At 37.7% G+C, this 144179-nt stretch overlaps 2 protein-coding genes, 1 long non-coding RNA gene and 1 other non-coding gene across 12 annotated transcripts; 2 read left to right on the forward strand and 2 right to left on the reverse strand.

Annotated features, from left to right (window-relative positions):
• Positions 1-40061: 40061 nt before the first annotated feature.
• On the forward strand, positions 40062-83588 carry LOC124162844 (methyl farnesoate epoxidase-like). Its single transcript, XM_046539518.1, has 10 exons — positions 40062-40300; positions 55835-55934; positions 61266-61499; positions 62978-63156; positions 63821-64069; positions 68818-68932; positions 73453-73633; positions 74562-74688; positions 76246-76387; positions 83364-83588. Exons 2-10 carry the CDS (start codon positions 55835-55837, stop codon positions 83543-83545), a joined length of 1509 nt encoding a protein of 502 aa, XP_046395474.1. The 5' UTR covers positions 40062-40300; the 3' UTR covers positions 83546-83588.
• A 4435-nt stretch (positions 83589-88023) lies between these two features.
• Positions 88024-88982, reverse strand: LOC124162256. Its single transcript, XR_006865521.1, has 2 exons — positions 88913-88982; positions 88024-88836 (listed from the first exon to the last, which is right to left on the reverse strand). It is a non-coding gene; the product is annotated as an uncharacterized LOC124162256 (long non-coding RNA).
• A 12972-nt stretch (positions 88983-101954) lies between these two features.
• Positions 101955-142416, reverse strand: LOC124162055 (troponin T). Of its 9 annotated transcripts, none has more exons than XM_046538396.1 (16): positions 142307-142397; positions 131713-131754; positions 126526-126543; positions 123619-123642; positions 120861-120875; positions 117721-117754; positions 115968-116093; positions 114217-114381; positions 112816-112866; positions 111942-112160; positions 110849-110919; positions 110223-110244; positions 110035-110115; positions 107740-107818; positions 104435-104665; positions 101955-102194 (listed from the first exon to the last, which is right to left on the reverse strand). In XM_046538396.1, the coding sequence occupies exons 2-15, from the start codon at positions 131733-131735 to the stop codon at positions 104445-104447; spliced, it is 1149 nt and encodes a 382-aa protein (XP_046394352.1). In that variant the 5' UTR covers positions 131736-131754; positions 142307-142397; the 3' UTR covers positions 101955-102194; positions 104435-104444. The 9 variants fall into 9 exon arrangements, with proteins under 9 accessions (XP_046394352.1, XP_046394351.1, XP_046394350.1 ...); XM_046538395.1 differs by lacking the exon at positions 107740-107818 and adding an exon at positions 109006-109084; XM_046538394.1 differs by having other exon boundaries at positions 112816-112869.
• Positions 137817-137889, forward strand: Trnaa-ggc. The gene has a single exon. It is a non-coding gene; the product is annotated as a tRNA-Ala (tRNA).
• Positions 142417-144179: the final 1763 nt, after the last annotated feature.

A 144179-nucleotide genomic window follows, 5' to 3' on the forward strand; every position in this document is an offset into this window, starting at 1 on the left:
GAGAACTGGAATTAATTGTGGCTTGCCACTATATCGTCTTACATCTTGTGATCAGGCTGTCTTCGGTCAGCTTTTTATGTGTTTTTTTATGCCCACAACTTTACGAAAAGTCGAGACACAGAGTTAGGATCATATCTAAACTGTTATTCTTCATTCCGAGAATCTGCGTCAAACGAGATGCGAGATGTATTTCTGGGAAGCATTTACTTATTTATTTATTTATTTCATCACCAAAAACGGCACAAAGGCCTCTAAATTTGCTGTTCCTAAATAAATAGTATCTAAAAGATAACAAACAATAGCACAAACAAATAAAAACTAACAGAAAACAAAATTTTTAAACATAAGAAGGGGCACTATTGTTCGAAAATGGTGAATTATTGAGATGGCAAAAGGAAAGAGGGAGAATATCGTTTGTCCGTAGAGAACCGCTAAAGATTCTATGCAGAAAAATGATATCAGATAAGACACGGCGGCTTGTTATGTTAGATATCCTGAGGGAGGAAAGGATAGCGTCACGGGCGTAATATCAGAGTATTCGATGGCGGGCAACAGCAAGAAACAAGTTTACAGGACGGTTGAGCAAGTTTAGATTAGTGGGGCAGGCGGTAGACCAAACTGGTAAGCAGTAATCTAGTATGGGGAGAAAACATACGAAAAAAACTGTTCTTAAAGCGGTAGGGTCGTGAAGGTCTGTTAGTCGATGAAGCATAACAACAATGGCCATTGCTCTCTTAACGATCATAGAAATATGATCCTGAAATTTTAATTTACCATCAAAGATCACACCTAGGTCGCAGTGGGAGGTTACAAGATGAATAGGCTTATTTAAAAGGCTGTAAGTTAAGTAAGCTATTCATCGTGTCATGCTAATGCATCACAAATATCTTTTTTCTCAGAAAAATAAGCTTTAATAAAAAGAAATGTAAATAATTGTATTCATCATTAGTATCCAAAACTAATATTTTCAATTTAAAATAACCTCTGACATCAGACAATTAATGTTTTTATTTTTAGGTATATCAAATAGGACTATTTTCATATTAATGAAACGTCCTATATCTATAGGAATAGGGTAGTTTCCTTCATCAAAGAAAACGGAAGGCATTGATTGCTATTTGTTACCCACCATTAGTGTATTCACAATATACAAATTATTTGGTTTTAGCATTCCCATTTTAGACGAATGGCAATGGTCAATTTAATCCTCATTTGAAAAAGGCCAGATTGGCGCCCATGCGATGCCACACCACGTGACGTCACATGGACTTACATGCTTTACGTGTAGTTTGGAGTTTTTCATCGTCTGAGGTTACTAATGCATGTATGAGGCACCGAGCTCAGGGAAACATCTCTTAATAATAACTTATTAAATCTGGCTAATGCGGGAAAGTTTCTTCGTTTGATTAGGTATTAATAATCCTTATTTAAGCCAAGCGCTACCATCTAGCAGGGTACTCTGCTACCTGCTAGCATCCTGCGTGGTATCAGCACTCAAAGCCTCGCCCCAAGGTCACCTCACTTGCGGCAGCGGGAACCAGAACGACGTCACACGGAGTTTTCCCGGCATTCATACTTAGCCGTCGCGTTTTCGCGCGCTTGAAAATTTTCACTTTTCACTTAATCGCGAAAAGTAGATATCGTCATTTAAAAATCTAAATGCGTGAAATACGTACTCCAGGAGTAATAATCTTTCGATTTGGGCAATAAAAAAAATAGGAAACCAGCTTATAAGTGAAGTGTTATGAAACTAAACGTGTACTGAGGGACGCCCCGAAACACCCTGAACATTATGATAAAAAAACAAGGGAGAAGACTTGTGGCGGCAGCAAGTTGCACATTTCTAAACATCAAAGACATATTGCATTCACTATGTATTCGGGTGGTTCACAGTGAGCATTCGTGGTTACAAACTAGCTGAAGAGCGCCTGCCTCACCCTGAGTCAGAAAATGCGCATTCGAATTCGCAGCGAACACCCTCGCACTGTGGATAACGGCCTATGCGTCGCTCTATATTATTCCATCGGCGGATGGCGATTTATTTTATTTTTTTCATTCAATTCGAGCGGACCACTTCGACTCCTAACTCTATGCGTGCCATTACCGTAATATTACGTCCTGCTAATCCTTCTGAGTATTACCGTGGACGAAATATTACTTTTGTCTATTTTATTGTCTTTGTTTGCGTGAAGCTGTAATATTTCGCCCATGGTACTTTCCCAGTTTACTGCTTAATGGTTCTGTTATTTCAAAAAACAACTGCTCGATGGAGAAAAAGACTTCTTTCAATGTCTTGAGGACGAATAGTCCTCAGTAGCTACAGGCACCCTTATCTTAGCTCAGTTTGTGTGGAAATTCTTTGGAGGAAAGAACCGGTCTTTGAGCGTGTAGTGACCCATTTGCCATCCAGGATTTTGAATGGTGTGCTTAGAACACTGCTTTTGTGTGATTTTTATGGTTTAAATAGTTCAAATTGAGCGTAATAAAAATATATTACGCATTTTATGGCGTTAAATCATTTGTTGCAGCTTAAAAAAACAGTAGGTTTTCATTATTAAAATATATAATTAAAAATTAGCAATAAATGTTATTCAAGTCATTAATAATTAGGAGCAAAGTCCATTTTTATTGAAATACACATCGATTTAAATATATTTTTGATGCATATGTTTAAAAAAATTACGAATGTATTAGAAATGGCTGGATTTCTACGTGGAGCTTTAAAATTAGCATCCGGCACTCAAAGTTATAATCCACGAATTCACTTCCTATACCGCTCTAGACACACGCTATTGCCACGAAGTTCACATTCAATGCAGAAATACTGATGAGCCACAAACTTAATATACGTATACGGATTATCTTTCCACTTCTCTTTATATCTACCACAATTATTATTGTTGTTTCCATGGTGTCCATTTTAAGTGTCGGTCTTACACAAATACCATTTATAATTTCGAGGACTTACCTCCTTCTCTGAGCCGGATACCAGAGGTTACATCTATATAATACTCTGCGAGCCTCCTCTAGGGTGTTTGGCAGGGGGTGATCAATCACCAGCATGCAGCATGCAATTGGACTCCCACATGCACACCACACGGTCCAAAAAACGGCACGCATACTAACAAATTACACTACCATATGCTGTTAGAAATAATAATAAAATTCAGAAACGTGAATTAAGTAATACACAAGGCAGGGGGCCGCGAAGTTCACCTTTTCAACACAGAAATACAGACACGCTACGAACACAATATATACATATGTATGGATTATCTTTCCACAATACTTTTTCTATTTATCACAATTATTGTTGTTTCTATGGTATCCATTTTTAGCGTCGGTCTTAAGCAAATATCTTTTAGAATTACAAGGATTCGCATAACCTCCTTCTCTTAGTCGGGTACTAGATGTTACATCTAAATCTTCATAATACCCCACAAGTCGCCTAAAAGGCGTGTGGCAGGGGGTATTAGGACACAAGCCTTTTTTTTTTACATAAATAGCAAGTGATAAAAAAAAATTACGTATCGCTTCTATCGGAGCTGGAAATATAGTGGGGGCTCTAATATTATGTTCTCCGTGTCGCTCTTAAAGATATCCATTCTCAATTGTTCAAGCAATCTAAGCCTAGTGCGCAGCCTCCGAGTCTCCAGCTGTTCCCAGCCTAATTCGCTTAAAATCTGAATAACGCTGTCTGTATGCCCGTAGCGGTTTTTATCGAACCTCGCAGCCTTCCTTTATAGTTTATTCAGTTCGCGGATTAAGTCTTTCTGCACTGGATCCTATTTGATATCGCTGCATATTCTAGGTGTGGTCGGGCGAGTGCGAAATAGCACTTTCTTTACTTTCTCATCCGAAAATCTTCCCACAATACGCTTGACGAATCCTAATTACTTCAGGGATCTGTCTCAAATATTCCTTTTATAAATTCCACGAGACTTGCCCCTTTGATTTCCTGTGTAATAAGAAAAGAAAACACAATGTTCTGCAAAATATGGTTGAAAATACGATCAAATGGTTCTAACTTGGTTGCTTAAACCTCTGTGATAGAGAGACGCTGACCTTCACAGTTAATCGACTGGATTTTAGTCTTTCGCCAAGCTTTGCTGGTTCCAAAGACTGGTGAGTCTTTGTGTGTTCTTTTAGAGGATGTTTTGGCGTTAATGCGTGCTGGTCGCTATAATGGTGGTGGTGCATAAGATTTCTTTTGTTTTAATTAAAATGACGTTTTATTCGACTTCCTTATCTTTACTTTCTCCCTTCTCTCTTTCGATGCTTCACACTTTCTTTTTTGACTCGAGAAAATCCCGGAATTCGTTCCTCACCCAATCCCGTTTCTTCACTTAATCGTCCCTGAAAGTGTTTGAAGAGGAAAAGCAGTCCCTAGACATAAATCCTTATGCATAGCGGAAATAGCATTGAATATGGTACATGTTGTAATCTTTAGAGGGATGGCAGTGTTAGCGATGAGTCCCTTTGAGCATGGAAATGAGTAGAATATAGAATATTCATATACGCTCTGGACATCACCTTTGAAGAAAAACACAATTTAAAATGATCGGCTGTCCAAAAACCTCATTATAGGCACATTTAAATGAAAAATCAAACGGAAGTAATAACGACATGAAAGCATGGTATAGAAATAGCAACGAGATATAAGGATACATAAGACTTTGAATATGTAAGCACGGGTGCGTTAAGATTATTATAAGCTGCGAGACGACGAGGGGCCGCCTCGAACGGAATTCGTTTGAGACCCAGCCATTAAGCACGTTCCTGCTGTCATCAGAAGAGTCGCTTGACAACGATCTCTTTCGGTGACTCCAGGGACGTGGGGTGGCGGCGGCTAGGGGAGGCAGTTGTGGTCGGGCAGCTGCGGGCAGCGAAACAGTGTGTAAGGCTCGGGCTGATTAAAGGAAGTTGCTTAGAGTGAAAATTTGGACCTGTCCCCTGCTTTGTTTCCCCCGAACCCCTTTACTGTCGGCGAAGACGAATTACAAATATAACAACATGCGTCATATCAGAGAGTCTATAAATCAAATCCTCGGTCATAAATAGGCTGTCTTTTATCAAGCAGGGATGAAATTTGATGCATAACAATTGAAGCCACGTATACTTTATATTTGAACACATGATTGGAGAACTTTCGTTTTAAATAGAAATGTTTTAAGGAAGGCATTCGTACATGGGATTAGAAAACTTTGTGGTTATTATCTTTGTGGTTTCTCATTTATTCTTAAACATTTAATCAGAGTATAAGGAAGGATGTAGAATAATGATGAAGGCATCACTATATCGTATCATCACCCTTATAAGTTGATTTTGTCAGTTCGTATACACGTATAAAAATATTCACTCAAATCTCAAGCAAAGAATTGTTACAAAGGACAGTATTGTTTTATTGTTGATATTAACGTAAATGTTTTAGAAATCCTAATAATCGTTAATTGGATTTCAGAAGGATTTTTTTTATTTTGATCACAAGAACCCAGAATCAAATGACTCAATTGCCAATAAGTTAGTGTCTCACGGCGAAGAATTCATATCTGTTGTTAAATGAGTTTATTTCGTGGCAAGTCATTATATTTGGACACTTTGATATTCTGCTCAGAATCCGCTAATAATATTTTTATTAAATAGCATATGAGGCTGATATCCACATTGGAATTCACCATAAGAGTACAAAATGAAATAAAAGTTGAATGAAATGAAAGTTAGAAGGGGACTTCAGTCGCCGATTGGACAAAATTCTTGAAAAATCATCGTAGAATGACGATCGAAGAACGCCCGTATTTCTGGTGTGATCAAGATGGCGATAGAGGCAATAAATCTTTGATGGCACTAAGAGAATTGTAAAATGCGAAATGTACTACACGTGGCCCTTGATGGGTGGGGGCCCTCCCGGACCCCCACCCTCGTTAAAGAGACAACGGAACATCGCACAGTGGTCCGAAATCGGAAAAAGCCGGACAAAAGTCCAAAATGGCTTTTTTTGAGATAGGGACCTGAAACTTGGCACAAATACTCACAAATGATGGTTGATTATGGATTTGTATGCCATTTTTCATAATTTTGATCCGTTGTTGAGATACAGCAGCTCAAACCTGACCAATTTTCAAAAACTCGCGCGAACTCGCTTTTCTCCGAAAATCTTTGAACTTAAGCAGGTGGTGTTGCAGTTGTATGATTTTTATGGAATAAAAAACACAATATTCCTTTGAGAAGATGCTTTGGCCATATTGTTCATGATTTTTGAAGATTTTGGTTCACATTTACATGGTTTTACAACACAAAATGGCGTACCCATTTTTCGCGTGAAATTTCAAATAAAGTAGACATTATCTTTCGTTTACGAAATATGGTAATCGGGAAATTTACATCACAGTGTGAAGTAGACATTTATTAAGAATACTGCGAAGAAATCTTGGAAAAAAGTTTGCGACCACGGAAATGAGAGCGATTTTTCGATCTCGCATCAAGTCTGAGCTACGCCACGCGGGACTCTGAGGCTTGGTAACTGCGGGCGATTTATCAAGTTTTTTTCAGAATTACTTCTTAAAAATCGCCATTTGAAGCATGGCACATAGTCAGTATTGACCTTAAACACTATTACCAAGATAATGGATCGATCGATTAACCGTGTAACGCATTACTCTAGTGAAAATGGTCAGGATTAGATTTTTGTTCGTACCATTCTACGTTCACGAAGTATGCTTCGGATATTGAAGTATTGTTAAGAGATTCAGTTGGCATGCGAAATAAAGTGAGAAATAAACAGCTTTTGGGAAAGGCAACGACCTATATTCTTTGTCCTTACCAGTAGCTACCCTCCCTTTTCAACCCTCGCCGAGGAGGGTCGCGCGGATAGTGGCGTTTTATGACAACGCAAGGCCTTTAAAGGCAAAGGTATGTAAAGGGTCCTTCTACACGGGTTTTTCTTTTTGATGTCACCATACACTAGGAGAATGTTTGAAGGAGAAAAAAGATAATTTTTATCCTTGAATTCATAATTAAATATAATATTAAAATGGTAAATAAAGAGTTAAATTGATTTTTGTCAAATTTCACTTTTCATCCATTGTTATACAGCATACAAGAAACATATACAAATAAATAATATGCAAAATAATATGATAAATGCAAAAATCATTATAAAATAAAACACTTGCGTTTCTAAAGTTTGGAACCTGTTTTTTAAATTCGTAGTGGAATATTTCAATAAAAAAAACAATGTAGCATTAATGGATTACCAATCATTAGCTCTAAATCTTAAGAATTAATTTAATGCGGAGTTATAAACAGGAATATAAAGAGGATACATACTTCGGAATTCACCTTTTACTTCGCTTTTTTATGAGATTTTAGATTGTCTTTTTTCATTAACGGTAATTCAACTTTCAATCCCCGAATGAACTGTCGTCACCGATGTCTAAGTCCTCTTCTTCAACATCATCCAAAATCTAGCAGATCTCTTAAATCTTTAGCTAGGTCAGCTACTTTAGCTTGAGATACGGTATCTGCTAAGCTCAATGCCTTCTCTCTGTCTCCTCCTTGTTTGTCGTCACCTCGAGCCCCAAGTGTGTTTGGTCCGCCTCATTAGTCCTTAGCGTCCTAAGCGTAGGGGCCATGTGCTTCGCTCTGCATTCATTTTTTTATTTTTTTTTGGACAGCAATCAACGAATATAGGATTCCATATAAACAGTCAGCGTATACCATGACCCCTTCGAAATATTTTCTCGTCTCTTGAGGGACCTTCTAAACCACGAGCTTCAGTCCACTAGAGTCATTCATGCTATGTGGTGTTTTTTCAGGCAGTGTGTTGAAATTCTCATCGGGTGTACTTCCTGTGTGTGGTATTTTTTTATAATTGGGGATCCTACGAAAAGGCAATATTATTGAAAGGCAAAAATAGGGACTCGGAAGTCTGTTTGTGTGTTAGGTTATAGTAAATTCATTGGTGGGGTGAATTTCAAGGCAAAAACGTGTGTCAACTTGCAGTTTTATTTTGGAATCGGTGAAGAAAGGTCGTGTTTGTTGCCTTAGTGACGTGTCGTGCTCTAGTGCAATTCTGAAATTCATCTAGCCCAGTGATTTAGTTCGACCTTTATTGAATTATCACTAATAATTACTATCTATTCTCGGAGTTGGACGGAACTGTGATTTTCCAGCTTGAAAATTTTTAAGGTAAGTTGTACCAATTTCCATACCAAATATACGTGTGTTTGCCTACTTCTTAAACAATGTGTTATATCACTTTTAGATTATCATCATGGCAATTATCATTTTGATTTGTTTTCTAGGGTAGCAATGGATTCATATCAAATAAATAGTTCTGAGTTGCATAATAAAATATTAGAAATGAAGCGTAAAACATCAGGCGGGAAAAAAAATACTCTTACTGGATTTTTTGTCGCGGACACCGAATGTCCAGAGCTATGAGGAAGCTGTTGATGGTCTCCGAGAATTTCTTAGGTTGGAACTTTGGCTATATTACGAAAAATTATGGAACAAATGTTGCCGTAATAATAAACGATTTTTATTTCGAAGTAAGGAATGGCTCGCGGAGCCAATAATTATCCCTGAATCTGTCCGTCAATACTTTCCTGGTTCCTCAAAGGCAGCAGGTATGTATTATATTTACGTTATGTTTTGAACTTTTAAAGTAAATTTAATTTCTGAATATCTATACTTATTCCATATGTAATTAATTCTATGTACCACTCTATATCCTACTATTATTGCTTTGTTAGGTTCATTAGGGCGGCCCGAGAAAGACTTTACTTCTTCGTGTAACAGATCTAAGAGAAGAAAAGTTCAGAACAAAAAAAGTCCTTCTTCGGTAGCTGAGCTGGCATTAGCCACCACCCTTGGTTTAAGGGAGGAAGGAAAAGGTTTAGCTACTGGTTTGGACAAAGAATATAGGTCGTTGCCTTTCCCAAAAGCTGTTTATTTCTCACTTTATTTCGCATGCCAACTGAATCTCTTAACAATACTTCAATATCCGAAGCATACTTCGTGAACGTAGAATGGTACGAACAAAAATCTAATCCTGACCATTTTCACTAGAGTAATGCGTTACACGGTTAATCGATCGATCCATTATCTTGGTAATAGTGTTTAAGGTCAATACTGACTATGTGCCATGCTTCAAATGGCGATTTTTAAGAAGTAATTCTGAAAAAAACTTGATAAATCGCCCGCAGTTACCAAGCCTCAGAGTCCCGCGTGGCGTAGCTCAGACTTGATGCGAGATCGAAAAATCGCTCTCATTTCCGTGGTCGCAAACTTTTTTCCAAGATTTCTTCGCAGTATTCTTAATAAATGTCTACTTCACACTGTGATGTAAATTTCCCGATTACCATATTTCGTAAACGAAAGATAATGTCTACTTTATTTGAAATTTCACGCGAAAAATGGGTACGCCATTTTGTGTTGTAAAACCATGTAAATGTGAACCAAAATCTTCAAAAATCATGAACAATATGGCCAAAGCATCTTCTCAAAGGAATATTGTGTTTTTTATTCCATAAAAATCATACAACTGCAACACCACCTGCTTAAGTTCAAAGATTTTCGGAGAAAAGCGAGTTCGCGCGAGTTTTTGAAAATTGGTCAGGTTTGAGCTGCTGTATCTCAACAACGGATCAAAATTATGAAAAATGGCATACAAATCCATAATCAACCATCATTTGTGAGTATTTGTGCCAAGTTTCAGGTCCCTATCTCAAAAAAAGCCATTTTGGACTTTTGTCCGGCTTTTTCCGATTTCGGACCACTGTGCATCGGTGGGACCCACGAGAGCAACACCAACCAAAGGCTGAAAGAGCCTTGCTTAACACTTTCCGTGCCATGGACGTAACATTACGTCTATTTAATCTTTCTGAAGATTGCCATGGACGTAATGTTACGTCTTTCTATTAAATTGACTTTGTATGCGTAAAGCCGTAATATTTCCCCCGTGGTACTTTTTCAGTTTACTGCTTAGTGGTTCTGTTTTTTCAAAAATCAACTGCTCGATGGAAAAAGAGTTCACTTAATGTTAACTTGAGGACGAAAAGTCCTCTGTAGCTACCGGCATCCTTATCTTAGGCCACTTTGTGTGAAAACTATTTTGCGGAAAGAACCGTTCGTTGAGGGTGCAGTGACCCTTTTCGTTATCCAGGATTTATAATGCTTTGCTTGGAACAATGCTTTTTTATGATTTCCATACTTTAAATAGTTCAAATTGTGCGTAATAAAAAACTTATTATGCATGTTATGGCGGTACATCATATGTTGTAACTATTTTATGTTTTCATTGTTAAAGTATATATTTAAAAATTAGCAATAAATGTTATTAAACTCATTCATAAAGAAGAGAAAAGTCCATTTTTACTGAAATGCACATCGATATAAATATATTTTTGATGCTAATGTTCGAGAAAATGTACGAATTTAGTAAAAATGGCTGGATTTTCAGTAGGGCTTTAAAATTAGCATCCGGAACTCAAAGTGTTAATAATCACCAATAAATTAATAAGATAACCGCGGATAGCTTCTGACTTATCCACCTTTACATTCGTAACCCATTTAATCTGCTAGTCCCAGTGGCGCCGACTCCATGGGGCCTGAGGGGGACCGAGCCTCCTCCCCCAAAAACTCGCCACAGATGTGAGAAAAAAATTTGTCAGGCTATTCGATTTTCCCCGGAGTGTCCAGATATCGAGATTCGAGTGATCAGGGTTCTTATGTTGATCAGATGACTCTTCTAAAAAGCTTAAAAAACTTAAAATTCACTACTTAAAAAATTTACCGGGGCAAGGTCCCCGGTTTGGGCCCCCCCAATATTTATTGTGAGTCAGCACCCCTGGCTAGTCCAATGTCTTGTTCTCTCAGAAGAAAAATCTTTCTTTGGTCTTCCGAAGCAGCAACGCAGCGAGGGGGGGGGGGGGGTTTGGGGGATAAACCACCCCAAGAGCTCAGAGAAATTTTAAAGTTTAATCCATTTCACATAATTAGATTGATATTACTACTAGAATAGTGTAGGGATTAATAAAATATCCCTCAGAAATCCGTAAAACTCACCATTTTGAACCATTTATCTTTAAAATTCCGCTATTTATTACTCTCGCACCTACCTCTTATCCTGGTGGGTATTCTAAACCGCCACACACCCTGGTGTTAGTTGCACCTCAACCTTCCCCCCCCCACCAGCCTTAATTCCTAGCTGCGTCCCTGTTCCGAAGGGGAATGTTGAGCAGATGATCAGGTATTTTCGTTTCGCTGAGGCACATGAAGGAGAATCCAAAGGAAGGCTCCCAATGATAATTATAATGATTTATAATAATTTGTACTGTTGCCAAGGAGGGCTGTTGTTTTGTTTTCAGGTATCCAAGAACGAGACTGTGATTGTTAAGGGCCATTCTTAATGGCCACTAATAAATTAATTAGATAAACGTGGACGTCCTCTGACTTCTGGCCGTCTCCGCATGCATAGGCCATCTAATCAGCCTGTCTAATCTATTTTTCTCTCAGAAGAAATCTTTCTGTGGTATTCCGTGGTGGATGTTGAGGAGATAATCCGATATCAGGTATTGCCGTTTCGTTGAGGCATATGAACGAGTATGCTTTAGGAACTATTAAGAACTATGCTGTTTTCGATAAGACGTAGTCACCCACGAGCCCCACGTTACAGATGGGGTCGGTACTCAAACAAACTGCCTCCTCTTAGAAACCCCTTGCCCTTAGAAACAGCCTCTTGACTAACTTTTTTATGTAGCAAGGTGGTTAAGGTATGAGTCTCGACCGATAGTCTCAGGTTCGTTTCTCGGAGTCAACATTTTTTTCACAATTTGTTTCTACTGTTCATTTCACGGAAGCCTACGATTCAACATTATTTTCATGATTTTCACAGAAAATTTTATTTTTCCGCGTTGAAATATTTTCTTAGCAATACGGAAGAGTCTGCTGTTTTCTAAAGTCAGTGCACGGGAGAGAACCAGCCTCCTAGCATCGAAAAATCCAACGAAATTATAATATGACGTTGTATCTTCATCATTATTATGAATAGAATCACATATTCGAAGGCCTCTATCATTGCTTTCTCCGCTGCTGTCATTTTCCATGTCTCACTTCCGTATAGGTGCACACTCCAAATGTATGTCCTCATAATTTTTTTTTTAACTTCCATATTTAAGTTTCCCGCTGTAAGCAGGTCTCTCTTTTGGTGGAATGCTCTCTTCGCCTGGGCTGATTCTCCCGTTACTAGTTATCTTGCTTCCCAAATAACCGAATTCATCCACCTCTATCAGTTTTTGCTTCCCTATTTTTAGTGTTAGTCTTGACTTCTTCTCTTCTACATATCTCGTGAAAATTCTCCTGAAATACTGTAGCGATAAAAATATTAAGGGAGATGGGAATGTTATTCAAATTTCCCTCCTAAAAATTCTACAGAAAATAATACAACTCCATTTCCGTCCTACTGTGAAAGTGGAGCCGCTATCGCAATTCGTTGCGATATTTTTCAATTCGACTGTAAGCAATACCCCGCAAGCCGAATCAATAGGATAATTCTTCGTTATAACTTTTGCATCGCGTCTATTTTTGGGTGAACGCAACGTTTCCCGACAGATTTTGGTAGTTTTCCCAAAGGAAAGCTCGCCCAAAAATTGACGCGACGACAATGCCTAAAAGTTTATATTTAACATAATGAATCAATAGGGGTGTGGCAGGGGTGTTAGGACACCAGCCTTTTACACGTAAAAAAAGGAAATTCTCCAACGAAATGACGCCAAGCATTTATTTAAGCCTTTTTATTGATAAGGGAAAAACGAATTCCCATATCTATCCGTTCGGCAAATCATCTCTCCTAATTTATCGCTTCCATCGGACCTGGAAATATAGTGTGGCTCTAATATTATGTTCTCTGTGTCGCTCTTAAAGATATCCATTCTCAATTGTTCAAGCAATCTAAGGCCGTTTTCCAATCCACGTAGTATGCACTCATTCCCTCGTTCCCTTTCTCCCTTGCACCCTGCTCCCTTACAAATGCTCTACTGGCGCCATAAAGAGTGAACGGAAATAATGCGAGCTATTGGCAGTAACGAAATGTGAAGCGCAGTGTAGTGATGAGCGGAACTGTGATTTTCCGATCACTTCATTACCTGTGACTGCTACTCATCAGTAACGGTGATTCTTAACTGTGATTGTGATCACCGAGGTGAATCACTCTTAAAAGTCATCGGTGATTTGTGGCTCTGCTATTCCTGCTACTTTGTCCAATTCCAAGGAATGAGCTCTCAATAGGAACAAATAAACTTATAGAAAATTGTAAAATTAGGCAAAATATTTTTTTGAGGGAATAGTTCTGATTCCGAGTTTATATTACAATAATTAAGTAAATTTGATGTGGTAAAAGAATTGATAAGGGTCAATCATTTTTATACATATTCATCATAATTCAATGCTTCAGCTGTACCCTCTACACAAGGTTCGTCCCATGTTCGAGTTGCTCAGAAGTAGATTTCAATGTGCATACCAACCGGCAGAGGATGTGACCATCGATGAAGGCATGTGTGCATTCAGAGGGAGGCTAAGTTTCAAGCAATACATGCCTTAGAAACCTAGCCGTTATGGCATCAAGTTATATATGCTCTCTGAATCTGATTCTGGGTATATTTGGAACTTCGACGTATTTTGCGGTCAGGACAATGTTGTGAAAGATGTTGTTACAAGGCTTCTTGGAAACTTAGCCGGAAAAGGGCATACTTTGTATACAGACAGGTACTATACAAGTCCCTTGCTTGCCATGGAATTGGAAGGTCTCCAAACGGGGTTGGTAGGAACAACGCAAAAAAATAGGAGAGGGATGCCCAGTGCTCTTCGTAATCCTCAACTAAGTCGTGGAGAACAAGTTTACAGGAGGAAAGGTAATGTACTCGTGTTATGATGGAAGGATAAGCGTGATGTATACATCATAAGTACACGACATACATCAGAAATGGTGACCTATAGTGATAGAAGAGGTAACCAAAGAACTAAGCCAGCTGCAGTGGTGAACTATAATAAGAAAAAATTTGGTGTAGACCTTTCTGACCAGCGTATGTCCTATGGTGTATTTGACCACCGTAGTGTGAAATGGTGGAGGAAATTAGCTTTCCACATGATTTTGATGACAGTACAAAATGCATGTGTCTTGTATAACCAAGTTACAGGGAAAAAAATTCCAATGACATCTTTCATGAAGGAACTCTGCAGTGACCTTGCAATTACTCAGGAAGAACCTTCATCAGGACCTGGTCCCAGTGGAGGTCATCTAACCCGTCTCTCCGGAAAACATTTTCTCAGTAGAATACCAATTCCCCCAGAAAAGAAAAAGGCTCAAAGAAGATGTAAAGTGTGCTCTGACAAGGGTACAGAGCAATCAGGGAAGGCAAGGAGAAAGGACACATCTTTTGAGTGCAAAATTTGCAATTTAGGATTTTGTGTATCTCCATGCTTTCAAATATATCATACAAAAAAAATTATGTAACATAAATAGTCGATAAAAATGATGCTCACACTTCACATAATGGTATTTGAAAGGAAAATGTATATTTAATTTTAATTGTGATTATCATTTGTATTACAAATCCGGAATTTTCAATTTTCTTTTTTTAAGAAAATTGATTATTTTTGTAGAGATGGCAAAAATATTATATTATTTGCGTATATTATACCTAAATACATAATTAAAGATAAATTTATAAGCAATATGGTCGTCTTTATTTTCAATTTCTATGTATTGTAGTAAAATTATTAAAAATTTCTAAACTTTCGTAAAAATGCCCAGCACTGGAGTAAGGATGAGGCTTTAAAGCGCTAGCACTCAAAGTGTTAAAACCTTAAACTTTTGCAAGGATTTTGACTGCCGTCTGGGGTGCCGGAAAGCGCTTTAGGGGGCTAACAGACTTGGGTTGGGAGACTAGTATTCTCCGAAGGCGACAAATTGTCTTCTTTCTCCGGCGGGACGCGCTAGAGACTTGGGGCGGGCGACATTTCTCGCGTAGGCGCTCCACGAATCTCCTTTCTCCCATTTTCGGAGAAAACAGAGTTACATACTTGCCCTCCTTCTCACCGTTGCAATGTGTTCAACCTTCCTCAAAGGACGCAGCCATGAATGACCCAACATTTCTTTACGCCCTGCGTAACGTCCTCTTATGTGACCTTGTTGGTGATTCATCATGCTTTGTTGTTTGTATATGTTTACGAATTGGTAGTTGGTGAGCGTGTTCGGGTGTCGTATTAATAGTCTTGCTTGTCTTTTGTGATTCATTCGGGGCCGTGCTTTGCTTTTCAATCTTTCCAATTGCCATTCCACAGTTGTCTTCACTAGGACATCACACCTATTGAAGTGTCTGAGGGCTTTTTAGAATATTTCTATTTTCTCCAACTTTTCTTTACACCTCCTCGTTACTTACTAGGTCAATACGTTGTGCCGTCATCATTCCTAAGATGCACAATATGTCAAATGCATTCACTCCTGAATTGGTATTTGGTACATTACTATAAAACGACCGTTGTCAGCAGGCCTTTCAATACGTATGAGAGGTTAGGAAGTGGAGGCCATTGATACTTGACGGCCCTTGCCTAGAAATAGAGTTTTTTTGTTAATAGAAGAATCCGTTTCCCTACTTGAAGCACACGATTCACGTCCATTATCCGTATTAGTTTATGGAATGCACTCAAAGAAAGTAAGGCTTTCATTGCACCTCTTGCAGTGCCCTGCGATTGCATCATAAGGTTTTGCGTCGATTTCGAGGTTAGGGCCAGCTTTTTTCGATTCTAGGCCACTGTCCGTCTGGGGGCCACTTACCATTTACTTCACGCGGCATACACGTCCGTATGTCCATCTTTAATCACCGTGAGCTAAGAAAGCTTTTAATCAATAAATTACCGGAGGCAATTTATAATAGTCGACGTGTAATTCATCTTCCCATTGCAAAAATTTATGAATCCTTATTATCATTCCATTTTCAAAGCTTTGACGACACGTAATAATTGAAACATAAATAGTATACTATCTTGTATGCTATGTAATAAGGAATACAATTTTTTTCACTGTGTTTTTGGAAGATTTCTTAGGCAAAATTAAGGCTATTTCTTTGGTCAGCAATACAGTAACATTACTGTAATTAATTTATTAAATTCTAGAAGATTTGCTGTAGAAGATTCTTCCGAACAACGTTTATTTGTGGAGTGAAGAGTGGGGACTCGAACTTAATCTGAGCAAATGCATGGCGGTACATTTCTTGCGAAATTCGTCCAACGATAACCATGTGCATGCTGTGGATGGTATTGACATAAAAGCAACAGACGAAATGAAATACCTAGAAGTTAAGATAACCTCGAACCTCTCGTGGGGAACACATAGAAAGAATATTTGCGGCACAGCCCTGAAGAAATCAGGTTTCGTCAAGTGTATTGTGGGAAGATTTTCGGATGAGAAAGTAAAAGGAAGGTGCTATTTCGCTCTCGTCCGACCGCACCTTGAATATGCAGCGATATCACATGGGATCCGGTGCAGAAAGATATAATCCACGAACTGAATAAAATACAAAGAAAGGCTGCGCGGTTAGTCAAAAAAACTGCTACGGGTGTACAGACACTTTACTCAGATGTTAAGTAAATTAATTAATTGAAATTGACGAATGATGAAAAAATCTTTAGAAACCCTTCAAATGGGAGGTGAAGGAGTGTTAATTAAGATGGTATAACAGCTTTTTTCAATAACACTATTAACGAAACCACTGCATGAGGATGAATTTACCTATATTTACACTCAATTTACACTCACTTCAAAATAATCGATTTTGAGGTTTTGGCCAAATTTTTTATCGGTTCTAGCCCACTGTGCGTTTGGGCCATTTATCATTCCATCACGCGGCATACACCCGTATGTCTCTCGTTAAATACTTACGGTAATATCCTTTTTACAAATCCTTGGGTAAACCTTTATTTTACCTAAGAAACCTTTCACAACAACTGTAAATATGTGTGCTATTAATCTTTTATCACATCATTTCATTAAAAGTTTTGTTGAAAATTTAATTTTAATCGGAAACAGATGAAATATTTATGCAAGGGGGCGTTGAACACATCCTTCATTGTCCTGACTTTTTCCGTCGTTTGATGGATTACAGCAATCTATTTAGTTGATTAAAATTACGAGAACGCATAACAAATATTGAAAACAAATTGATATGTGAATAACTAGCATGAAATGGCAATAAAAATTTGGCATATAACTCAAATGTATTGATTAATATTGATATTCACCGATAGGTTAAAAATAATTTTCAAAATTACAATATCACTTTTTATTTATTTCAGGGTGAACAAATACAGCCGTTTACCAGGAGTTAAGAGATCGTGCGGTTATCTTAAGCAATAAGAAAGCTGACACAATCAAGATGATACAAGATGTTTCTATGACAACGGAAGGCGTGTTTGCGGCTGATAGATCTCCTATCAAGAAGAGGTTTTCAGTGATGAGCTGAAGGCTGCATATTGCTGAGGTTTTTATTACAATTCAGTGATTTCTGATTCATGCTGTTAATATGTTGCTTCTTTCCCAGCAGCATTCCTAGGAAGAAAAGCTAATTAATATATATCACGGTATGATGGTAAAATGAAGTCTCTCTCTTTGATGATTGTAAATCCAGAGGGACGACTTGGTATTATGAGGTATGAGTTGAGTTCAGCTCTTGATTGAAATCGGATCCGATGAGGTTATCATAAGGTTATAGACCCATATTGTGAATGGGTCTTATTATGAGAATTCTCGTGAACGGAAAGTTCACAAAACCACATGGTGAAAAGAGTGAAATATTAAAAAGGCGCCATAAATACAAAAGGTATCAAAAGTTGCAAATAAAATAGGCCTAAAATACATTACTTAAGTTGGGACGGATAAAGGTACCATGTGGAGCATATTTTTGTGTGTGATTATGATTTATTTGTTTTGTGGTGCATTTTTTGGGTGACTTTGAATTTGATTTTTACATATCCGTGCACTAACAAGCTCCATTACAGAATGATGTACATATCAAGACATGAAGGTTACAAATATGGCCTCTCTTTAATATTTGTAATAAGAGTTGCGAACTGGTGTAATAGGGTATGCGTTGAATTCAGCTCTTGGTAAAATATCATCAAATGAGGTTATGTGGTGTAGACTCGTAAAGAAAATGGGTCTTGTCATGAGAATTCTCGTGAACAGAAAGATCGCAAATGGACATGGTAAAAAAATTCACAATTACAAAAGGCGTAACAAATACCAAAAGGTACCAAAGTGTAAAAAAACAAGGCATAAATGCAAAAATAATAACATGGTATAATATAAAATAGTTGGTATATACCACGGTATGATGGTAAAATGAAGTCTCTCCCTCAGATATTTATCATAAGAGGAACGACTTGGTATTATGGGGTATGAGTTAAATTCAGCTCTTCGTAAAATCAGAACCGATGAGGTTATTATATGGTTATAGACCCATATAGTAAATGGATCCTCTAATGAGAATTCTCGTGAACGGAAAGTTCACAAAACGGCATAGTGAAAGAATTTAACATTTACAAAAGGCGCCAAAAATACCAAAAGGTGCCAAAGTGTAAAACAAACGAGGCCTAAAATACAAAACTTATGTTGGCAAGGATAAAGGTACCTTCTTGAGTAATTTTTAGTGTGTTAATATGTTTTTTTTGTTTTGCGATGCATTTTTGGGTGACAAGTATACATGTATTTCATGTTGATGTGCACTAATCGGCTCTGTTACAGGATGGAAGAGGGAATACAACGATGAGATCTCGAAGAAAAAAAGCGATACGAAATGCGTGTGTACATTGCTTTTTATCGAATACGTTGCGCGATTGAGCGAAAATTGCGTTTTGATCGAACGAACGGCGAACGGATTGGAGTGATTCGTGTGTCCTCCAAATTAAGGAGGAGAAGAAAGAAGACAACAAAAGAAGAGGACATCGCTAAGAAGAAAACGAAGGAATTAGATTGGATTTTGGGCCTTTAGGGCCGTGATCATTGCGTCGAGTAAGGCTAGGATGTTTTTGGATCGAACCAAGGTTTTGCATGCGCTGTAAACCATTGCATTACACGGGGACGGAACTTTGTCACTTGGATGAAAAGTGGTCATTTCCTCCTTGTGTCACGGTGATTTCCCGTGCATTGTAGTGGGGCGTATGTGATTCCTTGGGGGAAGGGTCATTAATTTTTCCTTGTATGTATTCTCTCCCTTTCTCCCCAGGCTCTAGGTCATCAGAACTTCACGTGAAGAGGACCCCAGCTTCACAACTAGGTTAGCTTTTGGGCCATTATGGCTATGAATAATAGCGTCGAGTAAGGCTAGGATATTTAGCTTGCGTTAATTTTAGTTTTTTTGTGCGAACCAAGGTTTTGCATTCGCTGTAAACCATTGTATTACGAGGGGATGAAACTGTGTCACTTGGATGGAAAAGTGGTCATTTCCTCCTTGTGTCATGGTGATTTCCCGTGCATTGTAGTGGGGCGTATGCGATTCCTTGGGGGAAGGGTGATTTATTTTCCTTGTATGTATTCTCTCCCTCTCTCCCCAGGCTCTAGGTCATCAGATCTTCACGTGAAGAGGACCCCAGCTTCAAAACTAGGTTAGCTTTTGGGCCATTATGGCTATGAATAATAGCGTCGAGTAAGGCTAGGATATTTAGCTTGCGTTAATTTTAGTCTTTTGTGTCGAACCAAGGTTTTGCATTCGCTGTAAACCATTGCATTACACAGGGATGAAACTGTGTCGCTTGGATAGAAAAGTGGTCATTTTCTCCTTGTGTCACGGTGATTTCCCGTGCATTGTAGTGGGGCGTATGTGATTTCTTGGGGGAAGGTTTTTTTTATTATCCTTGTATGTACTAACCCGCTCTCTTCATAGGCTGAAAATATTCCCTTGGCCGAATATATGAAGGCTGCTGAAGATTGAGACTATCAGTTAACTGAAAAATGATTAGAAGATAAATTAACCAGGAATTTCTTCTCAAGGAAATCGGTAAGAATGAATTTTTAAATATGATTCTTTATTTCTCTGTTAGATGGTGTTTTGGTTTTATATTTTATCTCATAGTCAGGTTAATATTATAATGTTTTGTGTACCAGTAATATTTATAATTTCTCCCATGAACTATTAAGATCCCCAATTCGTTAAGCAATTCACATGTGATCTATCTCTATTTTCTCAATTGAGTGCCAATTAAACATGATTGACCCGAAAATCGACGCTAACATTACAAAATGTTATGCAAATGTACTCAATATGATTTGTCGACAACCTTTTACAATTTTAAATTTTTATGCTTTTTTAATGTATCCAATTGAGTTTATATATTTTTTAAAATCGTATTGCATATTATACCATTTTGAATATCGTATTCATCCCTAGCTATTGCTGCGTCTTTGACATGTTACATCTTATATTTTCTGAGCTTTATAATGAAATTAAATGAATTCCTTTTGTTTAAAGATCTTTTTTCCTCGGGTCACACGTATACGTCATGATCAGTTTATTTTTTATTTTTTGAAGCCTTTTTTGAATGCTCAACCTCTGCATTAATGTGTGCAATCATTTATTCATATTCGTGATTTATTTCCATTCCTTATTTATGAAATCGACTCTTTCCTTAAGAAATTCCAAAAGTTTATATATTTCGGAATATAAATTTTTATTTTTGTATATATATTTGAATACTCTGTATTCGTAGATAACACTTATCCTGTTGACTACTCAAACTAACTTTAATTGGAAATGACTTTAAATCACTTTTACATACACCTTTTCAATTTTCAATTTATACACGGATATTAAATCAATTCCCGTTTCTCTCTCATCAGCTACAAGTCATCGCAGTTGATTATGGGGTTAGCTGGTGGAAAAATGGCGCTTATCTGGAATGTTATACTGTACTGACATCACGCCAAAAGGTAAGAAAATCATTCTATTACGCTACTTCTGTGTGTCCGTTAATTATTTTAAAAGTGTGCTATGTGAATATCTTTAACAAAGTGAAATAAGATACTTTTATTCTCGTTGCATGCAGTAATATTATTTTTCTTACACTTGCTCGTTGTGGTATATTGCAATTGATCTGCTGCCTTTGGAACGAGACTTTAAGTGCTGCTGGCAATAACGGATTTTTATTCGGAGACTTAATCATTTCCTCAATTCTTTTCGTTTCTTTTAGAGTGCATGGAAAGTAGAATTAATTTATGAAGCATCAATATTTAAAAAATAAAGCATTATTCCGATCTCTCCAACTCCTTTGCAGTATCTCTTACGCTTACCGTTAATTTCAGTATTTTTCATTCAGCCAGGGTGGATGTCCGAAATTCAGCCCAACATAAGTTTGGTAATAACTCTGTCAGTTGAATCAATTGCTGATGAAAATTAGCATTGAACCATGAAACGTACGAATTTTCATTAAAAAGCTCTATTTTTTCTCAGTTTTTTCCATACTTTTTAAAAATAAGATCGGCAGCATTTACAAATAGCTCATCCAGTTCGCTGCATGCTCTTATGATTTCTTTACATTTTCCCTTCGATGTATCATAAATAAAAAAAGAATAATTTTCACAAAAACATTGTCGCAAGTGATGATATATCCGTTCCTCCTCCGCTTTCGGTAGAACGTTATCAAATGTTGTCCAGTCGTACGAGTATTACTTCCAGCTTTGTGAAATTAGAATGACAAAAAATGTGTACGTGATTTTAATTTGATCTAGAGAATTGAACTCTTTGGAGTGCCTGACCGAAAAGTCTAGTTGTTATCGGAATAGATAATTTGAGGTGCTCATAGATAGATTTTTGCTGTGGTTGAGAAAAAATTTCGTTGTAGCCATAAATGGACCTAATTTCGTGTATAAAAATGGGATCTCTCTATAAATTTTTGAAATCACATGACGGGAGCAGATACGATGTAACTCTAAATAACTTATAAAATTTAATATTATCTCGCAAAATATTGGACAGGAAAATATCTAACAACGCCTGTCACACCATCTAATTTTTGGCAAAATCTAAATTTTTACCTGCATTGATAATGGTATTCAGAGATTTTTAACTAATAAAATTAATAATTACACAGTAGTTGGACAATAAAAATTAATATTAATTTCCATAAAAGTCGTATCCTTCACATCCGTTTCATCCAAGATGATGATTTATGACTTGTGTTCTAAGGAAGAATGGTTTTTCGTGCACAAAATCTTATTTGCTTGAATTTACTACTGCGCAATCTACGTGACTATAGGTGAATTTGGAAGTATCGCGATGTTCGCATTCTTTTGTTTTGTACGTTTTTTGGTGCAATTTGATTTTTTTGTAATATTATCATAAGATTGCATTGATTATCATATTTTATCACTGTGTATCAATGAATCTTAATTTTTCCAATCGGTACGCTACATTTTTGTTGGTTTAGTACTTTGAAAATATCAAATTATTAATTTTTCAAACTTTAAAGATGTCAGTCAATCCTTACATGCGTCAATTTTATTTTCTACTTCACTATATGAACCCTAAAGTCTAGGCGAATCTATAAATATTATAGCTGAATTTTCCCCTATCATTGTACAATCCATTTCTATTTAATCCTGAGAATATTTCTTTTGCGTTTCCTAAAAGATATCCTGCAAGCCCCATTAGATGAAAATTAGTTTCTTCAAATGATTTTCGTTAATTTTTTTACCCTTGTCTCCGTTTTGCTTGTGTTTTCAAGAATCATAAAATTAATATTTTTATATATCATAAACTTTAAGCAGGAACCTAAAATTCAGCAACTACCCGGAATAATTTTTTTCAATGTTGACATCCAATTCCGTTATTTATAGAACTTATCATTTGAGTCAAATCCTTTTTTATTTACAATTATATTCTTAATCTTTACCATTTGGTTATTTCAAGAATAATAACGTTTGCGCCGTACTAGGTGACCTTTCTTTCTCATGGATGAGTACATTGGATAATTTGTTTTATCACCAGGGGGAGAAAGGGAGGCAGCTCGCAATGTTGGACATTGAAGAAGCAGCTTTAGGATTGAAATAAACGTGGAACGCCTCTACATTGACCAATTGAAGTGATTCAGGAACTCAGCAATTATGAAGAAGGAAACGAACTGTGTAGATCGAGAACTGAAGAACTGAAGAGTCAAGAGATGAAGACAATATAGGAACATATGACCCATTTGAAGATTCAAGAGATGAAGAATGGCGATCCGAAGATTTAGATTATATTTTGTTTCGTATTTCGATTGTATATGTGCCTTTTGTATTTATTGATGAATTTGATTTAATTTGTGTTTCAATGAGTGAATGAGATTAGGTTAGTGTGTGAAAATGAGATCAAGTGTGAATGTGAGAATGGTATTTAGTATGTTTGTATGAGAGTAATTGAGTCAGTATTCGTTAGAGAACGTGCTTAATGGAGAATGAGTGTGTGTTATTAATTGTGAATGGCGTTGTTACTTTGTGTGAAGTGCATTACTTCGTGTGAATGAGGTATGCTCTTTCGTGTGAATTCGAGGTATGCTATTTTTGTGCGAATGATGTATGCTATTTCGTGTGATTGTGGAATATTATATGTAGTGCATTTAAGGTATGCTATTTCGTGTTAATGTTGAATGTTATGAGAAGTGAATAGGGAAGTGCACTAATTTCTTTTTATTGCTGAATTTGAAAGTTTAGCCTAAAAAAGAAACATTAGTATAGTCACTTTTAATTCCTGCATCTGGGGTATGCACTTTAAAACGTTTTGAAAGTCGGAAAATTTCATGTTGCGCTGAAACACAGTGCCTCCATCTTGATTGAGATGTGACGTCACAAGGCAGTAGTCACCAGTGGAGTATCGCTGTATTCCGTCGCCTTCTTTAGCGCGGCGAGAGTTTCCGGGAATCGGTGGAGTTTGCTTCCTAAAAATGTCGTCTAGTACCGAAAACATGAATTCAAAATAGAATTATAAATGATTTTTTGTTGCAAATTTCATCTCGACGTCGAAACAAAAGCCTGGAGAAGATATTCATTCCCGTGCCTTGAGCACAAGCTATACGGAATAAATGGTTCAAGGCTGCTCCTGACTCTTACCTATCGATGATATTCTGTTTTGAAGATCATTTGAAGGTATTGTAAGATCAAATTGATATTTATATTATAATAATTTACTTAATAGGTACCTCAGTCACATCAGAAAGTGTGTTGAGTCAAAATATAGCATCTTCCGCGTAGTCCTACGTAATTTATAAACTGAAAGTAGTTTGGTTAAAGAGTTATGGCGCGACTGTTATTTTAGACGACCGGGCAAAATGCGTACTTTGCCCATGATATGTGCATATATGATAACAAACGATTTTTGTTAAAGTTAATCTTTATTTGTTGAAATTAGTACATTTATAGGTGATACAGATATAAAGGTACACGGCAGGTCGCGCGGCGTAATTTGTACTCCACTGGTGACGGGTTTATCTTGCTGATCTAAAACATTAGCTACAATACCTCGAACTTTGAAAACTCGCAATATAGGCAGTCAAAGTACATTGTAGGAATACACGAGACCATTCTAGCCCAGAATGTACGTACAATGTTGAAATCCTTGGTTTTCAAAGATCGACGTATTTTGTACGCCAGCGCGCCCGGTCCAGGGTTATCAACTTTTATTTCATCCTATTTGTTAATTGAAATTATATTTCGGAATGGTTCTTTTAGCACTGCTACTGAGGTAAACTGGTAGGTAGGAAGGTACTGAGTAAGTAAACTCCCTTTGGAGTAATGTGAATTACAAGTGTTCGAGATATATGGCATTTTATATTCGCTTTGTGTTCTTATTAATTATGCCTGTACGCATATTGTTGCTTGCCGCGAGCATTTAATGGTATGTGCTCTCGCAAGAGTGGTTTTCATTTTTAATGTGGAAGTTGGTCAGTATAAGCAAAGAAAAAATTGACATTTTAGCGCACACCAACCCTTGTAGTCATCGTATCTCTGCGTTTGTAATGACACTGCTAAAATACCTAAACGCCATTATGATGATAAAAAAATTGTCTCATGTCAATGATTGCTGCAATTATAATTAATGATAAACTTGACGCCGTATGATCACAATGAAGACAACAAAAAATAATGCCATAACGCAGTCTTGAACCCTATTCCTAAATGTGGGAATATCTTGGAGATCGCACTATCTACCACTACCCCAATCGACCCGTTAAGTAATGAAGGATATTTTGAATTTATATATATGACTTGTAAAAAGTAACGCATGAAAATTAATTAATTACAGCCTAACTAAGGCCCTAATTGAAAAAGATGGAGCAAGGTACGTGGTCTCCCCTTGTTAGCCTTAACGTCTCGCATTTCTATGGAGCGTTGAACCTGTCCTCCTTTTTCAAAAATTCAGTGACCATAAATACATCAAAGTTTGGTATACCATTAATAAATCGTTGGAATTTTCCTTCTCCCAACCAAGATTATCTTTTCTTGAACCCATCGTGGACAGCGAACCATTGCAACAATCAGCCAGCACGGAAATAAGGCTAACATCCCATGATTCTAGTTGCGAAGGGCGAACGTTCCGGCCGGCCATACGCAACGAATAAGTCTTGCAGCAAACGTCTGAAATAGGTTTATTAGTTTGACTCGGTTCTTACAAAAACGTTTTGGCATGATAAACGGCATTGTGCCAAAATATACCCAGCGAAAAATAAATACCATCATCTATTTATTAAAGATTCAATGTGCTATTCGTACTACTCTTTCCAAACTTGATGTTGACACAGAAATGAATATTAATATATTACGCAATGATGAAGTCATTTACTCAAAAGAGAAGCAGCCACATATATATTCTGAAGATATTTTATGACAGCAAAAAACGGATACCCTCAAATTCGGTAATTTTTCTATGCAATAATAGTGGTAGAACTAAACGGCGTGGAAGCTGCCTTCTGCTACTGCCTTGTGACGTCACGGCCAATATTCAACATGGACACCCGTTTTAGCGGCCTTTGAATTTTTCCATATTTGGGACGGTCATCTCGAATCAAGTATTCACTATTAGGATTTAAACTGTGGTTTTACGACATTATGTTATTCTGAACTCTAATTTAAAAAATGTGTTTGGTGCATTTGAAACACTAGTGTACTTCCCTATTAGGTACCTATGCTATTTCGTATGAATGAGGTATGCTAATTTTAGTGAATGAGGCATGTTATTAGGTGTGAATGTGAAATATTATATGATATGTATTAGGTATGCTATTTCGTGTGAATGACGTATGTTTATTCGTGTGATTGATGTATTTTTTTCGTGTGAATGAGCTATGTTTTTTTTGTGTGAATGAAGTATGTTTTTCGCGTGAATGTGGAATGTTAAATGATGTGAATGGTGTATGCTATTTCGTGTGAATGAGGGTATCTTATTTAGTCTGAATGAGTATGCTATTTCGTGTGAATGATGGATCTTATTATATGTGTGAATGAGGTATGGTTTTCGCGTGAATGTGGAATGTTATATGATGTGAATGGTGTATGCTATTTCGTGTGAATGAGATTATATGATTTAGTGTGAATGATATATGTTATTTCGTGTGAATGATGTATATTTTTTCGAGTGTATAAGGCTATATTATGAAGTCTGAATGCGGTATTTTATTCGTGTGGATGATGGTATGATAATTAGAGTGAATGAGGTATTTTATTCGTGTGAATGATGGTATGATATTTGGTGTGAATGAGATATTAATGTAAGTGGGATTTTAGTTCTTAACTTTAGTGTGGGTGAGGTTGTGTTATTGAGTGTGAATGAGAGGGGATTATTTATTATAATTAAGCGTTTATTATCGATATATGTGCGTGAATGATGGTGTGATGTTTATATTGCGAATGACCTTGTGCTACGTAATGTGTGAATGAAGGTTTAATATATTTGGTGTGAATGAAAGTGCCATTTATTTTTCATTGGAGGAAGCCATGTTATGCGATGGCTGAAGTAGTGCTTGTTTTTTTATCGTAGATCTTGGGTAGCGTAGACAGTAGATGGTAGAGTAGTGCATGTCCCCCTCAAATCCAACTGCGTCCTCAACGTGGAGAGGGGGTGTAACAGCGGAAAGTCATGTTTCAACGAGGTTACCATGGTGATTCAAAACAAACTTTCGAAATTTTGCTCGGCAGTTTTTCCTGATAATTTTTCTTTCACAGAACTTGCCGAATTCTTTGATTTCTTGCAAACTACATTTATGGTTTCAAAATGTAAAACCGGTGAACTAGTTTTTATACGCATGGCTTTCCGCTGGCTAATGCAGTTGGTGACTTTTGTATCGGAGTGTGTCCGCATTTATTTCTATTGTTCACAATTGTAAGAGGTTCAGTTTTTTATTTCAATTTAATTTCTTTCTGTTAATAATTTCTTATTCCACTTGTTAAATTAGCCCGTCACTTAATATACTTCAATTCAATGTCCAACCAATTTTTTTTGTAAACCTTGAAAATTCCAATAAAATTATATGATTTACTATAATATTTCACTTCGAGAGTTTCTTTACTTCATTCGCTTCGGCGAAAAAAATTTAAAACTAACCATTTATACTATGTAAGGCTTACCGAAGCATTGCTTGGTTATTTTTCTGTGTATGGTTTTGCATCACAATTTTTCAATTAAACATAATATAAGAGCCATAATTTATTGTAGTAATCATCCACTTAAATCATGGGTTTAATTGAGTTATAAGTAATCAAAAATAGTCTACTTTTAACTAATTATGTTCATCGACAAAAATCTATGGACTTGGTATAATTTAATAGTCAGTTTTTTCCTTGTTTTTATCAATATGAATCAATGGTGCGCCAATATCTGATTTCAAAATTTATATTTATGCATGTATAACAAGGGAGACAATGATTTAAAAAATCTATTTTCTAAATCTGTTTGGCTGAAAAATGGTATTTTTATTTTTCTGGTAATGTTTAGGTCTTGCTATTTCCAATATAATATATATAAAATATTCTTCCACGCATAACTTTCAAAATCTGCCAATTTTATTTGTTTGAGTGAGAAATAAGAATTCTATAGTACACATTATATTTTATAATTTACGGAAACGTTTTTTCATTGTTTAATTTCTAGACATTGTAAATTTCGTTTTATTTTACTTTTTTTTATCGAATAAATGGTTTTGCGTTTCTCTTTGAAATAAATTTCAAAAGTTCGTATTTTTATTTTGCACATTAGCCTCAACCAATGTAGATTTTTCTTAAGGGTTTGCTATGAATGTAAATATGTAATGTAGTGTGAGTGTGAATGTATGAAAGTTTGCAACGTGACATTGTATTTGTTATTACGAAGTAGAGCAATTAATTTATGGTGATGATAGTGTTGCTATGTATGAATTAGAATGTATGGTTAATTGTGAATCACTGCATTTAAATGATTGACATGATATTTTATATTTTAGTGTATGTAATCTAGGGCGATGTGTTCTATTAATTAGTGTGAATGAGATTAAATTAAGTGTGAATGAGTATACGTAGGTTAGTGTGATCAGAGTGAATATATATATGTATTTAGTGTGAATGCGAGCACGTGATATAGTGCGATGATACTGTTTTTATTATGATATATAGTGTACATTAAAGTGTGAATGCAATTTGGAAGATGATATTATACATTTATTGGTATGAAAGAGTGTACTTAATTTAGTGTGATGTGAGGATGTAGTTTAGTGTGGTTGATGGTATGTGGTATTTAAGTGATAGGAGGAATTTTTTGTGTGTCTGAGAGTATATAATAAAGTCTGAATGAGAGTATTTAATTTAGTGTCATGAGTGCTTTTTAGTACGAACGAAACGCCATAATTAAGTGTGAATGAGTTTGCATGAGTAAGTGACTATTTTTGCGTGAATTATGGCATTTGTAATTGAGTGTGAACGAGGGAGTTGTCGTTGCTATCAATAAATGTAAGTATTTTGGTCTGGAGTACACATATTAATGGACAGAATTATGGAGGTAAGGGAAAGAAACTAAGATTATTACTCAAAATCTTGGAAATCGTCCCATGATGCAGGTGATCTGAAACTAGTCTACCATCATAAAAGTTGCAAAAAATTAATAGTCTTTACTTGACTTATGGTTTATTTTACCTGGCCCAGCTAAGGCCACAATTCGGACCCCTCTTACCCTGCTACACGGATATTATACAGAGTATTAGTCACTTAAATCAGTTATTAGCACTCATAAGCTTCAGCATTTAGAACGCAGTTTTCAATTTCAGTTCACTTTGTAGATGTCATAGTCGAGGTATGAGGACATCCAATTGACTTACTCAATCCTCCGTCCAACAATAGGGTAGTTTTCTTCATCAAAGAAAACGAAATAAAGGCATTGATTGCGATTCGTTACCCACCATCATTGTATTCATTATGTACTAATCCTTTGGTTTTAGAAATCCCATTTTAGACGAATTGCAATGGTCAATTTTAACCACATTTGAAAAAGGCCATATTGGCGCCCATGCGATGCCACTCCACGTGACGTCACAGGGACCTAGTTTCTATACGAGTGGATAGGAGTTTTACATCGTCTGAGATTACCAATGCATGCATGAGGCACAGAGCTCAGGGAAACGTCTCTTAATAATCACTTATTAAAATTGCCCATGGTCGTGAATTGATTGATTTCCAATTGCAGTCATAGCGGTCACTTTTCGGAAGGGAGGCCCCCCGGTGGGAGGGTCCAAGAGATATGCCAGCGAGGGTGAACGCGTCGAGGAAAGGGTTCGGGATTAGGGACCCTATGGAGGGTGTGCCACGCCCATCTTGGGGTTACCTGCTCCATGGCCCTGCCATGGCCCCACCAAACGCACCTTAACCGCCTACCTGAATAGTAAATTGGATGAAATTGTGTACATGTTTATACCAGAAGGTATTGACGTAGATAGAGGCATATATGTTTGTAAATTAAATAAAAGCCTCTATGTGCTAAAACAGTCGGGAAGAAATTGGTATGAATTTCTCAGTGGGACTCTGTTATCTTTAGGGTTTATGAAGTGTGTGAGTGACCCCTGTGTTTTTGTAAGGAAAGGAATCATTGTCGGTACATATGCAGATGATTACTGGTGAGAAGGAAGAAATTTCCATCTTCAAAGAACAAATTTCAAAACATGGATAAGTGAAGGACCTTGGTGCTGTTGATTCTTTCTTGTCAATTCAGTTTCAGAGACCGAAAGGTGGCACCATAATTATTAGCCAGAAGGGATTTATAAAATCAGTACTAAATGATTTTTCTTTGTCTGAATGTAAAGGTACGACCTTTCCATTGTAAGTTGGAGCAAATTTCGAGTTGAAAGGGGATGGTGAAAGTTTCTGCAAGGAGACATTTCAAAGTGCTATTGGTAGCCTATTGTATTTAAGTACGAATACCCGTCCTGATATAGCAAATGCTGTGTGTAAGTCAAGTCAATGCTGTAGTAACCCAACAGTCCAGAATTGGAATGGAGTGAAGCATGTCATGAAGTATTTGAAGTAAACATGTCATTTCTAACTTGCTTTTAGAAAGGGGGGAAGGTTTTCATGCTATTGTGATTCGGACTGGGCCGGGGATGCATCTGATTCTAGATCCATCACAGGGTATGTTATTACCATGGGAGGAGGTGCAATATCATGGAAAAGCAGGAAGCAGAAATGTGTTGCAAGTTCAAGCACTCATGCTGAGTATATTGCTGCCTATGAATGCTTGTGTGAGATTCAGTGGATGAAGTCTTTCTTTTGTGAGATGAAACAAGACAGGCTTATCCCTAAGAATTGTAAGATTTTTTGTGACAACCAAGGTGCTATATATATATTGCTAAGAATGATATGGTAAATGAAAGAAGTAAGCATTTTGTTGTAAAATTAAATTATGTTAGGGAAGCTGTTAAGAAAGGTGACATTTCTCAATATTAAGTGGATATATTTGAGGTTGCATTTCGGTTTGCAGTTTTGACGAAACGAGCAGCCCTTTAACATTTGTCTAAACTGGGATGTCTAAAACCAAATAACTTGCATATAATGAATGCACTAATTGTGGGTAACGAATCGTATTCATTGCCTTTCGTTTTCTTTGATGAAGGAAACTACCCTATTCTTTTTTCCATTTTTTCTTGCTTCCCCATTCCGCCTTCCCCGTTCTGCCCCAAGAACACGTTTACGCTTACATAGGAACTGACGCCGACTGACTGACCGAAAATGACATTTATTTAGACGTTTAGTCATACGAAACTAACTTTAACCTCAAACACATACCAAGAATTACTATAATTTAAACGCTTGAATATGACCTAACATCGATACAAGATCTTCCGAAGTTAGAAAACAACGGCTAAAATTCACACAACTCTAGTTCACATTTTAACGCTCAGATAACTAAACTGACATGGCTGCAGAGGATGAGCAATAACAGGTTTATCTATTTTGAATACTCTATGATAGTTGACAGCAACTCCTAGTCGCAAGAAAAACCCAAACCCCCTTCTGCCCCGGCCCCCGTTCTACTCTGTGTTCCACTATTACCAAATAAAACTTTGGCGGTTCATTTTCCAAATGTATATGGAAATGATTATACTCGTCCATCGTCCGCCTCTTTAGATAAATTGGATTCAGGCGTCAGCATGCTCTTAACGAAAGGCGTCAAGAGGACCACGGTTTTACGTCCTGTCCGACGGACGTAGTGTTGCGCTTGAAATATCCTCCACGCAATACTCGAGTAGGAATCTGAAAATTCTTTAACACCACCAGCCTTTGAACCCGAGCCCACATGTTGGGAAGCCAACACTCAAGCCTCCACACGAACGCGATCCCTCTTCGCCACAGTTATGTCGGTACTTCCGTTTTAGTAGCATGCAAAAACTTGGAAGGCTGGCACATGAAGCCACCTGCATCCTTTGCCCTCACGGCACCAAGAGCCGACGAAGACTATTGCACTACAACGCGACTGAGCAACCGCAGTTGTAGTCAAACGTTTTGGAACATTAGCCCGATCGGAATTAAGATTTGTGAATAGAAAGAACTGAGGAAAATCACGTCCACGCACACGTTGAGCACTCGGAGGGTTTTCTTTCGGGCTCCATGACGAGGTTTCTCCCGTCTGTAGATTCTTATTAAGACCCACCGTTTATATAAAAAAAGAACGTGGCTCCTTAGACGAGCATGTCTATGTGCGGTATTTGCGGTGAACATCAGGGAGGCTTCGAGTCCGAAGTAATCTCACTCTCTTTCATTTTTAAACGAGACATTCTTGCTCTCAATATTATATTTGCAGATAAATAAAGAAAAAGTTCATATTGAATTTTTTTAAAAGAATAAAGTCATTCAAATGATGTCTCTATTTACCCATTTATTTCTGAACATATCCATTCACGGAGGAAAAAATAAGCAGGAAAGGTGGCTGTAGTTGTATCCTCGTGCTCCTTTGGCTAATTACTGTCAAATCTGCGTTGAGTAAAATTCCTATTCATAGTAATCACAATTCTCATTTAATTGCCAGATAAATTTCTATTTGAAATCATTTTGATAACCCTGAGTTAAGAAAAATTATATTAATTGGATCGATAATCATAGTGTTCAAATTTTTTATACTTGGCCTTAAAAAAAAGGTGGGAAATTTATTCCTCGTGATGAAAAGCACCAACGATTTCGTTCCAGTGCGTGTGCGAAAAACAATTATCTCTAATGGCCAGGTTTGAAAAAATGGTACAAGAACTGTTTCACCTTTATTAACCCCACGACTATCAATAATTATCAGGCGGCTGGTGGTTATATATCCAGAGTGTGCATTGGAGAAGATAACGAGGATGTAAAAGTGCATGAAGTTCAAATGAATGCTGCTAAATGGCACTGAATGCATTGATGGACTAGTATCCTGAGCGCCAAATATGCGCGTGCGCACTCGCTTCGTGATGAGTCTGCTCTAATCGCCCACTTGAGCATGGCTTGCCCCCCCCCCCCCCCCGCTTACCTCGTCCCCCCGAGCACCCTCAAGCGATCGCGAAGACCGAATATGCGGTCGCACAGTGGTTGCAAATGCGAATCTAGCGGAAAAAAATTATTTCTCCCAAAAAACTTAGAACTTTTGTCGTGAAAACGTTCAGAATTACCAAATTGTTGACAAAAACACAAAATAACACTATCATAGGTATTTTCAAGATGGTTTTTATGAAAAAAATTAAATTTAATTTACAAAATAATTTCATTTTACTCAACACTTAGAAAAAATATGCAGAAAATCATCCAAAATTCTATAGTTATGCGCTTTTCTTATTTTAATGGACTAATAAACTACACTCCTAAACACAGGAGTTACACATAAAATCGTTTTTCACAGAAATTAAACTGCGGAATATTAGTCACTTTCATCATTATTACTCTACAAACTCTCTTCATCTCCGACATTTACCGCCTCCATGTCCTCCATATCTTTAACATTACTCATTTCATAAGGCACAGGTAATATTGGTTACCTGAGAAGCTGTCTGAGATCCATCGAGACGGAATAACAATGCCTTGTGTGCAACGAAGCAATACTGGAAACATAAGGATCAGATGAGACTTATACTAGGTTAAAAACATCTCTTATTGTGACCTTTCTTGAGTATTTTAGCGCGTGATTTTCTTTGAATTTTCTCATTCCTTAGGGCCCAATATGCTTATTCCTTGCTTCTTGGGCCCCTTCGGAAAGCATTCCAATGGGAACTAATGCAATATAATGCAATGGGGGCAATCGGTCATTTTTTCCAATGAATAAGATTTGATGTACCGTGAAAGGCATGCAATATGGCAAAATAACGCGAAATATCGCGATATTTCGCGTTATTTTGCCATATTTCACGATATCGCGTCTCGCAAATTTCACGCACTTCTACCTATTAGGAAACCCTAATAATTTATAAATCAAGTTTGTACACTTCAAAAAATAAATATAAACATGCAATGATCGAATAAAACGAATATATGCATTTTTATGTGTGTGTGCTAAAATGATACACATGGCCTGGGAAGCAAAAAAAGTAAAAAAAAGGCAAGTGCTGGGCTACGTGTATCATTTTTGCATCATGTATTTTTACGTGTATCATAGAAAGGTAATAAAACCATAATAAACAAGAAAAACATGTATATTCATGTTTGCAATGACATTTTATACACATTCCTACAATAATCCATACTTGGCCTGGGGTGATCAAAAAATTACTTACATGGTGGCAGGCAATGTGCTTAGTACGCTGTGGGCATATGCTATTAAAGACTAAGTAATTAAATGCCTTGGAAGTGCAAAAATAGGAATTTTTATCGACATTAATGGGGATTCCCGATTGCATACATACACCAGACGAATCGTCATTTTTCGCTTCCCTCCGGAATATATCAAAGGTCCTATTTTCCGGAATGTCAAACGAAATGTCAATATGGCATTTGAATTCTGCAGATTCATTGAATTAATCCATCATGATAAGAGTCATAAAACAAGAAAGGTGGCGGAAGAATAGGAACAATGTTGCTCGCCCCTTCGTTACCAATCGTTGAATTGTATTCGTATATCTCAAAGGGTCTTCCGCGGTGTTCATGGGTGGGAGGAGGGAGGGAGATTCAAGGAGGAGGCTAGCTGTGGGGATGTTAGCCTCCCCCTCTCACAGGCTGAATTGTGCATGTGCCGCATTTTCTGCAAAAAAAAGTCTGCTTATTGTTTTTAACAGTGTGACGGCTGCCCGTCCCAACGCTACTGCGCTCGCCGCTCTTCTTTTGTCCTCATTATATTCCACCCCCGACCGCGGTGGTGGCGCACCGGGCGAGAGAGAAGAGGTGAGCCGGTGAGGTAGTGATGAGCGGAACTGTGATTTTCCGATCTCTTCGATACCTGTGACTGCTACTCATCAGTAACGGTGATTCTTAACTGTGATTGCGATCACCGAGGTGAATCACTCTTAGGAAGGCGGTGATTTGTGGCGCTGCTATTCCTGCTACTTTGTCCAATTCCAAGGAGTGAGCTCTCCTCAAAAGGAACGAATAAGCTTATAGAAAATTGTAAAATTAGGCAAATTTTTTTTTGAGGGAATAGTTCTGATTCCGAGTTTATATTACGATAATTAAGTAAATTTGATGTGGTAAAAGAATTGATTAGGGGCAATCATTAAAATCCCGTCAGCATTTTTTCAACATATTTTATAATCAAACCATCATAATTCAAACCTTTAGCTGTATATTTCGTACAAAATGACTTATTTATCACAAAAGATGAATAAGACATCCTTATATTACTATTGGTAGCATCATGGTAGCTGCCGAAGCTAACTTCACCGTATTCACAGTCGCAGTGATTTCGAGTATTTGGTGATTTAGTGATTTAGTCACCGGCAGTGATCGGCTACTTCTCTTCAATCACAGGTGGCGATATATCGCATATCACTTGGTAGCAGCCAGAGCTATCTTCACCGAATCCAGTGATCGAATCACCGATCACAGTGATTTCGAATATTGAATCACCGACAGTGACTGCTACTTTTCAGTAACGGTGATTCAATCACAGTTAGCGATATATCGCTCATCACTAACGCAGGGCAGTCGTTCGAAGGAGACCCGAGGGCGAGGACTGCCATTGTCAGTGAGTTTTTAATAGCGTTGTTTTTTTGGCGAGTGACCTGCTGTTCAGATTCTCGCTTCGAGTAAGCCCATTCTGTTTGGTGAGTGGCCAGTCTATATCTTACAATTAGTTTTTTTTTCATCCCGATTCCCTTCCCCTTATTCCCGGTGATGAAAAGGGAGTGTTTTGATCGCTGGCGCGACCCTCCCGATTTACTGAGGGAATTACATTCCCCTACACGGGAGTTGGTATAATTCCGAGTACGGGCGGAATACTTTCTCCCTTGCTCAGCATCCCGTACTGGAGCCCAATAGTTTATCACGACGAACCTAGACCCACTGCTTAACCCGCGGCACAACTGTCACAATAGGCAAAGACTGACGATTAAGACTTAACTTGACTATTAGCAAGCTATAAAAATACCTCTACATAAAACTATGATAACAATATTAAATTCTATATTCACTGTTAGGATACGTCGTTACGAGTTAAAGAAATACGATAATTCACACAAAATGTTGTACATTACAATGACTTATAGGGTATTCTTCTTAGCATGCTTTCTTATTTTCTGATCGTTTTACGGTTCTTTTGGAAAACCATGAGTTTGAGGGAAGTGTCATCATTATTGATGTAGAAGATATTTCATACCACAAAAGGAAAAAAATCGATGTTATTGAATCGCAAAAATTTCTTTATTTCTCCAAACAAAACGGTACTGTGATCTCCACATCGAAATTTATTTAATGGCAGTATTTTATGCATGGCTGACACCAAATCTAGCAATGTAAAATCGTACCATCAAGTGATTTGCATTAGACGAGGTTAAAAATATTTTTACTCACGAAGATAGAAGAAAAATTCAAATATTAATTAGCCTTTTTTGGCACCAATAGAGTGGTTTCCTATTTTTTTTAATTGCCTAAATCGAAAGATAAATACTCCTGGAGTTCGTATTTCACGCTTTTAGATTTTTAAATGACGGTATCTATTTTTCGCGATTAAAGGAAAAGTGAAAATTTACAAACGCGCGAAAACGCGACGGCTAAGTATGAATGCTGGGAAAAGCCCGTGTGAGGCCACCTTGGTGCGAGGCTATGAACGCCGATACGATGCAGGCTCCTAGCAGGTAGCGCCTGGCTTAAATAAGGATTATTTATACCCTATCAAACGAAGGAATTATTTCGAACTTAGGCAATTTCAATAGGTGAATAATAAGGAATGTTTCCCTGAGCTCTGTACCTCATGCATGCATTGGTAATCTCAGACGATGTAAAACTCCTGACTACTCGCATTGAATCTAACAATAAGTCCCTGTGGTGTCACGTGGAGTGGCATCGCATGAGCGCCAATCTGGCCTTTTTCAAATGAGGTTAAAATTAACCATTAAAATTCGTCTGAACTGGGATTAATTTGTGTATTATGAATACACTAATGTTGGGTAACGAATCGAAATCAATGCTTTTCGATTTCTTTGATGAAGGAAACTACCCTATTGAGTGCCTTCTTTCTATGTATCCTGTGTAAGACTGGCATCGTCAGGTCTTTGAATAATAAAGATTTATTTATTAAGATCATGGTAGAAGACTTTCTGATGACGGTGCCAGAGTCTGACAAAAAACGCTGGCTGTAGGGAAAGCACTCGCATGATGGAGTTCCCGAGAGAACTTCTCACATAATAAATATACCAGGAGAACACCAAAACGTGAAACGTATGCACCCATATCATCTGCCTTACGTTGACTTCGACAACTACGTCGTTATTACCTTTCAGATAATCGGGCCTCCAATATATTTTCCTGACGAGTTTCCACAAAAAAATGCCTTTCGATGACTTTTCAGTGTATTCTTTCTGCCTGGTATTCTAATTTGGCCAAATACCGGAGAATTTGGGTAATGCGAACGCTTATTTTAAACTAATTTACGTATTTTATCAATAATTAAAGTATCGGTATGCTGGTATTTTTGCGCCGGTACTACCGTAGGAATACTATTATGGCTTTTTAATGCTCACCACAACAGGGGCGCAGCTAGGAATTAAGTCAGGGGGAGGTTCAGGTGCAACTAATACCGGTGTGTGTGGGGTGTATGGAATACCCACCAGGATAAGCGGTAGGTGCGAGATTAATAAATTGCGGAATTTGAAAGATGAATGGTTCAAAATGGTGAGTTTTACGGGTATCTGAGAGATGTTTTATTCATCCTTACACTATTCTATTAGTAATATCAATCCAATTAAGTAAAATGGATTAAACTTTCTTGAAAATTTCTCTGAGCTCTGGGGGGGGTTATCCCCTAAACCCCCCCCCCCTCGCAGCGCCACTGCACCACAATAATACCGGTTATATTTTAAGTGCCTCTCATGCCCAGTTCAAGGTCTCCCGCCTTCCTCTAGCGCCCTCCGTGACGCTTGACCTTGTTGGCCACCTCAAGGAGGTGTCGACCCCTAACAGCGCGCAGGAGAACGTCTTGAGGAGTTCCCCATCCCCTGCCTCTTCAAAGCAGCTGCGGACGAAAGCACAAAAGATTGAAGAGATGGGAATTTCGGCTCATTTTGTGGATTCGGTTTATGGGATTTGATTCATGACAATGAATCGGTTCTTTGATTCGGTTATTTGAATTGGTTCTTTGAGTCGGTTCTTTCATAATGAACCGAATGGACCATGGAAATCACGAATCCATGTTAACATCAAATCCATATGAATATCGAAACCAGCTGAATCTTGAATACATGAGAATCTGTCAACTTACTGCATTCTGCATTTCAAATATCACGATGGAGAGCAATTCAAAGTGATTATTCTTTTTTATTTTAAAGATATCTCTAATAAATTGTTCAAGGAATTCCTAATAAATTAAGATTTTAAAACCTATTCGATTTGTCTGAATATTATGTTTTACAAAATTAGTAGTCCACGATAAATTAATTGTGAAATGCAATTACCTTTAATGTAAATAACTCTTAAACGACCGTCAGATTAGAGATATTTTTAACTGTTCCATTGCATGCAACTATTTCTGAAAGACTTTCGTACTTATTAAAACATTTAATGGTGGGAGTGAAGAATTCATTTTAATACCATCTAAAAAATTTCCGTGCCTTAAGAATTTTCATTTTACTGATACAGGCAGAAGAATACTTATAGCACTGATTACTCCGTGAAAAAGCTTTCATCACGATCTACGAAATCACTGTATATTTAGTTCCGTAGCACTATAATACATACCGCATATACCTGCGAGTCAAATCACTAGTAATTATGGTGAAGAGTTCATTTTTATTGCCAGACTGTATGGTCATTAGTCAGATTCTAATGAATATTCACAGTCTTTCATGGGTAGCCGCATAATCGCAGTGAATTCGAATCGTTCTTACTGAACGAATTGGATTCTGCAGATTTGAATATACCAAATAAACCGTTCATTTTGAACGATTTGGATTTGGTAGATTTGAATCTTCCATTAAATCGTTCATTTTGAACGATTCGAGTGGAAAATGTAGATTCAATTCATTCGGTCACTTCCTTCTTAAGCTAACCCATTTCACATAAATTGGTGGGACCCATTTCACAAATAATTAATTTCTATTTTCTGCAATATTTTGTTAAATAATTACGCTAAGTTTATAAATGACGAAGCGTTCGAGAAAAAGTGATCGAGCAACATAAGGAAAATTCAGACTCTTACCAGTTAGTGTGTGAAAGAGAACAATTCGCCTTTGTAAATACAATACTTGTGTATCCTTGTTAATACAAAACTTATAAAACTAATAAAATAACTCTTGAAAATGTACTTGTTTTCTTTTACATAACTGTCTTTCGGGTCTTGCATCGGAGAAGCTTGCCTATTACCTGTTGCTTTGGCGTGTTTATAATTTTACAACTTTTCCTTAATTCAGATAAAATGTGTATTTCCTCTGAGTATTACATCTAAATCCAGGCATTCCCTTGCGATCCTCAAATTGGCATCTGCAGAGTTCTTCAAAGGTAAGAAATACGAAGTACTCCAGAACCTACTCTGAAACTCTTCCGAATGTTACTTATACATTATTTCCAAAGTTTTTCTCCATAATAATCAGTAATTAATTAAACCATTTATGCTTTCTAGACAAAATATGTTCAGCAGCGTAATTTTTGGCGCCTCTGCGCATTCTTTGCTACTTGTGTAGACAATGCTTGGCTATAAGAGAATCGGACCACCGTAGGACGGATAGGACTACCTAATCCGCTATTGCGGCGTTGCCAAATTCAACAGCAACGGCTTGAAAGCTTTTAAGAAGGCATTGATTCGGTTCATGCCCTTGAATCGTTCATTTTTGAACGATTCATTCATGAACGACACAGATCTACAACGAATGCTTCGCTTTCACCGGGTGGGGAAGACGTATTTTGTGGGGGAGGCTGTCTGGCTAGTTGTCCCGTTGCTTTCCCAGGGTAGTCTTTCGAAGATGTGATCCTCCAGGAAGTGTGTTCAGTGCCTCATTCTGTCCTTCTGGTGCTCATCTCTCCTGCGTTCAAATCACGGCGGGTTACGTGGACCGCAAGCAGCCTCGCAATGCAAGTGCCACGGAGGAAGACGCCTATGCATTAGTAGGAGCGAGAGTAACAACCCGGTGGCGGCTGTCTTAATCGGTCTGCTTTTGTGCCAGTTTTGAGGTGAATGGAATTTTTTTTTACATTTTTGGAATAGGGTAGTTTCCTATTATTTTTTTATTGCCTAAATCGAAAGATTATTACTCCTGGAATAAGCATTTCACGCTCTTAGATTTTCGAATGACGATATCTGTTTTTAGCGATTAAACGAAAAGTGAAAATTTTCAAGCGCGCGAAAACGCGACGGCTAAGTAGAAATGCTGTGAAAAGTCCGTGTGACGTATTTCTGGTTCCAGCTGTCGCCGTGTGAGGTGAGGGGGCGAGGCTTTGAGCGCTGATACGGCGCAGGCTGCTATCAAGTGGCAGAGTACCCTGCTAGCAGGTAGCGCTTGGCTTTATTAAGGATTATTATTACCCAATCAAAAGAAGGAAACTTTCCGAACTTAGGTAATTTTAATAGGAGATTATTAAGATATGTTTCCCTGAGATCTGTGCCTCCTGCATGCATTGGTAATCTCAGATAATGTAAAACTCCTACCTACTCGTATAGTATCTAGGTCCCTGTGACGTCACGTGGAGTGGCATCGCATGGTCGCCAATATGGCCTTTTTCAATTGGGATTAAAATTGACCATTGCCATTCGTTTAAATTGGGATTTCTAAAACCAAATAATTTGTATATTTGGAATACACTAATGGTGGGTAACGAATCGCAATGAATGCCTTTCGTTTTCTTTGATGAAGGAAACTACCCTATTGTTACGCCCGAATCACACGATCATACTTTCGTCCCTCAGGGGTCCAGCGATTGGTTTTCAGGGGATCGATCGCTCGCCCATCATTTTCAGAATCCCACGGTCGTTCCCACCGTCCATTTTTCCATCGCTTAGTCCACCAATCTACGTATTTACAACTGTAAATCAATGGAAAGCCAATGGTGGCATTCAATAGCTGTTAGTTGCCGTGCGTTCTGATTGGCTGAGCGCAATCTGATGCACGAGCGAAGGCGCAATCAAAATTGCGTCGTGTAAAGCGGTGAATTGCTAGAACACATGCGAGAATGCGTGGATGCGAGACGGCAAAATAGCCCCTGTTCTAATTTCGTTAATGCATTCGCGCAATTCCACGCCTTTTTAGAAATAAATGCAGCCCTAACCTGTGCAGTAGGGTGGTTTCCTATAATTTTTTATTGCCTAAATCGAAAGATCTCCTCCTGGAGTATGAGTACTCCTGGAAAAAGAAACTCCTGGAGTATGTATTTAACGCTTTTAGATTTTTTAACGACGATTACTATTTTTCGCGATTAAATGAAAAGTGAATATTTTCAAGCGTTCGAAAACGCGACGGCTAAGTATGAATGCCGGGAAAACTCCGTGTGGCGTCGTTCTGGTTCCCGCTGCCGCCGTGTGAGGTGACCTTGGGGCGAGGCTTTGAGCGCTGATACGACGCAGGATGCTAGCAGGTAGCCGAGTACCCTGCTAGCTGGTAACGCTTGTCTTAAATAAGGATTATTAATACCTTATCAAACGAAGAAAACTTTCCGACCTTTGCCAAGTTTAATAGGTGATTATTAATACATGTTTCCCTGAGCTCTGTGCCTCATGCATGCATTGGTAATCTCAGGCGATGTAAAACTCCTATCTACTCGTATAGAAACTAGGTCCCTGTGACGTCACGTGGAGTGGCATCGCATGGGCGCCAATCTGGCCTTTGAGAATAAAATTGACCACTGTCATTCGTCTAAACCGGTATTTCTAAAGCCACATAATTTGTATGTTATGAATACACAAATGGTGGGTAACTTATCGCAATCAATGCCTTTCCGTTTATTTGATGAAGGAAACTACCCTATTCCGTGCCCCGTGTAAAACGGCCTTCACGCAAGCTTCCGCGGTCGGTTGTGAGAAGATACAAGTCTTCTGGGCTTGAGTCTTCTCTGGTCCAATTCTTCGACGACGTTTTCGCCGGGGTCGGAATCGGCTTCTTCAGACCACTAACAGAAGTCAGAAGCCAGTGACACTATAATTTTACATCGTTTTCCTACTCTCCATTCTATTTCTTTTCTGTTTTGTTATTTTGGTATTTGGGAGACACAGACCGTTAAACTACAAAATTACTCTCTTCCTGACATAGCTTAATGGTCTCCTATAGTTTTTTCAGGGAATAGATCGTTGGTCGATTAAAGCGTTGGCAGGCATAATTGTTACTATTTCCCGGTTTTTATAGGGCGAAATTTTCTTCTTTTTGTTGCATTTGTGACCAGGGATGCCGTCTTACAAAAAAAAATATGGGGGGGGGGGGCCGAAGCGGGGATCTTGCCCCGGGAAATTTTATTGGTAGCTAGTTTTAAGTTTTTAAGCATTTTATAAGAGCCATATGATCAACATTAGAACCCTGATAACTCGAATCTCGATATCTGGGCAATCAGGGGAAAATCGACAAGCCTGACACAATTTTTCCTCACACCCAGAACGAATTTTTGAGGGGGCTCGGGCCCCCTCAGGCCCCTTGGAGTCGGCGCCACTGTTTGTGACCATTTACACACAAATTGACCCAGTAGAGGCGCATAGGGTACTGACTCTTGGCAGACTTGACAAAGCTTGAAATCGATGAGCGCGGGTGCAGTATTTGTCCGGGAATGGAGAGTCCGTAGGTACTTTTAGCAATAGGGTGGTATCCTATTATTTTTTTATTGCTTAAATCGAAAGATTATTACACCTGGAGTACGCATTTCACGCTTTTAGATTTTTAAATGACGATATCTATTTTTCGCGATGAAATGAAAAGTGAAAATTTTCAAGCGCGCGAAAACGCGACGGCTAATTATGAATGATGGGTAAAGCCCGTGTGACGTCAGTCTGGTTCCAGCTGTCGCCGTGTGAGGTGACCTTGAGGCGAGGCTTTGAGCGCTGATACGACGCAGGGTACTAACAGGTAGCAGAGTACCCTGCTAGCAGGTAGCGCTTGGCTTAAATAAGGATTATTAACACCTTATCAAACGAAGGAAACTTTCCGACCATAGGCAGTTTTAATAGGTGATTTTTAAGAGATGTTTCCCTGAAATCTGTGCCTCATGCATGCATTGGTAATTTCAGACGATGTAAAACTCCTATCTACTCGTGTACAAACTAGGTCCCTGAGACGTCAGGTGGAGTGGAATCGCATGGGCGCCAATCTGGCCTTTTTCAAATGAGGATAAAATTGACCGTTGCCATTCGTCTAAACCGGTATTTCTAAAACCAAATAATTTGTATATTATGAATACGCTAATGGTGGGTAACGAATCGCAATCGATGCCTTCCGTTTTCTTTGATGAAGGAAACTACCCTATTGGTGATAATTTCAGGGCGAAAATGTTGCCCATTTTGACGTCATGCGACCGTTTAGACCAGTGGTTCCCAAAGTGGGCGCTACCGCCCCCTGGGGGCCGTTGCTGTAATCTATGGGGGCGAAAAGTGCCAAGGGGGCGGCAGCGGGGCGCGGGAGGGTCCTGACAATGAGGCAAATGCGAAGGTTCCGTAACGTTCCTTTTGCCTTCTTCCTTTTCAAGCTCCGTTTCTGAAGTTTACTTTGTTTCCCGCATCTGGAAGTACTCCAGTTTACTGATTTATAAGTCATCCGGTCACGATTTTTCTGATATTGTGCATTTCCTTGGAGCAAAGCTTTTTCTAACAATGGGTAATATTCACAATAATTCTTTGAATGAAAAGAACGTATTGGAAATAATTCAAGAAATCGAACCCGTCGACAAAAGGAATAGTGCCTTTATCAGCTTAGGAAAAATATAGCCACCAGCGAAGATAATTATGAAATACGAGAGCCTTGAACGTTAAAAAAAAACAACTAAAAAAGGCAAAAATGTGTATTTGTAATATATCTAACCCTGCCGCGTTAACGGCGGTGAAATATACAAGAATTGCCTCGAGAAAAAATGCGCAGACCCCTACGCTATCTGGATAGCGTAGTGGTCTGCGCATTGGCCCGGCATTGGGCCGGAAAGCCAAAGGTCCGTGGTTCCATTCCCGATCCAGGGAAATTTTTTCTCGTGGCAATTCTTGTAAATAAAAATATGTATATTTTAGTGTCTGTCATTTTAAAATATTAATTCTAAGTTTCTGCTCACACAAACACAACGCTACTTACACAACATATGCACCTGTGCGCAGTATTATACCACTCTCAACTGGCTGGTTGGGATAAATTATTTCACCGGTACAGCTGAAACGCGCCTGCGGCGGATCAATTAATGCGTGGTAAAAATTACTGTAGTGAATTGTAGAAGCATTCGTAAAAAAACAGGCAGAATTTTTAAGTATTTATTTTGCGCACTTTGAAGCACTTGCGCAGATATTATACTCGGAGCCGTGAGTTGGTTAAGCGAAGACATCATCATTCATAGATCATATTCGGGATACAATAGGAAAAGGGAATATAATGCAAAGATAAAATAGCAGAATTCTGAGAGGATGCCCACCAAAAGTCAAAGAAATAGCTGATTCTTTGTTAGTTCTGCCCAGAGTTGAATATTACTGCGCAGTTTGGGATCCTCATGAAGTAGGACGAGTCACAGATTTAGAAATCCAGCGTAGAGCGGCTCTTTTAGTTAGTGGTGATTTCAGGTTTGATAGCAACGTTTCGGCTATGACAAAAAAATAGCCTCCAGTGAAATGCGCTCATAGAGAGAAGATCAACGTACCGAAGAAAGCTCTTTGAAAAATTGGTCGGTTCCGAGTCGAACGTAATAGAAGACGTAATTATTCCACTTAATAACGAACGCCACCTTGGAGAAGCGTCGAAGTAGCAATCTAAGGAGTTAATTACGCAAATCGATACTTATTTCTGGCCTTTCTTCCCATGTAATATTAGAGAGACCAATATAGTTTATTATAAGTGAAGTTTCTTGTGTGAGGCACCCCCTGATATACTCCTCTGGCGGCTCGCGGGGTAATAATCTAAATCTAATTCGCCTTCACGAGTAAATTGAGCAGTAAACATACTTATTCGCAAAATTTCTCTTAATAATATGTCGTCAAATGAAAAGGTGGCCTTGCTATGGAATAAACTTTAGTTGAACCAAAGCACACACAAGTATACAAAATTTGAAGCTGAAATTTGAAGAATCAAAACTAATTTCACCGCAGCAGCCTCTTGAACTCCCTTTCTTATGAATACAATTTAGGGAATTGCATTACTAATATGATTCATGACGACAGAATAGGAGCCAAAGAAATATTAGTTCAACCTCAACTGACTAGACCAGTATTATAAATTGAATTCGAGAAAAGCTTAGTTTGACAGCCGAGTCGTTTGGTTTGTGTACGAAAGACGACGAAAGTGCTTGCGCCGAACTCTAGCACTGACGCCTTGGTGCCTTTTTTGACTTCACGCTATCGTGATAAATGCATTACATTTGTATATGAGATGTACAATATTTATACATAAAAATTAAATAGTTTAACTGTATTCATATTTTCAGTTTACCCGAAGTAAAACTACTACCATTCCAGAGCAAAATTACGTGTATATAAATCCAGTATCATACCAGGTATGCCAAACAAAGACATGTAATTTATCCTTGCTCCTATATGTTTCAAATTATGCCGCAAACCCATAAATATGTTTTTTTGATGTTTTTCATGTAGTTATTAGTAATTTTATTTTTAAAAGCAACCATTTAAAGATCTAATCCACGTATTATCATTAACACATACTTTACACACATACATACATGGCAGTTAGAATTAAATTTGAAAAAAATGCGTCGTAATGAATTTCTGGAAGAAGAATAATTCCATACAACGTAGCTATATAATTCGGGGCACACATTATAGGCAGATGGATCCGTGAAATGTATAGGAGTTAGACTCAATAATGATCTATCGTGGAATAAACATATTCGGGAGATAACTGGTCAAGCTAATCGTAAAATGGGTTTTGTTAAAATAATATTAGGAAAGTGCGACGGCAAAGTGAGAGTAATTAGCTACTTTCCCTCGTTAGACCACATTTAGAATACACTGCCAGTGTTTGGGACCCTCATGAAAAAGGCTTCAAAAGATACGTGAAAGGTCACTTACGATAGTCTTGTTAGTGTAACTGACCTGTTAGATAAACTTGGATGGGAATCTCTGTCAGACCGTAGATTGAAAAATAGACTAAACCGTTTAGGTAAATTTAAGAGCAGTGTCTTTTATAACGAATGTAGCCATATCTCACGGACGCCAACATACTACGGAGGCTTAGATCATATAAATAAAATAAGAGAGATAGACTGTGGAACAGACAGATTCAGAATGTCTTTTTTCCACGATCAATAAGAGATTATAACGGCAGCGATAGAACTCATGAATAAATTAGATGACTTGTAGTGAAGCCTACTAACCTATGTAAAACTTAATGCATGTTTCTTAATGTTATTATTATTTCTAACAGTATAATTTGTTAGTATGCGTGTCGTTTTTTGTACTGTGTAGTGTGCATGTGGGAGTCCAATTGCATGCTGCATGCTGGTGATTGATCACCCCCTGCCAAACACCCTAGAGGTGGCTCGCAGGGTATTTTGTAGATGTAGAGGTAGAGGTAAGTAAAGGTCATTCAATGGCCCTCCTTCGCCCCATAGGACCGCAACTCGTACCCGTCACGGAGCAAGAGATGACTTCGTGACTCTTCACCCACCCTATCAACCACCCCCCATTTCGCGGCTACAACGAGGAACCAGATTCCGCCGTGGGCTTCCCCCAAGAAATAACATTAATGAGGTCAATGTTTTTTTTTATGGCCGAGCGCCGCGGTAATGACCTCCACACAATCATGATGATCATCATCGAAGGTGAGGGAGCGGGCGTCGACCCACGCAACGAATGTTATGCTCTGGTGCATCGGGGCGGTAGGTGCTCTCGTTGTTTGTGAGAAACGTGAACTTCAGCCAGTCCGCCGCGGGACGGGGAACAGTCACGAGCGGCCAAATGCCACGCTGTGTCCAGGCTGCTTAGGGTCCCTCTTTCTCGTCACAAAAGCGTAAACCATGATCACCCCAACAAGCCAGTTGACAATAAAATAATTATTTATGCGCATTCGTTTGTATTGTGTGAATAGAGTGTTGATTGCGTTACCAGAAGCTTGAAAATCAAACATTTAAAATTCAATTATTATTTTTAATAAGTGCATATAGTATTGAATTAACAAGGAAAATATTTTTAAATTTGTATAATACTAGCAGGCCACCCGGCTTTGCTCGGGATGGATAGTACCATAGAGTGAGTAATATTCTTACTCTATGATATTACCCAGAGAAATGGGAAACTTGGAACTTGGAATTCATGGTCATATGGAAGGATTTTTAGGCAAAGGAACAAAGCAGGTATGATGATGGTAAACATATGTTACTTACATCAAACAATGGAAAAAATAAGCACGTTTTCCTTAAAGCGTGTCAAGATGTGTGCTCAGGGATGCCGTTCTTTTTATGTGGACCAACCATCTTAAACGTCTGCTTTTTTATTGTTAATTTGCAAGAAAAATCTAATTTTATTCTCCACTGTGAATTTGAAACAATGGGAACTACTTTTTTAAAGGCAGAGAAGAGAAAAAAAGCCGGTTTTTCGGCACTCCCTGCGCAATCGCCGGCTTTGCGCAATTACAAAACCAAAGTCACTGATTGTCTTAACTGGTAATTAATTAAGTAATGAAAATGAAGGATTCTGAGTTGTTCGAAGGAAAACGAGATCGCGCGTGTTTTTTTATTGGTCATTTTTCGGCTGCTGTATCTCAGTAACGGGTCAAATTTGTATAAAAAATAAGTTCATAATCGATTCTCATTTATGAGTGTTTAAGCTAATTTTCAATTCTCTCATCTCAAAAAGAGCTATTTTAGACTTTTTTTTCTGATTTCGGAGCATACTGTGAGTGTGAGGGGAGTTGGCGATTCTCTCGCTGGAGTATTCTCCTTTCCTACGTGTTATCGCGCTCTTTGTATTTGATTTTTTCTCTCCAAATCATGAAAAATTTGGTTTCCGAGGGAATATTTGCTCAAGTTCTTGAAGTAATACGCTTTGAACGTACGGAATAGTTTAAGTAGAATACTCCACTTGTGCTGTTAAGAACGTGAATTTCAATTTCATATTTTTCCAAGTAGACTATATATTTGCCTGATTTTTATCCTTCTTGTGGCAAAGAATGCAAAAAATAGCTGTCTCATACTCTGAATTCATCCTTAAAATTCAGCTTATACGCCCCCTATATTGCATAAGGCATTACTTATCGTAGTTCGTGTCTGCATGCAATGGGTTAAATATGTAATTGTAATATCAATTGTAATATCACGGGGGCACGTGCCCCCACAGACGCTTATAAAATATACAAGATTTAGTAATACCGTTATCATCACGTTCGTTTCATTTAGTGTATTACGGAGCCTTAATCATTTGATTTAATATGAATAACTTTCATATAAAAATAAAGGGAATATTTTCTACAGTAATTGTCTTTTGTTTATAATCTGAAATATGAGAAAACCTGCAGACCCTTGTGCCCCCCCCCCCAAAAATCCTGAATCCGCCGCTGGTGGCAGGGGTGCTAGGTCACCATCCGTTGACAGATAAAAAGGGAAATTCTCTCACGAAGTCCTGCCTGAGTTCGGCAAAATATATCTCATAATTAATCGTTTCTGTCGGATCTGGAAATATACTGGGGTTCTGATATGATTTTCTTGCACGTGTTCATAGTAAAAGAACAAATCTGGATGCATAGGGGTAGCCGCCGAGGACGAAGGGCTTGGAGAGCGCGCGAACCATTAGGTGTATTGCCGTCCGCACGTGGCTCCCGCGGAAAGACCCAGGGGTATAATCGTCAGAAGAGGGTACAAACCATAAATACACCGCAAATAACAAGTAATTGAGTACAATGCACTCACAATTAAGAGAAAATCCAGTCTCTCAAATGGACTACGACGCATGTCATCCTAAGTTCCCGAGTGCCTACGCCGCGCCGTGTATTGCGGGTCATGGGGCGCGACAACCGCCCGACATCATTTTGATATACCGCGAAAAAATCGGAGGGGAGCAAGTTGGAGCAAGATTTTTCTTTTCCGTCTAGTAATATATACTTCAGTCTAACTCCTGGTGTAAATATCTTAGGAGCGGCAAGCGGCGGTAACTACTTTTATCCTAGAATTATGTAAAGAATTAACGAAAAACAGTGATATTTTTAACAATTCATACAGTTCTTAAAAAACAATTGACTGAAAGAAAAGTTCAGATTTAATTAACTTAGAGAGTGGTACTATCAATAAATATTCTCAAAAGTTCCGAATTATTAACTGTAATCCATCTCATGGGGTACAAACGTTGAACTTTTTCGTACAAATCGCGCACTCACGATTTCATAGATTTTTATTGATTTTCAGCGAGCTATAAGAATTAAACAAAACATTTTGATAAATGATCAACCTCAGTTTTACATGCCCTGAACATTCTAAAATGATAATATACTATTCCCGGTTCGAAATGAAAAAGTCGATATTTTGATTTTTGGCCAGTTTTTTTTTTCGATTTCAGCCCACGCGATTGTGCGACGCGACCTATTCCTATTCGGCGGTGCACTTCTTCCCTTCCACTTGTCCTCATACGATTGTTTTCATCAGGCCATCAGACCTCATACTATGGTCAGCTAACAATAAGTTTTCTCGTCTTCTCCTTACGATTTTTGGAAGAATTCTCTTTTCTCCCAGTCTTCTCCGAACCTCCCCACTTGGTCGATCCATTTTATATTTATCCTTCTTCGGTAGCTCCACGTTTCGAATGCTTTCACTCTTGACTTCTCTGCACCTAACAGTAATTTATTGGTCCGTACCGTAAGATGAAACTGTTATAGGCTTAATTCAATGGAAATAAGTTTACTCCACACGCAATCCTCTTGGACTAACGGGGTATTTGGTGTGCTTTGTAGCCCCATTTCCAAGGGACCTTTGTGTGTCCATGGCCAGGGGCGCAACCAAAAAGTAAGGCTAAGGGGGGTTTTAGGCGCAACTAATACTTTGGGGCGTGGAGGTATTGCATACCCGCCAGGGTGAGTGGGAGTTGCGAGGGCTCTACTCCAGAAAGTTTTTTAAGATTAATGGTTCAAAGTGGTGAGTTTTACGGCTTTCTGAGGGATATTTGATTAATCATAACCCTATTCTATAAGTAATACTAATCCATTAAGTAAAATGAATTAAATTTAAAAAAATTTTCTGAGCTCGGGGGGGGGGGGGGGGGGGGGTTTATCCCCCAAACCCCCCAAACCCCCCCCCCCCCTCGCTGCGCCACTGTCCATGGCACCTGGGGAAAGCGGTGGAATTAAGCTGCTCTGCTAGGATAATGCACCGTTAGCTAAGGAGGATTTCACGATGAAAACACTGGCTTAGGTCATAATGAATATCAATCGGACGCACTGGCTCAGCTACGGTGTCATGGCCGCGCCGAAGGTGCGTTTGCGACCTGTTAAATATTGATAAATATTGTTATCAAAGATTGATATTCCTTGAACAATAGGGTGGTTTCCTATTTTTTTATTGCCTAAATCGAAAGATTATTACTCGTGGAGTGCGAATTTCACGCTTTTAGATTTTTAAATGACGATATCTATTTTTCGCGATTAAATGAAAAGTGAAAATTTTAAAGCGCGCGAAAACGCGTCAAGTATGAATGCTGGGAAAAGCCTGTGTGAAGTCATTCTGGTTCCGGCTGCCGCCGTGTGGGGCCACCTTGGTGCGAGGTTATGAGCGCCGCTACGATGCAGGCTGCTAGCAGGTAGCGCTTGGCTTAAATAGAATAGAATAGATATTTATTATGCTCCGGGAAAAAACCCTTGGAGCAAAAACACAATTTACAATAAAATGGCTCATCAAAGCAAAAGGTTCATGAAAAATGTCAAGTAAAGTTGTTTGATACACTCATATAAAAAAGAATTAACACGTAATAAGGATTGAAATTTGACATCATAGGCAGATAGAATATGAATTATTAATATTTAATTATTAATATTAATTATTAATTATTAAATAAGGATTATTAATACCCCATCTAACGAAGGAAACTTTCCGACCATAGGCAATTTTAATAGGTGATTATTAAGAGATGTTTCCCTGAGCTCTGTGCCTCATGCATGCATTGGTAATCTCAGACCATGAAAAACTCCTGTCTACTCGTTTAGCATCTAGGCACCTGTATGTCTATACAGAACTCGAGGTATTAGTTAATATATATCGTAGAATTTCGTTTTAAAAATTGTAAACGCTGCTCTAAAGACAAATAATTCAATTCTAAATTCATATTTCATGAGAAAAGAACAAATATTTATTTATATTTATTATTAATATATATTTTTCGAAAACTGACTGGATAAACAATTGCATGACCCTTACCGCTAAGAGGGGTAATATAAGACGAGGGGTCAAGGTACCTGCTCCCTGATTCCGTGGGTAAAGCCTAAACCCCGCAGTGTTGGGTCCCGAAACAACGACGTCGCACAACCGCGAACGTCATAAAAGGGGGAGAGCTAGAAAGCGTATGTATACGGCATTCGTTCTCTTGGTCAGGAAAATCTCACACGGAAATGTACGGCTTTCGTCTCCCGGGTCAAGAAACGTCAACACTTATATTTACGTCTTTAGTAGGGAAAATGTTAAGGATTAATAAAATATCCCTCAGAAAGCCCTAAAACTTACCATTTTGAACCATTTATCTTCAAATTTCGCAATCCCGCGCCTACCGCTTATCCTGATAGGTATTCCATACCCCCACACACCCCGTATTAGTTGCATCTAAAGCCCCCCCTGCCCCCAGCCTTAATTCCTAGCTTCGCCCCTGGTGGTATTGATACATTGTTGTTGTTCAATTAATTTTTTTATGTTAAAATTTGATTATTATAAAAAGAAAATCAAATGAAAATATCTATATAAACTTGGTATTAAAAACTACAAAAAGATATTGGAAAGAAAAAATGCACTAGCTCACTTTATCGACGACAATGACGCTGTAGCTGCACGGATTGCAACAAACCCAACTTACGAATCTGTGCGACATCCTAGTTCTATTTTGCCTCACGTTTACAAGATTGATAATAACTCTTTTTTGTTAAAGATTCCTGAGTAAAATTCATAGTGTTTATGGAAAATATTTCCACTTAGGAAAATCATGAATATGGCTGCAATAGAATTACATGTTTCCGAGTTATGGGTATGAATTTCCTTGCGATAAAAAAAACTATAAAAATGCTTTTCTTTGGTTTAAGTTCAATGTGAAACTGGTGGAATTGAACACAGAAAATTATATTTTAATCAGTGTTTTGTTGTCCTTTTCTGTATGTGTCATTTATTGGTTTTTTGGCGCTAGTCAACATAATTTCTGTGTCGATAATGGTAGCTATTCGAGGTATATATGGTTTGGTATTTGGAGGATATGACCGACAGATGAGGCTATTTGCTCCAAATGGGGAAGCTTTGGGGGCTTCAGCTCCCCTCAAAATTTTTTGCTCATTTGTGGTGGCTACGCACCATAAACATATCTGCTGAGGAGACCTCAAGCCCTGGGGCACCAATCCTCTAACACTCCATATTTCGATATGGTAGTTAATTTTCATAAGGTTTGCCCATAACCAACGGTGAATTCAACTTTCAGCGTTATGGATGCAAAATATATGGCTGTCGTAATGAAATGTATTGTTTTCCAATGCGTGCAAGTTGACTTCAAAGTATATGTAACCCACATAACCCCCTCCCGAAGCAAATTTCTCGCTACGTGCCTGGTTAACGCTGTCAACTTTTTGTTGGCAATAAGGTAGTTTCCTTCACCAAAGAAAAGGAAAGGCATTGATTGGGATTCGTTACCTACCATTAATATATTCATAATATACAAATTATTTGGTTTTAGAAATCCCAGTTCAGACGAATGGCAATTGTCAATTTTAACCGCATTTGAAAAAGGCCAGATTGGCGCCCATGCGATACCACTCCACATGACGTCACAGGCACCTAGTTTCTATACGAGTAGATAGGAGTTTTACATCGTCTGAAATTACCAATGCATGCATGAGGCACAGAGCTCAGGGAAATATGTCTTAATAATCACCTATTAAAACTGCCTAAGGTCTGAAAGTTTCCTTCGTTTGATAGGGTATAAATAATTCTTATTTAAGCCAGGCACTTGAAAATTTTCACTTTTCATTTAATTGCTAAAAATAGATATCGTCATTTAAAAATCTAAAAGTGAGAAATACACACTCCAAGAGTAATAATATTTCGATTAAGGTAATTAAAAAATGATAGGAAACCACCCTAATGCTCGATATATAACAACGGATCGAGGGATGGACAAACATCTGTCCCACTAATATTTTTCCTCCAACGCAGCCAAAAATGTAAAAAAAATTGTAGAAGCACATAAACTACTCAACTTCTGCTCCAGGAAAACAAAAAGTCATATTCCCTCTGTTTGCCATCATTAATTGTGACTACTGACTGACTAATAATAATAATTATGACCGACTAATAATAATAATTATGAATAAAATCAACTGATTTGGGCGTTACTTGGTGGAACGATGAAATGTTCATGGTGAAACAAAACCCAGTACTATTCCACAAACTTTTATTTTAACAGTCTACTAGTTTCGACGTTTACACCGTCATTATCAAGACTAACTGAGCAATAGCGTACAACGTCCAGCCTTATTTATCCAACAATAATGTGAGGGAAGGAGGAGGGGGGGGACTAAATGAGGAGGTGCATTGTTGGTTGGGCATTGTTGGTCAGTTAGTCTTGATAATGACAATGTAAACGTCGAAACTAGTAGACTGTTAAAATAAAAGTTTGTGGATTAGTACTGTGTTTTGTTTCACCATGAATAATAATTATGACTGACTAATGTTATGTATAGTTACTATGATGGAACTAATTATAATCTTTTTTGACATTGTGTATGATATGTTTTTCTTTTTTTTTGAACTTTTACAATGGAACTCTTTTGTTATATTGTCCGGTTGGTTTATTGCTCACAACGAGTAAGTGAGGTGATTTCATGATTCTCTTTCAATGTATTATATGTTTATAATTACACTATAAAATTACAGTGCAGGAAATTGTTTTTTTTCTTGTGACCTGCCCCATTGCCATCTATTGGTTACTCTTGTGGGCCAAAGCAAAGGGAGTTTTCTTTGCATAAACTCCTGCCGAAAATCATGGTAAACCTAAGCTTCCTGGTAGCGCAACTGGTTAGAGCACTCGGCCGGCAACCGGGAGTTTCTGGGTTCGTGTCCCAGTCAGGTGGCATTTTTACCCTCTGATTTCTGGCTTTTTCCATCTACCACAGCACCGTTGTCCTCATCCTTTTTCTATTATATGTTCCTATCCCTTTCTTCCCTTACCTCTGAATTTATTTGAATATGTAAATATAATCTCACCTAATAGGAGAGTGGCAGCCTAGTAGGTAGAGTGCGTGGCTGCTCATTGTGGGGTCCTGGGTTCAAATCTTAGGTGAAGCCTGCGGGCACCCCCAAACAATATCCTCGAAGTGCAAGGCGGCCCAAGGAAAGAAAGTGGCCCTGCTACCTATAATGTGTAGGATTCATCTACATCTACATAATACCCCGCCAGCCTCCTAAAAGGATTCAGTCGCCATTGGGTCAGTCTGTGGGAGATCTAACTTCGCCAATTCAAAACAGCCTTCAGATTGATACACTGAGTGAGTGATGTTTTCTTCATAGAGTTTATATTCACTATCTCAGATTTGAATAGTTAAAAAAATATTCGAATGTGTGCCTTAAGGGGCTCGGTAGTAAGGATGTAAAATTGAGTTTTTTGGGATTTAAAAAGAAGCATGTCAATGAGAAAACATGAAAGTTATGACCTTGAGGACCAAATATTTTATTTTTTTGACCTACCTGTAAATTTCTTTGAGATATGGTTCACCAAAATCCAATCCACCCCCAAGACGACTACACTGAGGTACCACTGGGGTACAGTCCATGCATATTACTTGATATTTACTTAATCAGTGAACTGAATAAAATACAAAGGAAGGCTGCGCCTTTCTTCAAAAACTGCTATGGGCGTACAGACAGTGTTACCCAGATGTTAAGTGAATTAGGCTGGGAGCCATTGGAGACTCGGAGGCTGCGCGCTAGGCTTAGATTGCTTGAACAATTGAGAATGGATATCTTTAAGAGCGACACAGAGAACATAATATTAGAGCCACACTGTATTTCCAGGTCTGATAGAAGCGATAAATTAAAAGAGATTTTTTGCCGAACGGATACATATGGGAATTTGTTTTTCCCCCGAACCATAAAGGACTTTAAGAAATGCTAGTCCCAACCTTATTAGAGCAATTCATTTTTTTTTTTAGTTGTGAACGGTTGGTGTCCTAACACCCCCTGCCACACGCCTTGTAGGCGGCTTGCGGGGTATTATGTAGATGTAGATATGTGAACGAGTGAATCCACGTGCCTGTGGGGCAGCTTGGGATGAGCTGTATTCAAACTAATCTTTGGGTGGCAATGAGTGAGTGAATGAATGCCGATTAGTTACAGCCATTGATACGTTAGTGTTTTCTTCTTTTCCAGATGATTCCTAGGATGGCGCCTGAGTTTTTAGTTCCCATCTCTGCGGCTGTGCTGTTTGCCCTCTGGATTATGTGCAGGAAGCCAAAGAAATTTCCACCTGGTGAGTGGGCTGCATAGGTTATACAGTGGAACTTGGCTATAACTTCATCAAAGGGACCAGAAGATTTTTAACGTTATATCCGAGTGACGTTATAAGAAAGTAGCCTTAAATCTTAGTGGAAGGACAAAGTAAAAACCCAAGTGTTCTGCAATATACAACACTGTTTATTGAAATCTACTCGTACATTGGAATATGTATAATAAAAAAAAACGTCAATAAAAAAATTATTTTCACAATTAAATATTGCAAATATAAACAAAAGAGTTGCATCCCGTCACCAGCTCAACGTCCAGCTTGTGACCTGTTTTTGCTGTTGATGTTTCTACACATAATTTCTATGAACTTTGGGACATAATACAATCACACTACCACTTTTGCAACCTAAGAATCGCAAAATTTTTGCCGCTATACCCGAGAGTCGCAATATTTGTTGACGATATAAACACGTTTTCGTGCAACATAAATGTTCAATTTTGGCTGGTTCGAATAAAATGTGACGTTAAACCCGAGTTGACGTTACAGCCGATGCCGTTATAACCAAGTTCCACTGTATATATCTAGAAGGGATGGTGGGATCAGATACCTCGGATCCAAATATCTGCGGATATTGCCCTTCATCGGATACATTGGATCCAAAGTCGCGGAAGACATCGGATCTGGATCCGAAATTTTAAATAATAGCTTCAGTGAATGCAAATGCAATGCATAAGGGTGGAAAGAGTTCCGATTCTCTCTTCAAATGCGCCGTCGCATGCAATTCTTGTCATACTCATGAACAGTTTTGTTTGAAAGCTCTCGCAGAGGTTACGTAGGAGAATTTCAGCCGTTGAAAATAAAAAAGGCAAAATACAACTGGCACATAGTGTGACTCTTCCCAAGGGATTGAACAATCATCGGGATTGAATCTCAGCATCAGGAATTTGAAAATGCATTTGGATCCGAAAATATCCGATCCGAAAGATCCGGCTCTGAAAATCAAGGATCCGATCCGAATCTGGATCCAAAAAAAATCCTGGATCTGTCCATCCCTAATATCTAGTGATAAATACTTAGGGGCTGTTTATAACTCATGGACACCTAAATCAGGGTTGGAGGTGCGGTAGGATTGACTTTAAAGTTATCTAGAAATAAATCTCTGGATTATTCATCTCATTATATGGTGTATCCTTTCTTCAGGAAGATTACATTAGGTTTCCCATGTCACCTTAATGATGGTAAGAGATTCTCCATCATTCAGCCTGAATCTAACAATCATTTTTTCCATCCCTTCATAACGATAGCTACAGCCATCGCTCCATTGATGGCAGAAAAACAACCATTTCATGCAATCATTCTCCACAATGGCTCCAGGGATGGAAATCTCATCCTTTTCTTCCATCACTTGGCACGTCTGATTCTCTGTCGTTGTAACAATCTTTCAGCCAATGAGAACACAAGGCTGTTCAAAGTGGTTGTAACGCCACACTTTGCTTTTAACTCCAGTTCCTGGCCCGGTGGCAATCCCAAGAACTTTTCAAGCAATCTATTCGTAGGAAGAGCACCAAATCTTTCTTCAGAAAACCATTATTTATCTATTTATTAAAATATTCTACAGGTCAAGTAGATTAACCCATTTACGGCCAAAGGTGCGAAAACGCACCATTTTTTAATTAGTTCGTGAAAAAATATTTACACCGTTATTTAATAGTTTTTCCATGGTAATTTAGCCTTTAGATGGTAAACTTATTTTTAAAACCATTTTCTTTAATAATTTTGACGTGATTATTTAGTTATAATTTTTCAAGTTTACTAAATTTCTAGCTCATCGAGGGCTATCTACTTAATATTTTTTTACGAGTGCACTAAGAATATTTATGAATCCTAATACTAGTATTATAAGTGTACTAATAATGCTTAATTACTCAGATTTTTTAAAACCAAACAATATATATTTAGAGATGTACAATTTTGACACTTGTATATAATGGTGCGTTTTCGCACCTTTGGCGTTTGGGGGTATGGCGGATTAGGACTGAGGCTCCGTACCGAGAGACAAATGTAGCAAACCTTGGTCACTAATATTGTACGCCGCCCTGTAATTATTCGGTGAATCAATTTGATCCCTGTTGGGTTGTAAATATCATAAAAATGTACTTTCTTATCTTATTGGTCCCACAGCTGTCGTCTTCTAAAATGTGGCTTCTTTTAGCCATTGTGTACTAATGAGCAGCTCGATTCCCCGCCACGAGACCTATCGGTTTTCAACTGTGTGTAATGTACTGTTTCTCAAACAGCGCTGGTCATCAAAAACGGATCACTGCTATGTATAGTTCAATGGATCTTACCTTCAAAAACTAGAAGAAAGCTTCAAGAAGTTAGTCTCATTGGTCTATTCGCATTCGTTAGGTATGACGGGTGTAAATGGGTGATTCTACATCTTCAATATCAACGTTTCAGGCGACGTAGGAGTGAAAAAAATTATCTTTTTCATTTCATCAAATTTTCTGAGACTACTGTCGGTGGATAATTAAAGAAGGTGTATGTCCACCCAATATATCTTGACCACTTTAGAGGAAACCCTGGATTCTGTGAATGACGCCACGGATGTTGTCTAAATACCGCCAGACGTTAAGAACTTGACTGCTGAAGAAGACGTCGATGATAACATTTGAACTGCGAAGCCGATTAACAATGACATCGCGGTAACATTGCAAACGCATCGAGGCGATGGCATAGTGGAGCACCGGCTGAGTGCGCAAGAAGAAGAAGGAAAGCCATCAGAGTACCAAAAAAGATATCCAGTCGTCTGATAAAAGGCATTAATTTCCAAAATGGAAAAAGGATATTGATGCTAAGTTTTGTGTCGTCCAATATGAAAAGAGAAGGAATATGACGAAAAAATAAGACGTGAATTTGGAGGTATGTCTCCATCTGACATTTTCCTCCGCTTTCTTGATGACGAGGTTTGGGAGGGAATGGTATATTTTTCAAAAAAAGTAATATATGTTACTTATAGCAGTAGGTATCAGCTACAATTAGTGTTGTAGACTTGAGAAGTGTCTTGATATTTTGATTCTCTCTAGGTACCATGTGCTCCTGCAGCAGGACTCGTCTAAAGATATTATGAAGATAAATGGGTTGAATTAGTTCGTCAAACTATGGGTAGAAAGAGATAAAGGAAAATATCCACCTTTTCTCTCGACAAAACGGACAAATGTGCAAAGCTGAGACCAATATTTACTATGCTGAATGCTAATTTTTTGGAATTTTTTCTCATAACCCTCCTATGGATGAGCAAATGGTTCCGTATTTTGGACGCCACTCAGCGAAAATGCTGATACAAAATAAACCGGTTTGATTAGGGTTCAAATTATGGAGCCTTTGCTCTTTACCTCATCCAATTTGTCTTCGTATGCAGGGGCTAAATCAATATAACTCTAATGGAGTGAAGGTAGGATTAGGAGCTATCGTTGTTTCACATCTCTTGAAAATAATTCCCGATATTACTCAGCATCGGTTATTTATTGAAAACTTCTCTTATACATGTTCCTTGTTCCAAACACTGAAGGAAAGGCGATCCTTTGCAACTTGAACCACTCGGGTAACTGGAAAGTGCCCTCTTGAAGACTCTAAAGCTTTTGGAAAAAACCTCTGAAAATTGATCATGCTTTTGACGAGGAATCTGAATTGTTCGCGGTCAAATGGAATGAATCCTCTGTTGCAATTGTGGCCAGCAACAAATAGCCAATTTACCATTTGAAAGAAAAGGCATAACTATTCCCCAGTTTCTGCCATTCCAATAATCCCACTGGTGGGTTATACATCACGATAATGCAAACGCGAATTATAGAATCAAAATCAGAGGGAAAAAGTGGTGGTGGACATTGTTTACCAATTTACTGGAAAGTGTGTTAACCAATTCATTAAAATTCTATAAGAGGGCCAGTTGGTTCAAAATGTCTCCAATTGATTTCTCAAAGGTCATATGACGCGCTAACGTCAATCAAAGGTGACCGATTCAGTTATGGCAATCACTAAGAAATACATGCAGAAGGACCATCAAATCCGAAAAAAGACAAACCTGCTCGTAATTCCTTACTAGCACACACTAAAGAAGTTAATGCAGGTCATATTATCGAGAAAAAGGTAACAAGGAAAGGTGTACGTAATGTAATAGGCACAATGTATATTTTTGGGTAAAATGTAATGTGCCCTTATATTCAAATAATTTTCATTAATAAAAGGGATTTGTTAGAGTATGAACGGTTACTTAATGATTTAAATACTAAATTATGCGTTTATATGTGTTTATAAATTAAAAAGGTGGAAAAGAAAAAGATTTTAGTATTTTTAAGGTATGTTAACCGAAGTACCCACATTCCGCCAAAGGTGCGAAAACGCACCATTATTTTTTTGTTATAAATAAATTTTTTAGAGCCTCAAAATTTTCAAAATTTCTTTTCTAGTATCTATTAAGACTAAATATGATGATAAATTCAAATATTTCTACCGAATATTAGCCTTGGCCGTTAATGGATTAACAAAGAGTACTTTTTTGACCACCCCGGACTGTCTCCCCTCACTTCATGGACTACCCTCTAAAATTCACAATAAGGCCCATTCCCTTTCATTCCGTCTAAAAAAATCCTATTCTATTCCTTCCTCTCCCTCTCTTCCCCAAAATTCTACACTCTAACGCTGTTTTCAACATCCCGTCCCCACTCAGAACTCGCTCCATCCAAACCTTCTGGGTCCATTTAGAAGCTGCCTCTCCTCACCCACCATGTCCACCACTTTATTGTTCCTTTTCCTCTGCATCCACTTCACCTTCCCTATTCTTCTCCGCACCCACATCTCGAATGCATTCAGCTTTTTCTCGTTCTCCTCTCATAGCGTCCATGTTTTTGTACCACCACACCACAGGCTAGACTCTTGACTAGCCTTTTCTTTGAACATTTACGTAACGATCCTACAGATGATTGAAACTTATGTATTCATCATCATCACTGGTCAATAATCCTATCATTGATTAGATGCAGCTATCGACTCCATTCTCCTATCAGCTAGTATTTCACACCTGCATATTTCTTCCCTTTCACATCCATCTTTACCTCTTCCATATATTTCATTTGAGGTCCTCCTTTTCCGTTCATGCCATATACTTATCCCTCGATAATTGTCTTCATCAGGCCACCATGTACTTAAATAAGAAAAATAATTATTTGGACAACAAAGAATGTTATGGATGGTTAAATATAAGTAGTAAGAAAAAATAATTTGAAATTTAATTGAGGTTAAGTTTGAAAAATAAGGAGGGAATGTAATTTCATGTTTCTATTAATTTCATTCTAGGACCCAGAAGGTGGCCAATATTCGGATATGTACCCATTATATTTGCCCAGCGTGCTAAAGATATCACATCGTACTTGCACAAGAAGTATGGGAGAGTAGTTGGCCTTCATGTGCTTAACATTCCTGTGGTTTTCATCTCGGGTCTTGATGAAGTTCGAGAGGCACTCCTTAGAGATGACTTTTCAGGGCGACCTGAATACATAAATATCAGTATCTTTGGTGGAAAGTCGAGCGGTGAGTCAATGAAGAACTGTAAAAATGTTATTATTTTCAACTGAGATGCATCTTGGGAAGCATGTGGACAAAATTTTGCTTCGGGTGACGCTTTGGTGGTATGCAAGTTGCGTGTTCTGATAATTAATTTTATTTAATTTTTTTTTTCAATTTCCACGCATTGGAAAAACCTAAGTTTCATCGAAGACACAATACATTTTGTTTACATAGTGCTGAAATTCATTGTAATAGTTGATTATTATAGAAATGGCTGTGGATATTAAGGCTTAGACTTCTTGGGTATTGATTTCTGAGATCCAATTTTTCAAAAAAAATTTAACATTATGTCACTGACGACATTTTAATAATATCTTTATGGTCATAATGGCTTGTTTATGATAAGATAGAACTTCTCATTTTTATTCATAAATTTTTATTTAGAGCAGCATGCCATAAAAGACTTACGAATTTGATATTTTATTTACAAGAAACTCTTCCATAGAGTAAAAACCATCTTTTGCTTTAAATCTTATAGACGCTCTTTTAAGTCATTAGTTTTTATCACTTGAGAAAGAGCATCACATGTAGGTAGTAGTTAATATCTTGGAAATTTAAGAAAATTTAGTATACGAGACCCAGGTCAATTTACAACTATTGATTGTTAAGAGAAAGTCAGTAGAGAATTTCCTTTCAGATAATTGTCTCCTTATGGGATGTATGCTGGGCTGTCACTCTGAGGGAAAAAATTTTGGGGGCTGCAGACCCCAAAGCCTCTCCCCCCTCTCCCTGGCTATGTCTCCTATTTCACCCACACAGCACACTCAAAATTTATACTGTATAAAAGTTGCATAAATGGATTCATGTAATATGCAAATAATATTCCATCGATTATGTACATCCATGGTATAAATTTGTGCGTAATATGTACATGAAAGGTGCATATAAATGGTATATATGGGTAAAATATGTGCATATATATAGCCACATCAATGGTATAAATGGTGCATAAAATGTATGTACATAAAAGGAGCATGTAAATGGTATAATGTCCTCATATATTCCGTATATATGCAAACATAATTCCATTCCACAAGTGCATACATTCCGCATATTATTCGCATATATTGCAATTTATGAGGACATTATACCATTTATATGCACATTTTATGCACGATTTATACCTTTGTGGTGGCATAATATTGGCATAAAATTTGAGTATTATGTGCATATTGTTGCTGTGTGGGCAGTACATATGTATTACTCTTATAAGATCAGGGCAAGACTGTGGGCAAAAAGTTATTTCGTGTTGGGAGGATTTATTATATTAGGGCCGCTCTTGAGACTTCGCATCTTTCAAAATTTTTGGGGTTTTGTTCTTTCTAAGCTACCGCAATGTCTAAGGCCTTGAATGAGGAATTCTTCCCTCTATAGCTGTAAAAGTATTGGCTACACAGGTAACTAAATTTTAATTTTGTTTTCCCATTGCATGAAATATGAAGGAATAATATTGACTTCCGGAGATATTTGGAAGCTCCAACGACGTTTTGTTCTGCAACACTTGCGACAACTGGGCTTAGGAAAGAATACTTTGGAAGGCATCGTCCAGGAAGAAATTAGAGCAATGATGATTGGCATCGAGGAAATGTCTGGAGGGTGTGAAAATGGCTATTTATATCCGGTAAGCAATTATATGGTGGAAGTTTGTGGTATGACTGCATATGTATCATTAACCCTTAAAGTACCGTGATTGCAATAAGTGATACCACAGGTGATCTTTCAAAAGTGATCATGCATAAAGTAGAGAGCTACAAGGATAATATGCTTAGAGAAGCCATTCATAAATATGAGGATAGTGTGAGCTAAGGTGAAGGAAAAATGATTACAGTTATATTTAGTGAGAATAAAGTGAGATAGAAATGTGAAGAAAGTAAAGGGACATGCAAAATTTGAGAGAAAGTTAGAAAGGGTCTCTCATGAAATTCAACATCTCGCTTGTTATGCTAACTTGCTGTCATTACTAAAGAATGGACAATTGTTCTCTTTTTGCAGTCTTGATAATACAGAGATTTTCAGACCTCATGAAGGGCCACCAAAAATTTTACTCATGTCAAAAAGTGAACTATGAACCCCACCTTTTTGCCCATGTGAAAAACATCTACAAAAACTTTTACTTGCACAGTGATGAAGTTAGTTTGGTCAACTAAATGGATTTTGGCTATTAAAATTATTATTGCTCCTTATTTTTCCTTCCAATCACAGTAAGGTATACATACTCACTAAATGAGGTAATTTTTAGAATGCTGGAAAATATTATGATACTAATTTGTTTGTTTGTTTTTTAGGTGGATTTCAAAGCTCTCTTAGGAGCAGTTTCTATTAATGTGCTCTGGCATATAGTGATGGGGAAAAGATTTGACTACAGAGATCCAAAATTCATCCAACTAATGGAAGCTGCTAAATCTATTTTCAATCAGAATAGTCAGCAAATATTCTTTTATAATTTATTTCCTTTCCTGGCAAAACTCCTTCCTAGTTCTTTTGGGTTCCAGGAATTTGAATCCAGTGTGCATTGCCTTCATGATGCTATTGAGGTAAAAGCATAGTATCCATATCTTATTAAATTAAGATAAGATTTGATATTTTAAAATTTTCCCCTTTTATGAGTGGGAATGTGTTATATCACTTGCAAAAATATGTGTACACCCTCATGCCACATTCACTGGTTGAATGAATGGGATGGAAACCTGGAAAAATTTTCAATGGTATACATGGGCGTACCCAGCGAGGGGCAGGAGGGGACAGCCCCTCCCTAGAAGCAAAAATCGCAAATGTCTTTTATTTATTTATCAAATTGTCCACATACAGCATAGTTTGCCATTTTATAGTAGCACAGTATAACAAACATAAAAAGCACAAACACAATCAAACATAATTAATTTAAATAAATAACAATACATTGAAGTAAGCTCTTTGACCTTAGGAGTTTCTATTAAGGTAGGAAAGAGCGCGGTTTGTAAAGGAGTGGTTTGGAAAGGAGAACGGGTCAATGTGATCTGGAAGGGAATTTATGAGGGAAGAGAGGTGGGAGAGGATGGGACGTTTGGTTAGTGACAATCTGGGAATGGGCACATGGAGGAGCGAATGCGTTCGAGTGGGTCTGCATGGAACTTTAAAGGTTAGATTGGAGACTAGATCGGGATAGTCGATGGAAGAGTTTAGAATGCTCTTAGTTTAGCTCATAGTATTAGTTTTAAATCAGATTTTAGGATTAAATTTGGAATATTAGATATAGAGAGAGTGTGCAAAACAGTATCAGCGGACATATTACGAAGATGAGGGGCTCTGCACTTAACTATATTAGTGAAAAAATTTGTCACACTTTTAAGAGCCAAAATATTCGATGGGGCTGAGATTGTCCAAATGGGGGAGCAATACATTATAACGGGAATGACAATAGTTGAAAAATATGCGCGTAATGCTATCGGGTCTGCAATTTCTGAGAAGCGGTAGAGGAAGCCAAGGAGAGACATAGCTTTGTTTTTAATTTTTGTAATATGCTCACAGTAATTTAATTTTTGATCCATTAAGACACCTAAATCTTTGATGGCGGAGAGACTCGTCTGAGGGGAAGGGAGTTTAAACTGTACCTGAAATCATGAGGGGACTCTTTTAGCAAAATGGAAATTATGTTGCATTTATTAGCATTTTGGCGGAGATTCCTGGTGTTGCACCACTCTGAAACCTTGTTCAATGCATCCTGTAGGTTATGGCAGTCTGCGATATTGTTAATTTGCTTAAAAATTTTGCAGTCATCTGCGTAAAAAAGGGTATGGGCTTGAGAGGGATGTACGAGGGAGGCCAGAGTGTCAATGAAAAGATTAAATAAATATGGTCCGAGAACACTTCCCTGGGGGACTCCGGATGTTGTGGGTGACCATTGAGATGAGCAGCTAGGAAGTATTACACGCTGCCATCTATTGTTGAGGAAAGAGTCCACTATGTTTAGAAAATTACCATGAAGGTTAAAGCAATGAGAGAGTTTGTGAAGGAGAAGAGAGTGGTCAAGAGAGTCGAAGGCTTTCGAGAAATCTAAGAATATTGCGTCTAGTTGAGCTTTATTGGAGATGGAAACGACTACATGATGCTGAAAAAGAGCTAAGTTGGTCAGGCAGGAGCGTCCCGGAAGGAAACCATGCTGATTATTTGATAAAAAAGGAGAAGTGAAGTAGTAGAGCCTGTTGAGAATAATCCTTTCACAAACTGAAGATGGTATCGGAAGTATCGATATTGGGCGGTAGTTTGAGATTTCATCTTTAGGGCCATTTTTATGTATGGGAATGATGTTGGCAATTTTCCATTGGGAGGGGAAGGTGCCGAGGGAAAAGCAACGGTTCAGTAGGAGGCTCAATGGAAGAGAGAGGGAGGAGGCGCAATGTCTAATTAGTTTGGGGCTCAAACCATCGGGACCAGGGGCACGATGGAGAGGGATTTTGGAGAGATACTCAAATACTTCCCTGGGATCTGTGATAAGGTTAGATAGACAATGGTCACGAATTGGCATGGGGAAGTTATCAATTTTATTAGAGAGAGTAGATGAAGGAGCTAAGCAATCTGTAAAGAATTTATTGAATAAGTTTGGTCTATCTGGACCCACAGCCTCGAGATTGTTATAGGTCACGTTAAGGGGGATGCGTGGAGACTTTCGGCGACTATTCACAAGGGACCAGAATTTTCTTGGGTTGGAGGAAATGGATGAACACATGGCCTGAACATACTCCTTGTGATCACGGCGAATCAGCGTTTTGGAACAGCGACGAAGGTTAGTGTATGTAGTTTGAGGGGAATTTTTTTGACTTAGGTTTCACAATGGGCACAAAATCTTTGACCGCACTCTCAAGGATTGAGTAAAGAAAGTCCACACCTTCTTCCGGAGACATAGAAGCAAGGATACCCCAGGGTATGAGGTCGAGACAGCGATTTATGTCGTCCCAACATGCCTTCGACCAAGCAGGGAATGGCTTAGGGGGCGGGGTAGGAACCCCGTGGTGCTTCTTGGAACGTTGGACGAGGAACACTGCATCGAGGGAGTCGTGGTCGGAGTCGAAAATATTTTGCCCGGGGGTGACTGCCTCAGGGGCAATGGTCGCAAGAAGTAAGTCCAGCGTTGCCGCATTTCGAGTTCCGTGTAGGCAGTATTGAGGAAGGCCAAGAGCATTTACAAAATTTTGAAGAAAGAAGTCATCATGGGCGTTGGTTGGACAGCCGCTTGTTGGATTGTTCCATCGAATTGAAAGATTAAAATCACCAACCAGAATTACAGGACCTAGGTTTATAGCTCTAAACACAGAGTCTAGACAATGTTCCAGAATAGTAATGTCACTGTTAGGGGGACGGTAAAAGCAACCAACATAGATTTTACATGCCTTAGAGTGTTCACCTGAGACTAGTCACACCTCACTCCATATAACCTCACAGTCCGTTTCCAGGTCCAGGCGGCGTTTTGATAGATAGAGATTTTTGGCAGCAAGGAGCACTCCTCCTCCTCTTGACGGTCGATCTCGGCGATAGATATTGTGCGAGTTCACAAAGGATAATTCAGTGTCAGGGACTGAGGGGTTTAACCAGGTTTCAGAAAGGGCAATGATATCAAATTGGGAGAGCTCATGGGCGTGTGTGTCACAGTCGCCAAGTTTGGCCTTGATGCTTCTCACATTTTGATAATAAAGGTGCACTTGAGGGACACGAGAAGGGCCAGGGTTAAGACTGACATCCCCTGAGAGTAACACAATGAGGAGTATGACCATTCCAGCGTGAGGGTAGCGCGGGAGTTTTACCCGGGAGGGCTCAGGCACGCGCCGGGAATCGGACCGAGGGCCTCTCGGGCTAGGAAGGCCACGTCGGGAGAAACCACATGATGAGAAGGCGGAAAAAAGATACCTCCGATAACTGAATATCTCTTGAGGATCTTGAGGAAAAACAACCAGGGAGTGATCACAACACGAAAGAGCACAAACTCGCACAGAAATATTCAACCATAGTAGTGTTGCAACAACAAAAACACTGAAAGACAGACGAGCGAGAGATGCATGCGTCTGGCTACTGGCGGCCATTTTGCCGAACTCCAAAGACCTTTTAAGAAAAATAATATTTTTTCAAGGAAATAATTTTAAAAACTAATAAATAGCTGTTACAGTTTCCTTAATATGTTGATTTTATTCACCTTTTCCATGCTTAAATCTTACCTAAAACTTGAACAAACATGGATTGCCCCCCCTCCCCCCTTAGTTTTCATCCTGGGTACACCCTTGATGGTATACACACACAATGCCCTAGACGCAAAAGGTGTGGTTCTCAATATACTGGCTTCTCATAAGTTGAGGAAATATATTTGTTAACTATGAAATTAATAACAACCAAACTTTCGATATAATATACCAAAACAATAAGTAATTTCCTGCCTTATAATTCTCCGCTTTTCATTTGAATACACTTTGATGTAATCAAATGTTTGTTCATGTGGAAAGAAGACATAAAGAAATAGACATTTCAAGAATTACTTTCTACATTTCCTACCTTATCTTTATCAGTTTTTCGTTTTAATTCCTTCATCTTCTTTTCCAATTTAGATTCTCTTGCTTGCATAAACAAAGGTGTTACTATGATTATTTGTTTCTATGATCGCCGCGCTGCCATTGGATCTTGGTGGCCATTTTTTGAACTAATCCTCATACTCAATTTTAATGGAATAGACAGTAAAATAATTGGAAATTTAGTGTTTTCATAATTTTTCCTGGGGTTTCAGATAATTTTAGAGGGGGTCTTCATAAGACTTTTTGTCGTATCTCGTCTCGTTCACCCCAAACATTTGTATGAGTGAGTGAATGAATGAATGAGTGAGTGAGTGAGTGGTCGTCAAGGGGCTTTATGGTATATAGATATAGATTATAATGGCATGAAACATTATGCTGGGCTCCAAATGTCTTTTTAAGTGAGAGGGCATAAAAAAGATATAGTCAGAGGAGGCATCGAGAAAGTTTCTCGCTTGTTTGTGTTGTGCAGACCATATTCTTCTCAATGGAGAGCATTGTCAGAGCACTTCACCATTCCTGCAGTATAGTTTTTTATAGAATGGTTGAAATTGTTAATATAGTTGTTGTCAATAATTGGGAGAAATGATGCACAAATTAACAATGATGCATAAATGTGAAAGTGGAATGCAATGCATAAATCCTAAGTTTTATCATTGGAGCCACATTTATGGCCAGTTTTTGATTTCATCACATGACAAAAACAAATTTTTTTCCTGCCGTTATCCTTCATTATTTGTTTACAATTTCAGGGAGAGATGGATTCTCACAAGGAAGTCATTGACTACGATCACCCTCAAGATTTCATGGATATTTATCTGTGTGAAATAGAAAAGCAGAAAGATAGTCTGGACAGGATATTTAATGGTTAGTACAAATTTTTACCGCTGAAAATGGATAATTTTTTCAATTTTTTAATTAAAAAATCTTTTGTCAAATATTTTTATTATAGTTATCCTATATTAGGTATGTTTGGTTGGTAGATAGGACATTATTGAGTCATATTTTCAATTATACTTAACCCTTTCACTACTAATGACAAAAATATGCGGTAAGACGTTTCCTGACCCGGGAGACAAAAGCTGTATATTTTCGTCGGAGTTTTTCCTATGCAGGCCGACGAATAATGAGAATCTATGTTTCCTCGCTCCCTCCCTTTCATGACAATTGCGGGTTTGCAAAGTCTTAGTTTCGCGATCCAGCACAATGGGACATAGGTCTTACCCTTGAAATCCGGAGTTTTCCCGGCATTCATACTTAGCCGTCACGTTTTCGCGTGCTTGAAAATTTTTACTTTTCATTTAATCGTGAAAAATAGATATTGTCATTTAAAAATCTAAAAGCTTGAAATTTTTACTCCAGGAGTAATAATCTTTCGATTTAGGCAATAAAAAAATAATGGGAAACCACCCTATTGTTCATTCAGTCAGTTTGCAAGATAAATATTAGTTCCTTTCTCAAAAAATATGAAGTAAGAATTGAATTCTTTGTCCTTAGATTAGCATTTAAAATTTGTAAACGAAATTCTACCATAAATATTAACTTATATCTCATTTTCAGTATAATCATCAACATTTATGCATTAAATCCATTAATATTGATGTTAGAGCTTTGTTCAAAATTTGACAATTAACACGTTCCCTGCCACGCGCCGCCATAGGGCGTCTCACATAACTTCAAATTCGAGTTAGTGAGACGCCATATGGCGTCTCGCATTGCTGCTGGACGCAACTAGTGAGACGCCAATGGGCGTCAAAGTAGCGTTTTCGTTGAATCATCAAGCGATGTATAGAACTTGAAATTTAAGTTAAATTTCCTTATGCACTGACGAGACAATGTTATCTTCTGTGAAGGGAGGGTATTGGTAACACATTTTAGCTCGAATTTCATTTTTTTTTGTCTTCGGTTTCTCATGTTTTTTTCGAGAGTGCCATTTTTCAATGGCTATATCATTCTATGTTTCAAGTGGAAGCTTGAGGTAATATATCTCCACACAATATTTCAATTTACATTTGCAGAGTTTTTTTCTTTCTTTTCCTTCCCTCAGTTGTCGCTTATACCTAACCGAGTGAGGAGCGTATCATTATACCAAATTTATTCTGTGTCTGTGCCTTCGATACGGAAGTGATAACCAGTCTAGTGAATATATCATGTGTACTCCGTCACGCATTATTGGGGGAAAGAAACGTTTTAACGAAGAAGAAATCGAGCATATGTTTCATTCTGACAATTCGGCTTCCACCAACGACCTTGAAGGATTTTCTGAAGGAGACACCGCTAATTCAGGGTGTCTGAGGAGTCGTATGAATCCTCAGAGTCAGGTAATCTTTCTTCTTCTAATACAGGTATGATTCCTTATTCCATTTTTTTATTCACATTCTAATAACTCCTGCTCAGTGGCGCCGACTCCATGGGGCCTGAGGGGGCCCGAGCCCCCCCAAGAATTCGTTACAGATGTGAGGAAAAAATGTATCATGCTTGTCAATTTTCCCCGGAGTGTCCAGATATCGAGATTCGAGTGATCAGGGTTCTAATGTCGATCATATGACTCTTCTAAAATGCTTAAAAACATAAAATTAACTACTTATTAAATTTACAGAGACAGGGTCCCCGGTTTGGGCCCCCCCATTATTTTTTGTAAGTCGGCACCCCTACTCCTGCTGTAATGTTTAGATACTTCTAGTGATTTGATTCATCCCACGCTTATGGAAAGAAATGTTGGGAGATAAGTCTCATTTTGTGGGTACCATTAGGAAAACTAGGAAAGGGCTGTTAAGAGAAATAACGACTGCTAAATAAAAGAAAGGCATTTCAGTGCTATGAAAAACTTGTGGAGCAACGGTAAAGAAATGGAAAGATCAGCGCGACGTATTCATGATCTCCACCACCATCAGACAGGAGATAATTCCAACGGGGAAAGAAATCGAAGAGGGGAAGTGGTTACTAAGCCAAAGATGGTGATTGAGTACAATAATATAAAGGGAGGAATTGACATTGCTGACACCCTTTCGTTGTATCACTGCACCCATCGAAAAATAGTAAGGTGGTACCACAAGGTGGCCGATGATGCTCTTTTTGGGACTTGCATTGTTAATGCATTTATACTGTGGAATGAAACACGGAATCCAGGTGCCCACATGATCTCTCTCCAGCAGTTAAGACGATAAATTATAGAAGAATGGCTGCATATTCTTCGGGATTCCGTTGATAGGGTCTAAAAAAATTGACGCACTACCTGGTAAATACAAATAACACTGAAGGAAGTCTTCGAAGTCTGGTAATTTAGAGGATAAAATTATCATTACATAAAATCGAGAATTAGTATTTTTTGCACTATTTTTAGCGCTGTTTCTTCATTTTAGAAAATCCCGTGTTGGCTGTCGTGGATGTTACAAAGAATTCTTGCAGACGATGAGTCGCAAAGTTGCCCTAAGTAAAGCCAAACGTGTTTCTACAAAATTTATGATCTCTCCGGATCAGCCGTACCTAAGCCTCCCAAGTATAAATCATTGCACTAATCATCTCCGGATACGATAGCAAATATTATTAAAAGCATAATCAACAATTAAAATTTGTTTTAACATAATTTTCAACCATAGCTTTTGAGTGCATACTAAAAAGTTGGAACGCAGATCCAATTGCCTGAGCCGCCAAATGGCGTCTCATCAAATTTTAGGCATTGTCAAAAGTGGGGAGACGCCCTATGGCGTCACACGTGACTAAAGTTACAATCGATAGCGCATCACATAATGAGTGTAAATATACCGAGAAATATTAGTAAAACCCGGAGATAGGCTCAATATCATTATTGCCGTTTGGTAATAGGTTCGAAAATATTCGCCTGGCACACGCGGAATGACAGTAGAATTCGGGCCTGGCAGCGAACGTGTTAATAGAATGAACTGAGGGATTCAGTTCGAAGTCTGCAATTTACATGCAATCAACAATTATCCATACATGTAGCTAATTTTTATGAACAAAGCATGAGTTGACTGCTAATTAATGCGGCTGGTAGGGTTATAAATCTGGAAAGGTGGGAGCCCCAACTACCCTCGGAGTCCGAGATAATACAGAGTCCCCACTGGGAAGGGTCAAAAAGGTTGGTGCTGAGAGTGTGTGATTATCCGCGAGACCCTTCTTAACGAATGTCCTCGAATTACGATTAATGTCCTGTAAAAATGCTCCATACAGAGGGGATGGAAGAGTGTCTTGGTGCTCAGTCTAGCAGTCATGATAAGGAGAGAGCTCCACAAACTTTCCCCCAGTGACCCATGTCCTTCGGGGAAATCATTAACCCATACCAGCACCTTCCACAGCCAGACTCAACGACCTTCCATAGACTATTGTGATTTAGAAAACTCAATGTACCCCGCTAATCCTATCTTTCTTCCCCAACACCGCCACCTTCTTTAGCTCTCGTCTCCTCACCCACTTTAACCCCGCCCTCCCCTGGCTGGTCAGATACCTACCCTCACAGGAAAAACTCTCGTCCCAAATCAAGGCTGCCCCTCTCCCCCACCCCGTCTCCCTATTTCAGTTCGTGTTTAACCCTCACCCCCGCTCTTTCAACCAGTCCTTTTCCTTTCCGATAGATGTCCTCACAGTCACTTGTGTACTTTGTGTATAAATGTATGATGCATGCAAGATCAGTCACCTGACGATGTAACCTAGTTATGAAACCCGGGTCGTGTCCATAATTAACCTTACAAGGTTTTATTTCCTTACTTCTAATGTGGAGAGGTTTCACAAAGTAAAGCCTGAAGTTATTAGTTATACTTCAAAAAGGTTAACCTTTCTCCTTCCTGTCCCGCCCAAAACTGGCCTAAAACAATTCCCCTTCAAGTGTGAAGTGAAAATACCTTGTAGCCTCACTGGTAGAAATGTTTTTCTCCCCAATGAGGAACTTACGGACAAAAGATTCCTTTAACCTGCTAACTAAAATATAACTTCATATGAACCATTATGAAGAGTTTTATTAAAAAAATTGGATATATTTTCAAAAAATAATAAAAACAATAATACCTTATATGTCTGAATATAGTCCCCGCTTTTATTCCAAAAATGCCAATGGTAAAAGTAAAGAAGGGACTGTATTCAGACACATTTTGAAAATGTTTCCCATATTATTCGAAATTCGAAGCCTCAAAATTAGGGGGGGGGGACTATATTCAAAGAAATACGGTACTTCTTCCCAGGCAATGTGCTTATCATGTCTCTTCCCTTGGTAAATCTGTACAAAAAAATATTTTTTTTAGCCATGATTGTCTGGATTGAGCATGCTCATGAATGACAATTCTTTATACGTAGCTACATACATATGTATTTTGCTTGTTGTAACTCTAGAGATGGTTTTATGCAAGCATTTTATGGACTATTTTTAATTGCAGTGACTCAGCTGAAAGAGGTTTGCGCTGAATTATTTATGGCTGGCACTGATACCACAACAAACAACTTGTCCTTTGCCATTCTGAACATGATATTATACCCTAGAGCACAAAGAAAGGCTCAGCAGGAAATTGATGAAGTTATTGGAAGAGATAGACTGCCGTCGCTAAGTGACAGGGACAGGTAACACATCACTCCTTATTCATTTGTTGATGACAATGATAGTTTGTAAATCTTGGGGAGAATTATTCAGATAGAACTAAAATAAGACCAATCCAAAATGAACATCAGAATTATGTATACGTATTATTTCAATCAGTGCCGCAGCGAAAGGGGGGGGGGATTGGGGGGATAAAACCCCCCCCAGAGCTCACAGAAATTTTTAAGTTAAATCTATTTTACCTAATTGGATTAATATTACTTATAGAATAGTGTAAGGATTAATAAAATATCCCTCAGAAGGCAGTCAAATTCACCATTTTGAACCATATATCTTAATTTTTTTCTGGCAGAAGGCCTCCGCACCTCCTGCTAACCCTGGCGGGTATGCAATACCCTAAGCCCCCCAATATTAGTTGTGCCTGAAACCCCCCCCCTAGCCTTAATTCCTACCTGCGCTCCTGATTTCAATCTCATTGTGGTTTAATGTCGGGATGGACGGATCCAGGATTTTTCTCGGATCCAGATTCGGATGAGATCCTTGATTTTTGGAGCCGGATCTTTCGGATCGGATGTTTTCAGATCCAAATGCATTTTCAAATTCCTGATGCTGAGATTCCTCTGATGATTGTTCAATCTCCTGGGAAGAGTCACACTATCTGGCAGTCGTATTTTGCCTTTTCTATTTTCCATGGCTAACTTCTCCTATGTAACTGAGAGAGCTTTCAAATAAAATGGTTCATGAGTTGCATTCACTGAAGCTATTATTCAAAATTTCGGATCCAGATTCGATGTCTTCCGCGACTTTGGATCCGATGTATACGATGAAGGGCAATATCCGCGGATATGTATTTGGATCCGAGGTATCTGATCCGACCATCCCTAGTTTAATGCTTTTATTTCTCTGTTATCTTTCTCTAGATATTCTCAATGAAATTAAAATTATTCACAGGCTCCCATACGTTGAGGCAATAATTCAAGAAGTCCTTCGACTCAGCTCTGTTGCTCCAACTGCCTTTCCACATTCTGTGGTGACTTCTGAAAAGCATGTGACATTTAGAGGGTACCACATACCGAAGGTAATTATGAAACCAGTTGCCTTATTATTAGTCTCTTTCAAAATGACTATTAAAACATTTTTGTTGCCAGTGCTTACTATTAGACCAGTGAGTCAAACATAGAATTCCACTACAGAAAAATTCATCGGTAAATTTAGGTGAGAATGTGTTTCCTTGCCCATGGTCTTTAGGGCTGGAGTGGGTTAATGACAGCTAAAACTTGAGCTCCTCCCTCTGTGAATTGCAATTAACCCCTCAAGCATGCATGACGCAACATATGCGTCCTCGCTATTCCGTTCCTATACGGTGCTTTAATCGCAGGTATTTAAATCGCCCAGGGTGCTTTAATTCGGAGGCACTGAAGCTTTCGTGCAGACATTAATTAAAATATTTTTAGCATCGTAATCGATCACCGCAAAAATTTCAAAAAAATACATTCTCAAAAAATTGTTCGAACTCGATAATTATTAATACGTACTTACAATTATCAGCGCCGTTTACTTTTGTCTGCTCCCTCTATGCCGTGTTTAGTGGTTGAACAGTCTGCGGTGTTTCTCAAAACAGGGTCCAACACAGGTTCCTGGGCAGTTTTACATCTGTATCTTATCTCTTTATGTTTTTCTCACTCACTAGACACTTTCTTCTTTCAATCCTATATGTTTCAATTTGCGGGTTTTGTTGAACAAAATGCCATCTGGTCGATCGAGCACATTCCGTATCGGTATGCGAGAGCCGTCCTTTGTGCTATTCTAAATTCCTTCCTGCTATGATGTTGTTCACTAAGATTCAAATATTCAATAATGGGTGAAATGTTATAGTGGTTAGGATCTTTTTTTACAACTTCCTTACTCTTTCTATCTACAAAACAGAGAAATTTAGTGAGCAATGAAAACCTTTCCTTTCCCATTACATTGAGAAAAAATTGAGTTTCGAATACATGTTTTCCGATAAAATATATTCTGAAGCTTGGTATCTTATTTATTCCCATCGATATAAGCAAACCTAGAAATGCTATTATATCCACTAGAGTTGTCAAAGTCCTCAAAAGTTTATATTATGTATAGCCGATTTAGTTTTCTATCATTCTATCATAACGTAGAGTGTAAACATCTGCAGTGCAATGATTTTATGCATCATCAGGACTGTCATCAAGGTTAACCATCACCGAATTTATATACTTCATTTGTAAAAGCTTTGGAGGCAGGGTGAGGGAAATTTAGGAATTTTTCCTTAGGAAAGTTTAGGAAAATCTTGGGTTCAAAATGAAGTAAGGTTGGCAGTGGGATGGGGTTAGCTATGACTGTCTGAAGGGTATGTTAGGGGTTAACTGCGGGAGATTAAGGAGTGATATTTTCAGGTCCAGGAAATTTAATTTTTCGTTATCTTGAAGCTCTATAACTTGTCCTGCACAGCTGTGCTGGCTGACTTGAGGTGACCGCCTAGCTCACTTATAAGTCAACCCATTTCATTCATGATTGATACATAACTGATATGGAATAGTATCATGTGATTTCAAGGCTGATATATTCTCCCAAAGTTTTTTTTAAATCATATTAATTGCATCATTCCTTGTTTTAGGGTTCAGTTCTTATCATAGACTTCTATGGTGTACATCATGATCCAGAGATATGGAAATGCCCTGACATGTTCATTCCAGAAAGGTTTCTGAGGAAGAATGGAGGCGATATCCTCAATGAAGCCATTTACCCTTTCAGTGGAGGTGAGTGTAAATTTCTTTGCTGTTATAAAATACCCCAGCCGGCACAGCCCATACCGCATCTATATGTGAAGTGGATGCAATGCGTGACAGAATGCGCTAGGTACCAAATATCCTTCTGCCATCCTTGCGCCCACAGATATATACAATATATTGTATATATCTGTGGTTGCGCCTATGAATGCCATATTTTTCATGATGTGGTTTAATACTTAAAAATATCTGCAAGTCCTCGCATTAATTATTATAAAATTTCAAGAACTATTATTATTATAATTATTCATTGTATTCAAGATTTTCACGGACATACGGAACTACCAATGACTACAGCAGTAGGTATGGACTTGTCGTCTTGTAGCCATCTATCCCTATCTCAACGTGTTGGAGCCTCGTAGATAGAGTGTTGTGTTGGGTATGTTTTATAGTGATATTTTTTAATTCTGACCATTGCAGCAATTTTGACTAATCTCCCGGTGTCGACCCTCGCTCACTCATAGGCCTGTACTCTCCTGGATTTGAAATCTGCGTTTGTTTTGTACTGCGATGGATAGCGATGTTGTACCTCGTAGATTGAGTGTTGTGTTGGGCGTGTTTTATAGTGATATTTTTTTATTCTGACCATTGCAGCAATTTTGTCTAATCTCCCGGTATCGACCCTCGCGCACTCATTGGCCTCTACTTTCCTGGATTTGAACTCTTGCGTTTGTTTTGGACTCCGATGGATAGCAATGTTGTACTGAAGTTCTCATATGTTGTCTTGTGTACGCCTGTATTCCTGTGTTCGCCTGCCTCTTGTTTTATGCTGAGTCATTAAAGTTATATTCATGAAATAAAACGTGCTCTGATTTATCCCGAGTAGTGTAAAACAATCACGAGATAAAGAGAACCAGACAAGCAATATAGGAATACTAGTATGACCGAGTTCAATTTTCCGCCGTTAGATGGCAGCACTTTCGTGCATCCTCATCCTCACGGCATCTCTCTAAGTGCGGCGGTTCATCCCCTCGGCGGTGGACCGGCATATGGATGGCATCTGTATAAAAGGATGCACTCATACTCTTTGCATCTGGATGACATCCAGCTGCCAAAAAGAAATTTGATGGTTTGTGCCGGCTGGGACCTTATCCATAGCCATTGAGACCAGCCAGGATGTGATGTTAGCTGGATATTTGCTTTGGGGAGGGCTTGGATGGTATAGGGATAGCCTACTCTGGTAATTTGCCGTGTAATTCTGGTAATTTTAAATGTGTGTTTACATGTTGAGTGCAATGATCTGTGCTAAGCGCAATTTTGGTTTGTATGCTACCAACAATAGTATTCACGACCACTACACCAGGAACTCTAGCAGTTTACATGTAAAGTTCATCAGAACCAGTAAAACCAGCCTTTCCACCCTTAACATGGGACTACTACTATACAAAAAGCTTCCTAGAAACATTAAGAGCTTGGAAAAAATGTCTAGTTTTAAATTTATGGTGAAGGAGTTCTTTTTGATACATTTATCTTATTCTATTGACTAATATTTAACTATGTAAATATATTCTGTATGGGTTATGTTTATTATTATTTTTTTTTAATGTCTTTTTTGTAACTAAACATTGATGTGCCGTATATCATGGAACATGTATGTACCTAGATCCCCAGGCAAATAAGTATTATAATTACCCAAGTAACATATTTGGTTGGCCCTCTGTTGGCAGATGGTGGGACACAGCGGTTGGCCCATGGTATGATTTGGCCACCTCGCCAACCGTATCCCAACCAACGATTCCCCAACGATGGGCCAACAGAGCATTACAGTCGGGCCTTCGTATTCCCAACCACAGGCCAACCCCTCTCCAACGATACACCGTTGGCCCTTTTAAATTCTGCCATTCGTTTCCCAACAAAAGCTATATTTTACTGGCATTTCTCATTTTTATAGAATGAGAGTTAAATTAATTTACCTTCTCACTTGATATGATACCGGTAGATAGAATCTTTACCTTTAACTCCCTATAAATCAAAATGAAATTAAATACATTAACAATCAATGCTATAGGACAAACTAAGGTTACAGTGGTTAAAAGTGGAAAACAAAAATCAATATCAGTTCAGAAGGTCCCCAACTTTTATTTTCACAAATTAGGACAATTTTTATTAGGACAAAATTAGGAAAATTTCAACAGCACCTTTCCATATTACAATATGGCACACACAAAAACTGTCCACCTTCTTTGTAGGGCAACAAAACACACTTAGATAAAATCTGGGTGGACTGTAATTTGCATCCAGGTACTAATTTTTTTACTACAAATATACCAATGGTACCACTTCTAAGAGGTAATTCAAAGAAATCCTCCTTAATGTCAAACATGTCACACTGCAAGATGTACACCCCTGAGTTATTTGATTCAATTGCCTTCACAATTCCTATTCTCTGGTCTTCGGTAACGAAATTGTTAAGTTTAATCCATTTTACTTAATTGGATTAATAAGTGCAAGATTTAGGGATATTAATAGGAATAACAGATTGAGTATAGATACACTGATTGAGTATAATAGTTGATGTAGTTTCCATAAAATAATAATTGTGCAGTTGTTATTTAGGTTTACTCATACAAATTCAATCTCATTCTCTTCAGAGAGGACTAAATCACTCACTTTGTCCATTGAAACACTGTTTTCATTAAAACTTCCACTTATACTAGATATGCCACAATCTGAAAAAATATACATATCGATCTATCTAAATCAATGATGAAAAGTTTAAAATTCCACGAAACTATCTGTTTAAGGTAACATGATTTTAGGAATGCCAGTTTTGTAAGACTTACCAAATGAGGTCAATGCCTTATTTTTGTTAGAAGCACTCGACTTATTTTATTTAACTGCTATCTCAAAGACAAAGCCCTAACAACCAAACAAGTCTTGGTTGTTAGGTTGCTAGGGAAACATGTGAACCGTATCCTGCAACGTATGCAATCGAGGTATACATCGTGCTTATTCACGGCCCATATCGAACTTCCATCGGTTAAGTTAGACTCGAAACAGACAGATCTTATAAGTCTACAATTTTTCATGTGTCCTCCGGGATATATATACTAACAAGTCGCATTAAAGAAGCCTCCGCTTCTTGGAACCATTTATGTCAAAAACCATGCTGAAAACACCAGAAAATTAGCAGAACATTACTTAAAAAAGAGTTATACATGATTTCCAAAAATTATCTTAAAATATATTCTTAAAAAAATAACTTAAAATAATTATTCTGCCTGCACATAGTCGGTAGCACTGACTGTCAAAGCAAGCGATTATGCCATCCCTATTTTTTAATGAATAGATGCTACCGATCCGATAGCCACTTGATATGATAAATCGATTACAATGGAATTTCGCCCATCTCTACTTTGAAGATCTTGCCGGAATTCTGTTTGCAGCTCTCATGGCGGAAATTGAGGAAATGGTATGATGTCCCAACGGTGGCCCAATGATAATCCATTTCGTAGGGCCATCGTTGGAGATTTCCGTTGGGCCAACAGCATAAACCGTTTCGTTGGGCCGACGAACAATATCTGCGTTGGGCCAACAGCGGAATTTGGTAGGCATATCCACCCACAATGAGCCAACCGTGACTACGGTTCCCCAACCGAGGCCCAACGGTCAATGTTACTTGGGTATTATTTGCCTTCTAATGGCATGCATAGGAAATCCATACATTTCATTTAGTAACCCATAAATTTTGTTAATATAATGACTGTGGTGGAGTTCTTAGTTTTGAGCACCACCACAAAGGACAGCCACCTGGATGTGGTCCATGCCAATGCCACAAGGATACGCGGAGGCCAGCGCCAGGACGGTGCAGTGAGAAAGATGCTCACGGAAAGCCAATGGAGAAGGACTTCCATGCGCGAGAGATGTTAGTACACATCTGTATCATTTGCCATCGGAATAAACGTTCGGTATTATTTCCGTCTACATTATTGAAGTGAGGTTAATTACGGAACTATCCCAAACCCCTTCTATGATGAAATTAATCTAACAGATCTAATGATGAACTTGCAAGGAACTACCCCAAATTTGTTGTTTACTGCCTTCATAACAACTACATATTTCCTTTACAACGGGGTTATATATGAATAAAGAAGTGGCGTGGCAATGAGTTATCTGCTTTCTCCCATCAGAGCCAATTAATATATAGATTTGTTGAGAGGAAGGCACTTGACAAAAGTGAAGATAAACCATTGTGCTGGTTAAGATATAAAGATGACACTTTAGTGATCTGGCCACATGGAAAAGACAAACTGGAGGCTTTCCACGAGCATCTCATTGCAATACATCCAGACTTCACATTCATAAAAGAACTTGAAGAAGGAGGTTGTCTCCTTTTCCTAGATGTCCTGGTTCAAAGAAAAATGGATGGAAGCCTTGGCCACTCAGTGCATAGAAAGAAGACCAACATCGACAGGTATTTAAATTCAACGTAACATTACCATCCACAACAGAAGGCCTGCTTCATAAAAACGCTAACCCACCGTGCCAAAATCGTATGTGATGCAGAGCATATCCAAAGTGAAATGTGACACTTTATGTGGGCTCTGAAATGTAATGGCTAGTGTCTCATTCATAAAAAGAGCGATGAAAGAGAGACAGCCGCTTCAAAATGACGACCATAATAAGAAAAGGCCATTTGGAATATGCAAAACTGCCATACATCTGAAGAGATAGAATAACAAGAATCCTTCGGGAAGGCAACATCAAGACTTGCTTCTGCATGGTGAAGAAAATTAAAAATGTCCTACCTTCATCGAAGGATAGCCATCCTCCTCTTCAATCTGTGGGATTGTGTGAGGTTCCCTGCTGCTTTGGCAGAAGCTAGGTGGGACAGAGCAAGCGATCTATCTCCCTAAGGCTAAAAGAGCATGAAAGAGTGATGCAGCTTCATTAATGGGACGCATCAGCTGTTGCTGAACATTGCACAACTAGCCCTGGGCATAAAACAGTGTTTAACCATGCATGGGTGTTGGTGAAGATGGAAGATTACTATCCCCACCTTATACCTGAAGCTGTCGAAAGATCAAAAGGCCAAATAATTTCAATAGGAAGGATAGTTATAACGTAAGCCGTGCATGGAAAGGGTTCCTGGCCTAATCTAATGCCCAACAGGTATCGCCTTCTGTGGGAAATTCAAATTGGGACAACAGTGGGGCAACAGATCCTATATCAGATCGAGAAGAGAATGGTGCTCTCATTCTTTCAATAACACTCCCAGTTAAAGGAGTGAAACCTTGGGCAAAATATATTTTCCATGCAGATTTTTCCAAAAGGAACTTGCAAGATAATTAACTTGTTTCTTACGGAAATGGCAGTAGCCATTACGGATTGATCTTAGGGGGAATTTTATCCTGAAATCCACCTGATTTTTTTTATTATTTTAAAATTCAGGAGAGAATTGTCAAAAATCTCTAGTTTTGAAAAAAAACAATCTTTTTACTTTGCTCGGTTCACAAATATCTTCATAATCAAATTATGGATATTTGTGATGTGTATCCTCTGCTGGAAAACTCTAAAGAAATTCATCAATTAAATTGGGCTCTTCAAATTCAAACGAAGTTTGTTGAAGTCAAAGAAGTTGGAACTTTATTAAATAACATTAATCATCCTAGAATCCTCATGTTGATCCCTTTAGTATACTCAAAGCTGCATCATGGTCCAAATCAATCTAGTTTCCTATTTTAACTCAATATGTTTGTTGATTTAGATTGAGATTTATATGCAACCTGCAAAAGGTAATTGTGATTATTTATTTTTAGTCTAAAAGTTGTGAAAATAAAGTTTTTCATTTATCTATTTTTGGAAAATACCAACCTTAAAAAAATTGGGTGCAATGAGCTTGTTTGAACCAAATAGAACAAAATAGATGTCAAAGTAAGCATCAAAATATAAAAGGTGGTTGCTGATTGTGATGTAGGATTTGCTGCATACTGACTGAGAAAATTTGACAAACGTTTTCTCTTTGCTGATCTCAAATAATTTGAATGTAAAGGTGGTTTCCATTTCCTCAACAATGATGATATTTGTGGCCATTGTAATTAAACTACAGCTGTTGAATGCTTTTTGATATTACCCACAGTGGCTGATTAAAAGGGAGGAGGACCCCTGTTAGTTTTTTGAAACATTGAAAAGATGGAATCTTTGAGGTTTTATTTCAACCTTTGTAAAGCTTTTATTTGAAGCATGTAATATTTAAAAATACATAATTGCTGGACATATAAAAACCACTTGTCTAGGCATGTCAGTTCTCAGTCGCATTAATGCTGAAAGCTATTGTATACCAAAAAGGTTCCAAAGACAGTAATGAACCCCTCCAGGGGCACAGCTAGGAATTAAGGCTTGGGGAGGTTTAGGTGCAACTAATACTGGGGTGTGTGAGGGTATGGAATACCCATCAGGATAAGCGGCAGGTGCGAGATTTATAAATTGCGGAATTATAATATAAATGGTTAAAAATGGTGAGTTTAACGGCTTTCTGGGGATATTTTATTAATCCTTACGTTATTCTATAAGTAATATCAATCTAATTAAGTTTAATCCATTTTACTTAATTGGATTGATATTACTAATACAATAGTGTAAGGATGAATAAAATATCCCGTAAAACTCACCGTTTTGAACCATTTATCTTTAAAATTCCGCAATTTATTAATCTCGTACCTATCGCTTATCCTGGTGAGTATTCCTACCCCCAAACACCGCGGTATTAGTTGCATCTAAACCCCCCCCCCCAGCCTTAATTCCTAGCTGCGCCCCTGCGCTACGCCACTGAACCCCTCACTACTACCCTCCCCCAAAGCAACACCCTTATTCCTCCCTGATCTGCCAAACTACTCAATTTGCCTGTTCTCAGCTCTATTTTTGTATATTTTTATTTTGTCTAGTACATGAAGTTTTATATTAATATTTACCTGTTATTTTTATTCTCTTTTTGTTTGATATTAAGGCAAGAGAGGATGTCCTGGAGAGACCTTTGCGAGAAACAACATTTTTCTCATTCTTACGTCTATCCTGCAACGATATTCCTTGGAAGTCCCTGAAGGGCAACCACTGCCATCATCCGATCCTATTGGAAACACTGTGCTTTTCCCTAAACCTTTCACCGTCAAAGTTCAGAGAAGATTTTAAAACATTGCAGTGGAGTTGTATAGTGCTGTGTGACTTTTCTGCATAGTGAATGAAAAAATTTGACAAACTTTTACTCTTTGCGGGCCACAAATAATGCAGCAGATGTGGATTTTTGAAGCCTCTAAGGGCTTTTCTGTAACTTTCCGCCCTTGCAGGCTTTTAGTTACCGGTGCTGGATATGTGCACTATTCCAGTGCTAGCATTACTGCTTAGGACGGTGCTCAGCCTATCCTGTTGATGATATTGGTCTTTTGTAATTGTCCCACCATTGCGGGGTATCTGTGGCTAAATCGGCTACATGCCGTTGTTTGCTCTTCTCGACGCTGCTGTAGAAATTCCTAGCTGCTGTTTGTAGTCGTTCCTTCAGCGATGGCTCTCCTGTTAGTTCTTGAAGGACTTCGTTTCCGGCCCATTTCGGCGTTCTTGTGATCATCCTCTGAATTTTCCTCAGACGAAGTTGCAGTTGTCTGAGCGGGCCATCGAAGCTAACTCCCGACCATATAGGCGATGCGTACAGGAGCCTGGGAATGATGATCTGTTTGTGTAACTGGAGACGGTCGTGGACTGTTATGTCCGTTGATGTCAGTAATGGAGAAAGCCTGCTGACATCGGCTGTTGCTCTTCTGCGTAATTTTTGGTGGTGCTCTCTGTAGGTTAGAAATTCATCTAACTCTATGCCTAGATAGGTGGCAGTTTTTGCCCATTGGATGTTTTGTCCTCTGAGTCGCAGTTCAGGGGCCGGTGCTTTCCGTTTTCTTTTCCGGAAGATCACTGCTTGAGTTTTTGTGGGATTCAGTTCTGTGTGCCATTTCCACAAATAATTTGAATGTAAAGGTAGTATCTATTTCCTCAACAATGATGATATTTGTTGGGGAAATGGATAATATTTATTGAACTTTTTTGATATTTTAAACATTGCAGACTGTGGTGTTTCATCAAGATCTCATAAGGCTGGTTTATAGTAAGAAGTGGTGGTAAATTTAAATTCAGGTTTTAACAAAAAAAAAAAAAAAAATTAGTTGCACAGCTTTGGAGCATTGACAAAAGAATAATCGCATACTTGACACCATCTATCATTACTCTGGAGAACTAAAAGAAACTGCTACACATACGGTAGGTATCAGTGGCGCCGACTCCATGGGGCTTGAGGGGGCCCGAGCCCCCTCAAAGATTCGTTTGGGGGGGCGGAGCCCCCTCAATAATTCAAGAAAATAATTAAGTTTTACTATGCTTTGTGAAATCACAAAAAGATATTGGTGATTTTTATTTCCCATGCTTGACGATAGTTACCTTTTAAAATAAATTCAACAATGAGTGTTGAAACAAATAATAGGTTAACTGAATCAAGTGGTGTGAATCATGGTAGTGTTTCGGTGCTGCGACACACTTTGAATTTAACCTCTTCCTGGGGCAAGACCTCCGATATGGGCCCCCCCAATATTTTTTATAAGTCGGCGCCCCTGGTAGGTATTGAAGTTGAGTTGAGCTGCTTCTTTGCTGCAATAATGTCTTTTCCAGAGTTTATTTCTCAATGCAGTATTATATACATGTTATTTTGCTTATCCTGGTATGTATGTATGTCTCGAGATGTCTTTCTCCTAGATTCATGGTTAGACCTAACTGGACACAAATGGAAAACATGAAGACTATGATACTCCATGTTCTGAAATTTCACGCTAGTTACCCTTTTAAATCAAAATGGACCTATCCCCATGTTAATTTTCCAGTCAGTGGCGTAGCCAGGAATTATGTTTGGAGGGGGTCCAAAATCAGGGGGGAAAATATTTTAAAAACAGAGTACTCAGTAATGGGTTTTTAACTAATTTTAACACTTTTCATGATCGAAAAAAGTTCATTTGTTAAAGTGATATTTTGTAAATTCATGATTTTTCAATATTTTGTTTTCTTTCATGAAGGAAAATAACTTTATATTTATTTTCCCCTGGCTACGCCACTGTTTCCAGTTAATTTAGCCAGGGTCCATGTTATTTTTTTCTGTAAATGCCATCATTCACATATGGGCTCTGAAATCTCACTCTAAGTGCTTCCTACAGATAAATAATCGCTAAATTTTCATATAAACTGGGCATAACTGTAATCAGTGGTTTTGCTCATTGATCAATGTGTTTTTTTTAAGCTTACATAGCCACTTAAATGTTATTTGTAGGAAGAAACACATAACCCAGAGGCTCTTTTCACTCTATTCATTCCATTTTAAAGATGTGGAGAAAATAATCAAAATTTTTGGGTGGGACCCCGTGCAAAATATGTACTGATAAAATGGAAAAAAATGTATGTAAATATTTTTCCAAAGCTGTTGATGAAATTCACGAACAATTTTCTTCGGGTCTCAAATCCCTTGTTCAGTAGAATCTCTTCCCATGTAAATAAATATCCCCTTCACCTTCGATGACCCGTCCATGTCAGTGAGCAGTTGACAGATTGACTACAAAAAATATTCACGAAATGAAGTGTTCTTTTATTTACTTAAAACTTATTTGAATAAACTAAATCATCAAAATAACTATTAGTTAGTGATTGATGAATGATTAATTTTCTTGTTGAGGTTGACATATATATTGTCTCAGAATGGCTGCGATTATTTATACAGGGAGTTAAATGGGGTAAATTCTCAAGGATTTTATGTGAATTTATCTAGTTGTATTAGGGCAGATCAAATGGTATGGAGAAATGAAACCCTCTGAAAAACATTAAAGCCTTACCCAAATGGTAGGGGAGCATTTAGCCTAGTGGGCGGTGCTTTGCTACTGACCAAAGGTTCAATTTGTAGAAAAATCTCTGAATATTCTCTAACTTATAGAATGATTCTCCATTTCCCTAATAACAATACAACTCAGGTTTTGACAGTGGTAACTCGTGCAGTCCCAATCATGATGTGTTTTACATTCTCAACCCTTGCAAATGTATTTTGCCTGGCAGCGGTGATGAGTCCTCGCCTATCAAACCGAAAGGTCACGGGCTCGAGCCCCTCCTGAATATCCAGGGTATAGGTGGTTTTAAATGTGCTTGTATCATATTTAATTGCTTGTAATTAGTGGCACCTGTAAGAAGTATAGAAATTATTATCATTATCATTTTAACCCAGGAGGCAATATGTCATCCACATTACAGCCTTTCTTCCATCAACCCTCCTTAATATTAGTCCCATCCAAGGTCTCATGGTAAAAACAATCTATTGAGCATATTCAAATAAAATCTCTGTAATAGTGTCAGCTGGTGGTTATAGGGTATGCATTAGAGATGATGTACGTTGATGAAAAAGGGCATGAAGTTCAAATGAATACTGCTAAATGGCACTGAGTGCATTGACAGACTAGGATCCTGAATGCAGGTAGTGCAGGTGGCAGCTACATTACTACATTACCTGCGAGTTACTCACCAAATATATGCGTGTGCACTCGCGTCGTGTTGAGTCTGCTCCCAGCACCCATTTGAACTTAGCCTGCCCCCCCCCTGCTTACCTCGTCCCGCCCGAGCACCCACAAGCGACATTGAAAATGCAGCCGGCATGATGCCACGGGATCGCACACTTGTAGAGCGGTGAATTCACCAAGGAGATAGCAGTAGCGTTTGGAGCTTCATGTCCCATTTCTATGTGGACAGGATTTTTATCTTTCTCTTTGCAAAGTAATACATAGTTTTCTTTTATAATTCTTTCATCTTTGGGTGTGCACTTGATAACATGCGTATATACACGTGCCCCCACTGCTCTGTAATAAAAATTTTACATTACTGGAGAAATACAGGGAATTATTGTTTGACTGCTATAAGCCATTCATGTCATTATGCTATTAACCCGGGAGTGGTCGCCGCGGGTCGCTCCGACCCGCACGCAACTATTTATATCTGTCCTGTATGTGCAAAGTAACGAACGGTCTTCACTTTCCGTGTAGCTGCTTCTCTAAAACCCTGCTACCATACCCTGTTGAGTTTCTTCAGTTTCCGCTCGTTTGTTGACCTAGTCGTGCATGTGCGGGTCACCCTGACCCGCAGCGACCATTAGCGTTGTCAAAAATTGTGGTTTGGACCTTAGGGTTGGGGTGAGTGGAGGTCGCGATGATGGATGTATGAGTTGAGGACTGGGTTAGGGGCCTTCCGTGGGGTCGGGGGTGGAGGCCCTGGTGTGACATGACTTAGTGCAAGGGCTGCACCTTCAGAGACAAGGGGGCAGTGTTTGGCGTGACATCAACCGAGAAGCATCTATTCTGTTATGTGAACCATTTCTATTGTTAATACAGTCCACTAAGTATCTTTACGCGTCTTTCATTTCATTAAAGTTACCACCAAATATGGCCGAGATCGTGACTTAAAACACTACAGTTGAAGAAACTAAAGCCCTGTTGGGTTTATTGTATTACGCAGGTGTGTTGAAGGCTTCACATCTGAACGCAGAAGAGTTGTGGGAAGAAGTGCGTCTATTCAAGTGTGTAATGTCTTTGAATCGATTTTTGCTTCGAATGCTAAGATTCGATGATAAAAGAACCCGAGTGCAGAGGATGGAAGTGGACAAGTTAGCACCTTTCAGGGATGTTTTTGAATTTGTTGTAAAGGAATGTAAATCAAACTTTTCTGTTGGTGAGTAGGTACACAACAATTGACGAAATGTTGTGGGCCTTCCGTGGAAGGTGCGGTTTCAGGCAGTATATGCGGAATAAGCCTGCGAAATATGGTTTGAAGGTGTTTTCATTGGTTGACTCACGAACATTTTATGCACTCAACATGGAAGTATATCTTGGAAAACAACGCCCGGGACCTCATGAACACATAAGTCAAACACCATCTCCAGTAGTAGTCAGGCTTGTTGAACCGATAAGTGGAAGCAACAGAAACGTCACTTATGATAACTGGTTTTCTAGTACTGCCCTTTCTAATGATCTCTTGCAAAATCAAAAACTCACCACAGTTGGGACAATCGGGAAAAACAAAAAAGAGATACCTTCAGAGTTTTGGAGAACTAAGAATCGAGAAGTACACTCGTTAATTTTTGGTTTTGCCAAAACCTTGACAACACTCGTATCTTATGTCCCAAATAAGAACAAGGTTGTTCTATTGACCTCCACCATGCATCACAGTAAAAGTATTGACAATGCCACAGGAGAACAAAAGAAACCAGAGATAATAACATTTTACAACGCCACAAAAGGAGGAGTTGATGTGGTTGATGAAATGTGTGACAATTACTCTGTCGCCAGAAAGACAAATTGTTGGCCCCTCACAGCATTTTACCATATTTTAGACATCATAGGACTAAACTCTCTCATCATTTGCTCCTGAAATAACAAAGAAAGAAAACTTGTACGAAGGAAATGGCTCAAAGAGTTGGCTACGGAACTAGTTACACCTCACCTTAGAACTCGTCTTCAAGGATCTCTGTCAAAGTCAACCCGTATCAATATTTTGGACATACTAAAAGAAGACATTGTTCGCCCTCCAGTAGAAGTCCTGAACAAGAGAAAGCGGTGTGGACTTAGCGACCGTCAAGGCAACAAGTCGGCTCACAACTGTGCGTCATGCAACATCCCTGTCTGTGGCTAACACTCCAAGCCCACTTGTCTCAACTGTATTGACATGGAATAAATGGTGAGCTTTTTATATTATACACATAGGAACTACACAATATTTTTACACCTGAAAGTTTTGATGTGCTTTTATAAAAAATAAATTTGTGTATCTAATCAAGTTGTGGGTTTTGTAGGTTCACGCGTGGCCAAGATACCTCAACTATACTGACTTTGGGATGCAACTAAACCAATAACTGGACATTTGTAGTGACATAAAGTTGTGGAAGTATATATTAGTTCTTATTGGAAAAATATTATGAAGTAATAGTGGAAGTTTTCTTTTAATCTATGTGATAAACCATGGCTCATTGATATTTCGTTTTTTTTTTGAAGAAAATATGTACAACATTTTCATGCTTCAATAACTTGAAAACTTTTCCTTATAACAATAAGCCATATATTTATCTTTTATTTCTTTATAACCTATGTTCAATATTAAAGAGTGAAAAATTATTGTAAGTAAGCTAGTTAGCCGTTAAATTACTAAAAAACTTGTACTATGACAAAAATCTCATTTTTTGTGATACTTTTTCTTTAATTCCGAAAAAAATATAAAAGCAATAAAATGTCTTTTTTAAACACAAGGTTTGAGTTTATATACCTTGGAACTGAAATGTATAAAGCTATAAAAAAAACAAAAATGTAAATTAAGCTTTAAAACAATTTCTTTTAGTGCGGGTCAGAGTGACCCGCAGCGACCACGTAAGGCTACATGTTAGGCGCGACTACTCCCGGGTTAAGGTACTGATACATTGTGGTGTTCACCAAATAAAGATTTTAAATTTTGAAGTAGAACTAATTTCGTTGTTAAAGAAATGGATGAAGAGGATCAGGTTGGTGTGGTAGTTGGTGTAGTAGTGCTGGAATCCCACCTTGTGGGTCTGGGTTTACATCCCAGCGGTCTTGGATATTTGTCAGATAATGCCCGATCTATGCTTGAAGTGCTTTGTGAAGGGCACAGTGGCGGCTTGCCCATAAGGACTCTCCGACGCCACCCCTCCAAAGATGTGAAAAAGAAAAATATAAATACCCATTCAATTATAATTATACATATAATTAACTAAAGTATTTTTTTCAATCGCATACATCGAAAATGTAGGAAAAACACACAAAAATAGCACGACAAGTTTGCATTTGTAGCCGCAGGGTGCTGGCCAGAACGTCCCAGTCCATCGCCATGCAGTTATATGAAGAGTGGTAGTGGTGGGGGCTGCTGGTGCCATGACGCTTCTAAGCTTGTGCCTTATGGAAGTCTTGGGACGCCGCCCGAGCATGCGCAGAGCGATGTACTTATCTAATGAGATGACATCGCTGCTACGGCTGGCAGCATTATAATCTGGTGTCTACTTGGTGCTGCAGTATTGCAGAATACCTTGTTTTGGTTTAAATTGTATTATTATAAATATTTAAATTCTATTATTATTTTAAATTAAACAAATTCAATACCTAAGTAGCCATAAAAACTCACTAAAATGCACAAAATATTCAATAATTTGACCCCCCGGTGATGAGTGCCCCCCCGAGCATTTGACTCATGAGCCGCCACTGGAAGGGCACCTCAAGGACAGCACATTGTTGCCACCTGTTAAGAGCTGGCGAACACGAATATGGGGTTTCTTTCCACTCTTCCTCCCTTCCCTACCCTCTCCTCATTATGCAAATGAACTCGGCAGAGAATCCCCTCCTCCAAATGCCATTTGGATGAAGGTAATACTTAGTGGAAATTACTAACATTTGGTGTGGTAAATGAAGCAGACTTGCATGCATTTAACGCAGCTGAGTGAATTTTGTAGTTTTTGTTTTATTTTCATTTACCCATTTTAATGTCGTAGCGGTGCATCTAACATAAGTTTGGACCAAGGGGGGAGGGCGAAACGATAGTATGGGAAATTCCTCCCAGCAGGGTGGTTTCGGTGTTTTTGTAAATTTGTGATATTCAAGTTTCGAAAACAGCTGTTTTAGGCCAATTCTTTAGCAAAAAATTTCGATTTTATCTAGTGTGTTTCGTTCCAATACAGGGTTTCAATATGGGGGGAGGGGTTATAGCCCCGTTTGCCCTCCCCTGCCCTGCCCTTAGATCGGCCCCTGGTTGTTTAGGCCCATCTCATTCATGGTGCCCAAGGGCACTTATCGTCAGACTTGACCTGAATTACTTAGAATAGAATAGAATATTTTTATTATGCTTTAGGTAAAACCTATGAGAGCAAAAAAATGGAAAATACAGGAAATGTTCTAAATCTTAATAGAAGGCATTTTGACAAAAATAAGGCACTATGGAGGTTATTGCTAGGCTAACAAGTAGTAGGTATTTATACAAAAGATGTAAAATATTCAGTACTAATAACACAAAAATATAAGTTTTAACTTAGACAGTAATGAACGCACACATACATTTACACATTTATGTAGAAAGTTTAGTTAACATTACACCTTTAAGATAATAACTCTAATGAGTTTAGGAGACTGAATTAAGCCCCAGACTTCAAATAGGAGTACAGCCATCTTTTAAACGACTGATGTGATTTTAACGTCTTTATATTTGGCGGAAGAGAGTTCCAGAATCTAGATGCAGTTGGATGAATATATTTGAAATATATATTGGTGCGGGCTTGGGGAATTTGAAAGTCAGATACATAGTGCTGTGATTTAGAGCTGTGGACTGAGATTACGGTCTCAGATCCGAAATTTGCTCAAAATCACTTAATGTTAACCGATGATATTAGAGCCCTTGTGTTTAAAGTTTTCCGAAATAAAAACAAAAGGATTTCGGGAAGCAAACGCCTGCGGAGACCAGTGGTGCAGCGAGGGGGGTTTTTGGGGGATAAAACCCCCCAGAACTTAGAGATATTTTTAAGTTTAATCCATTTTAATTAATTGGATTGATATTACTAGTATAATAGTGTAAGGATTAATAAAATATCCCTCAGAAAGCCGTAAAACTCACCATTTTGAACCATTTATCTTAAAATTCCGCAATTTATTAATCTCGCACCTGCCGCTTATCCTGATGGGTATTCCATACACCCCACACACCCCGGTGTTAGTTGCACCTAAACCCCCCTCCCCAGCCTTAATTCCTAGCTGCGACCCTGGCGGAGACCGAACCATCATAATGGCGGCCATTTCGATAAAAATTACGATGGCCTTAATCAAACGATATTTATTGCTTGTTTAATCTTCACCTGAATACAATCCCACAAATCGCCTCAATAGGTGGGTAGCCGACTCCATGAAGCCTGAGGCGGCCCGAGCCCCCTCAAAAATTCGCTATGGGCGTGAGGAAAAAATGTGTCAGGCTTGTCCATTTTTCCCGGAGGGTACAGATATCGAGGTTCGAATTATCAGGGCTCTACTGTTGATCATATTACTCTTCTAAAATGCTTAAAAAACTGAAAACTCACTACTTATAAAATTTCCCGGGGCAAGATCCCCAGTTTGGGCCCCCCAATGTTTTTTTTAAGTCTCCCTGCCCATACCTATCTGTTCGGAAAAATATCTCTCTTAATTTATCGTTTCTATTGGAACTGAAAATATACTGGGAATCTAACATCTACTTCTTGTCGCTCTGAAAGATATCTATCCTGAATAGGGTAGTTTCCTTCATCAAAGAAAACAAAAGGCATTGATGGCGATACGTTACCCACCAGTAGTGTATTCATAATACACAAATTATTTGGTTTTTGAAATACCGGTTTAGACGAATGGCAAGGGTCAAATTTTATCCTCATTTGAAAAAGGCCAGATTGGCGCCCATGCGATTCCACTCCACGTGACGTCACAGGGACCTAGTTTCTACACGAGAGGATAGGAGTTATGCATCGTCAGAGGCTACCAATGCATGCATGAGTCACAGAGCTCAGGGAAACATGTCTTAATAATCACCTATTAAAACTGGCTAAGGTCGGAAAGTTTTCTTCGCTTGATAAGGTATTAATAAACCTTTTTTAAGCCATGCGCTACCAGACAGGAAGGTACTCAGCTACCCGTTAGCATCCTGCGTCCTATCAGCACTCAGAGCCTCGATCAAGGTCACCTACCAGGCGGGAGGGGGAACCAGAAATGCGTCGTACGGACTTTTTCCCTTCATTCCTACTTACGCGTCGCGTTTTCGCGCGCTTGAAATTTTTCACTTTTCATTTGATCGCGAAAAATAGATATCGTCATTTAAAAATCTAAAAGCGTGAAATACGTACTCCAGGAGTAATAATATTTCGATTTAGGCAATAAAAAAATAATAGGAAACCACCCTATTGCTCAAGCAATCTAAAACTAGCGCGCAGTCTCCGGCGGTTTCCAGCCAAATTCGTTTAACATCTGAGTAACCCATTCTGTACGCCCGCAACTATTTCTGATGAATCCCGTAGTTTTCTTTTATAGAAAGTTAATTAAACATATGATTTTCTGATGTGCCTCTTTGAAATTCGGATCTATCTGCTTGTCAGCGGCACGAGTCGCGACTATTTTAATGGTTTTAAAGTCATGTAAACGCGTTGACAGCGCATCTAGTGGCCAATTGAGGAATCAGTTTACGTTAAATTGGTGTTGTTTCATCTTTGACAGTGAAAAAGTTATTCGGAAAGGAATTGTGAATCGTGTTTAGATAAGTTTCCACTCCGCATAAACTTTAAAATTAATAGCTCCAACCGAAGTAAACAACTATGGAAATTGCCAAGGAAACGGTTTAGTGTCTGCGGACCTCCATCATTACTCTGAGCCGCGGACTAATGGGATACTGTACCACAACAATACAGGTCAGTAGCTGAGAGGTTATTCAAATTCCGCTCTTGCCATTTTTATCATTGTAATTGATGGAATCTTACAGGAAATTCCTATTTAAACATTATCATTGGTTAAATTCAATGGATCCAGGAGTTACATTGTTGAAGTTCGGCATTTATGAAATTAAACGTGGCTGCATTTTTTCACAATTGTGTTCACGCCTACGACGCGATTCGGCTCATAGAGCCATCATATATATTACTATGTAATACATATTTTACAAGACACAATGAAAAATATGGTTACATCACATTTATATTTTCAGTTAGAACTTGTTGATTGAGATAAGTTAGAGTTAGCAGTTGGTAGGCATTCAATGAGTTCCCTAGGCTTGAATACGCCGGAATGCATTCAATGTACACGCTTATGTCTACTATTCTGTAAAATGCGGCCATGCCGGCAAGCAATTAGTCTGGTAATTCGATAACATTTCCGATTCAAATTCATGCTACCATATCCAAATACCTCAATTCATTTTCCGAAAGGTTTAACAAATGATAACCTCATTGATGATGAATACGACATACGGTAGGTTGGTAAGGTGTTGAAATTTGGGGGTGAAGGTTGATGGATCGGTTCTCCAAGCCCCCTAATTTTTTTTTTTTTTTTTAATTTTACGACTTTCAATTTTCTATCGAATCGTTTTGATATGGGCATTAAAAATGGATCTGTGCCACTCTTGCTGGTCGTGTTCAGTTGTTATGTTCTTAAGGAGGGTAATGACGTCATTCAGACTTACTCTTTTTTCGCTCCATATAATTCATCCATTTGTATGTATTGTAACATATAAATTTAAGTTGTTTGTTGTGGATTTTGGTGTGACGTGAACCGTAGCCACCGAGAGACAAGGCCTACGCAAGCGAGCAGAGAAGGTCGGTGACGTCAGGACGAGTGGGGTTACAAATGTTGTTAGGGAGTTGTTGATGGAAGGATAGTGGCATTGTCGAAGTGGTAAACAGAAGTCACTTCAATGAGTGAGACGTGAAAATAAAACTATAATTTGAAGAAATTAAAGAGGTTTTTAGCAGTGGTTCGTTCTACGGTAGCAGTGGATGTTACTGAAGTTCTACTAAAGTGTAAAAAGTTGTGCAATTAGTCTAACTACCGCAGTGTTTCTGACTGCCGAGGAAATTACAAGACGGGGCCCAAGGTGTCTGTTTTCAATTTTCCGAGCGATCCAGAAGTTTGAGAAAAATCCATTCGTGCCATTATGAGAGAAGAACTTGAGCCAACAAAGAACAATAAGGTACGTATCGTATAATTATAGAGGTATTGATGAAAGTGTGTTCAAAATAATTTTTGGTTTTGTTAAAGATGCCTACTTATTATTTCGATGAAATTGCCGACTTTAAATTTGAAGGGCATGAATCGATGGATACTTTTAAAGTCTCCTGAGTGATTAAACATTTATTAAACGTTCCTGCCTTAGTTATTGGAAGTCTTTTGGTAATGATTGCAGTGGTGGAAAGGCTATTCATTGTTAAATAGGTAATTCGGCATGTTTAATTTAGTCATGAATCCCATTCGGTGGATCGAAGTATATCATTTAATTCAGATTGATATTGCTTTAAGCTATTACTGAAAGGTTCTTAATATGGTAATAAGTAAAGGTAGCACAGTGAAATTACTCAAGTGCATAAAATATCTTTGTTTTTATGTCACCGTTTCGTGTGAATGAAATATTTTCATGATTTAATATAAATATTTACAATTAATCATGTGGGTTATAATTAAATATATGAGGAGTTGAATAGCGGCATTCACTTACTACTTAAAAAAATTAGAACTTCTTTTAATTTAATTGACAGCAGTGCAAGATTTCCTGTACTTGGAAGTGTGTAAATTATTTTAATTTTATTGTTTGGTGGAGTCAAAGAGTGTAAATTTAGTCTTGCTGGCCAAATATTCAAGTACTTACTTAATTAATTATAAATAAAAGAAGCACGGCCGTGGTATAAAAAATCCAACCGGCTAGAGTAGCATTTATTAAGAGCTTTTTTTATTGGAAGGCTTATTGTATTGATCGCAGCGATAGAAAAGTCATTGCTTTCTAGTTAAAAATTTGGGCAATTCGTCAACTTTTATTTATTCATGACTCCTATTTGGCAAATCAATTCTTATTAATTCCTGTAAGCCATAATTCTCGATTATTCATAGTTAAACAAATCTTGTTTTCGGTGATTGTTTTTCGGGTTCATTCCGCGTTGACTCATATTTTGCGGACGGCAGTTTCGGGCGTGTTCCAGCTCCCGTCTTCGGTTCCAAATGATTGAACATTATCATTGATTATCATTTGTACCCGAAGACGGGAGCTGGAACGCGCCCGAAACTGTCGTCCGCAAAATATGAGTCAATGCTGAATGAACCCGAAAACCAATCACCAAATAACTCACCGCGGAAGCCTCCGTAATAAATATTGTAGTCATTGGTGTCCCTATACACGCCTCAGTTTTCTCAAGGTTAAAAATTAAAGGCATGAGGGGTAGAATAGAAAAATAGAGTAGTCTAAAGAATTGAAAATGCTTTAAAATAAATTAATAGTCATTCAAAATATCATGTAATGGGAAGTAAGGGATTACTTTTTATATGAGCGTAAATATGTAAAATATTTAATTTGATTGTTGTACTGAGACCTAAATAGTGAATTGCATTACTTTTACAGGTGTGTGTGAAGAGAATTTTGCTCCTCATGGCATAATTAGTGAATTAGGGAAGTATGATGAGAGGACAGCGAGATTACTTTCCGCACCATTGAAATGGTCACGACTGAGACGCTGTGACATCCTAACTTCCCTATTACCCCATCTACCTGTCTTCTCAGGCAAGCATACGGGAGAGCCCAGGCAAACGAAGAAAGGTGAAGGAATTTTGTGCATTGGAAGAGGCGGTGGAGGAAAGCATTAGGGTGAAGGAGACATACGACCGACAGAATATTATTTCAAGCTTAGTGAATCTTGGAGAAAAGCTTCAGTTTCTTGATTTGTGAAATGTTTGGACAGTGGTTCATAAGCATGACGGCATACTTGTTCCGAACACATTGTCCTCAACCCCATACCTTGAATTTAGCTCTCTGTTGTGGTAAACTAGGCACGCAATGTTAGTGTTAATTTTGAATAAGTTCCAATTTTAAAACTAGGGAAGTTTAGCTTACGCAAGAATGTTTATAATGTTGGAATCTTAGGTGAGACTTTCTCCCAAATGTTTTTATCTGCCTCTTGTGGTAGATATAGTAGTGACTCCTTAGTCATTGCCTCTGATTACTGAAAATCTGTCATGCCAGACAGTGATCCGTGTTATTACTTTATTGGCGAACACCTGTCCTTGAAATCTGTTAACAAGCCTGACTATTCCACAGGTATGTAGATAATTAGTGCAATTCTTCTCTCTATCTCTCAACTTCTGCTTAAAAGTAAAAGTACCAGGGAAATGTGTGCAGCCGCATTTGAGAATGTCCTCTGTGATGTGTACAATTACACTCGAGTTTTGATGATAATAATAAACATCTTCATACGCAACTGTTGACATCCTTATTTATGCATCACTTCCACTCCCCTATGACCTTTATTTTTAAACAGGTCCATGGTATCCAGATAATCAATTTCGGATAGGAGGTCGTCAAGTAAGTGAGATGTCTACAGCTACCGGAGTGATATACTGAGAATTTTGGTTAAAGCCTTTGCCAGCTACTTCATTCCGATCAGATTTTAAAACGTATTAATTAACGTCTCGTGGAATAATTTATCATATATTTGGAGAAAACTAATGAGCTGTTGCTTTTCAAAGGATTCCCCGCAGCAAAAATGTGTTATTGAACAAGAAGTTCGAGCATTGCGTTTGCTAACTTTCGGTGGTTTAGTTTGCAATCGTAAATATATAAGGACGTTAAGAGCTGAATAAAGTAAACCTGAAATATTTATGGTAAATATTTTAACGTAGCAAAGTAAATGCGAAGGAATTCTACTATCTAATTAGAAAGAATTACGCTCACTCCAGTTGCGATCGTTCAAGCGAACGACGAGTGGCAATAATCTAACCCTTCTCGTCGTGACGTCACGGCTGGTTGCTCAGACCTTGTCTCTCGGTGGCTACGCGTGAACCGGGGAAGGTAATAATAAGCAGCAGAGGTGGAGGGAGGTGATTGTTGTGGTTGTGGACGGCGCGGGAGGAGGTGTATGGAAAGAGGGGTTGCATTGTAAGAGTGATGGCCGACGGGTGTCTCTCCCGAGATTGATTTATTTAAAGTGTATTTGAAAGTGGAGTAAACCAAAGAAAAATAAAAAACGTTACAGTATGTATGGGTGTATGACGTTCTACGACTCCAAAATCCCAATGCCTCTCAATCCTTCCAAATTTCCAATCCTCTTTTTGCAATCTCTTTCCGCATCCCTTTCACCCGTCTTTTCCTTTCACTGCCTCATCTCCGACGCCTTTCTTCTGGTATCCACTTCAACATTCGCTTCGTGGATCTTGCTTTTCCCATTCGTCTGGTATGAGTCAAATATTGTGTCGCTTGATACGTCAAATTGATACGATTACGTCTTGATACGATATTGATGCGTCAACTATTGTGTCGCTTATATCCATAATCTCCCTAATCCCTAAATTCCTAATCCTTTCTTTTTGATTCAGTTGCTGGCTACTCTTCTACAAAAGTTCAGTTTCGTGTTTAATTGTAGGTTTTCGGATTTTTCCGTAAGAGACCATACTTGACTGCTGTAATTGACTATTCGTTTCACTATCGTGTCATATATTCTTTTCTTATCTTCATTAGATACTGTCTGGCCCCCTATTCAAAAGTTCTATTGCCTTTTTTATTTCTTCACGTTTATCCCTAAGGCCTAAATCACACGATCATTTTTTCCCTCCCGAAAAGGATTCATCCTGGCATTTTCTTGAACCTGTCATTACATTGTGATGGGAAGTCTTATATTATTGTGCTAAAACAGATAAGACGTAGTTTTTGAGAACTTTCCGTCAATCAATAATGGTGGATGTGATAGCATTGAAAACTTAAGAAATAAAAGGTACAGTGTCCGGCGTGATAAGCTAAGCTGAACTTAAGAAATATGTTGGAACAGAACTATCGCGAATGGTACGCAAAGGATTAAAGGTGGTTGACGTGACTGGTTTCATGGAAACAATGTTGGACCTTGAAATTTACACTCGTCAGAGGGTGGTGACTATTGATCCTGGAAAAAAAATCTTCATGTCCGCTATGCCAGAAATATGCTTGTGAGATGTGTGGGCTGTCTATACTGGTACTAGTCAATTTGCACCCATCGGGAAACCGTGCATTTCATTTAATAGGCTATTAATTTCAATTTCATAGCACTGAAATTAATAGTCATCTCAGGATTTTACCGATGGATCAGTCTGCACTCACTGTACCAACCCGGAGGCCCAGCAATCAGTCCAATCATGCACCTTTGTCTTTTCTTCAGCACTAATATATACTAGTGATATTAATCTCTGTGTATTTCTGTCCACAGTTTCATGCTGTGAATGTTTCCCATGAATTTATAACTAAATGTTGTCCTGTTGCTAAGGGATTGGATTATGTTTTTTTTTCCTTCAACGTGATTCGGTGGCAGACATAACTTATACGTTGAGTGTCAGAATATAGGTGTCCCTGTGCTAGTCGTTTCCACGGCGGTAGTCGCTACAAGCATAGAGTAAGTATAACGTATATATATAATATATACTTACTCTATGCTACAAGGGAATTATTTAGGAATTTTGAAAGGGAAAGTCTAACCGATTGAAATGAAAAATTAAGATGAAATATTATGCGGAAATTTCAAGTGGAATACATTTTACCTGACATTCAAGATATTTTGAGAGAGCCAAATTACTATTCTAGTAACGATCACAAGGATAATAACATGGAAATAGACCGAAAAACCAAGGATAGCAGAACTGATATATTTAAGATGTTTTTTTCCAATAAATACTGTGTCCTGGACGTGGAATAGGGTGGAATGCTGTATAGGAATAAGGAATAATTCCAAAGGAATAGTGATAAATACTGTTGCCGTTTACATAGGGTAGATCTTGGTCTAAAAATAATTAAGAAATGTTAATGTACGTAAGGATTTATAGGTAGACCAGAATACTATTATGAAAATGATGAATAAGATATCAGAATAACTGAAGAAAAAAAAAACGGTTTTAAATTGTAAAATGAAATGTTTTGTTTGAAATACCAGAGTAGACAAAAGTATGGCCCATAGTAAGAAAAAACGGAGGAGCTTAATGAAAGAGAATTTTAATCCCTATTGTACCAAGCCCTTGATGGAAAAATATCACCACAATAGAGCGATTTGCCGTCGGCATTCCTACTGTGGCGATATGAAATTGGAGAAGGTGCAGAGAAAAGCTGCTAGGTATGTGTTGGGAAAGCATAAAAAAACGGAAAGTGTTTCAGAAATGCTCCGAGTTCTAAGGTGGGAGAGTTTACAAGAGAGGAGGAAAAGAAGCAGGCTATGTGGCATGTTTAGAATAATGAGTGGGGAAAAAGCATGGAAAGAATTTGGGAAGGAGATATCAAAACCCAGCTTTGTTGGAAAAAGCGATCACCAGTTCAAGATAAAGAGCCGATCACAAAGGACAAATGCAAAGCAGTTCTCCTTCTTGAATAGGACCACAAGGGACTGGAACGACCGACCAGCAAAACTATTTGAGTCCTTCCCGAAAAATTTACATAGTTTTAAAAAGCGGTTGAAGAATTAGGGACCAAGGACTTTTTATAATGTTTTCTATTGTTTTTGCGTCATATGCAAATGTTACCACCAGGCCAATGGCCTACTTGTAACAAAATTCACTATAACTCTTGGTTTACTTCGTGGTATTCCATTATAAGTTTTTCCTGGATATACACAATTACTTATACCACTTTTTTTTATATAAGCGCGCGACCCGAGTTTCAATGAATTATCATCATCATCAGGCGCTAATCATAATTATTCGCGCTCTTATATTAAAAAAGTGGTATAACTGCAGTGGCGGCGCGTGCGTATACGCATGTTAGCAAGTGCACACCCAAAGATGAATAAATTATAAAAGAAAACTATTCCTTTGCAACGCGAAGGATAAAAGTACTGTCTGCATATGCAAGAAACATGAGCCTCCGAACGCTACAGCTATCTCCTTTTCGAATTCACCGCTCTACAATTGTGCGATCCCGTGGCATCATGCCGGGCGCATTTTCGGTCTGTGCGATCGCTTCAGGGAGCTCTGGCGGGACCAGGTATGTGCTGTACAAAGGGGCGATGGGAGCAGACTCAAAACCATGCGAATGCGCACGCGCATGTTTTTGGTGACTGACTAGCAGGTAGTGTAGTGGTGTAGCCGCCACCTACACTACCTGCGCCCAGGATCCTAGTCCGTCTACAGAGCCATCTGTATAGCCGTTTTCTACACTACTTCCTCATAGTGTGTAAGGAAAAGAGAATGAATTTCAACTACCGTCACTTGTAAAGGTGTGTTGAGAATAATTATTTTCATACATGCTAATATTATTTCTGTTCATGCAATTTTAAGGGTAGAGTGTACCAGTGATATGTTTTGCTTGCTATGTATTCTATTACGACGAAATATGACGCTCATGGATTAGAATTAACATAATATAATTAAATCATCCTATATCTGCTCTAATGCACACCCTAGATAAATTACCACCAGCCGCCACTGGGTATAAGTAATTGTGTATTTCCAGGAAAAACTACTTTAACAATTTAATAATAATAATACTGTGGAAGGGCATCTTGAGTAAACAAACAACAGATGGCACTTTTACACAAGTGTATTTCGTATTATACTTACCCGGAGATAGTGTCAATCTCCGGGTCAAATACACGTGAACTCTTTAAGGAGATGTTTCGCCACGAGAGAGGAGGTGTCTCCTTTTTCCCAGCATTTCCTGTCTCCTCTCATCCGGGTGGTAAAGCTCCGACCTTTCTGTCCGATGTTACATGTTGTTGATCCTACTATTCTTGAAGATTTTATATTAATCACGGTTTAGGTTTCAAGGATAAGAATTAAACAACTGGTTTTAGGTGTCAGTCAAATTTGTTTATTCAGTTTGCAGTTTGACATTATTATCTGCCTAAAGAATATTTGACATGCTTGACGTTGCCCGTTGGTGAACTGGCTTGTGGAATACAACATTATTAGCTTACATTTTGAAAAATATATTTAAAGAAACATAAATTATCCGATCGAAGTGCCACAATGTTCAGCAGATTGCAAATGAGAAGAGAAGTAGATGAGGACAGCTGAGGTGCATGGGCCTGAAATTAAACAAGACAATACATTATATCATTCATCAATTCTACTTATATTAAAATTGCAAAGTGAATAATTATTTTGTGTCATCGGAGTATACTGTTGACGACAAGTACTCATGTTTAGCAATAAGAGTAGGACACCATTAAAATCTTATTACGTTTAATGTTCATATACATTAGTTGTAATCATGAAGCGTTTGTTATAACAACAAAATATATGACGCAGAAAAACTATAACACTTAAAAGGTCACATTCGCTAACTATTTTCCCGAAGCTTTCAAAGCACTTTCACAATAACTACATTTAGCGCAAGAACACAAGCCCTACAATTTTAAATATCGATTAATGTTGGCATGTGGCTAGACTGCTAGTTTTTTATATAGTTTCATAAGCAATTTATGATTAACAATGCACAATCAAAATTTTACAACATATTTTAAGTGCATTGTTTCAAGATTTATTTTGCGGGTAAAACGAGTCGCTTTGAAAAATTCGGTTAAGTACTTTGTAAGTCTTCATAATTTTTGAAGTTATGTGAAAATCTTTTTACTTGTGCTGCCCGCATAGAAATCTACTCCATTATAACTATAAATATAACATTTACATCGAGAATTCAGGGCAAGACTCCCATACAAAGAAATGAATGCTCGCTTTTTGAAAGTCGTTTCCGGAGATAGCAAGTAGTTTTCCTAGTAACTAAAATTGGCATTCATATTTTGCGTCACTTGAATTAGTGCCACTTATTGGATTTCAGTCGTAAACATCAATCTTTCCACAAAAATAAAAATTAAAAGGAGAAAATAAATATCTAAGGCAATCGAATCTATGGTTCGGAGTATGCATTTGCCACTTGCCGAAATTGTATTGACGATTTCTTTTTATAATAATTAATAAAAAAATGGATCTTTCATTCCCGCGAAAAACACTTTGCTCTTTGCATCACGGGAAATGTTAAGCATGACGGGGATGATGCGAACAAAATTTACTAACTTTTGACTAACTTTGTGGTATTCCATTACAATATTTCCTGGATATCTCACAATTACTTATACCACTTATTTTTTACAGAGCGCGACCCGGGTTTCACTGAATTATCATCATCTTCAGCCGCATATTATCATTTGTTTACCTTTATTAGCCTTAATTATGATTATTTTACCTAGTTACTTGATTTTGCTAAACACTTAACATGCAACTTTCATAGGAGCGATTTTAAAATGAATATTTTAAAGTTTTGCAATGACCGCCGTGAACTGGACTCTAGGGAGCAGTTAGAGATTTTAAAAATTATTGAAAGTCAGAACAGTACCTAATCATATAAATGAACATCTCTACCCATCCTTTTCCCCTATTCTGGCGTCCGTTTTGAAATTCATCAAGTAACGAAGTAACAATAATAAGATAAACAAATCATAATTTGCGCCTGAAGATGATGATAATTCATTGGAACCCGGGTCGCGCTCTGATAAAAATAAGAGGTATAAGTAATAGGGTAGTTTCCTTCATCAAAGAAAACGAAAGGCATTGTTTGCGATTCGTTACCCACCATTAGTGTATTCATAATATACAAATTTTTGGTTTTAGAAATCCCAGTTTAGACGAATGGCAATGGTCAATTTTAACCTCATTTTAAAAAGGCCACATTGGCGCCCATGCGATGCCACTCCACGTGACGTCACAGGGACCTAGATTCTATACGAGTAGTCAGGAGTTTTACAACGTCTGAGATTAACATGACGTACAGAGGTCAGGGAAATATTTCTTGTTAATCACATATTAAAATTGCATAAGTTCGAAATAGTTCCTTCTTTTGACAGGGTATAAATAATCCTTATTTAAGTCAGGCGCTACCAGCTAGCAGGGTACTCTGCTACATGCTAGCAACCTGCATCGTATCAGCGCTCAAAGTCTCGCCCCAAGGTCAACTCGCACGACGACAGGGGGAACCAGAATGACGTCACACGGGGTTTTCCCAGCATTCATACTTAGCCGTCGCGTTTTCGCGCGCTTGAAAATTTTCACTTCTCTTTTAATCGCGAAAAATAGATATCGTCATTCGAAAATCTAAGAGCGTGAAATGCGAACTCCAGGAATAATAATCTTTCGATTTTGGCTATAAAAAATAAAAGGAAACCACCCTATTGTCTGATATCCAGGAAAACTCATCATATTGTCATTTCTCGTTGCTCAATCTAATTGTCCCTCAAGCGACATGGCTGGCGTTGAATGGGACGTCCCCCACCTCTTTTGCTTTATTCCTCCTCCTCTTCCTCCTCCTCTTCTTCCTCCTCCTCTTCCTCCTCCTCTTCCTCGACCTCCTCCTCCTCCTCCTCGGGCTCTGGCTCCGGGGGTTCGAACGTGGGCTCGTCCAGGTCGTCGTCCACGCCTCCGGCCTTGGGCTCATCCTCCTCGGGAGTCTCGGGGTCGTTCTTCTTCTTGCCTGGGCGCTCGCCGAACCACTTGGGCAGCTTGGCTGCCGGTTGCCGAATCAACACATCAGTATCACATTGCACAACGACAACAACAACAACTTGCTTGGCAACTATTTTTTAAAAATTATTCCTCTTTTTTGGGATGCAAAAATTTTCTTATCTTATTCATGGTGAAACAAAACCCAGTTCTATTCCGCGAACTTTTATTTTAACTGTATACTAGTTTCGACGTTTACACAGTCATTATCGATAATGTAACGATAATGACGATCATTAACGATAATGACGGTGTAAACGTGGAAACTAGTATACAGTAAAAATAATAGTTTGTGGAATAGTACTGGGTTTTGTTTCACCATGAACATTTCACCGTTCCACTAAGTAACACCCAAATCAGTTGATTATATTTCTCATCTTAGTTCAACTTTTGCGAAACGAAACTAATTTGTTTCAGTTTCTTCAGTATATATCGTCGGCTAAGTACTAACTACACGTATCACAAAAATAGCAACTTTTCAGGAGAGCAAAAAAACGATTGATTTTTTTCACTTGTACACTGGAACTAAAAACCAAAAGTTCATAAAACTGAAAAAGAAGCATTCATTTGCAAATGAAGAGTTGTTTTTTCTTGTATTTTATTATTTTAAATGTTATTACACTTCGTTTAAGATCTTCGTCTCAAACTAGCCGAATTTGACGTACGTGTTGTCAGAACTTAGCCATCGATATATATTAAACATTCTGAAGGATTTAGTATTTCTTTTGGTCGGTAGTGATTTAGATAAAGAAATTCAGCAATTTATAAATTACATTTTCATCAAAATTGGAATGAAAACAAAATAGTGACATTTTTTTGCATCATTCTGACTTTTTTTTAATGCAAGCAGTTGCTTGTCTCAGTTCAACTTTAATTAAATGAAGATAACTTTGTTTTTAATTCTTCATTACCTATATATTGGGCTCTATAAACAATAAATTAAATTTAGTTCGGAAGTGATTTAGAAAAACAAATTCAAAAATTTTTTAAATACTTCTTCATCAAAATTGGAATAAAAGCATATTTTAAAAATCATTCAAACTAAGGTGAAATATTGAAAATTTGTGCCAAGAATGTAGACAAAATAAAAATAATCAATTTGAAACTCATTTTCTGTGGGAGGATTGTACCACGGTTTTCATAGAATGTTAGAAATATTTTGTAACATTTGGTGGAATATATTTGTGATCTTTGTCACCTTGCCATACTCCCTTTTCTTGATATTAATTTTTTGCCCATCCGTAATTTGTGTCTTACCCAAATCGTTAACTGAAATATGTTATGGCACATTGTTGTTGAACAGCAAAAGTGACAAGATAGAATTTTTAACACTGATAGTCTTGTGGTACATCTCCTAGCAGAAAATTGGTTTCCAAATAATCTTGAGGGACAAGGATTTCATTGACAATACAGAGAACAAAAATTACACGAAGGAGTAATTATCATAATTTTACAAATTATGTTATAGCAGACACATGGACACACATATATATGGAATGAATATAAATCTCGTTAGGAACAGTGAAGGAAGATGAAGATGTGAGTAAGATAAGACATGTGAGACAGGAAAGTTAAAAATAATGAGTGTTAAGAGCTTGTATCTTGCTTCAAATTTGCACAACTTGGATGTTATCGTACCAACCAAGATTCTCAGGCCAATCATGACAAGTAATAAGCTTCAGCGAACAAAGATATGCGAGGGCATCATTAGCGCGAGAAGCGAAGAAATTTTACATTGAAACCCTATAATTTAATTCGCTGCATGAATTAATACTGGAATAACGTAGTTAATTTTTTATAGTGATTTCCAACGACGTTTATCGACATAAACATTTAATGCTATGGTTTGGTAGCAAATAAATTTATAAGGAATGAAAATTCATAATATTAAGTAGATAAGCCACTTTGTACGAAAGATAAAAAAGTAGGCGAAGCGAGAAACGCTCTGCCAAATAAAAATTAATTCATTTTTTAAAGCAATTTCTATTGAAAAGAAATAATTACACATGAGCTAATTCATTGGAAGCTACTTTAAGAGTTGTTTTGATTCGGTCTAACAAAAGTGGAATGCTTATCTATTGCAATCATTTGAAATTAGTTTTTAACTGCAAGCACATCGTATGTGTACATATGAATTTGATGGTCGATATTGATTGCTTCCATCTTAACAGCAAATTTTAATTTTCGCAATGTGAATGGAACGTGTTAGCGTCAATAAAATTATGTACATGTTGAAGTTTTATCGAAAAAATTTTCCCCAATCTGATCGACTTTAATGGATTAATTTCTCGACAATCGAGGAAATAATAATACTTTTTTTCCTATTCAGAAATTGAACGTAAATTTCTCATCTGATGGGAAAATGAAGGAATTATTTGGCCGCGCATGAAAAAATGAACAATAATTACACGGAATGGATTAAATCTTAATCTGAAACGTCAAGTAACACAAATAGACGATTTCCATATTTTGATCGAAGTTTTCGCACATTCATTGTGATACCACAGTTCAGCAAAATTGAAAAAAAAATTCTGTGTACATTCATACCTCTTATTAATGTTTTCTCGCCGGTGCCGATTATCGTAATTCTTTTGAAATATATTCTTAGGTGTAAAAAGGTTGATTTTTTTGGCATAGTAAGTGAAGAAAAATGCGAAAGTACTTGCTTATTTGTAAAAATAAATTTAGCGCATCAGTGCATTCAGAAAGAAAAGAAAAAAAAACATTTACAAAATAAAAATAAAACTGTGCAATGTTGTTACAAATACTCTACTGCAAATGGTAGTAACAAAAAAAAACAACATATGATAAACGGATGCAAATTAAGTCATGGTGTTAGGCTAAATGCATACGTAGCTGAAGCATCCTTACTTAAGTTGACAAAATAAAAATAAATAAGAATCATATGTTGCCAAAATGATCTTGATGCCTAAGCGGTACACCAACTACTGGAATGCTGCAAACCCATGATAAGAAAGCGCTAAATGTGACAACGCCGCTTTTTTTGCCTCTCTACAGATATGCTTGTTAATTAACTCCAAGAGGTGGTGGTTCAAACGACTGCCGGTGTTGACTTACATTTCTGGCGCTGTTCGAATTGTTCCGACTTTTCACCCCACTGCCTCTCCGAACTCTCTTTGCTTTGTTGTTCTAAACCCTGTGAGGTGCACCCATCACGTTACGGGAAAAAAGTAGGAACGTTAGTCCGATTAATTTGCACACACGTGACTGGGCTCGTGACATGTTCATTTTGGATTGCATTCCTTCACGTCATGAGTCAAAAGTGTTCGGAAGAAGTGAAATCGGGCTTCGCGCACCTTGCCTATCTTTCTTATATAAATTTACTTGATCAAGAAAAAGGGTTGAATTTTGATTTCCGAGGATGATTCATTCGGAATTTTACATTTTTATTGAAAATAAACGATTAATTTATTACCAGACACCCTAGATTTTCTACAATGATAGCTTAGGTAGATTTTCTACAATAGTAGAAGGTATGGATGACTTTCTACAAGTTTGGGATCATAGCTTTTGCAGCCTTGTTTGGCCGAAATCTCTGGACATGAAAGTAATGCTTTCGTTATCAGTCAACCAATATAAAGGCTCTGGTACCGTTTTTGCTGTTATGAAACAAATTATTTATAAGTTATTTACGTATCAAATATCACATTTTCAATATGTTTTAACGCTACATTTTGAATTTATCTGAACTCAGATTTACGCAAAAACTTAAACTCGATAGAATTAACAGCACGTTTGCAAATGTGAATTCTACACTATTCAATGTATAGTATTTCATCGTAAGTAATATGATAGTTTGACTTGGTAATTAAAAGTTCAAATCCTTTGTAGGAGAATATGGTGACTCGTACTCGCTTTAGGATGGTAAAAGATTTAAGATGTGTGATTTTCCCTCAATACGACGACCTTAATCTTTCCCTAAGCGGTGGGTTCTCAGCTGTCAAAATATTACTTTGTAGGAGCACATAAGCCCAACTGTACCATCTTCCTCTACTTGTCTCCAGCAAGGAATGCAAAGCAGAATATCTCCGATGTGACTTTTATTTTTGGAAAGGGACGCATAACATAGACATTCGGGCTTTTATACACGTTGAAGGAGATAGGGGAAATTTCGGACGGCTAGTACAAGTAGGGACGGGGGGAAGCCTAGGGGAAGTATTCAGTGGACTTGAAGGAACTTGGGGATTCATCGTTGCACTGGGGAATGCAGGGGCACAGAAGTGATGATAACACAATTGTAAATTGATGAGGGGAAATCGACAGGAACAACACAACGGGGGTGAGTGTTACTCCAGAGCAGAAATAATACTTTGATTTACTTACACTTGTTTCTCTTAGTAAACATTTCGTATCTTTCTTTCCATATTTTCTCACTAACTTCTGATGAAAGGGTATCCCAGCCCTGCGAGATCATGAAAGATTTTCACATGGGAGAGAATGGGGAGTAGAAGAAAGGAGAATTTTATAATCACTCGAAGTAATAATCATCAATCATCCTTTGAAAAATTCAAAACTAGATCAGTTAAGAATAATTCTCTTGTGCTACAGCGATTTTTTTCACAGGAAAGGATAAGTAACTTGATAAAAGTTTTTTGGACTTGACAGGATTTTTTTGTCTAAATAGACAAAGAAAACTAGCTAATATGAATCATTCCCCCTGAATTTTGTTCAATGCTTTTTCCATGTTAGGGTACCTCTTCAGTCTACATTTTAATGTTGTAGGTTACACAGCATTGTGGCAAAAAAAGCAAGACAAATGGTGCCAACTTTTCTCCTATCTTTATAAATTTTTTCAACTAGTTCCCTTTTTCAAAGAATGAAATTTTTAAATATTGGAATGGAATTAGCAGTCTCACTTCATAAAATTAACGTCTTGAATGGAATCATTAAATCTATTGCATTTTTCATCAATACTTAAATCAACTTAAAAGATAATATCTGATTGAACATTACTCCATTTAAGTATTTCAAATAAATACTTGATTACCCTCTGAAAAAAATATTTTTTGAACAAACACTATCAATTAATTTTTTCAGCAAATGGAATCATTTTAAAATACAGTTGATTAACGAGGGCTTGCGTGTAAGCAAAATTTACTGCTTTCATTGAGACAGAAAATACCCAGTCCAAGGAAATCAGTTGGATAGAACTGAGTTGAAATAAAAATACAGGTATCACCAACAAATCAATATTTGTTTGACAGTCATAAATAACTAAAATATATTTTCCGTGTATTGCAAGCCGATTTAAGTAAATAGATAGGATTTTATGCGTGTCAAAGTGATTATATAGTAGGTAGCTTTTGAATCTTTACAATATGTATAATGGCTTTGTGGAATGTTGATACGTACGCCCTCAAAGAGCTTCTTCTTGTCACCGTATGACCTCGTGTCCACACGACGTTCATACTTGGAGGCAACCTGGATCATGGGCTGCAAAGAAATATTTCATCATTGACACACCCCATCAATCCACTGAGCACGACCTATAGACATAATCGTATTTGAATTTTCATAGGTAAGAGCAAACAAATACTTACAGGGTACTTGCCAGTCAGAGCTCTGAAATGAGGAAGAGAAAAAAAAGCAATTAGGGCTGTCCTCCATATAATACGGAAAACCTCATCATCATCACTCGACTCTGTTGGTGCCAATTAGATTAATGAAAAATATTCCCGGAAAATTTTGAATTTATGGGAATTCTTATCGAGGAAAAAGAAATTACCCAACTGTATTGTTAAAAATTGCGCTATGAAATATCTTCAAGTTATACATTATTTTATTTATTTCCAATTGCCAAGTAAACAGCACATAACGGCCTTATTCAACGGGGTTTCTGACACCAACAATCCATAATACAAACATCCATGCCCTGGACAGGGGCCACCTACACAGGCGGGACTCGAACCCGAGACCTTCGGGCGGGTAGGTGAGGACTTAATCGCACCGTCACCGAGTCTGGCCAATTAGTACATTAAATATTGAAATATTGATATTAAATATTAAATTAAGAATTTATAAGACCAATTGTTACAAATAAATTGAAATCCTTATTATAGCAAATGAAAATTAAATCGGTGTTCTAGTCATTGATTGAATATCCATTGTAAAATGAGACACCTGGTAATATGTATATCTGACAGTTCATTGAAAATAGGGTACTTACTCAGGGTCCAGACCCTTCTTCAGGGCTTTGTGCCTGAGCTGCTGCTTCTGCCTTTCCTTCAGTTCCTTAAGCTGTAAAGAAAAATACACTACGTTCAGAATTTTTCCCAGAAAACTTAAGTTCCAGCAACAATAATAAGGAATGTGTTTTATTGTGGTAATAAAGTATTGTTGCTTTGAATTGAAGGTAAAATTGAATTATCGTTCGTTTGCTAAAAATATCTAAAATGAGTTTTTGAACTCTTAAATTGATTAACAATTAAACAAAAATATCATCTATCTCTTTTCCCACTGAATTTCCTTCAATTCTAATGTTACATATCTTTAATTTGATTAACTCTGATAGGTATTTAATTGAACATGAGTTACTTTGATTCTTTGGGTAACTTTAGCCTAACATGATATCGAGTGTGGTGGGAAATAATGATGGATAAAACCACTTTTCACATTCACATTAATTGCCACGGGAAATAATTCCCCTGGAGCGGAAATTTAACCATGGATATTTGGCTTTACGGGCCACTGCGTAGTCCACCATGCCATGGGCGTACCCAGCGAGGGGCAGCTGCCCCCCTTGAAGCAAAAATTGCAAAAGTCTTTAAGCAAAAACAGTACTGAATTTAAACGAAAACACTCAACACATTTTCTTTAAACCCATAGAAAATGATATGTATTAGTATAAGATATGAAACTAAAATAAAAATACTTTTTCAAGGAAATAATCTCATAAACTAATGTCACAAATTGGTTTGCCCCCTCCACCTAGACCCTCCCCCCTAGTTATGATCCTGGGTACGCCCTTGCAACACGCTATCCGGATTCCTTGATTCCAATGGCAACTTCTCGTGAACCTCGGTAAAACTTGCCGTGCGAACTTCCAAGGAATGGAATTGTAATTCGATACCTCCACTGCATAAACGCTCAACAATCGCTCAACGAATCAAATCCGCTCATCTAGATAGCCGTTATGGTACTAGATGAGCGGATTTGATTCGGTGGGTGATTTTTGAGAGTTTTTGCACTGGAGGTATCGAATTACATAGTAGTTTTGATTTTCGAATGAGCGCTTGATTTTCGAGGAACCGGGCACTCACATCGTACTCCTGCCTCTTCTGCCTCTCCTCCAGATCGTACTTTTCAGTTTCTAGCTTAACAATGGTGTCCCACAACTCCTGGGCCTTGTTCCTCAACTTCTCAACGCCGAGGTTGTCAATTTCCAGGGGCTTGATACGGAAGCTCAGGGAGATCTTCTTCTCTTCCTCAAGCTGCTCCTTGGTCTTATTCCTCTCAATCTGGGCGGATGACAGGTTGTACTGCGGGCAATGGGGAAAAATCACAACAAATAATTAATCAAATCGCTTAGCAACAACAGTATTCTCTAACATGGAAGTTAAATTCTGAGTCTGAAATATTTCTCTGGATCGTATTAATACTTTTTTATACTCGAGAAACATATGACAATAGGAAATATTTAGTCAAATCGGTTAGCCTCAGCAGTGTTCTGCCACTTGAAATTTAGACAAAGACTCTAAATTTGTCATGGTTTAAGGTATTAATGCATTTGGCTTTACTATAACCCTTTATAAAATATGCGTAAACGTGAGATGACTAGGTCATATTTTCGACTCCTTTTATCAAAAAATTCCGCCAAGGTTTGGAAAAGAATCTAAATGCCTGGAATTATCGAGTCCCACAGATTAATAAATCAATTTTTTTAGAGATGATTGAATTTAAAAAAATGCTCTTGTAAATTTGTAATTTGTAAAGTAATAAAATTGTAATTGTAATTGTAATTGTAATAATTTGTAATTTGTAAAGTAATAAAAAATTTGAATGGTCAATTTATTTTAGGGAAAAAGTAATCAATAGAGAAAACTTTTAAGATTTTTGAAAAAATCACTCTATATATTTTTTCTAATAGAGCATTCTTTTAACATTTGTATAAATTGAAATATATACTATACTTACGGCAGAATCCTTCTTGGTGATGGTGAAGTTTGGACCCTTCTTGTCCTTGTCCTGCTGGTAAAAGAATGTAGACAATAGACAATTAATTTCTATGTTATATATATTGACTTGATTCTAAAATTTCCTTTAGCATAGCAGTGTTTTCTTTGAGTAAAAAAGCATATTTTCCATAAGCAAAACTTCTTAATGTATCACCGTTTTTCTTCAATTGTTAGGAAACTAATGAATAGGAGAAAAATTATAGATGCAAAATAATTTTATTACATTCGGGAAATTAGTGAGGAGGGTCTAAAATAGATAAAACATGATTCTTTGCAACAGTTATGGATCGAAAATAAACTAATATTATTGCTGGGAATATTAAAAAGGCTCTCTTTGCTGCCCATAATGATGAATTGAAATGTAATATCCATGACTGCCATTGTCATAACATGTGGAAATCGTTTCTAAAGCAACTATAATTTTAAGTATTAGTAAGTCCAACAAGGGGGGAATAAAAACCGTGCGTTTGAAAAATACGTGTCCCTTCGGTAGATCCCCACAAAATACCCTCTTTTTCATTTTTATATTGACTTTATTTCTGTTTGTCATTTTCATTATAATGACTTCCACAACGACACAATTCCATAGCATTTGAGATAAATTTAGGATGATCAGGCTTGGTGCATCACTTTGGATCCATTATTTCTCTTGCATCGCATTTATTTTTTTACTTAGAGTGATATTAAATGGAGTAACCTCAGTAAAAGTGATGCCTTTGGGAGCTTCGCAGAAGTGGCGATAAAATGGCTTTTATCAATGGTTTACTTAATAGATTTGTGATTATTTGGAACACGTGATCAGGGGTGACTTCCACTGTAGCGGCTCATTTCCATATTGTCAACGTTACGAGGTCCGACACATTCCTCTTTATCAGGGAATGAGAGATATTTCTACAGTCTTACCCCCTATGAAAAAATTGTATAAACCTGTATAAAATTTGTATACATTCTTATGCATTGTCATGACAATTGTATAAGGATGTATACAAATCAATACATTGTCATGACAATTGTATAAGACTGTATACAAATCAATACATTGTCATGAAAATTGTATAATAATGTATACAAATTTTATACAGGTTTATACAATTTTTCCGTAGGGGACAGCTTTTTCATTCCATGATGATGGAATGTGTCGCCCTCGAAACGTTGGAGAAAATGAACACTTAAAACCCGGTTGGAAACCCAAAAAAATAACGTCAGTAGATTCACCGGGAAAGCACTAGATATTTATTTTACGAAAGTGCTTCGTTTCAATTCTTTATCAGATGGAATTTTTGGAATCGAGCGTTTCGGTCGCCAAAGCGCACTAGCATAGCATTTGTTTTGGTTTTCGGAGTCGGACTCGTCCGCTCACCTTCATGGCCTGCATCATCTGCTGCCTCTTCTTCTCCGCCTCCTCCAAGCGCTTCCTCTTCTCCTCGATCTCCCGCTGCTTCTTCTCCTCAGCCTCGCGCATGCGCCGCTCTTCCTCCTGCTTCTTGCGCTCCGCCATGCGCTTCTCCTCGTCCGCTCGCATCACCTGAACAAAACAAAAGAGAATCGTCAAACATATATACCATTGTTGTCGGGCGTCGCTTTGTGCAAATTTCTCCTGCGGGTGAACCGGAGTTGGAACCCCTTATTCGCCAATTGGCGGTTTGGCGGCGGTTTATAGAACCATTTTCTGGATAGGTTTCTTCTTTCTGATTGAATAATTTTAAAGCTTCATATCCCGTGCATTATGGTTACCTCATTTTTTTCAACAAATCCCGGATTTATTATCGAAGTGACCCATTTATAAAACGTTCGAGCATGATTTCCATGGAATCTGTGGATTATAAGAAGAATTTGGATGAATGTTTTTTGAAAGAGGTGAAATATTCTAGCAGATATTTCACATTGTTGCTTGTACACGGTCAAAAGTATGTGTTATGTGTATGAAAGAGGGTTTCATCGTCCAAAATCGAAGTCAAATTAATTGTTTTTTCCATAAATTTATAAATTTCTTATTAATCATTTCTTTTTGGTGAAAAGTACAAATAAAATTGTATTTGTATTTTTTTGTAAAAATTTAAATTGTATTTTTTGCAGTAATTTTACATATTTCTCAAAAAGTTTATTGTGCGCCGACCAGGGGGTCCAACTACGGTCGCGCCATACCTCTTATTGAAGATGCAAATGGATGCTTTCCATTCATCAACACAAGTCGACTTTTGTGGCTGTTTTGGTGTTCCATTCTGTGTGTGTCGCTGACTGTTGTGACACAAGTCAACAAACGATTACGTGCATGGATTGGAGGGTTATAAACAGTTGCGGCGAGTCAACACTAGTCGACGCGTGAGTCATATGAATGGAAAGCACCCAATGTAGTCAACATTTTTGTCAGGGTTAGGTAATAAGCATTTTAACTGTGTAAGATTTACCCTTTTTAGGTTAGTATATTTTAAAATATTTTAATATATTATATTTCATTTTGACACGAGACTAATGTTCTCCCGGGCCCATTGATGAGTCAACGATGATCCATTAATCCCTCATGTGTTCAAGCTTGCTTATCGTCAAACGTGTAATTTTTTTAGCTTTAATCAATATCCTATCAATTTAAAGCTTCTGCAAGGCTCTTCACAGATTCTTGCCGCGTTCCATCTTAAAGTACCACTTAAATTTTCAAACAAATGATTGGTGCACGTATTTGCTGAGAAGTATACTAGGTACAGGCCCTCTAGTCTTACCCTTAACCCTTCATAACCAAATGTTGCTTCTAAGCAACATAAAAAATGTTTAAACTTTCAGCTCTATTTAGGATATATCTAAACTAAATATTATTTTGTAGTGTAAATTTTAATGACGAAATATTTAGCTGCCAGGATGGTTATCATTTAGTGCGGAATTTTCAAGTTTTCAAAATGAAAAATCTTGAAATTTGATTTCTCCCAGAAAAAGCTCTGGGTTAGAAAAGGTTAATCTAAGGTTTCAATGCATCAGCCGATCATGATGTAGATGCTGCTAAACTCGTATCTTACAAGTGTGTGTGTGTTGTAAGAGTTTCACCGTGAATTAGAGCAGCACTCCATGTGCTCCGAATGCATTGGGTTTCAGTGAGTTCCGCTTCACTCTCGTTCGTACCTTGCGCTTGGCCTGCTTCTCCTTGAGGCGCTTCAGTTCTTCCTCTTCCTTGGCTCGCTGCTTGCGCCATTCCGCGATGTATTCCTTCAGCTGTTCATCAAGATCTGACTTCTTCTGTTCTTGACGCTGTGGGTGGAGTAATTGGAAATCAAGATTAGCCGATGTAGACTGGATGATTCATAAAATCAAACGAAATGTTATGAAAATTCGTTTTCAATTCGGTCATCTTGAAGTGAAAAATGTAGAAAAACAAAAGATCCACTTTGAATATGGAATATTTCAACTTTTTAAATGAATTAATTCTTGGCATTAAGTAAGAAATTTCAGCCTTTGCTTTGTTTTGAATATAGATAGGCTATGTATCGGATACAAAGTTTTGTTAAAAATTTGACACCTTGATACGTTATCTTTTCCCTCCTTAAGCACAACATTTTTGTAAAGCCCTTCACATAAACTATATTGCTAATAAAATAATTAAAAAACTATATTTTGCTAAAGAATGGACATCAACACTATTCCGAACTGAAACTTAAGAAGTATTACAAATCCAATATCAAATATATCCCTGAGAGTTTTTGTAGCGTCGAACACAGTTTTTCGCACAGCTGAGTGAAAGAAGCTCCACCCCATTTTCAGCTCATTTTATGGAAGAGTTTGAGCTTCTATCATAGCCACGATAGCATCCCACATAGCAACGAACCTCTCAGAGATGTCTCACTATGGTCTCAAATATCGCATATGTCTCGGAGATGTCTCAGAGATGTAATCGTGAGACGTTCAGGAATAAAAAAAAACAACTTATTTAAACGCCATCAATGCTTTCCATATATATATATTTATTTTTTTTTCAGTGCAATTCTGCAGTTTTGATTACTAAAATTACGACATTTAATATGGGTTTCTTATTTTCATAAGGTCATCCATCACAAAATTTGTCGCTAAAATGATCGAGAAAAGTAGGCCATGACTGTATAATTTGCGTTTAATAATTTTTTTGCCTAAATTTAAAGCATACCATAATGCCAAGTCTCGCGAGACATCTCAGGGACTTATCTGAGACATCTCAGAGACCATTTTTTTCGGACATAGTGACATCTCAGATAAATCTCAGAGATGTCTCTGAAGCTCTCAGAATGTCTCTGAGAATGTCTCTGAGACGAAACATGTGATATTCGAGACGTCTCTGAGACGTATTCGAGAAGTATTTCTGCCATGTGGGATTATAATAATCCTGGTTAATCAAGCACTTCACCCTTTTCCTAGGCAACTAATAGTTAAATAAGAGAAATCTGGCCTGCTGCGTAATATTGCCCCAGAATAAATTATTTCGAAATAAATTAAAATTTAAGTTAAAATATTGAGTGTTACTGAGCTTACCCTTAGCGAAAAAACTGTTGGATTTTAACAGTTACTGTTGGATTTCAACAATTACTGTTGGATTTTCTACGGTTACTGTTGAGTTTCAACGGTTACTGTTGGATTTTCTAGAGTTACTGTTGGATTTCAAGAATTACTGTTGGACTTCAGCAGTTACTGTTGGGATTCATCAGTCACTGTTGGATTTTCTACGGTTACTGTTGAGTTTCAACAGTTACTGTTGAATTTTCTACAGTTACTGTTTGATTCAACAGTAGTCCCAAATAACTGTTGAAAATTTCAACAGGTTTTTTTTAACAGTTTTTTCACTAAGAGTAGGCCGAGCCCAATATTGCTAAAGTTATAATTTGGAATGATAAAAAAGTTGATTGCTCACCTTGATGAATTCGGGATCTCCCTTTGCGTCATCCCTGTGGCACAAAAGTAATTGGAATTTGATTAGTGATCAGTGTTAATGGACACAAGATGGAAAGCAGATTTTTTTTAAGTTTTACTTTTGTATTTTATATCAATTATTCTTTTTTCTCGAAAACTTTTCAGTAGCCATAGAAGTGGCTCCTTTCCCCTACTTTTTTTAAAATCCATCCCTCATCATGAATGAATATTTGCCGACAGTAATTAACTTCGGGATAGAAATGATGACTATTTTTGTAAGCTTTATCACAGTGACGTTATGAAATTGCTTCGGTTTAGGACATAACAAAAAACAAACAACACAATCACAGTTAACAACATATTTTTCTGTCACGACTTGTTATGCATAAAAAAAGGAAGACAGCGTATTGAGATAAGAGGAAGCATGCAGAGCTCATTATGAACATAATTATTAATTTCTCCAGTTCCTTGATTCATTTTTTTTCACTTTCCTGTAAAAAAAAACAATTAACCTTAAACGTTTACATCCATGCTAGGAATTATAGTCAGCAGGTGTTTTTGCCCACCATATATTTGCCTAACATTTCACATAAATCACAAAACGATGGCTGTTACCACACCACATAAATAAATAACACAGATTATATCGTGTTTTTAATACATTGAGTTTATTCTCCTTTGATGTATGATCAGTAAATGCTTAGTTCATTGTATAATTGTAGTATTTTCAGTTAGTGTACTAAGAAAGAATATCCATGTGGTTTTTTTAATAATACCATTGGTAATAGGCTGTAAGCTGTTGAAAAATTCATGGTTTCTTCATATACCCGTGGTATTTGTAGTATTGGTTATACTTCAGTTATTTAAAGATCTTTTTTAGTTTTAATTTGTTGATTTTAGTGATTTAAAGAGCATAGTGTCTACATTTTCATACGAGGTTCAAAATTAACCTTATTTAAACTAATGAATTCCTCATGTCCTCATGTACATTATCACTCCGGACACTGACTAACTTGGGGATGATTAAGTTAATTTCATTAGTGTAATGTGGTTAATGGAGTGAATAAATTACATAATCTCATTATTATATATCCTAATATTTGGATAAAATACACCTTTCACCGTGAGTAGAACAAAATTGCATTCAGTGTAAAATATGCTATTCTCTGTCTTAGTATGACTGATTTTGATGCCCTGTTTATCGTAGGAATACGTGACGACATGACGGAAACATTATGATTCCCCTGCCTCCGGGTGCTATGTCTTTCTTTCTGTCCACCACCATAAAACATGGAACACCATACACATGTAAATGTTTTTAGCATACATACACACACATATAAATATGCTGATCCACCCTTGTCGCACCCATTCCTGTATGCCATGGGCAATTTGCATCGGACAGATCAACCTGTGTCCACAGTGTTAATTTACTTGTGTGAATACATTTATTTTTTACATATAAACAATCATAGACATAATTATTTGCTTAACAAATTATGTAACTCTTTGAATGTCAGAACAGCTTTGTTAGAAAGCACTGAAGGAAATATGGATGTCAACATCAGAGCTGCCGTCAATTGGGCAACTTTCTGTTTGTTCAGTTTTTGAAGTTTGCAAGGAAAAAAGCGACATTAATAGGTAACAGGAAGGCAAGGCAAATGATGGAATACTGCTTTATAAATTTTACACGTATAGACCTCATTTGTTGGATGCAAAATTCGCACTGAGCACTTTCAACAGAGCCCTTGGATATCACTGCTCGCGAGTCAGAAATCATATCAATTTTTTTAATGCTAAAGAAGTTTTTGATTCCGATATGACATATTTCGCATTTAATGGATTGGAGTCTTGTCGTACAGAAATCACACCAAAACTATTCTCCTTTATCATAAATTTCTGCCTGTGGGTTAAAATTTGCATGAAATATTTTTCGAGGTATATTTTTAAAATTTGAAATGCAAACAGGGAAAAGGAGACTAATGAAAAATTCTATAAGAAATTTTAAAAAGTTACTGAGTAATTCGCGGAATTATTCAGGCAAAACAAGATACTAATTCTAGTGCATTTCTTGGTTTTGCTGTACAAAGGAAGAATTGAGCATAAAAATAATCATTTCTACAAATCTTTTGGTAAAAGTCTATCATATATAGTGCTAATAGCATTGTGTTTGCGTATGTTTGGGAAACCTAGAGATATTCATTAAAGTCTCTAGGACTGAGAGGGAACAAACTTGTTCGTTGACCTCAATAATTGTACTGTCAACTAGAGTACAGTTGGCGCGCTCGATTCTCCTAGAATGTATACTATTTCCACGCGGATGTGCCTGTTGTGACTGTCTAATTGATAGGATGTTTAGGGCTTTCCCGTGGAGGGATGTTGGAGGCTGAAAGTGAAAACTGACACTCAATGAAGATCATCTGGGAGAATTGAATTTTAATCTATTAACAGATATCTATTGGCACATTTATGACATGGACATGTTGTCCCTTGTTCTAGGACAGGTTGTTCTAGGACATGTTGTCCCTTGCACTCGTCCCCTTGGCATAACTCACTGACTGTCTCACTTATGGAAATTCCCGACCACCTTTAGAAGAGCTGGGAAGCTGAATTGTGGCTCCCTACGAAAATATGATCTAAGGAAAAATCCAAAACGTAGAGTTACCATAAACTCCCATCGTTATAAAGGCTGAACGCCGGAAAATCCGACTTTTTTGGACAATTTGGCACATGAATTCCTCTAGCTCACAAACTGTTAAATTATTACGTAATTAATGTTATTGATTATTTACTTGCAGTTATAAATACTCGATAGATTTACATTTCGCACGATTCGCTAAATAGAAGTTATTAAAACAGCGCAGGGAAATTTAAAGTTCCACCAAAACAAGCCGAATGTTGTATGGACTAGTTCAACTCTGATGAAAGCAGCTCAATTTAGTTTTTAAAGCCTACGAATTATGAACAATAATGACGAACTTGAAAATCCAGACAATGGCAGAATTGAGCGCATCAAATAAAATACATAAAATATTTAATGTTCAAAATATGAATGTTTTTTTTCTCGCGTAGCAGTATTCCAAAGCATAGGCATGCCAAATGCTTTAATGGTGTCAAAATACTGACAAGTTTTTGACTTACTTTGGCTGAGGTCGCCTATAAAAAAAGGAAAAGATTATTAATTAAATTATATTGTAAAACAGCCGTCAGCATCTTGCAATAATAGTTAGAATACACTAAGACTTTTAAAATGTTACTTTTATCCCTTGGAACATTAGTTGAAAAAATGTGAGTAAGCTCTAGAAGTCAATGCCAATCAAAACAGAAAAGAAATGAGAAAGCATTGAAAAAACGTTTTAGTGCTCAGAGAAAATATGAATGTACTATGCTATGAAAGAGCTATGGTTCTAACTATTACTTTCAAAAATTTGGCATTGACTTAGAACAGTAATTAAGAGTCCTCTATTAAAAACTCAAAAAATTTCATTCAAAACTAAACTACGTCCAAGGTTTTTTCTACTCTAATTATTATCACTTGCTAGGTTTCTAATGAGGTACATAATTATACAGGATGTTAACTTAAGGTTTTAATTGATGATTTCTTTGAAATACATTCCAAAAGTTAAGAAATAACACTTCCATTCCAGTTTTGAGTCACTCAAAATGAAAAGAAGAAATTGGTATGGTAAATTACTTAAAATAAATTAGATCTACCATCAACTAAAATAAAGTAATAATTAATAAGAAGCGGTGAATAGTGTGGATACAGTGACAGCTCCCTCTTAGCTTATTCCCCAATTTAAAATTATACCCTTACTTTATATTATATTCAATAGACCCTTAGTGGAAAATCAAATGCAGTATTAAAGTGCGATCTGAAAAAAAAGTCTTTAGTATGGAAGTAAATTAGTTACGCTGAGACCTGTAACAGAAATGTTCAGAAGATGATTTAACTAACGATTATTTTATGATAAGAGTTATAATTCTGTAAGACTATTTATTTTGTATTCATAATTCAGTACCTGTTGATCATATGATTCATCCTCGGTTTTATTTCTTGCGCCGGTGAATGTTAGCGACCTGCATGATCTTCGCAAATTTCTCTTATTTATTACCTTGTTTGTGCATAGAAGCGATGGGAAACATAATGTTTTAATGCCCTACTAGGATGTAATTTTCACTTTGTGTGTACGTTGTAATAAATGTGTGAATTTGTGTTATAATTGCTTAATATAGTACCAAATAAGTACAGAAAAGAAGCAAATAAGTTTTTTTTTCTGTTTTGGAACTCATCGCTGACGGGGAAAGTTTAAAGTTCTATTGTCTGACCACCGTAAGTTGGTACTTGGCCAATAAACAGTCAGCCAATCATTGAAAGCCTTTAATACCGGTTGGGCCTAGCAACATTCGATACAAATATGGCACATTTGTCTTCATCAGGTGACAGCGTCAAATTAACGTAGTTTCCCTTTCATATTGAGAAATCAATAACAATCCGTGAAAATGAAGCAGTTTTATATTCATGGTGGCATTGACAAGCAACTTTGCATACTAAGGTCCCAATTATATTCCCACTATAACGTTATGATGTACTTAGGATGCAAATGACTGCATTTAAATCAAAGGGCTTCAGATTTCTGTTTTAAATGTTATATCCTAATCCGGGTGCCGATGACCATGAAGAGCGATCAAAATTCGTGGTGATCACAATTTTAATCAAAGAGATGTCTTTAAAGACGTGCATTATTTCGCTGATAATATAATTTTACATCTATAGTTATCAAAGATGATTGGATAACATTTAGAATATCTCGTAAATTTCTTGTCCATATTAAATGGCACCAACCTTTTATTGAATCGCATTTCGAGTGTCATTTGTAATAAATTTGCTTTAATGAAACCAGAACAGAAACTTTCTAGGTTGGGCTGCTGAGCTTTACGTCCATTTTTGCTTGACTCAAAAGCGTATTTTCATGACAAGTATAAAGAAAGATAATAAAATAAAATCACTTCCATCACTTTCCACCTCACGCTGGGCTAAGAGACGTCTACCGCGAATGAAGTGCCTGTGGAAGCCAGCATCCCATTGATCGAAGGTTTATATGTCCAACTACCAACTTAAAATGGTCAGACCATAGTAATGAATATCAGGAGTTGGTAAATACACGTACATAAGCGAGGTGAGAACAGACAACACAGAAACAAACCTAAGATTCCAACTTCAAAACAAAAAGCTTTTTTTTTCTTTGCAAGAAACTTCCACACTGAGATAACTCTGCCAGCCAGTCAATTCATGTATTAAAAAAAAAAGTTTCTTTGAAAATAGTAACAAAATTGAAGAGAACAAAAAAATGTGTGAAAATGAAAAATTATTTTTTGATATATTGATTTACATGAAAGGCTAGTCCATTGCGTATTAGTATCAGCTAAAAAAGCCATGAAAATAATAGCATTTTTTGATTAAAAATGAACATGTTTTACACATCATGTGTTTTACACATAATTTGCTTGATAAAAAAAATGTTTTCGTGTTACACGTGGTGCCAAATAGTGTGGAGTTAAAAGCCTTAATTACACATGAGACATGAACAAAAAAATGAAGCATATACATAAAATTCTACACAAAAAAGAAATTTTAAGCCACATTTTCATAGAGTTCTCAAAGTTTCACCACAAAGAATTTGTCAAGGAAAAACCCGATGATCAGTTATAATCAAAGTTAACCTATAGTGAAGTAGCTCTTCAGGTGAACTCAACCAAATAGTTGTTGACCTCGAAAATTATTTACCTCTCGTTTTTTTACTTCTTTGTGATAAAACAATAACTATATTGTTGCATAGCGCTCTTGGACTGGCCTTTTGACTGCTGGCAGAAATTCGTAATAAAGCGTTTCACTTACTCTTTCTTCTTATCCAGTTCCTTTCTGTGTTTATAGATGGCACCGTGTGGTAGAGAGAAAGTGAGAGAGAAAAAGTGAGCAACACCTTACGAAGACTTCATGAACAATAGACACGAAACACCAAACTACCTAAATTATCAGGGCCTGTTGGTAACAGGACCGCATATCATTGTTAAAATCACATCATGACATTTATCTGATTTTGATTGACAGTAGTTGTTTTGAATGCTTTGGAATAACCAATTCATATGGGGTAGATACTATTTATATCACTGGATTTTTTACTGTATCCCCAAAATGTTTTTTTTTTCGACGTGGACTCTCATGTACACAGTATCATAAATATGTCATAAGTTTACCAATTTTAAATTAATTTCCATTGGTATCATTTCTGAACTTATTAAGCTTCCTCATTGTACCCTAATTGCTGTTCAAGTGAAATTATTTATCAGGACATCAGCACGTTCTCCTTTCGCCTGTAAATTAATTTGAGATTTGAGTCTTTAGGTACTAAAACAATATCTAAAGATCTTAAAATGATGGCTCTAGTGGGATATTATCATTCTAGAAAACCGTTGACCTTTGATAGTTGAAGAAATAGAAGTCAATCACCCAGAGGTTAGTAATATAGATGGCATCTTAGATGAATAAAAGTTGATGCAACAGTTAAATTACTGCCTTAGCTGGAGTTCTGTCCATTAGTTTTAGCATTATAATTTTACCATTCTTCGTCTCATTACTAGGCCAAAATGAATGCGTCACTAAGAAGACACTTTACTAATTTACGCGTTTGTTTAAGTTTGGAAAGACTTAATAACAACTAGGTGCCAGATTTTTAAACTAGATGACACGGGTCACATACCAGAATTGTGTTTGAAGATTCGAATTCCTGCTGTTAAATTCTCTGACAGTACAATGAGTGTTGCATATTTTATTTTTTGTCTCTGGATGAATTGACTCATATTGATCAGGGCAGAAAATTATGAATTAATGAAACTCCTAGACCTTCGATCACTACATATTTTGTTCTGGAAGGTAATGTTGGTTATTGGAGATGAAAAAAGAATTTGGAAACTAAACAACTGGTGTACCAGGCAGAATATTTTTCGCTCTAATAAATGATTCTAGATGAAATAAATGCAATTGAATCGGTCATATGAGAAAAAATTATTAAATCGGTTGACGTTCGTAAGGTGACTATCAGCCAATTTTTTCTTTTGATCTAGGCTGACATAAGCGACTCATGAGATAGCATTGTTTAAATAAACCATATAATTTCATTCTTGAAGGGCCTTAAATTTTTGCGATAAAAGCTAGGCTACCTATTTTTGTAAATTCGTCATTTACAAATTGATCAGCACACTCTTATAAATGATAAGTCTTCTGATGTTGAGCGATTGCAATATCTACGATTTTAACAAAAAATATTCCATCCGCTTTCCAAGTCACCGTTTTCATAATTTTTAATTAGCAATCCAATTAACGTTCAAAAATAGCTCTGCATATTCTTAATATATAAATTTGAAAAATATGGATCCGTTAAATTGATATTTGTGCGCTATCCTAATCAGCCAAATATATTTTTTTCTGCCTGAATAACCAAGTCATTTAGTACATTTAGTCATAAAGTATTAGGTAAAGGTATTATGAGAACAGCTCTCTGGACCCAGTCTTTTCCGTATAATTCTCATGACTCGACAATATCATAAACCTGGGAAGAGAGCTAAGAGATAAATGTAAAATAATTTAGGTTTAGCTAACTCACTAAAATTCATCATTGCGAGCTATAGACAGCAACAGGTGCCCTCACGATTGCTAAAAGTATGTAAGAAAAGCGGGAAATTGCATTAGCACATTTGATTTTTCCTTGAAAAGGGACCTTTTTTTATTTTACTTCCCATGCAAAGTATACTTTGAATTCTTAGCCAGTAAATAACAAGGTGTTGGTTTACTAAGCTTTTGAGTAAAGACATACCACGACCCTGAAATTTCAAAAGCATTAATTTCCTTAAGCTATCAGCTGCCTCTATTACCACACATTCACCAGACGGAGACATTGTTTTGTTGAATTTTGAACGACATACTTTTAACTGTATTGGGTGGAAAATGTACATTAATGGATAAAAAATTTAGATCAAACTCCCAAAGAAAGATAGTTAGAGTCACCATAAACCATGTATTGAACAAAATCATGATTAATGTGTGCAATTAAAAAGAATCTACTTTGAACTAAGGTAAAACTGGTTCATTAATGTCTTGTCTTCCATTTTGTCGACATCCAAGTTATTTTTTACCATGGTTACCTCTACAGATACATCTCAAAGAAGGGGGTCGGAACAGCTGTTTGTACTTACTTCCTGCAAAACAGAGAGAGAAATCGTAAGAGATGAATCGGTAAAAATTAGCAGCGTAGGGGAATAGAAGGCCCTTCACATGAGAAAGAGCAGAATTCATTGATTAATATATATCCTGGAATGAGCTACTAAGGAAATTGGTACTACTTAATCAAAAAAGATAATAGGACATTAATTCGTTGGTCATTCCAAGTTCTCTCAAGCTCTACTCCCAAAAATACATAGGATACTTTTCTACCAAGAAAAATGCAAGGGATACATTCCAGAGCATTCTACTGTAAAACAGACTTATGTACAAGATATCTTTTTTTGTTTTTAAAATGCAATTGGTCATTTGAGTGAAAAAATGTCATGCTTAATATTAAGTGCAGGCAACTTTAATCTACTTTCAATTTTTCACGGATAGGATTTTCAGTGATAAAACAACACTACAAATTTATTTAACCTTGATGAAATAAAATAAGTGTAAATTAAATATCTTAGTGCTTTAGCCTAGAAATTGTCTTAGTTATAGGGATGAAAGAATGGGTATAAAATTATGTATTATACTTACACCTCCTCCTCCTCCTCACTGTTGCCACATTTAGTATGAAAAAGAAGAAAACAGTACAATTAATTCCCTAGAATGAGGATTTTGATTTGTGTTTTTGATTGGATGGGAACCCATATAGAATAAAGATCAAAATTCGATCACGTAAAACCTGCCTTGCACCATCAAAGTCCTATCGCATGAAATTTTTGTAACACGTATTTAGGCTGGCAAAGGCTGATCAAGGAACGGCGAACAAGTATGCATTCTGTTTGTAATCGAGATTAGATTCATCACTATCTTTAAGTAATTATAGTTTCGCGAATTTCCAGACGTAATTTCGTCTTTAAGGATATCTTGCATCTTTTATCTGCTGCAATTAATCGACATTTTCTTTTAATGGCAAAGGATACTAAACATCGATTGTAAGGCAGATTTTTTTTCATTTGCTGTCAGGTCGCAGATTATTTTCAAGGCATTTTTATTGCGCTAAAAACAATAAATTTATCGAGAAAGATAGTTGGAAATCTCCTTATCATGTGAAAATATCCTTGGAAGAGGGATAAGTTTTTACTCTGTCCTTTCCACGTAAATTCTGCGGACAACCGTTTCTTTAAAATGAAACTTTACTTCAAATAACAGGAATGTATTTATTTATTTATGTTCATATAATATGGTCAAGGAACTTTGTCACAAGGCAGGTTTTTTTTAAATTTTACGTTCAAATATTTATTTTTTTATTATTATTTACGTATTGATAGGAAAAGAAATTTTTCAGGGTTATCCCTCCCAGTGCCCGCGGAGTATTTTTCGCAGTATTCAGTCTCACAAACACGAATACTTGAGGGAATACGGGCATGCATTACCACTTATGCACAATGACGTACACTTGGCACAATAAAATACATACTGCACAAGGGAATACAAAAATACCGTACATAATCACAAACACTACGATAAACTACACATCAGTTGGTACCCATACATAAACAACACATTTACAAGTACTGCATCGAAAACAATAGACATTACACGGTACCATTTATAATAAATTATTATTCAGCCATTTTCAAATTGACCTCATACATCACCAATTTTACTTAGTCCATAGCATGGCTGTTTTGACAATGCAAAAGAGAAAGCTTACAAAATTATTAAATTATAAGCCGATAAAGGCTTGCAACAATCACAATTTCTTATCAAATTTTGCACAAAACGATAAATGTTTTATTTTCTATTCAGTTAAAAAAAAATAATCCGTAATATAGACATTTGGTGTCTCTCCTAATTTTTTTCACTCTGAAATCGTAAGTACAATATTTTTGATAATCATTATCTAAAAATATAATATTATTATTGGTATCAAAAATATTTTTCACCCTTTAAATGTAGATGCCTTACGCTCAAATTTCTCAAGTTTCAACGATATTTGCTGATATATGGAGCTTTTGATAAGTAAGGTATTTTAAAAATCTATCATTTTTTTAAACAAGTGTCCCTCAGATAATTAAAAATTGCTTAAGTTATTTCGAGTAACCCAATTAAACAATGTAACAATTTTAAATGTTAAGGATGACTGATTATAATATATCAGTGCATCACAACTCTTTTACAGGCTTTGAAAAAATAAAAGTATGACAGTATTTGTCGATCTCTTCCTTTATAGTTTTAATAATTCATAACTTCTGTAATGTAGTTCCTATAATAGTGTTCGGTCAGCGTGACAGTTCAATTTTTATACTGATTTTTTCCTAGCTTAAAAAAACCATTGAACTACATCGATTAAAACATGCGTTGCACTTTTAGTGAAAGCAACGAGAAAATTTTCCTATAAAGAAGAACCCACTTTAAATAGAAAGCGAAAAATTAAGCTCTAAAGGAAAATAGTGAGCTGGAGCATGAAGTAAAATCTTATTAGACCCATTGTATTCGATTCTCTTTCAAAACGTTTCATTCAAAATTTACTGATCAGGCGAAAATGTTTGACGGGAAAAATGCGGATCAAAGCTTGAATGAATGCATCAGAAATTTTTTCCACGATCTGCAATCGTTTTCTCTGTAATGGGTAAAATTTGGTCAGGAAGTCACATTGAGGGATGAGTTGAACTACCATTCTCATCACATTGAGATTTTTACACAAAGAGAGGCTTTTTGATTACATACGTGATGAATTAGCCATACTTGCCGCAGGGTTCCGTCTGATGAATCAAAATATTGGTCTCCTGAACATAAATTTTGCAGAAGATCGATGAAACATATTACTCATTACCGCTACACTCATGCTGAAAGAAGTGGAGATCATTGACTGAAGGAAAGATTCTACATCATCAGGACTCAAATCTCCTTTTACAACTAGGATTCCAAGAATCAACGTGAGGATTTAAGGCTGGTACCTTTTATACAGTATTTACTGGGTTAAAAAAAGTGAACACATTTTCTGTAAATGGCTTCGTGCTATAGTCCATATAAGTGGAACTTTCGCAAAATTATGGAAATGCATTCGATCTCTATCATTTCAGAATACTTATGTTTTAGTTATTACCAATGAATTGAAGTTTTTGGATGTCTATTAGCCTTTCCATCACTAAAACGCGAATTAAATTATTAATAGCACTTACTTTTATAAAAAGAACTTATTTTACATTTAGTTACTTATTTGAATACCTGGACATACAATTTGTGGATACATTTGTGTGGGCACAAACCATATTAAACGTGAGAGTGGGACCGTGTCTATATTCAATTCGTCTTAGTCTCAGTGAAAGTTCATTTCGGGTTCCACCGTGTTCCATATGGGGATTTTCAATTGATTAAATCCTCAAAAATAATTGAAAATCAGACGTTTAACATAGCTTGGATAAAGTTGCGAGGATGAAAGTGAAAAAAATATAATTTGATCCACCAAAAAAAAACTATCAAAATTGATGAAAAAGCAATAATTTAATTCATTACCAAATAAATGAATCGGCGTTTTTTCGACGGAAAACCAAAAAATCACGCAAATACATCAAGATATGAGATAACAACTGAAATGTGAGTACTTGGTTATGATGGAGAGAGGATACACTTCCATCATTTCGTGATAGTTCCAAATACTGTGACTAGACGATTAATTCGTGGCATCTTTAAAACCCAATTGAAAAATAGCTTCGATCAGAAGAAGATTTCAAGTGATACGAGAATTATTCAAGTTTCACGTCTTCTTCCAGAGCTGCGGAAGCTTCAATGAAATTCTAGTGGCATGGGGAGATAGATAGTGGCGGAGCAGGGAGCGTAGGCAGAGGAGCAGACGTCTATGAATAGGTTTCCCTCGTCCCCTTCCCCCGGCGACTATTTCCGTCCGCGCCTCGGAACTCCCGAAAAACATCCCCGGACTGCTCGCTGCCTTCATCGCTTTTTTTGGAATGCCCGCCGCGAGAGACGCCTTTTCGGATTCCCACAAACAAACGCCTCCGGAGAACCCGTAACGCTATACTCCCATCTCTCTCTCCCCTCCAACCGCTACCCCTCCTACTCCCCCTTCCCTCCATCCCTTCCCCTCCAGAATACTCCCCAGCTACTACAATGAAAAGTGTCTTCGAGGCACGCGCCGACCCTTTTAACGCCCCATTTGACAGAGAAAAAAAAACGCTATTAATTATCCATAGGGAGGACTTATCGTGAGATCCCAATGCAGCCCATGTGTCTCAAGACATATCTATGGAAAAAAATCATCGCAAAAATTAGCTTGAGGTCTGTTGGATTTCGAATTAACGGGAAAATGAGCGTGAAATTATGAAAACGCGCAGTGTCGCAGTCTTTTCTTTGGTTTTTCGTGCGTTTTATACCCGTGTTTTGTTAATCGAGTGGGTTGGAAGCCAAGGGGTACAAGTGATTTCTCTTTTCTATACAGAGTTAGGTAAAGAAATTATGTACAGAAAACAAACGAGATCAATTAGATATTTCGTAGTGCATTTGATTTTCCACTCGATGTCAGCACAGAACAGAGACTCACTCGTTTCCCTTGGCAACCAGGTTTTTGTGTATTTATTTTAACAATTAACGTTACCTAACTCTGTTGAGAAAAAAATCACTTGTACCCCTGGTTGAGTCCAACCTCCACTCAATTCAAACCGTGAAACATGGCAGAAGGCGTGGGAATAAAAAGAAACGTGGATATAATGTAGAATGGAGAAGTAAGCTCAGGAAAAGAAAGCGATGGAGAAAAGTTTACCACTCGACTCAATTTGAAAACCGGCAGTTTGCGGTTAGTTCTTAGCATAAGAATGATAAAATGGCTTTCAGCCCACGATGATTTTTTTCTACAGACACCCCAAAACATCCCCGCCCGCTGAATAGAGTCCTCTGACCTCAGAGAGATAGAGAAGGCGTAATAAGTATAAATATTTCTCCCCTCTACCTATACTCCGTACAACGTCCTGGCCTTTCACTCTTTCAGATTGCATCTCTTGCGTTGTTGGCGGGCGACAGCTGTATGACTCACCCCGCTACGCAAGACAATTAACTCTTCCAATGCCCGCCTACGCTTCCAGTGTCTGCCAAAGGATCTGAGGTCACGTCTGCATCCAATCCTAGCTATTTTGTCATTCTCGCCACTATTGCTATTTTATCCTCGTCATGCATCTATGCGATATTGAGCGTCACTTTCCGCGTAAGAAAACCAATTCATATTTTCAGTGTTACAGCGAAACTGGTGATCTAACCAGTATATAGAATTTTACGGCAGAATTTATCATCAAAATACTCTCCGAATATTTTTCATAGGCGATGCATGATACATAAGAAATATCTCTCGTAAACTCATCGAAAATAATAGCTGTAGTAAATATTAGAAAGATCGGAGAACATGGTCTTTTCGTAGTTGCAACTCATGAAAATCTGTCCACATATTCCATGTTAGAGCACAGGTAATTCAAATTCAGATTTAAATGATAACAATAGCCTGTGAAAATTTATATGGCCTAAATACGGAGGATCACATTATGAATAGTTATGAATACGTATGGAATGTATTCTTCGATAGCTCTTAGCATAAAATTTAAAATTCCGTTTCTGCGGGATTTAACTTGAAGTTTTGGAGTCAAATGTGCATAAAAATCCTCCCACAATTATTTTTTGATGCACATTTTGTTTCAAGCTAGAGTAATAATTGTTCACTGATTGGTGCAAATCAGCCAAATATTGATTTCAGTTGTCTGTTCGAATACTTACGAGTACTCCTCCTCGTCCGACATGTTGAGGGGACAGCTTCAACTGCAAGGAAGAAGAGAGGAAATTAGAATTTACAGGAATGGGAATGTTTAAGAAATATACCCAAAAAAGAAGCTAATGCAATTGACAATTCCATCGATATCTTAATGGTAAACAAAACTGGAGTTGCTACGCATATATGTTTTTTATTTTATTTTGATCTATAATTTATTGAAGTGTTTCTGTTGATAACATATGTAATACCATATTAGCATATTTAGATAGAGATTTACTCCTGTTAACATTATTAACTCGAATTGTTTTTTCCTATAAACTTTGTTTTCAATATCCTTCGTTGAGTGGTTAATAGGAATATAAATGCAAATAATGATTAAATACCTGTCGCATAATAAATTGAAGGATGAAGTATTAGCTATCAACCTTATAATTTATTTTTAGTCAGAACTACATCAGACCTTGCTATTTTTATGAAACCTAAGTTCAAAATTATTAATTACGACACATACCCTTACTTAAGGTCTTTCGAGAATGAAGGAATGGTAGCAGAATTCTAATATATTTAACGATTTTACTGCACTAAATTTGCTATGCATTAAAGAAATTTAGACCCCCGGAAAACCGAAAACTAAAAACACATTTAAATTCGAGGAAGGTATTTAGACATCGGCCATTTTCTTTCCTCTCGCTTCACGGGTTAGTATCCGGAGGATACGCTGGCTGTAGCGGAGGCGCCGCGATCGCGTCCGGGGCCTTTGCTAAAATTGGCCGCGGGAGCGGGCGCAACAGCCGGCGATTTGGCACTCACAGTCGGCGCGACGACCGGCGGTAGATATTTACGCGAACGCCCAAATTTGACCACCTGGGATGTATATGAGCCGGCCAAAGCCAAATCCCTTGTATCTACGTCTATGGGTGACGGAAAAAGTTTCAGAAATGGAACAATAGCACGTTTTAATTGCGCACTGAGGAGATTGTGGTTGATTCACTTGTTTACTTGGGGGTTGTTCTGTCTTTCCAAATTTTGGCTCGAATTCGAATGACGTCGCAGATGTAGTGCATTGTTGGGAAGTTCAATTAGTGACGCTCTGCGGCGCGCAGTAATGCTAAATAGGGTAGTTTCCTTCATCAAAGAAAACGAAATGTATTGATTGCGATTCCTTACCCACCATTAGTGTATTCATAATATACAAATTATTTGGTTTTAGAAATTCCAGTTCAGACGATTGGCAATGGTCAATTTTAACCGCATTTGAAAAAGGCCAGACTGGCCCCCATGCGATGCCACTCTACGTGACGTCACAGAGACTTAGTTTCTATACGAGCAGATAGGAGTTTTACATCGCCTGAGATTACCAATGCATGCATGAGGCACAGAGCTCAGGGAAACATGTATTAATAATCACCTATTAAAACTGCCAAAGGTCGGAAAGTTTTCTTCGTTTGATAAGGTATTAATAATCCTTATTTAAGCCAAGTGCTACCTGCCAGCAGGGTACTCTGGTACCTGATAGCAGCCTGCATCGTATCAGCGCTCAAAGCCTCGACCCAAGGTCACCTCACACGCCGATAGCGGGAACCAGAATGACGTTATACGGCGTTTTCCCAGCATTCATACTTAGCCGCAGCGTTTTCGCGCGCTTGAAATTTTTCACATTTCATTTGATCGCGAAAAATAGATATCGTCATTAAAAAATCTAAAATCGTGAAATACGTACTCCAGGAGTAATAATCTTTCGATTTAGGCAATAAAAAAAATAATGGGAAACCTACCAATTGAAGGCCTCACTTAAAAGGGAACGATTTATTTCCATCGCGTCGTCTTTGTTGCGTCGAGCAATGACTAACTCATTCGAACGATTCATTTGGTGATCCAAAATCTCCCCAAATGTGGTAATTCTCATTCGAAATCCCTCCCAAGATAATTTAAAGTAGGCTCTACCCATTAACCGTGGGACTCTGAGACATAACAGCAATGTTCTCGCTCTCTCAGACCGAAGTCGAAATCCATTAGTAGAATTCGTAGGATGGCAGGGAACGATAAGTTGCGACGAAAGATAAATCCTCATACTTTCGGCCATTCCGGCTTATGCTCAAAATAAGACAACACGAAAGTGTCCACCCGCTTTTCATGTGTTGGTGACGTTATCAGAGTTCTAGTTCGTATACTCGTTCAAGAGAACTTTTCATGGAGGGAATGCTTTACTCACAGAAAATTAGGCAGGATTAAGTCTTCGCCGGCCAATCAAGAGGTCACGGGTTCGAGTCCCTCCCGGAGGTTTCCCCTATCCTCGGCATGGCTTATCGTGCACGTATACTTGTTAAATGTTGAACTCGGTGGTATGGGAACAAATCACGCTATTTATCGTCTAGCCTTTAGTTAAGAGCAGGCTAACGCCGACGCCGGGTTTCTCTCCACCCTTTCTTCCACACCCTTCCCTCATGGCGCAAATGACCTCAGCTGTCGGTCACCTCCTTCAAATACCATACCATACCACCATTCTTATTTCATTCATGCTTCTTTATATCCCTCCTTCATTCGTCGTACCATAAAGTTTACGTAGTACTTAGTACCTTGTACCGGAATGCAGAGTTTTTTCTTCACTTCCAAAAACTTCCACTTACCGTAAAAGCTATAAAAGGGAAACTTATTGTTCCATGCAATCTGATTTCGATTTGTCCGCTTACTCCTGAAAAATGCGTGTGACTTCTTTGATTTCGTCCTTCACTTTGAGCTTTATAGTTCTCTCGATGAATATCATCCGTGGTCTATCTCCGTCATTCTTTCATTCCACCTGTCCCTCAAGGATTATTTTCATTCGATCATCGTGTCGCATAGTGTGGCCAATTTAATCTACTCAAGTAGTCCACCCAAAATTTTCAAAAAGACCTCTTCCCTGCTCTTCTTTGAACTTCCTCATTACTCGCAAGAGCTTTTCATTTGCTCTACATTATTCTTCCAATTCACCACATTTCTAAGGCTAGTTCTCCTAAAATGCATCTACGCAGTTTTATAGCTTTGAGGCCGCAATTTAACGACTTGAGAGGTACACGACTCAGTTCTATACACTACGAGGCAATTTCATTCGGCCAAACCACGGCGCCGGGAAAAAAAACTCTTGACAGTATTTTTTCACGCAATTTTCATAGAAAACCATGTGGAATATAGGTTTTCGCTCATTTTTCTAATATTCCATTAATATTTTCTAATTGCATTGAAAATATCGGGCTACTTTCGAAACTTACAAATTTTGTGAGACTTCGAAGGGATGGTTTGGATTCAAAAGTTCAATTTAAAATGCAAGATGGAGAGTTGAAAACAATTAAAGGGAATATTAATCAGTGGAAAAATAATATGAATGCCTAAGCTCGTAGGGAGAAATATCGTTTCACCTCAATTTCCGGTAGGAAAAAATGCTTTATCGCAGCTATGACAAATTACAATTCTTGACAATCGTAGCAATTTAAAATTTTCATTTTTTCGATTACAAAGCAGCCTCTCGTAAAGAAAAGAGCCAAATAATTATACATCCAATTCAATGCACTGAAAAAGCTGTCTTGAAATAATTTAAACGCCTCCATTACACCATCACTCTGTGCGAACGATTTTATGCCGGCATTCAAACCAAATATCATGCAAAGTGAATCCAGTGCACAATAAACCAAATCACATTGATCCTTTAATGGCAATTAATTACATTATGAACTTTTTTATGTAAATATATTATTTTCGCTATTTTACTACCGTTGTAATCATGAGAAGAATGGAATTCCAGTGTCACAAATGATTAATCGCGAATGAAAGCAAAGTGTGTGACACCTGGCGGCAAAATATCTAACCTTTGAAAGGGTTATCGGCCTCTGTGGCGGTGGGGTTAAATCATCAGCTGCCAAACCGAAGGTCGCTGTTTCGACCCCCGCCTGGATAGGTTGCCCCTATTCATCGTATGGGTGTTTGTGACTGGTAATTGCATGCCCTGGTGTAAACGCCTTAAATGTGCAGGTTTCGGAAAAGTGAATATAAAAAATAAATATCAATAGTATGTTTACACTTTTTCAAACTGGCTGTGCACATCACGCTACATCAGGTAGAGTATTTAAGATAATATCTTTTACAGAAAAGATCGGAACTTTAATCTCGTTAGGTTTCCGATTCAATTTACCTCTCCGAAGCAAATACCTGTCAACAGGTAGGTATATTTCAGACTAGCTATCACGTAAACCGCAAGTAATTAATTACAATATCTGACTTTAACTATTTCGTGCCTAAATTCTAGGACTACAGTCCAGTATTAACGTATATTGCAATCCAAAGGCTTCAGTTATCGATAGCATCGCTAAATTTCAATAAATAAATATGTACCAGTCGCCGACACGTAATTCATATGGCAGATTTTTACAGATCACCTTTCAGGCAGCGATGGTCCTGCCACCATCGGCGCTTTTATTCGCAAAATTCCTATCCTGCGTCATATATAACGTATATTTGCTTATAATCATTTTTAAGTTTATGTAAAAACCACAATATTCACAATTATTTATGAAAGCCCTTTTTTGGTGTTCATCCACGTGAATCTTAATATAGCCTCTGGTTGAATGAGTCAAAGTCTGAATTTTATTAAATAGGTATTTTAGATAAATACTAAAATAATGGCTGTGTTCTAAAATTGAAACAGTTCCAAATATCTTATACGATATGCGGCACGATGTGGGGGAAATTATTTATATTAGCTAAAAAAAGGAACTGCAATTTTCCGCTGAATTTATTTTAGCCCAATGCGTTTTGTTGCTACAACAACGGTATCACAATAAGTTGCGGTAGCAAGGAAACGTGTCGCGCGAAAATGAATTCAATGGAAATATTCCAATGTCTTATTGAACGAATAGTCCCAAATAGTTGAGCCAAAATCCGTAAAAAAAAATAAAATTACCGGTTAAATTGGGATTTTCGTTCAAAAAATAGCACTATAACCGTATTTTTTTAATTTTCTTATGATCTCAAAGATGTTGAAAAATTGTGCATGTGCATTCAAGAATGACGTTCAAGCTGCGCGCAAATAACACAGGCCAACGATAAAAAAAAAACATTTTTACTGACAATACCTTGTTCTTATGTTTTTTAGGTTGCTGAATCCAAATATGATGCTTAAAAAGTTGTATTTTATAGTTCAATTTATGAAATCAAGCAATATTTTTAGAGTTTCACAGCGTTTTTATAGTTAAAATAAAATTGGAAAAGTAGGTCTAAAGAACGAAGATGATGAAATAATATGATGATTAATTTAATCGTAAATAAAAACCATTTTATGATGTAACACAGTGTTTGATCGATTTCCCTATATACCGTATAGGGGTATTAGACCATATAATAAAATACGTATTGCTTGGAAACTATGGGTGATACAAAAAAACTAAGGCCAGGTTTGGATTCGGCACATAAAAATCTATAAAGATCAGCTATTAAAACAAAAAAAGTTTTTAAACAAATTTTTCGTTGGCATGTGTAATCAGACGCTGAAATTTCTCTTTTGGAAACGATTCTAATGTTTCCAAAAAGCAGCCCTGAGGAAAGGAACTAGCGGTGCTGGGAACTGGCGGAAACTACCCCCACTGCAACTGGGACACGTTCCCTATTTTTAACCGCTGCGAGTTTATTTTCCCGTGCGGTAACACCGTTGGCGAAGCAGCAGAGGCGGGAGCAGCGGCACCCTTTGCGAGGCTGGTGCGGCCCACAGCCCAACCCTAAGGGAATCCAATCCGCGCGCGCATCATATAATTAGATAACAGCCCGTGTAAATGCGGTCGGCGGACTGACTTCAGCCGATAGATGATCTTACAATTGCTATTCCACGAATATAACAATAATGGAGAATACTACAATAGCACTGCAGCAACAAGTGACTTCGTACGCAGTCACGCGCACGGGTGCAGTGTTAAATACACCAATGGATGAAGTTCGCCATGAAAAAATATTTGACTTAGCCGGGATTCGAAACCCGGATCTCCAGATTGCCGGTCAGGCGTGTTAACCAGTTACACCACCAAGCCACTCGTGACGTCAATATCTTGTTCGGTAAAACCCATTCCTAAGTTCGCTCTGAGAAAATGGCTTGGTGGTGGAACTGGTTAACACGCCTGACCGGCAATCGGGAGATCCGGGTTCGAATCCCGGCTAAGCCAAATATGTTTTAATGGCGAACTTCATCCTTTGGTGTACTTCATACTACAATACATCTACACCTCACCGCACATTCAAATGGCTTTGCTAAAATCGCTGTAAGGGTGAGCGATTTGAATTTCACGGAGGAAGAAGCCATCATCAGGGCTATCAACCGGAATTCATATGATGACGATGATTTCATTTATCAAATTAATAAATTTTTAATGCTATTCCCAGAGATTTTAAATACTCTATAGCAAATATTGACAGTAAATGGATCAATCTATACTCCCCACCCCGCTGCAGACATTTTTTAAAACCGATTAAAATACGCCGAAAGTTGCAACTTAAATCAAGCTTTTAAGGGACGGACTGGTGGCTCCTCTAAGGGGTACCCTTAGTTGCTACCTTCATGTTTTCATCATCAAGGAATATTATCGATACGAAAAGTTGACTTCGCTCCCTTTTCCGATAATGCCCGAATCTAAAAAATGACGGCAATTTGGGGGATCGGGTTTCGTAGTCGGAGATTTTTCAAATATCGCCCGATCACTGTCTCAGTGCTTTATGGAGGGCACTTTAGGTGCAGCACTCCGTCCGTCGGATGGGACGTTAAGCCGTGGTCCCCTTGACGTCTTCTATTAACAGCACGCTAATACCGGCCTTGATTTTCTCTCCATTTTGCCTATCTTTACCCTTCCCTCACGTTGCAAATGACCTCAGCTGTCGGTCGCCTTCTCCAAAAATCAACCAAAAAACTAATTTCTGTTTTCTTAGTGTCCAAACTCCTGCCAAATATAACCGTGTTTCCTTCAAGCCATTCAATTATTTATTAAGTTTTCTCTGGCTTTACATCAGGATTTTTTTACTCCAAATTTTGGGTGGCTTAGTATGTAACCATTCTCAGGGCACAGATTGTTTTTCAAGTAATTTATAAGCTTAGAAAAATCCATTTGGTATCCGTGAGACGGTGGTGGACTTAGAAACAGAAGCATTGGCATTCATAAAACCATTTACCCGATGTGAATCCCGGTAAAACTTCGTAAATAATTTAATGATAGACTTGAAACGAAACAAGGTTATATTGGACAGGAGATTAGGGACTCGAGTATCGTAAGAAAACTGCTATCCAAAGTATGAGATATTTAAGGAAAGTATAAAATCGTATGCAATCATCAATTTTATCGGTATTAATAAGTTTTCTTGAAAATGATCAGTATGTGTACCAAAAACTGGACTAATCTTATTTCTCAATCAGAAATTGGTAATAAATAAAAGCGTTTGATTGAAGGTGATTGATGTCCCTGTGCTTTCCTCTGAAGGTAAATTACGTGAGAGATTTAAGTATTTAAATAATCGATGGACTGCATTCAATTTTTTTTCCTTTGACGACGTGTTACATGATTGCTTCCATTTGGAAAATGTCTCCTATAAGCTACCCGTGGGACATAAACTCGAGCCCCAACTTTGCCGGTTAGAGATCATTGCAGCATTCGCGGAATGATCCTTGTCCTGTTGCAGAATAAACCCTCAATTTTTTAAATCAAATTTTCTCAATGTGACCTTGATGTTTGTTATCTTTCCCAGGCGTCTAATTTTACAACGCGGCCGCGGGTCTTCTAATAACTCCCCCTCATTCCCAGGGATTTCACCGCGGAGAGAAGTTGCCAGGAACTTAGTGGAAATTTTTTGTTCCCTGTACGCATAGATGAATGTTCTCTATTCGTGTGTACAATATTTCTTCACTTCGAGCCGAATATATCCATACTCGAAAAGAATATAAAGGGATCGCAAGGGCCCCAGTCACATTATCTTTGCTTGTTCGAGAGTTACTTGATAGGATGTGATTTTGTGTGGGTTCAAAAGGGAATATAAAATCTTATTTCCGAAAGTGATTTAGCTTCTTCGCCCTATTGCTCAAGGGAGTACTCGTAACGCTCTTTGTCTCTTGTATCATGTGTAGTACAAACATGCACGCCGGATTTGCCGCACCATGCTTTGTCTTGGTGTAAATAGCGAATTTCCTACTGAATTCCTACAAAATTGGTTATCTTTTTGGCCACTTCATATATTCGTAAACCATTTACATGGGTGTCTTATTTTTTATTTTAATTTCAAAACACGTAAGGCCAATGTTACGGAACATTAACGATATAGCATCTTTAAATTATCATATCTTAGAAAGCATTATCGAGGCTTATATCGAAAGAGTTGTTCATATACATAAATTGTAAACAACTATTTACTATTTATCACCATGGATGATCTTTTTATAAATTTTAAATTGCTATTTGCATGAAAACCTTGGTAATGGAACGGTAAAGTTACGATACGTCGGCCTCTCATTTTTTTTAATGAAGAAAAAAAGATACCTATACTCCATGGAATATACTGCAAACCTTCCCGCATATGTGATTTTGGGAGTGCCTTCTCTACTTTTGGCCACACTATTCCCAGGGTGATAATTTGAAACCATTTGGTAATATTATCCACTTCACGGTTCACCAAAATAAGCTCGGCGTTACGGTCACGTCAGGGTTTAGGAAAAGGACCGTCTAAAATATCCCTCCTCCTTCAAATATTTCCCCTATAAACAGGAAACACTTTATAGCACTCATACTGTAAGTCGGCGCACAAGTTGTTTTACACGGTAGAGTCCAGGAATAGCTTCTTGAAAACCAACACCGCCAAGAATTCGCACGGGCGCCATCTTGGTCCACTCTGGTATCCATACACTCGCTGTCGATCGTGAAGCACTGGAGACTCGATGCATTTTTGGCGTATTTGCACTCATACAGCAACAATATTGATGAACCTATCGTTATTAACACCACAATATTTCCCAGGTAGCAGGAACCAGTCACACGAGAGATTAAAATTGTAAGAAGGGCAACACACTTGGCTTAAATCGTTATATCTAGGCATCTCTTCAGTATGTTTTCATCACTAGCAAGTAATGGTGGACATTGCTTGAGGTAGTGAACTTATTGGAGAACATAGTTACATAAATTTACATTGACACATAAAATTTACCCATTACCGACATAATTAGGGACATACCTAGTCAATTCATCAGGGTTACACGCGCGTAGGTTCGACCTGACACTCCCACTACTATTTTTTCCATTTCTAGATCTTAAAATAATTATCTTTCTGAGGAATCCTGGACACGGGTATTGGAAGTTTGCCTTGATGACGGCGTAGCTATCTTTTGTCCGCAAAGTGAAAGGAACTTCTGTCGGCGAATGGACTCATGATTATATGGGATACTTTCATAGAACTAAGCTTTAATGGCAGTTCAACTTTCTTAAGTGGGTACTCTAAGATAGGCAGCACTTAAATTCTTTCCAATTTGTTGAATTTTTTGCGCTAAAATTCCTCCTACTTTCCTTACAATATCCAAAAAATAGTTTACGGCGAATATCCACCAAGCGGTAGATCTTGAAAATGATATTTGAAAATATTTTTATTTGCGATCTCGAAATTTAATTAGAATTAGGTTAGGAACTATAAAATCTTGGCCGATAATCGAATGGATTCAAATTCATCAAAAGGGACTAGAGCACAAAAAAATGAAATCTTTATTTTTCATGCCAATTTGGAATTTTCGGGAGACTATGAGTCTATTCTCGATTAATCGTAAAAAAATCCAAAATCTCTCAATTTTCCTGTCTGACATTGTCACCCACTTGTTTCGAAACTCCTCTTCGATATATTTTGTAAAAATAACTGCATGCGCTCGACATTTTCACCTGAGCAAGCCCGAATCTGACCGAAAATCTTCTTAAGGCCGGCGACGCCATCACTAGGTCCATTTCCCAAAAATTCGAAGGCAAGTGTGCTTTATTATTTCGTGATCATATCGACCCTGTGGATAATCCTCTTTATTTCATGGCATAAAACAGAAGAAAATAACAGGAACTAGTTAAACGCGACGGTGCACTGCAGAGTAATTCAAGCGATGTGCGGTGGTGAAGAGTCATGAACAGTAAAAGAAAAAGGAACTCGCGAAAAAAAAAATCATTCGACCAACCAGAATCCCGACTTGATATCCCAGCATCTATTAGGTAAGATTCGAATTATGATGAATTCAAATGAATTTCGAAGAAATTCCCAATTTCTGGGGTTTTCACCGCATCGTTCCACATTTCTGGTCAAAATCAAGTTTTACAAATCCAACAGGATTCCTCAAATAACTTCGTCAGGCCAATGTTCCGAAGGATAAGGAAAAATGTTTTCCGGAAAAATTGAACAACGTGGCGGAAGCGTTGAAATGCAGAAACTTCTTATAGTTACAGAGCCTCAAATTATTTTTCATTCGCAGGGAATTTTGCTTCTTTCTCGAGCTTTGCACATTTTCCTGTACAAATTCACTTGTCGATCGCGGTTCTTTTGGGGCCAATCCATTTCGGAGGTGTTTCAGGGGCGTGTACTTACATATCCAACGAGAAAGTGAAAGAAGGGCGCTCGCGCTGTCTCCTAAGGAACCAAGTTGGAATGTGGAGTCCGCTTGGGGGCTGGGGCGGCTCTGGACCTCTCTCTTGTCTCTCCACAGCGTTTCCTCCCTCACTCGCCCCCCACCCTCCCTCCCCACCCTGGGGCCTGCGCTCAGAATAAACGCCCAAAATCCCTAGAGCGCATGCGCGGTAAATCGTCAAATGCCTCCTTCCCCCGCACCGCATTCGACTCCCTCTCCCTATACACAAGGGGGGAGGGATGGAGAAAATCGGATAGTGTTCTGGATAGGCGTGAGGATTCCTCGAGATTAGTTAGGCGAAAGGATTTAGGTGTACTTGTTATCAGTGGCGCAGCGAGGGGGGGGTTTGGGAGATATAATCCCCCCCAGTGCTCAGAGAAATTTTTAATTTTAATCTATTTTACCTAATTGCATTAGTATCACTTGTAGAATAGTGTAAGGATTAATAAAATATCCCTTAGAAGGCCGTAAAACTGACCATTTTGAACCATTTATCTTAAATTTTATTGGAGGAGGGCCCCTGCACCTTCCGCTTACCCTGGCGGGTATGCAATACTCCACAGGCCCCCCAGAATTAGTTGCGCCTGAAACCCCCCCTAGCCTTAATTCCTAGCTGCGCCCCTGCTTGTTAGTGTGTGCAAAAGAACCTCATCCAAACAGTCTGGTAAACTCATCTGAACTAACCAAGTTTAATGTCGTTGTTATGACTCAATTATAGATAATTATTTCTCATTTTGTTTTAATTACTGAATTATTTATGAACATGCGAACCTACTATTAGCCACGGAACTGGACTCTCATATGACAACAGCTGGCAAGTCAATAAAAAATAATTAGGAATTTACGAATCAGGAAAATAATGGATGCAAGGAAAAGAATAAATTCCCTGTGAATGAAAAATAATTCGGAGCTAGGTAATTATGCGAAGTTTCTGCATTTAAACTCTTCCGCCACGTCGCGTCGTTCAATTTTTCCGGACAAAAGTTTGCCTCATCCTTCAGTTCATTGGCCTGACTAATAATTAACCACGAAACTGGACTCTTGGAGGACAGTGGCAGTAAATCAATAAATAGAAATAATTGGGAATTTACGAATCAGGAAAATTATGAATATGAGTGACACAATAATAAAAGAAGTTTTTAAAACACAGCTGTGAAGTGGTTCGGGCATGTACAACGAATGGAAAATGAAATACTCCCGAAGCAATGATGATATGGATCCCAGAGGGAATGCGTCGGAGAGGCGGTCGAAGGAAAAGCTGGATACATGGGATACGGAAAGAAATTGTTGAAAGAATTTCGGATGAAGAGCTGTGGACGGATCGGGAGGCATGGAGACTGGGAGTCTGAAGTCGTAGAAAGTCATAAATCGATAGATATGGACATAGGCGGATCTAGGGGGAGCACGTGCCCCCCAGACCCATAAAAATAAGCAAGATTTTTAATACGGTCCCAATATCATTGCGTTCGTTTTGTATTACGAGGTATCTTTGTGCCCCCCAGAACAAAATCCTGGATACGGCCTTGCTTGTGCCTCCCCCCAGAAAGAAATCCTGGGTCCGCCCCTGGATATGGAAATGATGCATCGCATCCATACTAACCCTTGTGAGATCTTGGATTGCTTGCTAATAGAATCAACTCTTAATAAGATTATTCAAAAGGGGTTCTCAAATGGCCGTAAAAGTTTTTGACATACACTGACTCTTTCGACTACGTGGTGGAAGTGCTTGTTTCCTTCAGCTCGCTGAGGAGGTCTACTTTGTAGCCGAAATACTTATTCGACTTTCACCCTCGTTCGTTTGTGTTAGTGTTTGTGTTATCCTGGCCACGCTCT

Source organism: Ischnura elegans, chromosome 7, assembly GCF_921293095.1.
Source record: "Ischnura elegans chromosome 7, ioIscEleg1.1, whole genome shotgun sequence".
NCBI classification, from domain to species: Eukaryota; Metazoa; Arthropoda; class Insecta; order Odonata; family Coenagrionidae; genus Ischnura; species Ischnura elegans.

Bases quoted from the DNA above. Each gene is read 5' to 3' on its own strand.
- LOC124162844 (XM_046539518.1), top strand. From the start codon at position 55,835: ATGATTCCTAGGATGGCGCCTGAGTTTTTAGTTCCCATCTCTGCGGCT. The intron at 64,070-68,817 runs GTAAAAGCATAG...TTACAATTTCAG, and splicing joins GCCTTCATGATGCTATTGAG to GGAGAGATGGATTCTCACAA. The intron at 74,689-76,245 runs GTAATTATGAAA...TCCTTGTTTTAG, and splicing joins GAGGGTACCACATACCGAAG to GGTTCAGTTCTTATCATAGA.
- LOC124162055 (XM_046538394.1), bottom strand. From the start codon at position 131,735: ATGTCGGACGAGGAGGAGTACTC. The intron at 116,094-117,720 runs GTGAGCAATCAA...CTCCACCCACAG, and splicing joins GAGATCCCGAATTCATCAAG to CGTCAAGAACAGAAGAAGTC. The intron at 112,870-114,216 runs GTGAGCGGACGA...TTCTTTTACCAG, and splicing joins AGATGATGCAGGCCATGAAG to CAGGACAAGGACAAGAAGGG.